Source organism: Chanodichthys erythropterus, chromosome 1, assembly GCF_024489055.1.
Source record: "Chanodichthys erythropterus isolate Z2021 chromosome 1, ASM2448905v1, whole genome shotgun sequence".
Classification (NCBI taxonomy): domain Eukaryota; kingdom Metazoa; phylum Chordata; class Actinopteri; order Cypriniformes; family Xenocyprididae; genus Chanodichthys; species Chanodichthys erythropterus.
In genome coordinates this window covers 3691022-3835200 of record NC_090221.1, presented here as the reverse complement: position 1 = coordinate 3835200, position 144179 = coordinate 3691022, and the positions used below count along the sequence as shown (strand labels likewise).

Here is a 144179-nt window from a genome sequence, read left to right as displayed (position 1 = left end):
GTAGCCGAGTGATAAACTGCTCCAGCACCACTCGATCGACGATCTTCTCCACGTCGCTTCCCTCAGCCAACAGCCATTTGCGGCAGGAGTCCCGGAGCTGTTGGGCCATCACGAAGGGTCGACCTGCTGGAGGATGGCCCTCTTCAGGTCGTCGAAGACCAGGAGATTCTGGACCGGAAGCTGCTGTGCCGCTATCTGGGACTCCCCGGAGAGCAGCGGGACCAGGCGCATCGGCCACTGGTCCCGCGGCCAGCCTGACAGCTCGGCCGTCTTTTCAAAAAGGTCCAGGAATGCCTCCGGGTCGTCCGCAGATCCCATTTTGTTGAATGGCAGGTGGGCGGGCACAGCGCGATGTTCCGTGGCTTCCGGTCGAACCTCCCGGTCAATCCAGCTCCGGAACCTCTCGCGGTCCTCCTGCTGGGCTTGGACGATGACTTGAAAAGATCTTTCCTGATCTCTCCGCAAGTCCAGCAGGGCCTGATGTTGTTCCTGTTGTAGGCCCGCGAGGCTGCTGATAATCTCCGCAAATGGCGTTCCGGAGGACGATTGCATGGCGGCGGCTTTCCTCTCCCTTCCCGGGTTTCGGCACCAGTGTAACAAAGTTCAATGTCAGGAAGGAAGAGGACAGGGTCAGCTTGACTACTGACTGCTTTATTTGGTTTTCAAAAATAACAAAACAGGTGTGCAGACAGGCACAAAACGGTCCAATACAAACATAAGCAACTCCAGCCAACAATTCCAGCATCCAGAGGGTAAGCAGTCAGTAGTCCTTCTCTCTCTCCCCCACTCCTGTTTCTCCTGGCGTTATATACTCTCTCCACGCCAATTACTGAAACAAGAAACAGGTGTTCGTCATTTGCATTTAACCCACTCACTCAACCGCTCGTCTCCTGCCTCTCTCTCCCGCTGCAGACTTCGCTGAACCACGCCCCCCTCGCCACAACCACCGATCCATTTTTTGTTTGGAATGCCGTTGATCAACCAGGTTTTGGTATGAAACATTTCCAGACATGCTCAATATTGATGCTCTCACACTTTAATATGCAAATAAATATTCAGTAGCATTCCAAGCATTCATTAAAATCTTCACATTGATAGACAAGAGAAAATTAGTCCTGCTTTCACAACAGGTGTTGAAAGGAACTCGGTTATGTGCGTTTGCATGCGTATCTTTGTGCCATAGCTGGATTTGGAAGGGGACCGTGAACACTCATTGCCTTCCAGGCATAGCCATCTGGCGCTGCCACTGAAACCCACTCCAGTGCATTTATCAGGCAAACACAAAGCACCTAATAAACTCCATACTATGGGATAATTAGCCAAGCTAGACTCCAAATGAGAGCAAATTAATGTTAAAGAACTTCCATTGGTTGTACGGACACAGCAGGAGCGGGCTGGTTGTTAGGAAGTTGGCTGTGGCGGAGGCAGGAATGCTGCTGGGAAGGAGGAAGGCAGAGTCTGTGGCGGCTTTATCGAGGAGGGGGCTGCACAGCTCGTTGCCTCTGTTTGTTAGTTTTGATGTATATATTGAGTTCTCACTTTTTTTTTATTTTATTTTAAACCAGAACACAGTTCCCGTGGTCCAGAGTGTCTGTGATAGATGCCATCTGTCTTGCACATGCTGTCCTATTGTTATATCCGCAAGGATTTCCATCAGAATCATCCTTGTTTACTCTGTCAAAACTCACAATCTTTTTCCCTCTCCCTCTGTTCTTCACCCTGACCTCTTTCTCTCCCGGCAGATGGCATTTATTTAGGGGGCATTTATCAGGGTGTAAATGTATTAATGAGTTTTCCATGTCCTTTGCTCCAGGCAGGAGTCATCTCATCCTTAAGAAAGAGAGAGACATGTTTCAGTCCTGCAGCACTACACTTATTTTATATTATAGGGCTGGGTTGAACTTGAAAAAATAAATTTCTTGTTTTTAATCAGTTCTCATTCTGATGAACCAATATTGATTATTAAAGGATAAGTTCATTTCAGAATTAAGTTTATGTCTTTCTTTCTTCATTCGAAAAAAAATCAGGTTTTTAAGGAAAACATTCCAGGATTTTTCTCCATGTAGTGGACTTCACTTGGGTCCAAATGTCAGTTTCAGTGCAGCTTCAAAGAGCTCTACATGATCCCAGACGAGGAATAAGAGTCTGATCTAGAGAAACCATTGCTCATTTTCTAAAAATAAATAAATAAAAAATTATATAGACTACTTTTTATATATTTTATAAATATATGCATACACACTAAAAATGCTGGGTTAAAAACAACCCAAGTTGGGTTGAAAATGGACAAACTCAGCAATTGGGTTGTTTTAACCCAGCGGTTGGGTTAAATGTTTGACAAACGTATTTTACCCAACTATTGTTTAAAAACAACTATATGGCTGGCTTAAAATGAACCCAAAATAGGTTGGAAACTAAAAATCAGACACATAATTACTACAAGCAACAATAATCATCAAAAGGTGAACATTTATTAATAAGCAATTTATTACATGTTTATTGTTTATTATTCATTAAACATGTTAATTTATTAAACATATTAAAAAAAATTAATTTCCAACCTATTTTGGGTTCATTTTAAGCAAGCAATACAGTAATTTTTAAACAATAGTTGAGTTAAATAAAACTACCCAGCAGGTTGGGCAAACATTGGAGGTTAAAACAACCTAATATAAATGGTCAGCATATGAATTTCTTTACAAGAATGAAATTAAATGAATTAGACTGTAAAGTTGAATCAGCCAACATGTGCCCATCGTATATGTGAACTTTAGTAGGCCTACTGTTTAAAAAGCATTCCTCTGCTCCATATGGTATATGTTGTATTTTTATTGTATATTGAAAGTGAAATGTGACCCTACTCAAGTACTAATTTAAGAAACTGATTCTGGTTCAGATCCTCAGGTCATTTTTAACATCGTGAAGCTGTCAGTTATGTTTGTAGCGCTGTGCTCGAGGACACAGCAGTTGATGATCTCTTTGGGAGAATATAACAGCTGGTTTGGATCTTTTCCACGCTTTTATCATCACAGAGTCAGATTGCATAACTCTCTGATCTCCTCCTGCAGCTCCTCATTTGCCCTACATTCCACTGGAGCTTTAAGGCCCTACACGTTTTCTCTCTCTTTTTTTAACCACTATAAATAATTTTATTTTTGTATAATCCATGTCCAGCAAACCTGCCAGACATTTGTTGGTAAAGCACTGAAAATACAGAGACAGACTACTGCTAATTTCATTAGCATACAGCACTGAAGCATTTCTTCACAACGGCCTCAGGGAGAACTGGACGTGTATCATAGTCACGGGTGAATCTGCAGTGACAGTCGTGTACGAGCCGTGAAGAGACATTTAAAGGAAATGTAGCTTCTGGGTGGTCTTCAATACCGCATATTCCATTTAAAATAAGACATGATAACCCTTAATGACTGACAAGTTTGTCTTGGACTGCGTCTGTTGATATTGAATGTCTTGGAACACGTTGCAACATTCAGACTTACCTTTTAATTACGGTGTAGTTCAGTGCCACTGTTTTACATCGTTGAAACAGGCACTGCATGTTTTCAAGTGAGAAAGGAATGCATTGAGTTTGATGTGCACCAGAGCTCTGAAGACTAGCAGGTCCTCCAGAACATGTGCGTTTCTCATTTAAGTCGGCATGAAATGGAACCGTACCTGATTTGTTTTGTAAATGCATGTTAGAGATATTATAATGTGAGCATATGTCATAACTGGATCTTTTGGTGACAACAACCGGTGACGTATGCAGGACTTTTCCAATCATTTAGGCCCTGTTTCCACCTGGTATTAAGATGCGTTTTGGTTGATTGGATCACAAGTAGATGAGGGAGACACATCTCTGTTTTAATCCGTTTCTTTTGTCCACTTTCAACCACTTTTGTCCTGATTTCTTTGAGGGGAGGGTCTATCGGATGGTAAATGTAAGGTGTTTTTTTAGATCTTTCAATCTAATGGACAAAATAAGCTCAAGCAATTTATATATGAATGCGACTGGAGACAATGGAAAAACACAGAGAGCATCAGCTTTCATTTCTGCTCTGAAAGCCACAAGACCAGTCGAACGCTGTGAGTGTGTGTTAGAAATCAGAAATGGTGAGAGAACATTGTGATTGGTGCATTTTTCATCTTCAAACCAAACTTGGGTCGACAGAGTTTAAATCCCAGAGGGCTTCCCAGTAGGCGATCTTTTGTGGCTGTTCGAACACATTTGCCCACATGAGTGTTTACATTATGAAAGCAATCTGGTCTAATGTGTTTTCGACTACCTCTGGAAGTGGTCGAGCTCAAAATGTTTTACACGTTGTCCACTTGTGATAAAATCGACCCAAACTCATCTTAACAGCAGATGTAAACAGAGCCTTAGTCACGTAAACCAAAGAGTACGTTCACCTGCCTCCACTTTTGAGGCCACGCCCACATCGTAACATCCAATCAACAACCAGTGCATTGAACCAAGTCTCCACCCCACATTTTTTTCTTTTTTGATAAACCGTTACGCTTGGATGTACGTCACAATGTGATGTTTTATTAACAAAGTTCGAGAGGAGCACGTTCAGATAATCTAACCAATCAGTGCAAGAGGAAGCATATGTGACCCGTGCTGATTAAATGAGTGATTGTTATTATCACATTCTCTATTAAAAAAAACCTTCAAAATGATGTATGATTTGTTGGAATCTGACAAAAATTAACTTAAGCTACACCTGTTCGAAGTAAGTAGACTCAGCAAAGTGAAATTTTGAGAAAAAGTTTTTCGAAGGTTCCAAAACAAAATCACCATACCTTAAAACCCCTGGTAATACCACCAAGTTTGGCAGAAACCAAGTCAAAACCCATATCTATAGGAAAAATATTTATATATTCAACTTTTTTTCCATGATTCCACAATTGTTTGATTAACATTAATGAAACAGACATCCTATATTAAGACGTACTGTACCAGTCGGATCTAATATAATGTTACACATCAGACGTTTTAAATACTCGCCAAGACAGATTTTCTGAAATACTGTAAATACATTGGTTTAGACTCAAGAATTCGCTATGAATATTCACAAAGTTGGAATGCTGTGCTTTAAAACGATACCAAACTTGTGCTGAGGGAAGCGGCGGTCGTCCAGAAGCAAGCAGAGAAAAACATTTTTCATGGTCAAAGGAAAGGTACTCCTCTCAGAAAACATACAAATAAAGATACTTTTAGATGTTTAAATGCTATTTGGAGCATTGGGATCACTAGATGCAGGCTTTGTGAAAATCTCAATTTCGACCAAAATTGACATTTTTCATTTGTTTTGCCTGTAGCTTGAAATGAACCTGTGCATATTCCCACTCATTTTGCCAGCATGGGTCACATATATATAGAGAGAGACGACAACCTTGGTTCCACAACAGTTTTCCAACATCCCTCCTCCACCCCACAATTATTCCTATCCCAGCTAGAGATGGGGGGATATCCCTGATCTGATTGTATGTAAGTGCGAATTAGTAAAGTGGAAATAAAGAGTTGCCGCTATTTCCTTTTCATTGCAACTTTAAAAACCAGTTATAGTCTTTTCAATTAAGCCTAAGTTTGGATGGATGGCTTGATTGTCCTTGATGCATTTAAATAGGGAATCTCTAACCTACACATGTGTTGAAGCCATGATAAGGTGCTGCAGTAAATGTCACTCTTTCCTGCGATAGACTGGCATCGGACTCTAATGATGTGGAACAAATCTCAGTTCATGGGTAGGGCAGACATGCTAACCATCCTTCTCATTACACCCACCCGAGAGATGCTAGCAGAGATTATGAGAGTAAAGCAGTAATTATCTAGTCACCCTCAAGCTGTTTCATAATCCTGAGGTATTATTTTAACCTACACCATTACATTTGTTCTATTTAGGATTTCCTCTCAAATGTGAGGCTTTGCTAAGCTCCTGCTGTGAACAATAACATATCAAGGGTTTAATCAAGATTTAAATGATTAAATAATAGATTTGGGTGGAATGGTTGAAATGTTGGAGACGTGACTTGTTGGGAATTGCACATGCTTCAACAAGATGTGTAGTGGTGCTCATGCAGGTTAAGTTCAAATCCATATCCAGTACCGTTCAAAAGTAGTATACACTACTGCATATTTCTTAGTATAGTTTATTTGACCATAAATACTGTACAAACCGTAATATTGTGAAATATTATTACAATTTAAAGTAAAGTAACTGTTTTTCTATTTTAATATACAGTGTATTCAACATCATTAGTCTAGTCTTCAGTGTCACATGATCCTTCAGAAATTATTCTAATATGATTATTTGATGATCAAGAAACATTTCTTCTTATCTATCTTTTAAAACTGGAATGGAAACTTTTTGTAAGATCCTTCAATAAATAGAATGGTCAAAATAACAGAATTTTTATGTACATTATGTAAAGTTATGTACGTCACGCAAACAGTTTTTTTGTGTAAATAGAATGTCTTTTATTTTAACACTTTTAAAAAGTGTAAATAGCCACTGCCGAAAATATGTGTAATGCTTGCCTGTGCAAAAGTTGCTGACACTGTATCAGAGTGTTGCTGTGCAGTTGTCAACAGGACGTTGCTATGACTGTTGGTGGTTGCTAGGTGTCAGGCAAAAGTGGCAAAAGAGCCCACTCTAAGCTTTATCATTTGCCATGTAAAGAGTCTAAACACTTATATCAACAGTAATAGCACACCTCTCCTCATGCTTTGAGCCATCATCTATGTCTACAGAGCAAATGGAGTGGGACGAGTTCCTAAGTTTAAACCCAGGATTAGTGGTTTGTTCAAATTGCTAACCCTGGGTTGCTAAATATTGTCATTTGTTAACGAATACCTGCATTTACTCTCCCTGAAAGCAGACACAGAAAGACTCGCAGGATGCTGATACTGCCGAGCTCCGGTTGGTGGGGGCGTTGTCTCAGGGTTCACAACAGCCCTAACCAGTGTTTATCATACAGCGTTTAACACACCGTTCACAGAAAAATAAATGCTCCCACCTCTCATTGACAGCTGGCCCAAACACTGTCTGAAACATCCTTCTGACTCACTGTCTCTTTTGCACGATATATTATGCAATGTCAGATTCACTACACAACACTTTCAAATCACGTGGCAACAGAAGTGACACTTTCAGACTTTTCAGACTTTTGGTTTTATGTGGCTCATCCTGTGCTGTTTGTGCTTCAGACATAAATGCTGTTGATCAGAGTGTGTTGTATCCGTTTTCTAAGGGATTAGACTTCACCTAACCAACAACAACAACAACATATCTAAGGACCAAAATATCAGTTGCTAGGTTTCCATTTTTAGGTATTTTTTATGCAAATTTTGGAATTAATGCTTAAATCCTGAATGGAAACACTGTGAGCATAAACACTCAAAATTTGCCTAAAAGTTTATGTTAAGGTGCGGTCACATTACCAAAATGTTGTGGGCAAAAGGGTCCATTGTCTATTGTAAATATGAAGCACAGCTCACACAGATGTCACTTTCAAACCAACACAGTGAATTCATGTGACCAACTTGAATTCTTATGAATTTGAAACCTGAATTTTGCAACTTGAATCTGTGTAAGGAAAGCTTTCACCCTCACGCCAATGACTGGATTTCGCCAGCAAAACATTCTATGTGTAAATGTACATATAGGTGGAGTTTCACTTGAAGGGATGATTCACCCAAAAATGAAATTTCTGTCATTATTTACTGTATGACATATTTGTCCTATGTATAACCTAAAAAAAATTATTTTAAATCATGTTTCATATCTTCAAAATATCTTCTTTTGTGTCACAAAAAAAGAAAGAAAGTCATACACATTTGGAATGACATGAGGGTGAGTTTTCTCTTTAAGATGAAAAGCACATTAAGTTGATGGAAAAAGTTTTTTTCTCTCACATACATGTGGAAACAGAGGAACTGACTAGTTCCCAAAAATGAAAATTATCCCATAATTTACTCACCCTTAGGCCATCATACACTCTAAAAAATACTGGGGTAAAAACAACCCAATTTGGTGTAAATATGGACAAACTGAGAATTTAAGTTGTTTTGAACCTGCTGTTGGGTTAAATGTTTGCACAAGCTGCTGGGTAGTTTTATTTAACTCAACTATTGTTTAAAAATTACTTTATGGCTGACTTAAAATGAACCCAAAATATGTTGGAAATTAAAAATCAGACACATAATGACTAGAGGCAACAACACTCTAAAAACTGCTGGGTTAAATATGGACAAACACAGGGATTGGGTTGTTTTCACCCAGCCATTTTTTTCAACCAATTTTGGATTTATTTTTTTAGCCAGCAATATAGTAATATAGTAAAAGGCATGTTTTTGCTCACCCCCAAATAGGGGCAAATTTGTGGGGTATTTTAAGCTGAAACTTGACCAGACCAGAGACTTATATTACATCTTGTGAAAGAGGGCATAATAGGTGCCATTTAACCCAACCTGCTGGGTTTGTCCATATTTAACCCAACTTGGGTTGTTTTTAACCCAGCATTTTTAGAGTGTATGTGGGGTTTGTTTTAGGTGAGCAATACAGTCATTTTTAAACAATAGTTGAGTTAAATAAAACTACCCAGCAGGTTGGGTCAGTCATTTAACCCATGGTTCAAAACAATCCAATCAGGGGGTTAATAAAGGCCTTCTGAAGTGAAGCAATTTTTTGTTGTTGTTGTTGTTTTTTTAAAGATCCAAGTTTAATTCTCTGAGATTTCTCAAATTCTTGTTTAGGCTTCTAACTCGTGACCGGTGTTTTGTTTTGCTCTATCCTCTGCACTTCCATAGCCTGACGTGGTCATACTCAATTCTAGTTCGAATATGAGTCTGATACTGCTCCACTGGGCTTTGATTATGGGGGCGTATTTCAACCGATCCAGGAAAGACCTCAATTGGATAGACCTACAACCAATCAGAGCTACAGAATAAGTGACGTATGTTGAGCGACGCATAGTTGTCAACAGAACTCTGTTAGCGACCATCGGGGCCAGCTGATAAATTAAAAAACTTTTGCCGAATCCCGTAGTAAGGACGGCAAAGACATCTTTCCCATCGACAAATGCCTTGATCGCGGTCCTCTGTTCCTCTTTTAAAATGAATGCTCTGTCGATATCTTCTATAACGGACGCGATGGCGGAATCTACACATCCAGGTTCTTCAACAACAGCCATCATTGTCGTAAACTAATTGACCTTTCGCAAAGACTCGCCCCCTTAGTTACTGTTGCTTTGTCCGACAAGCCGTGGCGCTGTCACGCCACACAGAGTGGAAAATACATCGCGGAGCAAAGAGGATACTGACAACACATTGACAGACAAGACAGAACAGGTTACTTATGACATTAAACAAAGTCCCAGCTTTCAAACTGTGTAGTTATTAAAACAATAGAAAACGTTTTGTGGCTCTTTAATGTGTTGTGACCATGGTCGTGACAGATTGTTGTAGCTCCGATTGGTTAGATCGCTTGTCAATCAAACTCCCCAAGCGCTCTTTGATGACATGGCTGATGACGTTTCTGGTGATAATCTGTCAATCATCGCCCTGACAATGTGATTTGTCCAAACAGTTTCTGTTCGGGCATAATTACTCCTCTACGGATCGAGTCCAGACCGAACTCCCCGACCTCAAAATGTTGTAGGCGGGGCTAAGTTCGGCTGGCATCCATGCTAGCGCTTCCATGTTTGTCAGTATGTCATGCATCAGGTCAGTGATTACGCTTCTGCCGGAACAGAATGTCAAGTGGTTATCGTATTGATTTAATGTATGATTACCACATACTTGCTTTGAAATTCCCGTGTAGCACGCTGCATCTGGAAGACAGAGGAAAAGCATATCAGAGTCATCTGAATTCTCCTGAATAGAGGCGTTGCACAAGGGTGCAATCACAAGACATTAAAGCAGAATGTTATGAAGAGCCGCATGCGGTTGTGAATGACAGACCTCCATCGGACCTCCAGATTGAAGCGAGACCCATGCGTGTACATGTGAATCGGGCTCTCATGCTTGAGAGGGCGGCCGCTGCGTCGCTGCCGCTCTACTTTCCGCAGTGCCTCTGGAGTCGCACACCACGCTTTCACACCCCCTGCCACGCAGGCCGAGGAGACAGTAATTAGCTTCCTGCTGAGGTTGGCAGCTTTGAGCGAGACCCCCCTTCTGTGTGTGAGAGGGTATAGACACCCTCACCCCGACACACGTGGTCAGATGGATGAGCGGCCGCTGCACCATGGGACTACATTACAGTAGAAGTTTCCTCGAAGAGTAAACAAAACATCCTGTTTATGTCGAAATCTGAGGGAAAAGTGCTATATTGTTTCAACTTGTAATAGCATTGCTAATCCAGAGGGCTCGCTTACATAACATTCCAGAGGATTCCTGACGTCGCTTATTGTCCTGGGAGTCTCTTTTGAGCATTATCATGTATGATTCATCAGTAAAAGGACACCAATGCACAAGGCCTTTCTCTGTCTTGAGTCTTCGGTGGAGGGATGGGGAACTTTCTGTGTTAAACTTGCCTTGTCATCTGCGACTCTTCCACCTGTTCTTTTCGTAACTGCTGATGGAAATGTTTGCGTTATTTGCCAAAGAAACAGGGAACAATGCCCTTCCCTGCTACTGTAATATAATCTCCATGAGGGAGGGATGTGGTCCGCTTTGTTTGCGTTGTGATGATGCGTGGAAACGTGGGTTGCTCTGGGAAGAAAGCGCGGTTTGTGTTGCGCTGAATGAAAGGATGAACCTTTCCGGTGCATTACAGGTGTGGTGAGTTTTTAGCTTCGGAATGATTTACCACATTTTGGAGAAAAAAAAAATGCACACAAAATATACTTTAAAAGAATGTACTTAAGTGTGAACTGATTTTTTTTTACACTTAATTGAATGCCAATTAAATAAAAAGGTGTAAATTAATATTAAAGGGGTGGTTGATTATGATTTCACTTTTTTAACTTTAGTTAGTGTGTAATGTTGCTGTCTGAGCATAAACAACATCTGCAAAGTTACGGACTGCTTCACAAATGAAGGTCAATTCAAAGCTGGATTTGCACAAAAGATGAACATGACGGCACATGCTAGTGGATGAGTTGAATCAACTCCACAGCAGCTACATCAATTTATCCACTAACCATTCAGAAACGTCTAAAAGTTATAACTTCTTCCTGAGTCTCTCCATCAGTGTCGACCCGATGCGTGAGATTCTCCAGCTTTGTTGTTGTTGAGCTGTTAAAGCTCCGCCCTCTTCTGGAAAGGGGGCGGGAGCATCAGCTCATTTGCATTTAAAGTGACACACACAAAAACACCCAAAAAGGAGCAAATTTGTCAAGCTATAATAAATGATCTGTGGGGTATTTTGAGCTGAAACTTCACAGACACATTCTGGAGACACCAGAGACTTATATTACATCTTGTAAAAGGGGCATTTTAGGTCCTCTCTTAAATGTAATTTCATAATTATTATTGTCTTAAATGTATACAGCTGAATGTACTGACAAGCATGTTTTTGTAAATTCTGTTTAAATTATCATGTATTAAAAATATTGTCTAATTTGCAATTACAAACGAATAATGTTATAGCTGCAATTTAGTATGTTTAAAATATATCAGCTTTAAATGTAATATTGAATAACACACTACACTTAAATTATAATTTGCATGTGCTTTAATAACACATCAAAATAAATGCACTTCTTTAAAGCACAACAAACGATTATTAACATAATGATAAAAATGTACTTTAAAATAAAACTTTTAATTTGTCATTACAAATTATTGTCATGTGTTAAGAAATTGTGGTCACACTTTATTTTACAGTGTCATTGTTGCATATGTTACATGTAGTTACTATAGTAATAACTATAAATGCACAATTGCGTAATGTATGCATTGTATGCATGATTACATGCAACTAAATCAAACCAGTATAACAAAAAAGACCTTAAAATAAAGTGTAACCGAAACTGTATACTCTCTTTAAGTACACTTCAGTGGCCTTTTATTTTGTTAATGAATATATTATCTGCAAGTTTTTAAAAAAATATATGCATTTAAGATTTGCAGTACACAACAATTGCACATTAAGCAAACCTCTTTTCACATAAATATCCATCTTATTCAAGCTCTTTCTCTGAAGTTTTCTTAAAACCCTACAGATCCACTATCAGTAGACAATCAGTGACTCATGTATCCCTGATGATGATGACAGAACAAAAGATATTTTGCCATTCAAATTGCCATTATGCTATATCAGTATATAAAATATGTGGGTTGACATGGTTAAATGCTTCCGGCAAGCGATGACGCATTTCCCAGTAGAACAATGAAGTTTAAAGTGATTCATGAAATATCTCTGTTTCGCATTGTTCTCCCCAGTGAGATACAGATTAGCGCCAGATCTTCTAAACCAGAAGAAATCTCTACAGTCTATCTATTGTGCGGCTTCACTGTGATCTCTCCCCCTCACAGTTTTGCATTTCAGTCACCCAGCTGCGTTGAGTCCTATTTGCTTATTTGTCATTCCTGATCCAGAGCAAAACAACCTCTGCACATTTCCCATAATCCTCAGCACATGAATCCCGATGTAATCAGTAAGAGGATTTTGTTTAGTTACAACAATTAGCTGCTAAAGCTCCAGTCAATCTCTCACCCTTTATTTGATCATTTTTGAGCTGTATTGAGCGTCTTTTGTTGAACACAAATGCTCAGTTTTGCCATAGTTCTGTTGTGTGAAGCCACAGTGAGGAGTTTGAGTTTCCAACGTCACTATTCAAACGTGTCATTATTATTCATATTGTAAGCATGTCATGCGCCTCTGTACGTAATAACGAGGATGTTTTATGACTCAGAATATGTCACCGCCTCCTTCTCCATCAGAACAATAGGACCATTGTCTTGCATTTATCAACTTTTCTCTCATAATTCCACAATGGAGGAGGTCGATTTGTCTGTCGTCTGATGAGCGCCAATCATAACCAGAGCAAAAGCTAAACAGGGTTAACTTTTTCAACAGGCCCACATGTTTTTGTTTAGTTTTTTTTTTTTACACAGTGGAATAATGCTTTCCTCAAGGAAAATGCATTTTGCCCATTTCCTTCATTGCACAACAGTTGTGGTGCACTATGGTATGCCACTGTTGGTGCAATTACACCAGCGGGCATCTGCTTTGTCTCCCGTGCTTCTCATCCCAAGTAGGGTCCTCCAGGCCTGCAGATAATGTGTGCACAAAGCCACTATTATGGCCCATGAAAAAATGGCCCTATACCCTGGGCGCAAACTTGTCTCAGGACTTGTGCCTCATTCACACATAGTTTCCGCAGCAGGTCAATGGCAGTTGCTAAGATGCTGGGTTGGCTGCCCATTACCAGTTCAACTTCCCAGCCAAGGTTGAGCCCTGAGCTTAAAGGAAGGTGGCTGCTTCTTCTGCCCGAGCAAAATGCACTCCTCTGGGTTCTCATACTTGGATGCGGTTTTTACCTGCAGCTGTTATGTCCAAATAACAATGACTTTGAAGTGCTTCGATTAAATGCGGAATGAAGTTGAGACACGTTGGAAAACAAATAAATGTTGTTGTGTTTCCGAACAGAGCGCTGTGTTGTCAGAAACATCTCGAGCGAGGACTGAGACGAGTGGAAGATTTTAAATATTCACCATACACGTCAATACCCCATAGCAATGAATTGGTGCGCAGCCAAGAGCAATTTATTTGGATGGCAGCACATTCTCTTTGGGTTGTATACCTTACATAGGCTATCTTCAGGCTGTTTTAGATATCCATTTACACGTCACTTTAACTATTTAACACTTTAGTCACGTTACTCTTTTGTTGTGTTATACTGGCTTTAAAACAAAATGTCAGTGTGACCCATATTCTATTTACAGGTTACAGCTCATCCTCAGTATATATCTGCATGTCCGCTCTTGTTCTTGTTTTCCTGACATAAACAAATCAATTTTGAGGTTTCATATTAAATAAATTAAATACATTTATTTATTTCAAATATATACTTGAATACAGTTATATTCCAATTAAATAAATGTCCATTTTCTTAAAGTATAACAAAATTACGTCAATCTTTTGTATATATATATATATATATATATATATACCAGAAATGATCTATGCATCGTTTTACATCTGGATAATATTTGACCAATTTAGCAACTAACACATATGCAAACTGGGAGCTTGTAAAAGAAAAGAGGGGAAAAAAGCCTAAAACGTACTAGTTTCAAACTTTGCATTACATTAATATGAAATTTTAAACAGTAAGTATTTCAAAATATATACTAATTTCTTAAACTATAACAAAATTATGTCAATCTTTTGAGGTGTGTGTCTGTGTTTACTTTGTACCTTAAAGAAGGAACATTTTCTCTTCTTCTCTTTTACTTTGGTATCTATCGTCTTCGGTGTTCCCCGGGGTTCTGTATTGGGCACTTTTATTTTTATATAATTTATAAGTTATTTAGGCAGTAAATGCATTTTTGGGCAATATTTATCTTTGTTACAACATTAAACATTGGCTAAATGTTTTACTGAGTGATGTTATCAGGTGCAACATGGAGAAATGCAAAACAATGGTATTGTGTCATTCCTCCCACTAGGTTGTTCAAGGAGATCATTCTGTGTGTGTGTGTGTGTGTGTGTGTGTGTGTGTGTGTGTGTGTGTGTGTGTGTGTGTGTGTGTGTGTGTGTGTGTGTGTGTGTGTGTGTGTGTGTGTGTGTGTGTGTGTGTGTGTGTGTGTGTGTGTGTGTGTGTGTGTGTGCTTTTGTTTATATTACATTGTGGGGACCAAATGTCCCCATGATGTAATATAAACCTGAGTTCACCTACATCGTGGGGACCAGCCAGCGGTCCCCACAATGTAAATGGGTTTATAAATCATATAGAATGAGTTTTTGTGAAAAAGTAAAAGTTTGCACAGTTTCCTGTGAGGGTTAGGTTTAGGGGTAGTAGGGGGATAGAATGTACAGTTTGTTCAGTGTAAAATGCATTGAAGTCTATGGAAAGTCCCCACAATTCACAAAAACAAACATGTGTGTGTGTGTGTGTGTGTGTGTGTGTGTGTGTGTGTGTGTGTGTGTGTGTGTGTGTGTGTGTGTGTGTGTGTGTGTGTGTGTGTGTGTGTGTGTGTGTGTGTGTGTGTGTGTGTGTGTGTGTGTGCAGGTGTGCGTTCGTGTGTGTGTGTGTGTGTGTGTGTGTGTGTGTGTGTGTGTGTGTGTGTGTGTGTGTGTGTGTGTGTGTGTGTGTGTGTGTGTGTGTGTGTGTGTGAGAGAAAGAAAGAGAGAGTGCTAGGCCTTGTGGGATTAATCAGGTTATTTAACTGCTGTTTATTTACACTGTAGTGGGATGATTTTCTGGACCGCACTCTCTATAATCAGCCAGGCTTTATTTTCCCAAGAACCATACTAAGCTCATGACACATGCAATCTGGATTAAACACCAGCCTTGCGTTGGTACTCCTGCCTCTGGCCAAAGCCTTCAAATATGTTCCCTGTTTTGGCAGGTTTGATGAGTATGGCATGTGATGTTTGGACAGAAGGTTCTTAAAAGACACGGGTTTATCACAGGGTGCTGGTGTATTACATCAGTCTCACCCAGTCAAATAAACCCTCTGCCTCCAACAGAGCAATCATGCTTGGAAAAGCAGCAAAAAGGTCTTGGTGTGAGTGGTTGGCTTCACTACTGAGTGAGATTTGGACAAAACACATATTTCTCTCCAAGTTACACCATCCACCTGCTATGTGGACTTTGACACTTGAGAGGTTCCTTAATGAAAAAATAAATCACAATTTAAAAGAAATTATTTTTGACTGCCTGTCAAAGCTGTCCTGTCCAAAACCTGCCAATTGAATTTTCAGTAATCTCAAGCAAGCGCTGCTCAAAAGTTGTTTAATTTCTACCTTAAAGATTGAACATTTCTCTTCTACAACTTTTCTTCTACTTTGGTATCTATCACCTTCGGTGTTCCCCAGGGTTCTGTATTGGGCACTGTTATTTTTGTATGAATGTATTAATTTATTTAGTTATTTGGTTAATGCATTATATATATATATATATATATATATATATATATATATATATATATATATATATATATATATATATATATAGTACTGTTCAAAATTCTTAGGCACTTCAGTATTTTCACCCCCCAAAAAAGGTTTTAAGACAGTTATTTACATCTTTTGCTGTAGTGTGTCAATAGAAAATATCCGTTCACATTTCCAAACATTCATTTTGCCATTAATTGTAACAATCCAGTGAGATTTTTGAATGCACAATAAGACTGATAACAGCTGGTGCTCCACATTGAGATCTGATCTCACCATCATCAAATCCGTCTGTGATTACATGAAGAAACAGATGAAACTGAGACAAACCAAATTAAAATACTGACGTGCCTAAGACTTTTGCACAGTACTGTGTATATATATATTTAACATTGATACATTAAATATTGGCTAAAAAAGTTCTACTGAGGGGAAAATAGAAACTGTATTTGCTGTAAAGCATAACTAATAAATGATGTTGTGCAACGTAGCTTTTCTACCCCAGGGCTTCTGCTAAATTAAAACTGTCCATTTAATGATTGCTTTACAGTAAATGAGAATCTTCCATTCATCTCAAATTAACCTGCAAACGAAGGATCCTTAGGATCCTTTTTTTGGCACCAATTTCATAAAACTGCCATATCTTTAGTAATACAAGTTCATTATAGCATTTGTTTATTTGTGTCTTTGAAGCTCTAAAAGGTTTGGTGCAACTTTATTTCCAACCTTTTCCATCATTACACCTCTGGCTGTCATAAATCTTCAAAGCAATTACTTCTGTCCACTCGGTCCTGATTAAAGTTTAAAGGTGATCATGATTTCTCTGTTGCAATAGATATACCACTGGTCATTTGATACTCCTGTACTATTATAAATTAAAATCCTTCCTCTATAGCCTTTTGAGTCACAGTGTTGTGTTGAATTGTTTGAAAGTATATATGTAGTGCTTTGTTTTATTGTAGTAATATGAGTTTGATTTATTGTACAGCACGTCAAATGTGCCTTATAAATGAATATGATTTGACTGTGCGGCATCAAGAAATATCACATTATTAATGGAACTGGACTGACTTGTTATAATGCATTGTGTGTTGTTATTGCCAACAGGTTAATTTCAAAAAGGTTGGTAACAAATGATATTAAATGGATCTCAAACACTGTTTTTTCCTTTTTCTGATGATCATACAGATTCATTTTTAAATTTGGTTGGTGGTGATGAAACTTACATAAGCACGACAACAAATGTGCCTTGAATAATATGACAGTGTCTCAGGAAGATGTCAAATATGTGATGAATAGATCAGCAAGCTCCAAAGACAGTCTTATGTAACATTATCAGAGATTAGTTACATTTATTTACCCACTGAAATCCAGCGAGAAATACAGAGATGGATGGAGGTGTACAGAAACTTGGCTGGATGCGTCCAAAATCTCGGCTTGTGCGATGCTAAACAGATCAACTGTGAAGGATTCTGGTATGTACTAATGTTTCTGTTTAAATGTCAATGTGGGGACAATTATTCTATAACCAAAGTGTAAATTGTTCTCTCTAAAGTAAACTGTTATGAAGTCAAATTATTTGTGACACTGCAAGTCAAATGCATCTTCTGTGTCTCCTGTTTAGGTATTCTCAGTCTTATGCCGTATATGTAGGCCTCCCTTTGCATGTTATTTAACGCAGACATTCCTATGATTCCTCTAGGACATTTGGAATAATAAAACTGTATAGTGGAATTCTACATAGCAATTATCCAGCATGTTCTCTCACGGAGCTAGTGAACGTGAAGAATCCGAGAGCCCGCTGGCCATCGGCTAACCCGATTTAAAATCATTACGTGCAATTACAAACACCACCCTTCTGTAGCAGCAATTTGCACAGACATGCCTGTTCAAGAAAAAAGGAGCCGCTTTGATGCTTGTTGACGTGCTGATTTGCGCTTTGTCATGTTGCAGTGCTTCCCTTTTAACAGCAGAGATTTGGTGCTGATATGCAGTGCATTGAATATGCTACATAACATAATGCAACAAAGAAAATATTACTCAACATGACAGACCCACGGACTATATCATCATGCAACAAAGACATGAATGCATTAGTTAATGAAAGAACAACAATAAAGTAAAATGGGCCTGTGTGGGTGGAAAAGTAAATCACTTTAAAATATTTTCATACAGTCACGCTATTGCATACAATCAAAGGCCCTTATCTTGTTATAACACAACTAATTGTAATCTTGTTTTGCTTCAAAACGCAAATTGTACATCAAGTGGTGGCCCAATACAGTACAAAAAATGTTCATCAGCATACAAAACATAAACATGAATGCATGAATGCAATGTCTCTTCTTTTAATGTTCCCGACAGCCAATGACTATCCTTGTTTCAAGTGTATTTAGTGTGGATATTCTTTCATCTTTTGTAAACTGTTTTCGAGAATGAGAGCATATCACGCAACCTGTCCAATCGGCCTAATTTAGATTGATACTACAAAGTGACAGATATTCTCATGCAGCCTTTGATGCCAATGAGTGATATGAGAAGCGATTAAGAGTTGTTAAGCCTGTTTATTTAGCTGGATTGTATGTTTAGTTATATTATTTGTATTTAGAATAATTTTTTTTAGAATAATCTGTACGCAACCCTTTCAGAACGGACTCGTGATCCACCAGAACCACTGATCTATGCATCAGTTATACAAAGACTGAGGTAATATTCCATTGATTATCAGCTGTGGTTAATCTCAGTGATCCTTCTGAATCCTCTCTCTATCGCTGTTGCAAACAAACACTTTTCAAAGAGAAGGAGGATGGACTGCATGCCAAAAAATATCCTTTGGTCTGGAAGGGTCTTATAAACAAACCTAGAGTAATTGCTCCAATATGCTTGGCTGGAATGAGCTTCATTTTGTGGAAGGTCAGTCGGGTCCTTTCACAGACCTGGAGGAAGGTGATCAATGATTGTTTTGCATTGTTGCCAGCATGTTGCTGCATGGGACCGAGTAAAAGCAGCAGATTTGATTCTTTAAAGCTGTCTTTAGAACTGGGTTTGTTTATTTTAGATCACCCACTGATTTACCACTCCAGACTCTTCTCTGTGCATGTTGCCTCCTTATTTAGTTAACCTGCTTGTTGCTTAGTCTACTGTATAGAGGTATTCACCAGTTAAAATGTTTTATTGGTGATGGGTGATTGGTTAAGTCTGCTTCTGTTAAGTTCAGCTACGAAAGTATTTGGACTCTTATGCTACATTTAAAACGGCTAAAATATCAAGCAGCTTGAACACATTTGAAGTTAAATATTTCAGAAAGATTTTAAAAAAATGTGTAAAACAATATATACACACTAAAAAATGCGGGTAAAAACAACCCAAGTTGGATTGAAAATGGACAAACCTATCGATTGTGTTGTTTTAACCCAGCATTTGGGTTAAATGTTTGCCCAACCTGCTGGGTAGTCTAAAACTAAACTATTGTTTAAAAATTATTGTATTGCTTGCTTAAAATGAACCCAAAGTATGATGGAAATTAACATTTATTAATATGTTTAATGAATAATAATTAAACAATTAACATTTAAATTGCTTATTACACTCTAAAAAATGCTGGGTTAAAAACAACCCAAGTTGGTTTGAAAATGGACAAACCCAGCAATTGGGTTGTTTTAACCCAGCGGTTGGGTTAAATGTTTGCCCAACCTGCTGGGTAGTTTTATTTAACCCAACTATTGTTTAAACATTACTGTATTGATTAATTAAAATTAACCCAAAGTATGTTGGAAATGAATATTTATTAAACAATAAACATTTATTAAATTGCTTATTAATACATTTATATTAATAAACTATTAAACTATTAAATTTATATTAATAAAATATTAAAGCTTATTAATAAACATTCACCTTTTGTCTATTATTGTTGTCTCTAATTGCATCTGGTTTTTAATTTCCCAACTATTTTGGGTTCATTTTAAGCTAGCCATATAGCAATTTTTAAATAATAGTTGGTTTAAATAAAACTACCCAGCAGGTTGGGCAAACATTTAACCCAACCGCTGGGTTAAAACAACCCAATCGCTGGGTTTGTCCATTTTCAACCCAACTTGGGTTGTTTTTAACCCAGCATTGGGGTGTATGCTGGGTTAAAAACAACCCAACTATTGTTTAAAAATTACTACTGATTATTATTTTTGTCTCTAGTAATTGTGTCTGATTTTTAATTTCCAACCTATTTTGGGTTCATTTTAAGCCAGCAATACATTAATTATTAAACAATAGTTGGGTTAAATTAAACTGCCCAGCAAGTTGGGCAAACATTTAACCCAACTGCAGGGTTAAAACAACCCAATCGCAGGTTTTATCCATTTTCAACCCAACTTGGGTTGTTTTTAACCCAACATTTTTTTGAGTTGTTCAAAACAAAAGTATTGTGACAATTTGTGGACACTTTGTGGTTGCCAAAACTTGATGGCAGATGGGTTTAAGTCATTATAGTAAAGTTCTACAATTTTTGTATTGCTTTCTTTGCAAAAACATGATTAAAATATCCCATATTGCTTTTGCTTACTCCTTTTATCCAAGAGTGGTAAATCTCAGTATTATGACATTAACAATGAAAAATAGATATAGCTGCCTGTTTTTGGTATGACTGACAACATAAATGCACTTTAAAATTTTAGTTGATTTGGGTTAAAGAGGGGCATCAATATTGTCTGTTACCATTAAGTCTCTATTACATCCAGTCAGACAGAATGAAGGGCGGCTTCACATGATTTTCATGCTTTTCAGTTCTCCAGGACCTTTGGATCGAGCACAGACAGACATGAAATGGACTGAGGCATGGCTGATGACAGCTGGGATGAGGCTCTTGTCTGCAGACAGGTATTCAGATGGTTTGCTTTTTACCCTCCAATCATCCATGCATGAGGAGGAAACCAGAAACAGTCTTCTCAGGGGTATCATTTACAGAGCCAAACACTGTATAGTGCCAGTGCTGACAACAATAGATAGTTTTACTCTGTGACATACAAATTTTAAAGTAAAATAATTTATTATAAAGTATTAATGGAACATAGTTTAGCAACTATAGCTAATAAAAACAGTGATGACAGCATTGCTTATTGAATGAACCTGTCTGACATACATGAAACTCCCTTTGCATGGTGCAATGTGCAAATAAAAATTTGCATCTTCAAAAAAAAAAAAAAAAAAAATGTTTGCTGACTGTCTTTTAAACCCTTTCAGAAGTCCTACATGTTTTGTCAATATGGGACTTGAAATCTTCATGATTTCATGATCATGTATTAAATAAATAAAACCTTCAACATGAATAAATAGATGCCATAGCAACCGTTGTTTTGTTTCTTTTATTGTAATTCACTTTAAATGCCAGTGATGACAAAAGGGTGGACAACATCAGCCCCAAGCAATTGTCAACATTATGAAATTGTAGGAGATTTTACACAAACCCTAGTTATCACTCTAAAAAAAACACTGGGTTTAAAACAACCCAAGGGCTGGGTTAATATAAGACAGAACACATGTTGGGTTAATTTTATACAGCAAATTAGATTTTTTTAACGCAGCATAATGGGTTGACTGATTTTTACTTATTTTTCTTTTACTTCATACATGATTTAGTGTTTACAGATTAACGTAAATCCTGTAAACTTTTTTTAAATACTCCACACAACCACTGGTTTCCTTTATTTTTGATCATATTTTATAGCATAGCATATTTTATATAGTTTTTAATACATATTGCCTACATTTAAGCTCATTTAACAAATATTAGAAGTAAAACTTAAACATTTGGAAGTAATTCAAGGGTAATCGATCAGTCTCTGTTGTCCTGTTTCCACCGTAACATATTTTAACATCCCAATTATTTCTATTCTGTATCTTTTTTATAAAATCTTAAAATTGAATGCAAGGCATAAGGCTTTTCCATCACGTGAAAAGACCAACGCAACACTTTTAGGTGACTCAGTGTCGCAAAAAGCCTGCAAAAAATAACTCAACCCCTGGGTTGTCACGTCTGACCCAGGATCTGGGTAACACAAAAACTACCCAAACACTGGGTTGTTACATCTGAGCCAGGATCAGTGTAACACAAAAACTACCCAAACATTGGGTTGTTACGTCTGACCCAGGATCTGGGTTACTCAAAAACCACCCAAACACTGGGTTGTTACATCTGACCCAGGATCAGGGTAACACAAAAACTACCCAAACATTGGGTTGTTACGTCTGACCCAGGATCTGGGTTACTCAAAAACCACCCAAACACTGGGTTGTTACGTCTGGCCCAGGATCTGGGTAACACAAAAACTACCCAAACACTGGGTTGTTACATCTGACCCAGGATCAGGGTAACACAAAAACTACCCAAACATTGGGTTGTTACGTCTGACCCAGGATCTGGGTTACTCAAAAACCACCCAAACACTGGGTTGTTACGTCTGACCCAGGATCTGGGTTACTCAAAAACCACCCAAACACTGGGTTGTTACGTCTGACCCAGGATCTGGGTAACACAAAAACTACCCAAACATTGGGTTGTTACGTCTGACCCAGGATCTGGGTAACACAAAAACTACCCAAACATTGGGTTGTTACGTCTGACCCAGGATCTGGGTTACTCAAAAACCACCCAAACACTGGGTTGTCACGTATGACCCAGGATCTGGGTTACTCAAAAACCACCCAAACACTGGGTTGTTACGTCTGACCCAGGATCTGGGTTACTCAAAAACCACCCAAACACTGGGTTGTTACGTCTGACCCAGGATCTGGGTAACACAAAAACTACCCAAACACTGGGTTGTTACGTCTGACCCAGGATCTGGGTAACACAAAAAACACCCAAACACTGGGTTGTTACGTCTGACCCAGGATCTGGGTAACACAAAAACTACCCAAACACTGGGTTGTTACGTCTGACCCAGGATCTGGGTAACACAAAAACAACCCAAACACTGGGTTGTTACGTCTGACCCAGGATCTGGGTAACACAAAAACTACCCAAACACTGGGTTGTTACGTCTGACCCAGGATCTGGGTAACACAAAAACCACCCAAACACTGGGTTGTTACGTCTGACCCAGGATCTGGGTAACACAAAAACTACCCAAACACTGGGTTGTTACGTCTGACCCAGGATCTGGGTAACACAAAAACCACCCAAACACTGGGTTGTTACGTCTGACCCAGGATCTGGGTAACACAAAAACCACCCAAACACTGGGTTGTTACGTCTGACCCATCATCTTGGTAACACAAAAACTACCCAAACACTGGAAAAATAACCCCAAAATGACCTAAAAGGCTCAACCCTGGACTTGGCTGAAACAAGCATATATATATATAAATGATTACAGAAACGCTATAATCATTGGCAACAATCTCTGATGAAAGCTATTTTAATATTTAAGAATTCTTAAGAAAACAGATAAAAACAAACATACACAGGTTTACTTAATTATAATTCTTTCTTATTGAAGCCTCAAAAACACTTGTTTAAACTATTGAGGTCTAAAGATTCTCTAAAAGCAGAACTCTTCTACTAAAGACTCTTATGATGTCCGCAGCATTAAACACTGAATAGACTAGATTTACTTAGTTACAGAGAGAAAGGGTGCTAAACTGAGCCTTTATTCATGAGCAAGAATCAAATTAAGTGAGACTTAAAAGGCATGAAAGCCAATGCAATTATCTCCCCTAACAACATACAGACTTTCCTAATAAACTTTATAACTCAATTTCATTTCTTTTTCTCTGTGGATAGATGTAGACCGTGTCTAAAAACCTAGAGAGCTGCCTACCTAGACAGCCTCGACTGCGTCCACACGGCCCAAAAACGCAGTCCAGGAAGGCAGCTCGCTTGTTTTGGAGACACGGCCACAGTTAATTCGTCGGCGGGCTCTGCATATCAATGAGGCGCTCGAGCGTGTGTTTATAGAAGCTCCGCGCGCTCGAGAGACAGATTGAGGAGAGCGCGCGCAACGGTGTGCATGACGTCTCGCGGAGCACTTTCAACCTGCTACTGACATCACAGAGACAGAGATTGGGTTCATCATCAAAACTCACACTGTTTGAGGATCTCGATTATTGGATTTGAGTGGTACAAACAGACCGGAGGCTGCTGGAGCTTCTCAACTAACTATTTGGGATGAATCGCTGTACGGCCGCTTTGCTTTTGCTGGTTATCGCCGTTTATTCACTCAATACAGAGGGTGAGTGTGTGTGATGTTTTTTCTTTTCTTTTTTAAATCTCATGTTTAGTAGGCAATAACAAAACAGAATAGCTTCTGTGTTTTAGTGCATGCTTTTAGTAGCTACAACAAACATTTATTCTTCAGTTTTATCAATGTTTACAACTTTCCCCACAGAATAACAGCGCCTTTTGCTGGTGCAACTGTCAAACATGTCTTCTTCTCTCTAACAAGTCTAGTTCATTCTGCAAAACTTGGCCAGAGACAGTAAATAGTGTCTCTTTGTGCTGCTGGATGAGTCTTGTTGGCTTCTGTCCTGAGAGGCTGTTTAGAGATGATGCTGAATGAAGCAGAGAAGATTGATGAGGGATTAGATGTAGGTCAGCTCACCTGCCTCATAGACAGAGTGCTGAAAGAGAGTGAAAACAGCAAATGGCACTTCAATGAATCACCATGCCGGTGCTGTGCTGTTTGTTGATTTTGCACAACCTCATTTGTCAGTTCAGTCAAGTGTTTGAAAGTTAGAAAATGCTGGGCAGAAACCATCTCAGGAAGAAATGTCCACAACACAATCTAAAAAAGAATGAATAATTATATTTATGGCTGTTTTTCCTTCCAAATTCTCACTTTAAGACTTTTAATTTTCATTAATACAGTATTGAAAGTCATTGTGTAGATACTATGTTAAATGCATTTTAAATAAGTCACATAAAAATGAATAACATCTAAATTTGTAATTGTTTTTTTTTTTTTGCACAAAACCAGTCGTAAGTCGCACTGATCAACAATACATTGTATGGATCAAAATTATCGATTTTTCTTTTATGCCAAAAATCATTAGGATATTAAGTAAAGATCATGTTCCATGAAGATATTTGTAAATTTCCTACAGTAAATATATAAAAAATGTATTTTTGTTAGTGGATATGCATTGCTAAGGACTTAATTTGGACAAATTTAAAGGTGATTTTCTCAATATTTAGATTTTTTTGCACCCATAAATCAATAGAAAGTTTATTTATTCAGTTTTCAGGTGGAAAATGTTTTTTTAAAATTGACCCCTTTGACTGGTTTTGTGAAGAAACACATCTGTAAATATGACATTCACATTGGCTTTAACATTTTTGGCTTTATGCATTTATACTGTAACTTTATATTCTATTTCTACCTACTTGCACATGCATTTTCTCAAGACTAAACTTTGCCTTTTTACCCATTTCTCAGCATATAAGTGCAGATGCACAAGAAAAGGCCCGAAGATCCGGTACAAAGATGTGCAAAAGCTGGAGATCAAGCCTAAACATCCGTACTGCCAAGAAAAGATGATATTGTGAGTTGGAAAAAATCTTTTATTTGCTTGTTTGGGTGTATGTATCTATGGTGTATTTTATTACTATATTCATGACTTTTGATTGAAATAGCTTCATTAACTGGATAAGAATAACAAGCTTTCATAGACCTGTCTTATAATAAGATCTTGCAAAGAAATGTAACTGAGGTGAGGCATTTCAAGCATGTGTGTAGATTGTCATTACTGTAAAAAAAAGAAAAGAAAAATAAATAAATAATAAAGTGCCATCTGCTCCAGAACCTGCTAGAAAGGTCATGCATGGTCATCCAGTTCAATCCAGTCACCACCAGTTCAAACCAGGCTGTAGTTGTCTGTTAATCCAGAGGATCGACCACCAAAACCATTCGGGCTAGCTGATGACCATAAATGACCATCTTAGATCAGCCATTCACCTTGTAAAACCAGCTGCCAACAGAAGCTCTTTTAGCTGGATTTTCCAGAAGGATCTGAATGACAGTTTAGTACCACACTTGCAGTCCAGGAGAGAGCTTATAGTCAATGGACTCACTGTGGTTTTGTTATGAAAATGCATTCTCTTCATGAAACCTATAAGATCCAAACATGTTTTCTCTGATGGAAAGCAAAGTTGTCTTTATGATAAGCTTGTCTTTTTGATTGTCAACATGAACATTACTATGCATTACTGTTCCATCTGCTGGTCATATTAGGTATTGCAGTGCATTCTATAGTAAGGTTATTGGAATATTCTGAAAAGCATTATAATATTCTTATCAGTAAAATGAGATGTTTATTCAACAGCATGTCTTGGAATAAATTCTAAGATCCAGAAATTCTGCTATAAACCGTGAATTTAAAATTGGTCGGATATGAAACTTATTCCTGGCTTACTTTTCAGTAATATTTGAAGTGCACAGATGTTCTTGATTCAGATGCTGTAATGATGTGATCATTTGACGATTATGTAATATCTATAGTATTTCATTTGGTAATTATGCTGTATATAATTATTAGTTAGTGCAGAAATATATTTTACGTAATAAAAATAAACAATTCTGTATTTATTAGTTTTGTAGCTGCATTAGTTTTTGATAAACAATCCATGGACATTTGCATTCGTGAGCTCTGACCTCAGAGAAAAACAAACCCAGCGGACTGTGCTGAGAATGTTCCTTCTCTCCAGTAAATGGCACTGAGCGTGAGTTTAACATTCTAGAAGCTTCTCCAGTCTCACAAGAGCTCCTGTGAGTTTAGAGACAACAAACATGTGCTTTTGGATGCACAGGTGAATAATAAAGTAAAAAGAAAATCAAGAAGAGAAAAAAAAAGACTCCTGGTCAGTGTGATTCAGTGACTCCAGCAATGTGGTAAACATCTTCTTAACAGGCGAAATTGAACTGAAATCTGCTTTGGTTTTGGATTTGTTTACTGGTCACGTGTTCAGCAGTGCATTCTGTGGTCATGATGATTCACCTCTGAATCGCTTAGAAAGTTTGGATATCTGTTTTCCACCTTCTGCTTTTAATCTGAGTGATGATTTTTCTCAAATCTCTAATTCGTACAGAGTTTATTACATTTAGTAACGGGAATGAAAATCCATGCATAATGTTTGTGTGGCTTAAATTACTAATCTTCTCCCCCTGTCTCTTCCTGTTTACCCATCTTCTCCTCACTTCCACTCATCCCTAATTTTTCCCATGTGTTTATAGTGTCACCATGGAGAATGTATCCCGTTTCAAAGGTCAAGAGTACTGCCTGCACCCCAGACTCCAGAGCACTAAGAACCTTGTCAAGTGGTTCAAAATCTGGAAGGACAAACACAGGTAGCGTAACATAAAATGTTTGCTGATCGTCACGAGGTTTGAAACATTGCAAGATATACACCACTGACTGCCAGCAGCACAAAGTCAACATGAAACAGTTTAAAATCCAAATTACTTATGTAATCTGACATATTTCCAAAGTTAAATATTAAACACTTGACTATTTAATCTATCAAGAATGGATTGTGGTTGTTGGGAACAGGTTTGCATTGTCAGCTGAAAACGAAAGCTGATTTTATGATTTTATGTTGACTTTGAAGATGCACTTTGAAGGAAATTAAAAAAATATATTTACAGTGACCATGAAATCATAACTCACACTTATGTTTTTTTTTTTAATGTTGCAGTGTTTATTAGAAATAATAGTAGTGTTTATTATACATTTTCACTCAGATATACTTCACAGTAGGGGCTTTCACACCATGCAATATTTTCATTTTCTATATAACTATTGGCGGAAATACCCCCTATAGGAACAGGGAACGATTTTAGTAATTGATGGACTAAATTAGCTCCTACTTCAGCTTAGTCCAGCTTAGTGCTGGTTAACCCAGCACAATAGGAACTACCAATGACATAAGTGTATGTTGATTGGCCGAACGCATGCAAAGCCTAGAGGTCTTCTCGGGTCCTAAAATCTACACCTGACCCGAATCACTTCCTACCCGAACCTGACATGCATAAATACATTTTCGACAGTATTTATTTTCAAAAGTTATTTACAAGTTATTTCTGAGTTCGGCTTTCTATTGTGATCAGTGGATTGGAAAAAATAAACATGATAGCTTGATAAAAATTAAATCAATAGCCTAATAAATCACGGACTCGCTAATGTTGTCTGCAACTCAAAAAAGAAAGCCTTGCATGAACTAAATCACAATGAAGCGAGTGGCTTTTCCTGATGGATCTGATAGTTATAAGATGGATTTCTGTGTGCAAGGTTACACAAGTTTGATCCTTTTCTATGTGCGTTTCTCAAAAATGCACTTGACATGAACCAAATCACTCATCACTGTAACTATAATGTTATTTACCTGACCACAACATGAATAAAGTTTATCATTCAAGAGTTAGTTCACCCAAAAATGAAATTTCTGTTATTAAGTTAAGTCCCAAATCCGTAAAACCTTAATTTGCCTTTGGAACACAAATTAAGATATTTTTGATGAAATTCGAGGGTGTCTGATCCACACATAGGCAGCAATGCCATTGCACCTTTTGAAGTCCAGAAAGGTAGAAAAGATAAAAATATTCAACATGACTGCAGTGGTTCAAACTTAATGTTATGAAGTGACGAGAATACTTTTTGTGCGCAAAAACAAAACAATAATATCTTTTCCCTGTCATACTGCTACCCTATTTTCTTTGCAGCGCTTCCATGTTTATGTCAGAACGCGGGCTCATTATTGGTAAAATAAACAAATAAGCACAAGTCAACCTGCTATACCAAACAAAACCACAGGGAGACGCCAAAGAACTGCAAATAGCTGCTATATGGATCCATTCAGAATTATTAAACACACCAAAATACAAATGAAAAATAAACTCAGCAATCTGAAGGCGGGTCGATGTCATCAGTGAACAGTTTCTCTCTCAGAACAAGCATTCGTGTCTATGTTTGTAGCGTCTGATGCCCATGTGTACATAAAAACCACTGATCCTCCACAAACTTGTTCGGCAAGCATCCGTTATAAAACACTCACAGTACATTTATTTTGACAACTACGCGAATATATTGAATTGTGTTCATGCAGAAATACGATGTTTTTGCGATCAGTGAGCCGAGAGCGCACATGCATTGTTTGTTTGCGCATAGTAGGGGAAAAAATACTGAGGTGGTGAGATCTGCTTGGTTACAAACATTCTTCCAGATATCTTCCTTTGTGTACAGAGGAACAAAGACATTTATACAGGTTTGGAACAACTTGAGGGGGAGTAAATGATGACAGAATTTTCATTTTTGGGTGAACTGTCCCTTTAAATGACATCACTCTTGGCTTGCTTACGTCACTTCAGAGTTCCTGCTCACAGTGTGAATTCAACCAGGAAAAATTACCTTAGGGGAAAAATTAGTTTATGGGAAACCGCCCTGGTGGCTAGTTCCTATAACTACCCAGTGAGAAAGCCCCTAATAAGGAAGAAAAGACTATCACAATTTCTGTTTCATGCTTTTAAAACATGTACACTCCACACCAGTAGGTGTCACTATAATCCTACGACGACTTGCATATCGGACAGCAAAAAATACTTTATGCATCCTTAAAAAGGCCAGTATAACCCCTAACAAATGTTTGTTTCTCGTCCCTTTGTAGGGTGTACGAGGCCTAATCGTTCCACATTATGCACGAGGCTGAAAACATTGTGGGATGCACAGCACTACCAGTGAACTGTGGATGACCAGAGGACCAATTTTTTTAAAGCATGACAAAGCATATACCCAGACAAGCTTACAATAAAGCACACCAGTCCATTTTTATTAAGTTATATTAATGTGGAATAATTTATAGTCATACAGAAATGTTTTTGTTGAGCCAAATGTGCAGTTATGGCAGAGAAAAGCGCCATCTGTAAGAAGTGACCATTACATTTTGCAATGTGTAATGTTTTCTGAAGCATCAGTTCTTGGTCTAATTCATTGTGTTGTGGCATATAAAGGAGTCCTGACACTATATTTGGATACTGTCTGGTTTGAAACTACTGTGATATATTATCCACAAGTGTCAAAGTAGATCTTAGAGTTCTCGCAGTACAAATGAACAGAAATGTTGAGGATGTGTAAATAATATCTTCAGAGAGTTTACTGTGTTCAATGCCAACATTCAACCGGTAAAAGGAGGGAAAGTTTCTTTCTTCACCATCATTTTCCAAACATTGTTTCTCATCGATCTGCCCAAAAGTGCTTTCTTAGGTAACTTATTCACTTATTACTTTGGAATTTGGTACTTTATGGTGAAGTGAAGGAGACGTTGCTATGTTCAATAACTCAAATCATACCTTTACTTTATATTTACACATATATTTTATTCCTCCGTAGACATGTACCGTCACACGGCAAGCACACGACCCTTGGGGCCTGCAGTACGTCATGTGTTTAATATTAAGCTTTTTATTTAATATTGGCCCTCCTATCAGCACAATATATGTGCCTCCTCCTCTTTTGAGGTGTGCAGGATTTGTAAGCTATTGTTTTAAATTTTAGTTTGGTATGACTGTGTTTTTCTTTTTGGTAAATGGAATGTTTCTCGTCTCTTCTTGTACATCAGATTGTATGTATAAGCACACAGAATAGGTTCTTGTGTATGAACCACCTTGCCTATAGTCTAGCTTGTTCAGAATTTATTAGTGAAGCCTATGTATTGTATCACAGATTTGTTGTTTTACTATTTAAATAATAAATAATAGAAATGTTTTGAGTCTATGTGTTTGGACTGACCCACCAAACACAACTTAAGTCCAAGGAGTGTAATCTTCAAGCACAGCAATAAACATTTAAATAAATCACAGGGTGTGTCATTTTTATACTGTGATCAAGATTTTTGGTTGTGTCAGTGTTTGCGGTAATGCATTACAAGTAACAGGAGTTATGTAATTGGACTACTTATGAAGTAAAGTAATGCGTTTCTTTTAAATTTACAACAATTTTGAAGAAAAAAAGTAACATGTTAACTTTGTTTTCCCATTTATTGACTGACAGTGTCCTGCCCCCATGTTTAGAAAAAGTACATATGTTTCGCCTCTTTGTCGCCATCTCTGTTTGAAATCTGCAATTGCAGTTAGTTGCAAAATTATCATCTTTACGTGGGTTTATGTGGATGAATCTAATGTTTGCTGTCAGTCACCGCACTGGTGGATACTGTACTTCACAATCACAGATTGAATAAGTATGACCAAAAATAATAATTTTCAAGAATTTTTTGTTCTGACCAGTAGGAAAAAAAAAGCATTACAATAAATCACGCTACCAATGGTGATTAAATCTAACAATCACTAAGATAATATCACATCAAACCGTGCAAATTATTATTATTGTTAAACTTTGTTCTCAAATTGTTAATGTTAACAACATCAGCATTGGATGACATTAGTGTATTTAGGACTCCTTCTTTATGTAAACAGACGTGATCAAAATAAATAAAAAAGTGATCAATCAAAAACCACAGCCAATCTGAAGAGAGCGTGGGCGGGCTCTCTCAGCAGAGCACAGCAGACACAATGAAATGGGCAAGTACTTAGTAAAATTCATAAATATTATACCATTTAAACATTATTTAAAGTACATATGGAGTGACTGAAGTAATCTTTGTCATAGAATACACTTGTTTGTTTGCATTGAGTTGACAGTTTGAACGTTCTTGTGTTCATTTATTTATTTTCAAGATCTGAGGTGAATTAGCCAGTGTTGTTTTCATCACAGCTAAAAAGCTGGGAATACAGAATGATATTCAAAATCACATTAGATGCTTTTAACATTAAATAAAGCACATAAACAGCACCTGATATTAGGACAAAAGATACCTTTTATCGCGTGTGGTTAGGACACGGTGTTACCGTTGTGAATCGAGCTAAGGTAAGGAGATAGTTTTGAACACTGGCTGGTTATGTACTTGCTCAAAAATTGATTTTGGATCATTTGTAACCAAAAAAAGTTACGGACTGCAGCTTTAAATAATGCAAATATACTTTATGCATTTAATCTCACTTTATTAAGCAATTTCTTTGCTGCTGATCTTCGATGATCAAATTCAACTATACTAATAAGCAAAAATGACTTTAGTTAAACATCACATTTGTGTTTCATTTTTTGTTTTTATTGCTGAAGGGAGAGTGTTGAACTTTCTTCTATTCTTCTTCTGTAATCCAGAATGGCAGCACAGCTGAAAGGTTTGTTTGAGCGGCTCCCTCTACTGTACAGACATGAATTTGCATTTCCTTCAACCTGAGGCTTCATTTCACCTTTGGTGTGAAAGGGCCTTTACATTTGCCAAAAAAAAAAAAAAAAAACTTTTTTTGTTATTAAAAAACAAATAAGCAAGCCCAGCCCAGGTGAGAAAAAGTAACTCAATAATAACAGTGCATTACTTTCCATAAAAAGTAACTAAGTAATGCAATTAGTTACTTTTTAGGGAATAAGCATTACTTTTATAAGTAACTGATCAGAGTGTGAAACAGACCAGCAAACAAGCTTTATGCAATTTCTACTTGTATCTCTGCGTAGGGCTGTCAAACGATTAATCGCATACAAAATAAAAGTTTGAGTTTGCATAATATATGTGTGAGTACTGTGGTTAATTAATATGTATATATAAATACACACAAATTAATGTATATATTTAAGAGAAATGTGTTATTTATGTGCAAAATATTTGTATTTATATATAATATAAATTATATAAAAATATAAATAAATAAACTTGTAAATATTTCTCAAATATATACATGAATGTGTTTGTATTTATATATACACAATAATTACACACAGTACACCCACATATATTAGGCAATTTTATGTGACAGCCCTATCTCCACGTCAACCACTGTAAAATTACTCAAATTAATATTAAGTCAATACAAGTATGGCACTTTTTGATAAATTGCCATTGCCATATGCTAAATGTAGCCCCTCACATATTTTTTAGATCTCAAGATGGCTTAAAATGATTATGATTACAATATATTGTAAGTTACCTTTGTACATTTTTGCTGTTACGTTTTTCATGTTTTATTTATTGGTCTCAAAATTGTTTACATTTTACAGAAAATCCTATTCATTCTAGGTTCATTTGGGACAATTTATCCCATATAGTGTCCAAATGGTCAACCTGTGTTTCATGAACTGTCTTTCTAAAAATATTCACTGGAGTAGAATGTGTGACAACTTGCACCCGGTCTTGTTCATACCAGTATTCATTGCAGTTTTGTTGCATGTTGCATGTATCAAACACTGGGTGGCGCTACAGCTCCATATAAAATACTATTATGTTATTACTGCACAGCTTTAGGCTGTTTTGAATTGCATTTTTAAACTTTCAAGTTTTCTTTTCGTTTAAAACAAACTAAATTTAACTTATGCATGAGTTTTATAGTTTTTTTAATGTAGTATATTCAAATATTAACTTCCAATCAAATGAAGAAACTTTCAAACTACTACAACTAATACTAAAACAGATCTGTGTTGCTTTACATTTAAAGGGTTAGTTCACCCAAAAATTAAAATTCTGTCATTTATTATTTACCCTCATGTTGTTCCACACCCGTAAGACCTTTGTTAATCTTCGGAACACAAATTAAGATATTAATATTATAAAGAATAGCCTATATATAATATATAATATTAATATTATAAAGTGACGAGAATATTTTTGGAGTGCCAAAAAAACAAAATAACGACTTATATAGTGATGGCCGATTTCAAAACACTGCTTCATTAATCATCGGAGCGTTATGAATCAGTGTATCGAATCTGCTGTTCGGAGCACCAAAGTTCAGTCGTTGGCAGTTTGACACGCGATCCGAATCATGATTCGATACACTGATTCATAACGCTCCGATGATTAATGAAGCAGTGTTTTGAAATCGGCCATCACTATATAAGTGGTTATTTTGTTTTTTTGGCGCACCAAAAATATTCTTGTCGCTTTATAATATTAATATTGAACCACTGTATTCACATGAACTGATTTAAATGTGTTTTTAGTACCGTTATGGATCTTGAGAGAGGAAATGTCATTGCTGGCTATGCAGGCCTCACTGAGCCATCGGATTTCAACAAAAATATCTAAATTTGTGTTCCGAAGATTAAAGGTCTTACGGGTGTGGAACGACATGAGAGTGAGTAATTAATGACAGAATTTTCATTTTTGGGTGAACTAGTTTGGATAGTGCATTTTCTTGTCTATAAAAAAGTGGGGTTAAACAACAGGTTAAACAACAGATTTGTATGCCACTTGTATGAAAGTATAAAGTGACTTTTTATGAGCCTATACTATGATGTTTCTATCTATGCTCAGTCTGACATCTAAGATAATAGCGACACAGGTTGAAATAAATATAAAGTAATGCAATGGAATATTCTGGAAAACTGAGAGTGTGAGAAAAGAATGCTGAGGAGATACTGAGAGAGAGAGAGAGAGAGAGAGAGAGAGAGAGAGGCGGGGTCAGTGTGTTTTTGGCATCGCTGTGGGTGTGTAACCAACACTGTCTCCATTCCACCGAACCAACTATTCACTTTAAAACTGGCCATGCCAGTTGAACACTGTAGCTAGTCTCCGTCATTATCAGCATTCATATCGCCTCCTTTGGACCAGGGACTAGTAAAATTATTCGATTTGGTGTCGTTTATCGTCTGGTTTGACCTGGTAAGTGCGGATGGTTTCGATGGAATGACTTTAGCGGATGCTAGCTGTCTCGTTAGCCAGCTGAGGGATCGCCTCATCGTGTATTTCTATCAAGTTATTGATTTTCGCTCTCTTTTGCTGTCGTATGATGTTTGTATTTCATACTTTACATGTTTAATTAATTTCTGCCTCAATTTAATGTGCATAAAATGTCCGTGTTGTGGATTTAAAGCTGTTTTCTGCCTTGACTGATGTGTGCGGCTGCAGGGATAATAACGTTGACAGTGCTAAGCTATGATGCTAGCGCGATAGCGTAGAAAGACGTTTATTTAATTATTATTAATGAGAATAATAAATGCTGCTTATTCTTTCGTGTTTGGTGTGCTTTGTGAAGGCAATAAGCACAAACAAAGCTGCATCAGTTTTTTTTTTGTTTTTTTTGTGGATTTGCTTCCTTTGCGATTGTAAATTTATCTTTTTTTCTTGCTAGAAGATGCTGCTGCTATAAGTTGGGTGAAATTGTTGACAGCTGAAGGTTCAACCTGTAACTGTCAGAATCACATCTTGTCTATACAAAACAAATAAATATACCTAAGCATGTCATCTGAAATAAAGGAGTGCTCTTGGCCGTCGACGTCCTAAAATAGCTTCAGTTTCGTTTAATTGGGATGTGAAACTTGAATCCTGTATAGAGCTGTTTCTGGAACAGCAGCTGAGGGGGATTGTGTTGTTTAATAATAGATTAATTATTCAAATGATTTGTTGGCCTTGTTCGAGTTGTATAAACAGGTGATTTTTAATGTTAAAATGTAGAATTTGTATTTCATTTCGAGTTTAGAAGAATCAAATATTCAAACCAGTGGATGTTATATAAAGTTTGCATGTGGGTTTGTAGCGATTGAATAACAGATCAGAGGTTTTCAATATTTTAGATGCCAAATATGACCCTAAATTTGGTCTAAAATATGTCTAAATATTATATTTAGTTTCTATAAAATACTTAGTTTCTATTAAGAAAACTAATCATAGCATTCTATTGTTCATTTAGTAATTTTTCTTATTTTAATAAATTAGATTATCATTTGTTTATTTTAATCAAATTTTATATATATATATATATATATATATATATATATATATATATATATAGGCCTAGTTTGAAAACCCTGTAACCGCCCATTTTTTCCTTATTTATTTTTTGCCTTTGCCTGCCCTTCAACACAAAGCACTTCTCAATTATTGTTCATTTTACAACATTACATGAACAGCTACAGCCTTGAAAGGTCATGTAGATTCATAAAATCCTGAAACAGTCGTGTTTAATTCTAGATTTTGTTGAATATCCCATAGATTCAGTCAGCTACAAATGGCTATTGTGAGTGCGAACACTTTTTAATTTCTTAAAAATCCTTTTCCAGTAATCATGAAAAATTGGAAAAGGCATAAGAATGTAATGCACAAGCAATCCTTTGTTTGCCATGAAGACAATGTTAGATTGTGACCTTGTCAGCCAAATAAATTTTCCAGGCGTACGTGAGTGATACAGAGCAAATTCATTGACTATTATCCCTCCTGTTGATATAGATTATTGTGATATCCGCTTGTTTTGTAGTGCAGCAAGGCCAAGCAAAACCAAACACATCAGATCTCCCAACGAGCCATGGACAGGATGTCTGAAAGAATAGACAAACCCTTTGCGTTCACATCAGCATGAAACCAGGCTGCTTGTAGCTTCCCAAAACAGAAAAGTGGGCACTAGCTTATAGCCAATGGCTATCATTGGGTTTTTAGCCACTATAGCAATAGTGGATATGGCGATAAGTGACCTGGCCTTTAAAACCTGCTGAACGTGTCTTGTTCAGATTACACTAAACCCAGCTGTCCTTGAGGAGATTTCAGCGCTGCTGCTGCTGCTTGGCTCTTCTCGAAGTGACAGACTCTCTTTAGATTCATCCAACCGCCTGGCATGAGAGCAGTTGGAGCACCATATGGGTTGTGAGCTAGATTACGGTTAACTGCTTTCATTTGTATTGCCATATAATAAGTTTACTGTACAGAGTAGCAGAATTATCATTTTTGAAATCAGATCTTGAACATTGCACTAAGTGATTATTGCTATGGTGAGCTCAGTCATGTGATGAGCTGCTTTGAATTTTTTTTTTCAGATAGCGAAAGTGAAAGTCTGAGTTTGCTTCCTGTTAGCTTTGTTAAGGATATGGCTTATTTCTTCTTTTTGCTTGGAATCGTAGCTGAAGAAGAGCTACACGACTGAAAACAGGTTCAAGCGGAAGATAGCACTGTGTTGTCTAAATGCAATGCTGTGAGTTCCTCAGAAACTGCACAATTACGTCATTTGTCGTTCATCCTGAGGAAGTATTTGCATTTTGTAAATTAGCCTGATACTTGCGTCCTATTTTTGTCAAATGGACCTCAGCTTTTAGTTGTAGTTGCATAATAATCATCTGGTCATTGTGACTGTGGTACATTGTGAAGCAATGGTGTGTCCACTGTCATTTGTCTTCCTATTCAATATTACTTGCAAATTTAGAGAACAGAAAGTTTTTTCGAATGGAAATCCCTGTGACAACCATTTGCGTTAAAGAAATCTACACAAAACCCTTTCTTGTGTGTTTGTCAGCCTGTGTTCATGAAACTGGCAAAAAAATCCCATAAACCTTCGTTGAAGAAGAGACCAGAGTCATATCTAGAGACCACAATATCATAGAGGCTTAGAGATGGGCTCTTCTGACTTGACATTAGCAGCTGACAAACCACATAGTTAAACTCATCAACACCTTGCAACCCCCTATAACACCCAAGCATTGCGACAGCAATGGTAAGCACCACTCACAGTTTTTCTGCATCTCCAGAAAGGTTTTTCACAATATATATTTATGTTTGGAAAATTACCGGTAAATTACGGGCAGATTCTTAATGGCGTTTTTGCTCGCCTTGAAAGGGTACTTCAGGAAGGTGACTCCATTAAATGCTGCACCATTTTCTGCACCATTTTCTCAGAGTTGACCAGTATTTTGTAGGGCTGGGCAAAAATAACTAAACTATTTTTCGATTAATCATTTTTTTTTTTTAATGTGGTTGATTCGACATCGATTCTCAAAAGCCACGAATCAATCTTTTCTTCTGTAATTATTTATGCATGTGCTTAATGCATAATGGGCCCTATCATACACCTGATGCAGTGCGACGACAGGTGCAACGCAAGTATTTTTTGCTAGTTTCAGCCCAAGCAGTTATCATCTTCATGTCCAGCGCCACGTTGTTTAAATAGCAAATGCACTCATGCCCATCTGTTCACCCATGGGTATGCTGGTCTGAAAAAATGAAGTGTGTTCAGGTGCATTGTTGGCGTGTTGCTATTTTGAGGAACTGAAAACGACTGCGCCATTGACCAACAAAAACCTGGTCTAAAGTCAATGTCGCACTATTTTTTGTAATTTAAAGGACGCGTTAGTAATATGCACCTATAGGTGGGTACACAACATGCACAGGGATGTGCAGCAGCACACAAACATTTTTAAATATTAAAAATAAAAGGATTCCTCTCTGGAGAAGCGTACAGTCTTTCCATGTGCAAATTCCACCATGTAAATAGCAAATCTGCCATGGTGCAAGCACATCTGGCCTTTAAAGGGAATGAGAGATGACATTCTGATTGGTTTATAGCAACACACCAATGACTCACTAAGAGACTAGGTACAACCCTTTTGGACCATGTGCCTGGTGCAGTGACCATTATTTCCGTTGTTAAACTAGCAAAAGAGAGTCTCTCACGTCTCCTTACACTTAAACTGACAAATTCACAGAAGTGTATCTCAGAATGCCCAAATTAGTGAGTATCCTAGTAAACAGTCGGTTATGGCTTAAGTGAACGTAAACAGTAGAGCAGTGGTTCCCAAACTGGGGTACTTGAGGTGACAAAAGGGGGTACGCGAACAAAATGATGGGTAGTTCATTTAATTCTACCTTAAAAAAATATTAAAATTTGAGCATGTATTTCTAACTGCCAAAATGTCATAAATCCAGTACATTTAATCAAATTACCTCATCATTTGCAGTCAAAAATGACTGTATCCTCACAAGCAGCATGCATATGATAGATTGCGTGCAGAATCTGCTGCCTTAAATCGCGCTAAATTACTGTCGTTCTCGACAATATACACCTTTGTAAAAGTGGGGATAATGGATTAATTTCGATTTAAGACTCAAAGTTTCTCCGATACAAAAACATACAGGTCTTTATGTGAGTTCTTGTATGATGATAACGAGCAAGAATGCATTGTTCCCAAATATCCACATGACTGCAAACGTGACATTATTATACAACAGGTAAAAAAATAAAAAATACATTTTAAACAGTACTGTCTGTATTTACTCTATTTTGCAATGAAATAATAGTTCTGACAAAAGCCACAGCAGAACTACAACACACATCTGTTTTTCGCGAACAATTCTGCAGCTTTGAACGAATCGTGAAAGTCAGTGATTCAATGATTCATTCACAGCCACTTGCTTCATTACTGAATGAATGACTCAATGACTCACTCATAAAAACAGTGACTTGCTGCCACCTACTGGCGGTTTTAGTTTAATATTTAAAAGTTTTACTTAGTTTTACCATCATTGCATCAGTTGCATTTCTCAATTGAATTTTTTTTTTTATTTAAAACAGTTTATTTGATAAAGTTATTCAGGTAAAAAAATGCACTGGAAAATCAATTTAGGGGGCAAATATTGTCCCTTAATGGTAAAGGTGTGACTGCAGTCAAAGTGGAAGAGGGGGTACGCAAAAGGATGGTAATACCTTCAGGGGGTACTCCATGCTAAAAAGTTTGGGAACCACTGCAGTAGAGAAAGACAACATGTGTATCAGTATATTGGATCCGTGCAGCTCTTAAAGTGACAGCAGCCTAATATTCCTGCTGCTGTCTGTGTTTTTAATGTTAATCAAACTACAAAACAAATGACAAAGAATCCCTCTCTTATCTGAATAAATTTTTTGTAACTTTAATAAGGATTAACCTTTGTTTAATTTGTACAGTGAAGATTATATGCAGTGTAATTTTACATTTGATTACTTTATTCAATTTCTGTACCTGAAAACTACTGTTAGACCAAACTGAAAAACCTTAAAGCCATTTGTATCTTTGTTCTTTTTTATTAATGAGTTTTAGTTGTGTATCGATATTGGAATCAAGAATTGAATCGAGATCTTGTGAATCAAATTAAATCAGCTCATCTGTATCAATACCCAGCCTTAGTATTTTGGAAAGCCGCCAGAAAAGCCGTTGATTGCGTTAACAGCAAACGTGTCCAACAAATTTATCATAATTTGCATAGTGTGAAAGTAGCTACTGACTGCTTTTGTATACTATAAATACTAGGGGTGGTTAATCTGTCTGATTTCCCGATTCGATTCGATTACGATTATTGAAGTCCCGATTCGATTACAGTCGATTTTCGATTATTAACGATTCTCGATTAGCGATTATTGATTTTCCATTTCACAACAGTAAACGAAAATACACTACAAAGTGATTGCAGTATTAAAAAAAAGCTACTGAATTACTTAACTCTTTCATTGAGTAACAACAACTCAAAGCACTTTCTGTGTCTTGTAGTTATAACTTCAGAATTATTTGTATGTAGCTTATGTTCTGTAGAACACAGAAATGAATACATCACATTGTGTTGTGACTCATCAAGTTGAACTAAACAATAACAAATAAATGAAAGGCTTATTTCCTTTAGGAAGTGGATCAGAACCAACATACTGTAGAAATTGGACAATTTTCTTCTAGAAAGACAATGTGTTCAGGTGGAGGAAGACTGCAGGTTGCAGTCGAAACATGTCAAGGTAAAGAAAAAGTTTCGGTGGTTTAAATCGGCGCTTGTGACTTAAAGTCGAGTGCTTTTACTGTAATTTAGGCAGGCGCGCTCATAATAGAAGCGATTGAGAGCGCGGCTCATGGTTGCATAGCAACGACAGACGCCACTGGAGCGAAAGCGCATTGGAAAGGAGAATGCGGCGCGGAAGCGATATGTGAATGCCCCTTAGAACGGCGACTTTTTCTTTGCATATCAGACAGGTAGCAACTAGAGAATAAGAATAAGAATAATTTAGCGGGCCGGATTATGTTTTATTTTTGAGATCAGTTGCGGGCCGGCAGTTTGAGACCACTGATCTAACGTCTTTGCTGCTTACTTGGCGGCCACGGTCAGTGCAGCTGGCATCCAACTTAAAGGTGCATTGCTGCCCCCTACAGTACTGGAGTGTGAAACAGATTAGTGGGGAAAAAAAAACAGATGATGACTGCGTGCGTGGCGGTGGGTGGTGGGCCGGCCCGCCGGCCGTCCTGGAGTACCGGCCGTTCTGTGATTCTCCAGATCACACAGATGGCCAGTCCGCCCCTGGCTGGGTGGATCGGTTGGTTGCTCGTTCCTGGTTCTTCCATTTTACACACCTGCTCTGGCTGCCGTTACACGCGCTTGCTAACTGGAACTGGGCGCGTTCGTGACGTTCAACTCCCGGTCTAACATTTTTTACAAAATAAAATAATGCAAAAAAAATAAATAAATACATAAATAAAAAATCGATTTTTGAAAATTTAATAATCGATTCATACTCGTCCATAACATACTCGCGATTAATCAATAATCGATTTTTTTCACCACCCCTAATAAATACTGCTGAATTTATTTTGCATCTCTACGTCTTATAGGTCACAAGCAAAGACAGACATAGGCTTAATGAAGTTTTTGTCTTAAGCAGTTAATCTCTAATCGCTGACCTCTCTTTACTGAGTCCCTTTAGTACATTGTCAGCTGATCAGCTAAGTTTGCAGTTTCCCTTATTTCCATCCTAATGATTAGGGCAGCGTTCAGTGTTGCCATGGACCACCACACTGCTAGTCTGCCTTTTTACTTTACGCTTGAACATCCAGTGGTTTAGTATAACCTTCTGGAAATTTCCATTCCCTGCATATCTAGCTAGGACTCTTAATCAATAATGTCAATGTCAAAGACAAGCTCAAGTTGTTCTTTTAAGTGTCAGGACTCATCAGTTGTGTGGCCAGCTGGTTATTTATGAATAATTTATACGTGTCCTGATTTATTTATGTATTTATTTATTTGTGGATCAGATCTTATCTGTGATGGTCAGGCTTGATAGGATTTATTCTTGAAAACGACATGGCGTTTTTGAAGTCACATGACGACTCTCCATCCAGCTTCTGCACAAGGTGGGAAACTTTCTTTTTCTTATATGCAATCCGTGATATGTCCCGTGCACTTTGTGACATATCGCCTCAGGGTTTTTTGTCATTTGTGCGTTTATCCTGTTATGCTTCTTAATATTAAGTTACTTTCTCCTGCTGACGCATTTCAAAACTGAAACCTGATTCTGATAATTACACAAGACACACTCTGAAAAACTAATCTGAATCATCCATGCCACTGAGACCTTTTCGACATCATATTGTATGTTCATTTGTGAAGACAGCAGTAGAATAGTGTTCAAGTTTAAGTTTTAAGTTTTGGTGCTGCATCAGAGGTGCTCTGATGTTGTCATGACACTCAATGCATGTTGTTTTCTGTCTGGAATCAATACATAATGCAACACTGTCTTTGCGGTCTAAAGGGGTCTATAGATGGCTAAATGGATTCAGTATTCAAATAAATGAAAGAAAGAGAACCATTTGCAATTCAATATGCAAATATTTCAGTTAGGGCTGCACAATTAATCGAATTTCTAATCGCGATTATGATTATGGATGCCATGATTTCGTATTCATCCAAAGGTGCGATTACAACAAAAATATCCACTTACATTATTCTCTGTGCTTAAGAGGTGTGTTTAGAGCATGTTACATTGAGAGAGACGAATTACGACTACTTCAGAGTTCAAAAGGTCTAACTCGACACAAAAGGAACTACAAGTGACACAAGTCTACGCTGATTGGTCGAATAGACACAAAACACCAGCACCCACCATTTTTAAAAAACTATGTACACAGCCTATATATTTACTTCACGAACTAACTCTATAAACATGGAAAACGGTGATGAATGGATCTCTCAAACTTGTGCTAAGAAAATCCAGCACGGACCATGTGAAAGGAAACATAATTATGTAATAATGTATAATTATGTATTTCTGCTCAACTAGCGACATTGGGCATCAATCACACGGCAAAAGCTAGTACTTTTTCATATACCACTTTCTTTGTATAATAATGTATTAGACAGGACAGCTAAAAAGATCATAAACGAATGAAGACCGAGAATGCAAGCACTGTGTGCTCAGGCTCTGTCTGAGCTGTTCTCAGCGCTGTCAAAATAAAAGTCAAAACAAGCACAGTTTACACTTCAGAGCTCCTACTGGCGGTGCGAGTGCAACCAGGAAAATGGCCCTAGGGGAACATAAGTTCTCTAGGAACCACCCTGGTGGCTATTTCCTAGAACTAAGTTCCTAGAACAATAGGGGCTTTCACACCGAATAGTTCTAGGAACTCAGTTATAGGAAATAGCCACTTGGATAGTTCCCCGAGAACTGATTTCTCCCCTGGGCCATGTTCCTGGTTGCATTCGCACCGGGAATAGTAACTCTGAAGTGTCAGAGAACGGCGTCTTTAAGCGCTGCATTTACAAATGCTAAAAAAAAAAAACGGTGGCTGGAGGATGCCATGATCGGAGCTATGTTTGTTGTGTGTAGTGGGTTTCGTGATAATGGAGATGGAAAGTAAACGCACAATTTACGCGACTGAAATAACAAAAATTGGGGCTAAGAGACGAAATCTCCTATGACAACTTTCAGTAATCCATATCATCAAGGCTGAGAAAAGAACATAGATAGGTAAATAGATTATGTGTAAATCCATCTCCATTATCATGAAATCTACGACACACAACAAACATAGCGGCGATCACAGCATCCTTCATCCACCGTTTTTTAGCGTTTGTAAATGCCATGCTTAAAAACACTGCACTCGGCCGCTTCAGAGTTCCCATTCCCCATGTGAATGCAACCAATAACATGGCCCGGGGGAGAAATTAGTTCCCGGGGAACTATCCTAGTGGCTATTTCTTATTACTGAGTTCCTAGAACTATTCGGTACAAAAGCCCCTTCTAAAGTAGGAGCTAATTTATTTCCCCCAAAGGAGTTCCTAGAACTAAAATCATTCCTAGTTCCTGTGGTGCGAACATGCCAAAATCTGGGTACTCTGGCCAATAGTTCTAGGAACTATGAAAAAGTTCCTCCGGTGCGAAGCCCCTAATATGGTGCAAAAGCCCCTATTATTATTATTATTATTATTATTATTATTATTATTTGAATAATAATAATAATAATAATAATATGTATATGTTTTACTTTTATTATTATTATTATTATTTAAAGAAAAAACAAACCAATGCATAGTTGACATTTGATGCTTAATGCTATAGAAAAGCAATAAAAAAATGTAGGAAGAGCGTTTTCAGCTTGTTTTTTATTTTTACATAAATATATGGCTTGCATTTGCTTCAAACAATGGTATAAAGCTATTCAAAACAACATCCAATGTAATTGTAATAATCATAATTAATAATGACAAATACAATTTCACGGAAATAATCGACAGTTATGATTTTTGTCATAATCTTGCAGCCCTAATTTCAATAGATTATCACTGCTGGTTCAAAACAAGTTTAAAAGGAGTTTTATGTAGTTTGAGGTTGAATTGCATTCAAATATGTAGAAGAGAAATAACAACTAGAATTTTAATGCAGAGTTACCTTGCAATATTGTAAAATTGGCTATCAAGGATTTTTACTGCTAGTGCCATAAAGAGTTGTATATCAGAATTTGAATAATTGCATTCAGTCCAGTACCACTGATTGCCAGGTACCACCTACAATAAAGTGCTTTGCCTCAATTACAGGGAGAATGCTTGGATCTAGTTTTATTTTAACCTTGAGATCCTCCTAATTGCACATCTTTATAAAGATATCCACAGTTATTAATTAATCATTGGCAGTTGAGATTTGACCTTTGTGCTGTAAGTGGGCAGATAATCTCCTTGTTAGGTCATCTTCAGGACGCTATTGTTTTAGGGAATGTTCTGGAATGTTTGAAGCCGCTCTTTGTGTATCTATGGCATACTGGGTCTACAAACCCTCCTTGTGACGCCAAGTAAGCAGTAACCATAGTGAGACAACTAAGCTTTGCAAACATCATGTCACCAGGGAGATGCTGAGAGATTTGCCTGCAGAAAATTCCAGTATCGTTTCTTTATGTGTTCTCCAGAGCTCTGAGGACTGAGACTAACAGTCTAAGTGCTGAGCCACGTTTAGCTTCTCCAACAATGGGGAACATTGTGAGCGAAAGGTCATCATGTGTGATATGTGGGATTAGAAGCACATCTAGTCTCAATTGTCTGCAAACTAAGACATCTGCTGTTAGGGATTGATTCACACATCATTCGTTTTCGGGACATTTTGTTCCTGTTCCACATGCCTGGTGTCGGGCAGCTAGTCGTGTCTAAAGTGGTAAAGAGGTCTGTGATTTGGCACAGTGAAAATGCTCTTAACATCTCAAAAAGTCATTTGTGTAAGTGATAGTACAGGTAATGAACTGTAACAGGGTGTATACATTTCAGAGGGTTCATCCTGGAAGATATTGTGTAGATGGAGTTGAGGTATAGTACTTATCAAAAGTTTGCTTGTTTTTTAAAAGAAATTAATACTTTTATTCAGAAAAGGTGCTTTTTTTTTTTTTTTTTTTTTTTTTTATAATAATTACAAAATATTTCTATATCAAATACTGTTCTTTTGAACTTTCTATTCATCAAAGAATCCTGAAAAAACTTATCATGGTTTCCAAAAATATTAAGCAGCACAAATGTTTTCAACATTGATAATAAGATCTGTCTCTTTAGCAGCAAATCAGCATATTAGAATGATTTCTGAAGGATCATGTGACACTGAAGACTGGAGTAATAATATATTGAAATAGGAAACAGTTATTTCAAATGGTAATAATATTTTGCTGTATTAATACTTTTATTGTATTTTTGATCAAATAAATGCTGCCTTGGTCAGACTTTGTTCAAAAACATTTTTTAAAAAGTCTTACCAACCCCAAACTTTTAAACAGTTTGTGTGATATTTTTGAATTTTTTATTTCCTGGTTTATACTCATAGAACCAGTTTTGAGGAAAGTTGCTTTTAAAAGTAATGCACTACAATGTTGCATTACTCCCTAAAAAAGTAACTAATTGCATTACTTTTTATGGAAAGTAATACGTTACCTACTTTTGCGTAAGGCTGGGCTTACTTGTTTGTTTTTAATAACAAAAAAGTAATATTTTTGGCAAATGCAAGACCCTTTCACACCAAAAATTAAACAAATATGCCTCAGGCTGAAGGAAATGCAAATTCACGTCTGTAAAGTAGAGGGTGCAGCTCAAACAAACCTTTCAGCTGTGCTGACATTCTGGATCACAGGAGAAAAAAGTTCAACACTTTTTCTTCAGCAAAAAAAAAGAAACACAAAAGTGATGTTTAACTAAAGTCATTTTTGCTTATTAGTGCGGCTAAATTGGATCATCGAAGGTCAGCAGCAGCTTGATAAAATGAGATTAAATACTTAAAGTATATTTAAATTATATGACATTTAATTATTGCATTTCACAATTTTTATTAATTTTGAGGAATACTGAATCTGTTTTTGTGCAAATGAGATGCGTAAATGCCTGCTCACATTTAGTCCAGAACGGTGGTTCCCAAACCAGTCCTGGAGGACCCTCAGCACTGCACATTTTGGATGTCTCTTTCATCTAACACACCTGATTCAACTCGTCAGCTCATTAGTAGAGACCTGAAGTAGGTGTGTCAGGGCGACATACAAAATGTGCAGCGCTGGGGGTCCTCCGAGGACAGGTTTGGGAACCACTGGTCTAGAACTACAATAAGATCGTGTTCACACAGCCCACACAACGCCTCTGCACTTGCTCACGATTCCTCTCAACATGGGGACAGTAAATGGGAAAGCAAACTTGCATTACCTATTTGAAAAGGTAACTCAGATATTTTGTTGTAAATTGAAGAGTAATGCATTATTTGTTACTTGAAAAAGTAATCTAATTATGTTACTTGGAATCCGTGGAAATGCTTGGAACATTCATTAACATTCCATTTTCAAGAAAAAATGAAAGTGAAGCATCAAGGCTCTCAGTAGCATGATTGGAAACCTTGTTTGGATTAAAATTCCACTTAGTATTAAATGCTGTTCATGTGATGCCATATGCAACGGGGTGAGCAGATTGCTCGCTGTTTTTCCTCCTAATTGAGATTTAAAGTTCGTTTTTCAGATCGCCGATGTCCAATAACTGAATAAGTGGTTTGTAAATTTGGCCCAGCTAATATTAATCAGAGGGATTATTTCCATTTTAATGCATTTGCTGATGCTGCTGTTATCTTGTGTGTTTTATTTCCTCTAGCTTAACCACTAACGTCCTGAACAGGATTTGCGGTCCGTCAATGAGGAACTACAGGCTCATCTTCTGCCACAACCTGAAGCAACCATAGATGAATATTTCCTTTACTACTTGTGAGTGGAGCAGGAGATAAAGTGAACTTCTGGGAGTTTGTACAACAAGGTGAGACAAGAAGTGTATCACTATTGTCTTGTGAAATTCTTCTTTATGTAGTTGCAATTAAAACTAAAATGATGTGAGACCAGCTGCTGTTGTCATGAAGACATCAGCTGTCTTCACAAATCACGTTCAGATTGTGTGCATTTCTAAACATACTGAACACTAATCAGATCCAGTCGTAGATTTTTTTATCCCTTTTACAACATTAACAGCTTGTGCACTGTGACAGTATGGTTTGTGACTGCATTTGCATGTTGATGGCAGCCACCTGCTACCATCATCAGAATCGGCGTGCCGCATCTGACGATCTTTGCACGTGACAGTCGCTCTACTTGCTTACGCTCTCCTCATCTCTACACTCACACATGATAAGAACGTTCTCTTCCGTGATGGGAGAGGTCCCGCTCCAATTTTCAGTTTGTTTTGTTCTTGTTGTCCGGAGTTTGATGTTCAAGTCCACTCCCCACCCATGATAGCGTGTTTGTACAGGGAGGTGACGAGTCGGCCAGCCGACGTGACCTTGTTCTCGCCATCTCTGTGCAGACGGACTGAAGCAGCCAGGCTGTGGAGGCGATGAGGAAGAGCCTCTCTACTTCCCTCAGCGACTCCCTCAGCACGGCCAGAGTGTTTGGGATCCCCCTGGAGGAGGTGCAGCACAGTGGGCAACCAGGACATGAGGTCCCCCTACTGGTCAGGAGCATCGTAGAATACATTGAAGAGCACGGTGAGTGAGGGGAGACCCTGATGATTTATGATGCTTTCTTTCTGTCCTTTATTTATTTGTTTTTAGCTGTAGTCAATAGCAGCTTTATAGCAACCGACCATCCAGGGATAAGAACAAATTTAATCATATTTGCTAATTGAATCATGGTTTTAGGTTAATTTTGACCCATTTAGACAAAAAAGTTAACATTTAGAAAAGATATATATATATATATATATATATATATATATATATATATATATATATATATATATATATATATATATATATATATATATATATATATATATATATATATATATATATATATATATATATATATATATATATGTATATATATATGTATATATGTGTGTGTGTGTGTGTGTGTGTGTGTGTAAATATATGTTCAGCTCTGACTTGAAATGTAGATGACAATATCCAGAGAGTTGGAAATTGTTGTGGTCGTGATTCTTTTACAATCACATTTAATTACCATACCATAATTTAGGTAATTTTTAACTTTAGAAGCATTATAACTACTGAATCAATTTGTTTTTCAAATATACATTACCATTCAAAAGTCTAGGCTTAGTAATTTATTAAATTAGTACTCTTATTCAGAAACAATGCTTAAAATTAATCAAAAGTGATAGTAAAGACAGTTATAATGTTAGAAAAAATTTCTGTTTCAAATAAATGCTGTTCTTTTGAACTTTCTATTCATCAAATGTATCATAGTTTCTACTCTTTTCAACATTGATAATAATTAGGGGTGTAACGATACATCGATATGGATCGATGCATCGATCAAACGTCTAATGATATGATGCATCGATGCCACATTTATAATATCGATATGAGGTACCTTTATTTTGACACCCTCCACAACCTCACGTAACGTCCGCATTTCCGGTTTGGAAACATTTTGTATTTCTGAAAGCAGATGGGCAGGCAAAGAAATCCCACGTTATTTGTAAACTGTTGCCATCCATCATAAGCTTGATTTATTTTATCGTCATAAATGAACGTAATTTATTTTTATTTATTTAAAAAAAACTGTATTTTTTGTTGTAAATGTCCCAATTAGGATAGAGGGTGTGTATTATTAATAATAATAATAATAATAATAATAAAAAATTAATACTTTTTTTAAAAATAATACTATAAAAAAATAATATTTAATAAAAAAGTTCATGTTATCAATTTTGGTTGTGAGTTAATAAAAATATAACTCGTTGTATAAACCTGGCACATAATATCTAAATATCGATAAATCGATCGATATAGTCCTGAATCGAATCAAATCGTAATCGTATCGTGTAATTTTTTTGAGGTATTGGCAAGTCTCATATCACTGGCTGACAGAAATCGATATCATATCGTATCGTGATGAACTGTCCAATTTACACCCCTAATAATAATCAAAAATGTTATGAGCAGCAAATCATCATATTAGAATGATTTCTGAAGGACCGTGTGACGCTGAAGACTGGAGTAATGATGCTGAAAATTCAGCTTTGATCACCAGAATAAATTACATTTTAAAATATATTAAAATAGAAAGCAAATTAAAATTAAAATGTTTTAATGTGAGCAGAAGATACTTCTTTTAAAGACACTTAAAACATACAACAAACTTTTTCACTTAAAAAAAACAAAACTTTAAAGTAGTCATAAACCTGCAACAAGGTTATTTAACGAGTATATAGGATCAAAAAAGCATCTTAAATAATAATAAACTTGTGTGGATAGATTCTACATAAATGTTGTAACAACTCCTGCTTATTTAAGAAATATAAAAAGAGCTTGCAGAGCTTGATGTTTTTATCTGATAAAGCCAAAAATGTTGTTTGCTCTGTATGATAGGAGTGGCCTCTTTGAACTCCCTGATAAAAGATGTACTTCCTTTGATTTTGTAATAATACAGTCAAAAGTGAAAAGAGGAACATTATTCAGCCTGGAGCTTTTATAATGACAGTATATCATCACAGTCTTTCACCTATTAATTATCATCTGCATGTTGATATATAAATGCCAAGTCTTTTACGTTTTACTGTTTTTCAACTACTGGTATGAAAGTGCTCACATATCAAGCAGACTGTGAATATATTTGTAATTAATTTTTTGCCTTTTAAAGACATTGAGGACGGCAGCCTAATGTTTAAACTCTAGCACAGGCAGGATGTTGAAAATATGTTGGCAGGGTTGTTAAGACCTTGAAAGGGGTTTAGCTGCCGCTGTTGTTTCCAAACACCAGCTCTTCCTCTGTGAGTTCAGCATACTGACATTTCTCCTCCACTTTTTCATTTTGGAAGGATGTTTTTGTTCTGAGGCTAATTTAGACATAACAGTGAGCGACGGCGGTGGCTTCCCCTTATGCGGTGTAGACTCTTATATACACACACAGAGCTCCAGGGATGGGAACTGAGACAGACCAGCTAATGCTTATTTGCCAGTGGAGCTTCTGATCTGATCTGGCAAAAATCCGTAGTTTGTTTTAAAAGTGCTTTAGTCAAGAAGTCAGCCGTAAAAAAAGATCCATTATTGGTTTTATTCAAAACATTTGGGCTGAGAATGTAAACTAGTTCTGTGTGTGTGTGTGTGTGTGTGTGTATATATATATATATATATGTTATTTTTAAAAAGCAGGACTGTTTCATTAGCTTCATTGGCAGACAGAGAGAACATAGCTGATGTTATCGTGCTAACAGATCTGACTAAAGGGATTACGAGTTTAACAAGCAACTGCTCCGCTTAGTCAGCTGCTCTGTGCAGTGATTTAGCAATTAAAGTCTCTTCTATTTATATACATTGTTTTGTGAGCATGTTTCTCTTAGTGATGTGTGTGTTTGTGTTTTGTAGGAGGGCTGCACCTGGGTCTGTTTCTAGTCAATGGGAACGCAGAACGCGTGGAATGGCTCAGGCAGCGCTACGACAGCGGCGTTGAAGTGAATCTGGAGAAAGAGGCCGACCTGGCATCTGCCGTCAGCCTGCTACGCCTCTTCCTGCAGGAGCTCCCCGAGCCCGTCATCCCTGCAGGCTTACAGGCGCAAATCATGCAGCTCTATCAGGGTGGGTGAAGTTAATTTGTTAACGAAAAGTATGACAAAGTATGTTCGTCAACAACCTTTTTTTCATGACTATGACAAGATGACACCAAGGTCAATAACTGTGACTATATTCACATGCAATATCATAGACTAAATAGGATGAGACTGAAACATTCAAGATATTCTGGTTAAATGAGCATGTCGTTTAGTCAGTTGGTGTTCCTTCATGAGCCGCTTGCGCTGTTTACTAAATCTGTAATCAAAATCTGCGACTAAATCTGCACCTCAGTGATGAATTGTAATAAATCCAAACATGGATCTTGACTATATTTGCAATTGTTGATGCTGAATAAATGACCTTACGCAACGTCTGTGTGACAATGCAGTCTTTTATGCTGTTTTAATAGAAAAACATGGTAACACTTTATAATAACTCACGCTATGAAGCATTAGTTAAGCATTAGTAAATAGTTAATTCATCACTTATAAAGCATTAATAGTCATTAGTAAGCAGTTTATAAATACAGCTATAAATGCTTTATTGTTGATTTATAAGCATATCTATAATGTGTTTAATAATTGTATTTTCATACTTTATTAATAATCAGTTTATAATTTCTAAATTAAGTGTTACATTATTTACAAACCAGTTATTTAGGAGTTGTCAGTGGTTCATACGATCATTTAGGAAGTGTAAGTAAATTATTAATAAACTATTTAAATGTACATTTATGCATCTTATTATTTAGACATATAGTATTAATTACTTAGTGTGTTAATTAATGCTTTATTAACACATATTCCTACTGCAATTCATGATTAATTCAGGTAATTATAAAACATTTAGAAGTGGTCAATTAACTTTTTTTGTGAGCTCATCTAAAGTGAAGACTATTTATGCTTTGTAAAGCTTTTATAAATAAGATTTAAAGGTTCAGTGATCTTCTGCACTGCTTTTCTCTAATGATTTAAAGTTAGTACTGAGGTAGTTTATATGTAATATGTGTTAATAAAGCATTTATTAACACACTAAGTAACTAATACTATATGTCTAAATAATAAGATGCATAAATGTACATTTAAATATGTTATTAATCATTTACTTAAACTTTCTAAATGATATTATGAACCACTGACAACTCCTAAATAACTGGTTTGTGAACAATGTAATACATAATTTGAAAATGATAAATTGATCATTAATAAAGTATGAAAATACAATTATTAAACTCATTATAGATATGCTTATAAATCAAGAAAAAAACATTCATAACTGTATTTATAAATGGATTTCTAATGTCTTTTAATGTTTTATAAATGATGAATTGTCTATTTACTAATGCTTAACTTTATAATATATAATATATATAGAGAGTTATTATAAAGCGTTACCAAAAACATTAATGTAATTTGGAATTATTGGAATTACTATTAGGAATTTCACAGTTTTAATTTTTGAGAGAAGTTTATTGTTTTGCCTGTTTTCATAATGTAGAGAATGTTAATTTATATGATAAAAGCCTATAATAAGTCAGATGAGGTCAAATAAACCATGCATATGAGTTGACATTCTGTTGATTTTTGCTTGTGTGAAAGAGTGCAATAATTGTAATAAATTATGTAAAAATAAATTTCTTAAATCAAAAGTCGTTGCAATTATAATTTTGAGCAAAATAATCATGATTATCAATTTAACTGTTATGCAGCATGACAAAAATGCAACTGTTTGCATTGACTAAAACATTTAGATCAACTAAAAAACATGAGAAGGTTGACTAATTATGATAACTAAAAAGTACATTTGACACAGGACTAAAACTAAGACTAAATTTAAAAAATAGCTGACAAAATTAACTAGAAAATATAAAATAGTTGTCAAAATCATCCCCGTTCACACGGATCTGCGGAAACAACTAAAAACGCTATATTCTGTTGCCAGGCCAGTAGTTGGCGATGTCACTTTGTAAAGAAACACCACAAGCCTAATAATACACACATCCATGCCGTCACTGTTTTCACAAACGTTTTTGTAGTTTACATGGAGATGATGATGTTTTCAAACGTTTGCATTTTTAGGTTCCCAAAATGCTGTTGTCGTGTAAATGAACGGTCAAAACGCATACATTTTTTTTTTTTTTTCGTTTTTGGTTGAAAACGGTATTGTTTAAACGGCCCCTGAATTAAAATGCCTGTTTTTACCTTGTGAAATATTCTGGTAACTTGGAAAAACTTTGAATATATTTGCATCATCAAAGCACAGCTGTTCTTTCACAACTTTACATCAGCCAGCTCGCTATCCTCCTCCTGGAGGATAATAACTGCATGTCCCTCTAAACTTTCCCCTCATTAAGACCACCGATTTGTTTGCTCTGTTACAGACTACAGCAGTGAGGAAGAGCTGGGCAGAAACATGAAGTACTTTCTTCAACAGCTGCCGCAGGTCAATTACAGCTTGCTCCGCTTCTTGTGCCGATTTCTGTCCGGTGTGGCGTCTCTTCAGGAAGAGAGCTGGAGCATAGGAGCTCTCGCCGCCGTCTTCGGGCCAGACGTTTTCCAGTAAGATGCTTTTGCAATTCCTGACAATTTATGTTCGCTACCTTGCTTGCAAAATTAAAAAGACATGTTGGAAGAGCAGACAGTCATTTTTTCCAGTACAACACATTCTGTCTTGCGTAGGCCCACGCAGAATCTTTTTTTCACAGTTTCGATTGTGTGGGAAAATGTTCCATATGTGAAATTATAAACAGAGCTCAGACAAATTTAAATGGTAGGGTAGATTGTGTATAGATGATGACTGATCAATTCTGCAGAGATCTGTGCAAAAATGATAGCCAAAATGTAATTTCTGCAGTATTAGTGTCATCAAACTGAAATGCTATTGTTTTGAAACTGCTTCCTGGATTCACCTCCTGTTTGCCATATGTCGATCAGATCCTGCCACTTACTTGCATACAATAGTTAAGCCAATGTTTTTTAGAGTCAGGCTGCTTGGATGCTTAAACAAACGAAGCAAAGTTTCGATAGCACCACAGAGTCATTTTCTACACTGTTGAGTAATTCAGTCTACATTAAGCTGATATAGAATAAAGTATTTTAACATCTGAAAATGACACACTTCATCTTTTTAATGATTCCTGTCCTCTACGTTCTGCAGTTTAGACACTGATGTGGAGGATCTGAAAGAGCAGGAGTCAGTCAGCCGTATTTTGGCAGAACTGCTGGAGAACCAGGAGGAATTCTTTGACTCAGAAGAGGACGACGACATCTCCAACACCAATGACTACAGCTCCATTAATGACCAGGTGAACTTTCTTGCAGCTGTGTTGATAATGCTATCATTGAAAGTAGTGTTGCCCTATCTGTATTCATACAGAATGCTGTGAAAATCTGTTATTCATTCAAAGTCTTGAAAAGTTAATGATAGAGATACACCAAACGGTCAATGTTATTGTAAATCACTGCATGCATCACAGACATACAGACACTCATAGTTTTTTTGTCAGTGCTCTGCAAATGGCAGCGGCCACTGGATGTTAATTGTTGTATTCAGATGTTTATAGCCTATTAATTTTAAAGATAAATGTATGAAATGCATATAATCTGTAGCATGACCACTTTCAAATTTAATTAAAGTAATTTGGCTGAAGTGCTGTCCAATTAGACAAAGATGCAAATGAAACTGCAAACAGATGTAGCAGTGAATTAAACAACAAACAAATTTGTGACGGTAAATCTGAATGTACTTACAAGAGATATGTTCATGCAATGGAGTAATATCACTGAGATGTATTGTAAAGGCTTTATTAAAAGTGGTTTGTTTAACTTAAAGGGTTAGTTCACCCAAAAATGAAAATTCTGTGATTAATGACTCACCCTCATGTCGTTCCACACCCGTAAGACCTCCGTTCATCTTCAGAACACAGTTTAAGATATTTTAGATTTAGTCCGAGAGCTTTCTGTCCATTGAAAATGTATGTACGGTAGACTGTCCATGTCATGAAAGGTAATAAAAACACCATCAAAGTAGTCCATGTGACATCAGTGGGTTAGTTAGAATTTGTTGAAGCATCGAAAATACATTTTGGTCCAAAAATAACAAAAACTATGACTTTATTCAGCATTGTCTTCTCTTCCTGAATCCTTTCCATTGAATTGATTCCATTGAATTGATTCCATTGAATCCTTTCATCTGTTGGCGTTGGTAATGCACGTGGTTGTTTTTGGCGATTAGGACATCCGCGACATTTTGAAACATCAAATACATTTTGGTCCAAAAATATCAAAAACTACGACTTCATTCAGCATTGTATTCTCTTCCGGGTCTGTTGTCAATTCGCGTTCACGACTCCTCTTCTTCTTCTTCTTCTTCTTCTTCTTTCCTGTTTTACGGCGGTTGGCATCCAGCTTATTGGTGCATTACTGCCCCCTTCTGCTCCGGAGTGTGGTTCACGACTCCGCAGTGACGCTGCTGATGTAAGACGCTGCTGACGTGTTATCTAGTGCGCCTGAGCTTCGTTTACAGTCTGAGGGAGACGCACGCTGTATTCAAGCTATTCTACATTGTTTGTATTTTGGTATTGCTATATTTTTTAAAATGGTGCATAAGTGTGCATGTCACAGATGTCCTAATCGCTAAAAACAACCACGGCGACGTAAAAGTTCATTACCAACGCTGACAGATGAAAGGATTCAATGGAATCAGTTCAATGGAATCAGTTCAATGGAATCAGTTCAATGGAATCAGTTCAATGGAATCAGTTCAATGGAATCAATTCAATGGAATCAATTCAATGGAAAGGATTCCGGAAGAGAAGACAATGCTGAATAAAGTCGTAGTTTTTGTTATTTTTGGACTAGAAATGTATTTTCGATGCTTCAACAAATTCTAACTGACCCACTGATGTCACATGGACTACTTTGATGATGTTTTTATTACCTTTCTGGACATGGACAGTCTACCGTAAATACATTTTCAATGGAGGGACAGAAAGCTCTCGGACTAAATCTAAAATATCTTAAGCTGTGCTCTGAAGATGAACGGAGGTCTTACGGGTTTGGAATGACATGAGGGTGAGTCATTAATGACATAATTTTCATTTTTTGGTGAACTAACCCTTTAAACCAAACCCTAAAAAGTGTGAACAAATGGCAGATGCTAATAATTATCGGGAGCTAGTATTTGATAAAGTGTGGTGTGTGCTATACTATTGGTTTTTATTCTTTGCCAATGTTACAATATCACAACGATTTTTGAAAGTGATGATAAAATATAACCATAATTGTTGACATTTCACAAATTGTGCTTTGTAAAATGATGAAAGGGTCTCTTAGAAAAATATTGATGATTGGATCAATTTGTGTTGAAATTTCAGTCATCAGCCTCATATTTCTTGATCAGCATGCCACATTATAAATGTCGCTTGTGGGGCAATATTTGTGTTCTAGATCAGTGGGATTAGTGTAAATCTGTATTAGCTTTGTTCCTCATGAAATACTTGGCCAAACCTTGCAAATGCGATATTGTGATTTGAGTTTTGAAAGACGATTATATACTTATGCTTTGTGTTTGTTTAAAGCATGTAAACTGTGTGCCACCCACCCTGGATCCAGGTGGAGGCAGCGCTTTACACAGCTTTACACAGGCAGATGTGGATCACAGAAAAAAGAAGAGCAGTGTTAGAGAGTTATTATGCCTGCAGTGTTATGCAATACACTGAAAGTCATCCAAAGGCGTGTCTCCTCCGTTCAGTATTTCTGTGAGTGTGTTTACAGACTTCAGGTTCCCTCACACCAAAGGAACGACTGTGATTTGTGGGGCTGTCACAAACTATTATTTTGGCAATTGAGTAATTGGTCAGTTATTTTCATGTCATGTTATTTGTGGTAATAAAAATAAACATAAGTAAACAATAGCCTTTAAAATTACTTAAAATACATAAATAATAACAATGAGGCATTTGGTTCAAATAAAGCATCAAAAGCAAGTATTCACGACAAATAGTTTGCATATTTAGAAAGATATTGATTGATGTATTCTCCTGTGTTGGTGTAGGTTTATAAATGATTTACCTAGCAAATCTGATTAAATGGTGCACATTGCGTTCCCAGACGAACGTTATAAGTAACCCAAACTCACAGCGTATGCAGAGATGGTGTTTGTGATACTCCATACATGTAAATGATAACAGTTCATGTGGAGCAGCATTTACCGTGAACGGAGCCGCTCTGAGACGCACATAACCTACATGCATCTAAATAAAGCACATATGTGTGTGTGTGTGTGTGTGTGTGTGTGTGTATGTATATATATATATAATGCCCTGCGTGTTTAATATATTTAATTGAGTCACAGTCTTTGTGAATTCACAATAGCATTTTGTTTTAATACATTGTGCAGCTTCAGAAAACAGTCTAATAATAAGGTTCATGGATTGTCATCCTTGGAATGCACCACTGTTGTTTTTTTCCTGGTTACTCGACACGGGCAATTTGAAAAGGAGGATTTTTTTGTTTTAAATCGAGTACTCAAATTTAATCAAGGAATCATGACAGCCCTAGTGATTTGTTTTCTTTGAAAGTGCATATTTTTTTTTTAAATCTCATCTGTGTGACACTCTACATCCTTTTTAAGGACTTCAAGATTTCTGACCTCACTAGACTTTTCTTCATATACACAGGAAATAGGACTGTAAATTCTTTCCATGAGATCTCTCCTTCATGCTTGCTTGCTTGCTTGCAACTGTCAGAAAAAGAGGAAACAGCCCTTTTGTAGAAGACAATACTAACTAGAGTTATATAACTAACTACAGTTACATAACTGAGTGATGTAAGTTTGGTACCGGCACCTGTGCTGGTCTGTAGGGATGTCTCGTTTTCATAACAAGCAGAATTATACAGACTTTCCAGGATAATCTAAAAGACAACCTGGTGAGCTGCCTAGCTGTCTAATCTCTACATAGGCAGCTGCCTTTTAAGGCAACATTCTAACCATCATTGAACTGATTTGAAATGCTCTACATAGGTACAGTGTAGCTCATAACTAATTCTAATTGAGTGCTGCAGGGATGCTTTTACCCATGAAAATTTGCTAAACAACAGTAAATGTGAATGCACCATTAGCACCAATGTTCTGGACCAGCGTTTCATAACAGTGATGACTTAAAATACTCTCTAGGGTGTAATGGTTCAAATTACTCAGGGGTTCAGTTTTCATTAGGGTTTTAGGGTCACAGTTTCAGTACGGTTCTGTATATGCTATGTTCATGGAAAAAAGGACTATTACTGTCAAATAAAAATAAAGAAAATAAGAACGAATGATATAAAATTCAAGCAACAGCACAAGTAAATACAATAGAGCAAAGATACAAATAAAATAAACAGTGCTTTTCAGGTATCTAACAGTAGTTTTCAGGTACAGAAAATGAATAAAATAATCAAATATTAAATAATACTGCATATTATCTTCATGGTATGAATTGAATAAAGATTAAACTTTATTAAAGTTACAAAAGCTATTCAGCCGAGCAGTGAGTGATTTTCCCTGTCTTTTTTTGTTTGATTAAACACAGACAGCAGGAATATTGGGCTGCTGTCACTTTAAGACATAAAGCACAGATCCAATATACTGAAACTGATGCACATGCATTGCCTTTCTCGATTGTTTACATTCACTTAAAAGATTAGTTCACTTCAGAATTCAAATTTCCTGATAATTTACTCACCCCCATGTCATCTAAGATGTTTATGTCTTTCTTTCATCAGTCGAAAAGAAATGCAATGTTTTTGAGGAAAACGTAATACGTTTTACTATGTAATACTATGCCTCTGTTGATGGATATGCATTTATCTAAGCCTTGGCAATTTAAACATTCAAGTGCAAGGCGCAAAAGAACGTTTACCTTCTTGCGCCTTTACCTTTTGTCAAACTGCCTTTACAACAAAAGGTAAAACAATGTCGGATGATTTTGAAGTTGGAGGAGAAAATGAGATGGAGTTTTTCGCCCTACTGTGGTATTTCCGCCTACGTCATGTCTGACTTTCGGTGCGCGCACAAAGTTCTTTTGCGCCTTGCACTTGAATGTTTAAATTGGCAAGGCTTAGATGAATGCGTATCCATCAACAGAGACATACATTAGCCGAACTCTGTCTGGCTATTTTACATGTTTTTATTTTCAACAAACCGTATTATACATGCATATGCGTCGTCAGGTTAAGATGAACCGCGGTGCAACTATGTGCTGAACCGTGAACGGTATGGTTCGATTTTTATTTACACCCCTACTAGGTAAGATCATTGAGAGCTCTAGTCTCCTTGTAGCAGAGCCACAGGCTCCCTTGAAGCATAGATCAGGTTGAAACAGAAGATCTTATGTACTTAAGTCAGTTCCTCTCTAGACATGCTTGGAGGTACTAGACGTTCAAACATCCCACTCCTGAGAAGGTCCTCCTTACTGTAAAAGACCGCTTGGGAAGCATAAGAAACAGAAGGGGCAGAAAACAAATTTGAACAGCAGGGGGAAGATCCTGGGTGACCTATCTGGATTCAGGCCAGTGCTCAAGGAGCTGGCATATGCTGAAATGAATATGGGCATAAATCACTGATTTATTTCTAAGGGTGTCTCACTTGAGAGGCTCCCACTCTCTGATCACATGTCTCACTCATGGCTCACTGAGAGTAGACGGCGCTGATTTGTGTAAATGTTTGGCGCTTGTCAAGGCTGGCGTGCATTAGGTTTGATTAAAGCACTTGGGCTTAGCAGGGTTTGTTACATAAGTTGGTTATGTGCCTAAGATTAAGTCATTTTAATGATTGCGTATTAATAAGAGATGTATCATGTGGGGAGGAGAACGATTTATAACCATCTATGACTGGTGATTGACGGTGCCCTAATCTCACTTGCAACACTGGTTGTGTGTTTTATCATTCGAACTCTGGTGACTGGCCTTTTGTTCTTCAAACTACTGTTTCTGCCCAGAAGTGTTCGGACATGTTGCGGACAGACCCAAAAATAAAGCAGGTCACTGTGCAACACATCCACCCAGTTGCTGAGCCTGTTTTTTTGATCCTCAGAAGCTGTGAGATGTTTTCTCCATTCATGTGGGTTGTTTTTCTTATTTGGTTTGTGTGTGCGCTTGACAGCATTTTTACTAATTAATGAAGAGCGCCTTTAATTAGAGCCTCAGTCAGCTCTATGCTGTTGGTTTTTGTATGCAGATGTTGTTGTGTAATATGAAGACCGCACATTAACAAAGCCTCTGAGTCCAAACAAAGGCTGAGTTTCTGCATGCTTCAGCTTCTTGGAGGTATTAAAACATCATGGATGAACCTGTGAGGATGTTTCCCCGGCCCTGGCCGCAGCATACATACTTAAGACTACATGGTTGTGTTTTCAGGGCTCCAGACTGCGACTGAATGGTTGCATTTTGTGACCTTTTTTGTGCTAGTGTGACTAAATTTTGTTAGAAGTGGCACTGGTGCAACCACCACATTGCACAACTTATAAGAGCTGCCGTTTCTGTTTGCCATTTGACGTTTCTCATAATATGAAACGAAATGAAAGTGAAACGAAACATAGCTACTCGTTTGAGCTGAGGAAAACTAACACTTACAGGAAAACAAAACTTTATATAAAAAAAAAAAAAAACTAACACATATTGACTTTCTAGTATATGGAGTCTCATGGAAAACAAAAACTTTTTCAAATTGTGACTGAAATATACAGAAGGCAAGTAAAGAGCGCTCCTTTTATAATCACTGAAGCTGTAAATCAGTTCAGTATGATACATTTAATAAGAGTAGAATATTTACATTTTTTCCCTATAAAAATGTTTTTGCACTTTACTGTTAATAAGTTAATTTTACCTGCATCTCAATTCAAGCTCAGTGCTTTACTGTCAAATTTCCAATGAATAAACATGTAATATTATTAGTAGCTGCACTTATTAATGCAAAACAATAGTAATATGATTAAATTACCTTTTATGATAAAAATAAATAAATAAAAAAATAAAAACGCCACTACTCTCAAATGTTAGTCTGGAGCTCTGGTTTTGACAGCTGAAGATACTAATGAAGACTATGTTCGGCAGGGACCATTTGAGTCAGTGTTTTTTAGATTTACGTAGTCTTTGCACCGCAGACTGATACAAACAACATCTGTCACATTTTGCATTGCTGATTTTATTATAACACCTCAATTACCATGATTAATGCTTTTGTGCCCTTTGAGACATCAAACTATTGTTCATCAGTCCACAAATTCATGCTAGATCTTCACACAGAGGCACCTCAATGAGAAAAATTTGCATTGCCATTTTCTGAATTGAAAGCAGATGAAATCAAATGGTGAGATCCTTGAAGATATACTCCTCTAAGATAGTGTAACATAGTATACACTAAACATATTGTAAAAGTCTTTATTTCAATGATAAAATAATAAAATTTCAAAGTCTTGGGCTTGTCCAAAAGACAATCGAGAGGGAACGGTGGCTGTAGGCATATAGAGATGTGTGAAAATACAGTCATCCTCCGAGCCTTCGGCAGCCATTCTGCACACTGCATATGACTCATATCTGCATGGCCACTGAACAGCAGCCCCGCTCGGCCAATCAGATGTAGAGGGAAATGGTTGCTATGGCAACATGGCAGCGATACTGCAGCAGATGCAGAGTGCATTTGATCATGTGCTAGTGCCAAAGTTTGTCTGTTGGGTAGATTTACACATGGATGTGTAGCACTGAACAACATGTGCCATGGTTTGAATTCCACTATCTGACTGTTCTCTAGCTGATTTTTTTTTTTTTTAAACCTGTTTTTCATATATGCCTTAGACTCTTGCTTTATATAACTCTCTTGTGTCTTCAGGAAAACCACATTAGTAATACAAACAAGCACTCAGATACAGAAATATAAGGGGATGTGGTCATGTGACACGTTATTTTGGGTGCAGTAATGCACCGGGTGAATTCATTCTCACATTAGATTTTAGCTTGTTTCACAACACTTAAGTCTAGGGTCTAATTCTCACTATTAATTAGTAGCTTATTAGCTTGCATATTGGCTGTTTATTATTACTTATAAAGCACATATTAATCTGCATGACCATATTCTACATCCCTTAATACCTAAACTTAACAACTACCTTACTAACTATTAATAAGCAGTAATTAGGGGGCATTCATTGAGGCAAAAGTTGTAGTTAATAGTGAGAATTGGACCCTAATTTTTAGTGTCCAATAGTATATTTATTTATTTATTTATTTTATTTTATTTTTTAATAAAATTTGGATTTTAAATTTACATAGCAGCATTACACAACATCATGTGGTAATCACCAACGTATGTGTGATGTCATGAGTCACCAGTAGCACCCACAGTGCAGATGTGTGATCTTGTATGCAGGCGTGTAAATTAGGCGTCCTGCAGATAATCAGCATAGGTTGTGTGGTACTGCATAATGCCTGCATCTCGCAGGAGCAAAAGATGTTGACATGAAATGTAATACTTACAATGAATTAGAAATAAATGCTGCTGAATTAGTGGCATCAGGCCTACAGTATTCAAATTTCCCCCTCTCTCACCCCTACAGATCACTGAGCTCCTGGAGGAAGAGAAGTTGGAAGCGTGCGAGGAGCTCCCACGGGACGGAGAGGATGGTCCCTCCTCCCTGTCCCCTAATCATGCCCACGTCGGCCCCTCCTCCTCAAGGTAAGTGCAAGCCCAGTTTTAGAAACGCCTTCATCTGGGATCTGTCCAGTCTGTGCCGTGGTCCCTCTCCGGCATCTCCCTGTGAAATTTAATATGACTATTTAATATAAATGACTGAGCTGCCGTTGAGGAAGGCACCTAACCCCCAGTCACTCCCTGGGCGCCACAGCAAAATGACTGCCCACTGCTTCGGGTGTGTGTTCAGTGGTGTGTGTTCACTACTCACTACTCCTAATGTGTGTGTGCTCTAACTTGGATGGGTAGGAAAAATTCTGAGTATGGGTTACTATACTTGGCCTTCACTTTCACTTTCATTCTAGTGAAACGGATAGTTTACACATTTCCCATGAGCAAATAATTCATTGATTAATATTTACATATTATTAAAATATTTACACTGAAAATATTTAAATTTCTAGTTGTATTTACTGTGAATTTATCTGTTTAATTCTTTACCATAAATGGGAGTTTTAAATGATTGAACAATGTTTATGTACCATAAAAATGTGGCTCTAGTTACATTTATAAATTGCATCTTCAGATGGTTATATTTAAATAGATATTTTCCACTTCAGTAGCTTCAGTGTATTTAGCTACTTTTTGTTTGTAGGTTGTATATCAATCTAGTTGCTTTCCCTGAAGAGTAGCTTGGCTGTAGCTGAACTGCTTTAAATTATGAATAGCTTGTATCTTCCTCAACCCTTTATCTATGTGTGTGGCTGGTCTGGTGTCTCCTCTCTGTCAAAGCTTCTGTGATCTCCATCAGCCCGCTGCGTTGAGACCCGTAACTGACCTATCAGCCGTCTGAGCCTTGATCTCTCTTGGCCTTTGTTCCTCTGCACACTTTCAGTGGGTGACTTCAAATTCCAGTGACCTAAATGTCAGACGGCCTTATACCTTGATGTCATGTTATAAAGCTAGTACTTCAGAGCCATATCAAGGCAATGCACCTGGCATCTTTTTTTATGTGTAGCTGTTTTTATAGACATGATCTAGATTTTAAACATGGTATGTAAGGGTGTGGAGAGTATAATTAATGGCTGTCATTAACCTGTAACTCTTGCCATGAGACATTAGGCAGTCTGCCGAGAGGTGTCTGGTAAGGTAACACAAAATGGATTGGTAGCTTGTTTCTGTCTGACACAAGCTAAACTGGATAGTTTTCGTTTAAGACTAAATGGATAGAATGTCAGAATCAGAATAAGTTTTATTGCAGAGTATGTTTACAAATACAAGGAATTCTCCATATTTGAATGTGAAACACATTGATGATAAGGTAACAGTGTTTGGCTCAGTCGCTTCTTGTTTAAGGTGATTAAATGCTTTAACCTTTAATCCTAATAAACAGACGGCCATGAGAGTTGGCATGTGTCAAAACAACATGCACAGTTGAGAAATCCTTGACATTGCTGAAATGAGACAAAGATTTGTAATTTGTGGAAGGAATGCAAGAAATGTTTGATTTGTTTTGGCTCAGTTGCTATTATTGTTGTTGTTTTTTTTCTTGACCGCTTCCTTCTAAAGGTTTTTAGAAGTGAATGATATGAAACGCTCATCGGCAGCGACATGCACCACAGTAAAACAAGAACCTTTAATCATAATTGATTGATGATTGTGACATTTGACATGTTGCTAGACTAACAACATGCCACTCTAATGAGCGATAAAACTATTTATTTTTTTTTTAATTATTTAAAACTAGATCAATACTTAAAAGGAATAAATCATAATATGTTGATTTGGTGCTCAAGAAACATTTATGATTATCAATGCTATAAACATTTGTGATGCTTAACAATTTTGTGGAAAGGGTGATACATTTTTAGAATTCTTTGATTAACAGAAAGTTCCAAAGAACAGAATTCATTATGAAAGAATTAACTTTTGTAACAATTTAAAAGTCTTTTTGTCACTTTTGATCAATATAATGCATTCTTGTTGAAAGTATTCATTTCTTTCAAAAAAGGGGAAAAAAATTTTTTTTTTTTTTTTTTTTTTTTTATGAAGAATGCATGTCCTGCTGCCTTAGAATTTGGCCAAGATGAGGTCTTAGAAAGCAGCATAATATTACTGACTATCTTTTGAAACAGCCTTTGTGCCAGGTTGCATGTGTGATGCCTTAAAATGCCATCTTGGTAGGCAGCTCAATAGGTTTTGAAACAATGCTGTTGTGTGCATTTATGTTGCATAAACCGTATACCTCACCAAAACAAGTTCAGACCGTCTTCTGTGCGAGGCAAAGCTCCAGACATCCTGTCTGTCTACTAGAATAATATCTTTGGTACTCTTTGCTAATCCTACCCACTTTGAAGTGTTTAGTCTCTGCGTGAGCAGCTTTGGATGGCAGCTGCTGTAGTTAATTCTAAGTCAGATGCAAGCAAACACTATGATCAGCAGGGAAATGGGCAGAGCAAAGCTGCTTATTAATATGAGCACATAATCATTTTCTATTTTGGACATTTTTACCAGGAATTCTTTCCAGTAGTTGAAGCAAATGTATGAAACTATTTGCACGTCGGTTTTCCTTCCAAATCACCATGCATAAAAGGCATGATTAGGCCTGTCATGATTATTTAATTGAATACTTGATTATTTTATATTTTATTTTCTATGTGCTGTTTTAAAATGGCCCTCTTACAAGATGTAATGTAAATACAGCTCAAAATACTCCACAGATCATTTATTATAGCTTGTCAAATTTGCCCGTTTGGGTGTAAGCAAAAACACGCCGTTTTTGTGTGTGTCCCTTTAAATGCAAATGAGCTGCTGCTCCGGCCCCCTTTCCAGAAGAGGGCGGAGCTTTAACAGCTTAACAACAACAAAGCTGGAGAATCTCACGCAGCCAAAATGAGGATTGTCAGTAACGGTGTTCAGCCTTACATTGTTCAAACCGGAGTCGACACTGATGGAGAGACTCAGGAATTGAAGACTCATTTAGAGAGAGACTCATTTAATTGAAATGGCCGTAAGACAGAGGAAAAATAGACGTGTATTACTAAATTGTCTGTTTTGTTGCAAAATCCTTTAGGGCCAATATAATTGGACCTTTAAAAAAGTATGTCATGTCCCATATAAGGCCAAGAAGGCTTTCACATCGTAAACCCCCTTAAGGACATGAGCCATGTCATGACAGAGGCATACAGGAGCATTGTTATTTTTTGATGCCGTGATGTTATCTCTAATGGCCTGTCATTCACAGCAGTTGCAAATAACATTTTATGGCTTTTATGATATTTTACGGGGAACTCGGGTGGCATTTTTGCTGTGTCAGGATAGCGAATAATCAATGATTAACTTTGGAGAATGCAATTTACTTTGAACTGTGCTATAAATACTTTCCAAGCTGTGTTTTGAGTTTCCAATTATATTGTTATCATGTTTTGTAAAATTGCTTTATTGCTGTATAATTTGACTTGTGTATCAAATCATCAGTGGATATATGATCTCATATACTTGGAGTCAAAACAGGTTAACCGGCAGTCATACATGTTTAAAGATAATAAAATGAGGAAAAAGTGTAGTTGGTGGTGTCTTGAGAACTTGTTTTCGATGGGGTCCTGCAGTGATTATACTTGCCCCCATTGTGCCCCAGCGGAATCTGAAAGGGTGTCGAACATTCAGCTAAATATAAGCGCTGCAATGTATCCTTCACCAGCTATGGAAAATACTTTTCACACAGCTCTAAAATAGGCAGCAGTAGATTGGTGTTCTTGAGACATGTTGTTCAAGCTTTGGAACGTGTGAACATTTTTCGACACAACGTCGGGCTGCTGTAGGTGGAAGAGTCGGTGACCTCCTTCAGGCCCCTTATTTCATACCGAAATTTTAGGCTATGGGTCTTTCAGGTTTGCACACGTGTACCAAATGAATAGTACAGAGCTGCATGTGGCAATACGTTTATATCAATATATGTTGATGTTGCAAATGCAAAATAATGAAGGACACAGAATAGGCTGCTGCAGGAAAAGTGTGCAATCCAAGATGTCCTAAACATGAGACAGATCTAAAATCGGCTCAAAATATCAAACATGTTTGAAGTCCTCCAACTGGGTAGCTTCATCGTCTGAAGCTTAAAAAAAAAGTGACTGTGCACATCATACTAGGGCTGCACAAAATTAGAAAAAACATTGCGATATTTTGTTTTTCTGAGATTTATATATATATTGCGATATTAAAACTCTCCAGACGACTTGAATGGCTCTATTTGGAAATAATTTATCATTCTAGAATAATTGGGATGATTGAGGTGAAAATAAACAAATTACAACCATAGATAAACACAATAGAACAAAGATACAAATGAAATAAACAGTGCTTTGTTTTTCAGGTAAATCTAACAATATTCAGGTACAGGAATCGAATAAAATAACACTGCATAGTCTTCACTCTATTTAAATTATTAATCTTTGGTAAAGTTACAAAAGTGGTTTTCTCTTTGTATTTAGTTGTTTGGTTAACATTAATGGCACAGACAGCAGCAGGAATATTAGGCTGCTGTCACTTTAAGAGCTAATGCACGGATCCAATATAACGATATGCATCTGTAGTCTTACTCAAATTATTTACGTACACATAAGCCGTAAGTCACTGTGTTTATGTAGATACTCGCCAAGACAGGCATTTTGATATAGTTTTGCCTGTATGTGTCCGTTCAAGCACAAATAGAGGCGAAAGAGAACTGAATTTGGTGTTCGTGTGCTGTCATGCTCCGAACTGAGTTCTCTTTTGCAACTTCTTGCGCTCAAATGTTTTAAAATCACTTGAATGTTTAAACTGACAGAACCTAAGAAACATGCAAACCATACACTTTCGCTCTGTGGTGGTTAAGCTTCGCAATTAATACTAGAATCACGTGCGTTTTGATGCCTGGTCTGTACAGATCAACTACAATCCCTACTGACATCAACACATCCTGTGATGTAAATATCTCTCATGCGCACATTGCGATATCAATGCTAAAATGATATTTCGTGCATCCCTACATCATACACTATGCGATTTTCTGTGAAATCTTTCAACTCCAGCTTTCCAAAATCTGCAGACTGGCTCTGACTGATAGCAATTAGCATCAACTCCTCCAGACTGCAAATCAGGAGAAAAAAATCTGGAGAAAAGCCATGTAGTCTATTCCAGCCTTTAGCGTTGAGACCATCTATATGCTAATTACCCCTAAAAGTTGGTGATTAGGCTGTTGGCAGTTTAATAACGATCAGCCCAAACTTTGTTTTCTAAAGGAAATAATAATTGTTTTATTGGGGCCTTTAAATAAATATGAAATTTCCAGAGACATGCTCTAGTGGTTAGTGCCTGTTGGCCTTTGTAGAATTCAAACATACAACATTTTGGTTTCAAGCTTAGATCTTTATTCACTGTGGTACACAAGACTTTGAGGGCTGTGGTATATTGTGGCATTGGAGATGCTAGGATGCTAGTCAGATCTCTGTCAGCTGATTTAAGAGTCTCCCCTCTGTATCAAGTGTCCTAATTTTCTCATGCACTCTTGTACTGGGCCATCAAAACAAGTGCAGTGTTGACTCAACATGGGCTATATGCGCAGACTTTACATGGAAAGCGCAATAAATCATTTCCACTCCTCTTTTTAAGTGCTACCTCAGGCATCCATCCACATTTATTGGGTTTCACCTTTCTTTCGACATCCTACCACCTGAGTATGTCGAGCAGCACCCATAACACGCTGGGAAATTTGATACTCCCTGTGACCAATCTATTAACGTACTTGCCATGAGCACAACGTCTTTATTACTCTGCCATTCTCAGTGTCTCTCATGTTTAAAGGGGTTTCTCGTTCTCATCTCATTAAAATTTCATTGGGGAAGACAACTGGGTCATTGTATTGGTTCTTGAAGTGGCTTCTTATTTTGTTTCCTGCTAATTGATACACTTGCATATCTTAAGAACACCAGGAAGTGTGATGCGTACTCCAACCGGCAGAAACCAGACTCTGACCGGTCTGTTAGTTGACCGAGTGTACATCTTAAAGGGATAGCTCACACAAAAATGTCAATTCTGTCATCAGGAAAATAAGGTTCATTTACTAATCAACACTGAAATACAAAGAGTTGCACATAAAAAAATAACACTTTTTTTTCCCTGTAATCGTGATTAAAAACACTAGTTTTAATATTTTTATATTGTAATAACTTCACAGTTATGATGCTGTTAATTGCATTAAATATTTTAAGCTGAAAAAATTAATCGCATGCGTTAATGCGATTGACAGCGATCTAATATACTTTTATGCTATACACTACCGTTTAAAAGTTTGGGATCGGTAAGATTTTTAATGTTTTAAAAGTTTTGTCTGCTCACCAAGGCTGCATTTATTTAATTACAAAAAAAATAAAAACCGTAATATTGTGAAATATTATTACAATTTAAAATAATTGTTTTCTATTTGAATATATTTTACAAAGTAATTTATTTCTGTGATGGCAAAGCTGAATTTTCAGCATCATTACTCCAGTCTTCAGTGTCACATGATCCTTCAGAAATCATTCTAATATTAGGGCCCTATAAAATCCGTTAGATTTTTTTCCCAAATTCCGTTTTTTCAGTTTTAATTTTTCTGGATTACGTTTTTCTGTTTTATTTATTATTTTTACCCCATTTTAATGGTTAAATTCAATTTTAGTAATCAAAAAGCATGTCTAATTTATTGAAATAATGAATTTTGTCCAATTTACTAACAATTTAATAAAAGATTAACAAAAAAAAAAATAAAAAATTTTAGGGCCCTACGTTTTATTCTTTCCCCTCAAATTTTATTTTTACCAAATTCTGTTTTCTGGATTCCATTTTAATGGTTCAATTCCATTTTAATAATCAAAAAGCATTCCTAATTAATTGAATTCTTAAAAACAACTATATTAATTAATTAAAAAATATATTTTTGTGATTTTTTTTTTTTTTTCAGTAGTTCTGTTTTGTATTTAAATTTTTCTGGCAATCAAATGAATGCATACCATTTAATGTATCTTTTAATCATGAAATTAAACTTTTTTTGTCAAACAATGTGCTGTACAACAGAGCTTTACTGTTAAAATTAAAACGAGGAAGAAACACTAAGATTATTGTTTAAAATATATTTTAATAATTTTTTATTAAATGAATTTATCTAAATTCTACTGTACAACAGTAATATGTTTCTGTCAAGTTAAATCAAACTTTTATTTTGACGGTTTGCCTAGAGCTTTGAGTTTCTCTGTGTTTATGACGGTAGTTTTCTGAAACAAAGCGGTTAAATGCTGATGAAGTGACTTTCAGAGCAGCTCTGGAGATGAATTCGTGAGGCGTCAGAGGACGAAAACACCGCGAGCGTCGCACGTGCTTCAGCGTCGCGTGCGCCCGCGCGATTGTGTGTGAGGCAGTGTGAGGTAAATGAAACTGCGCTTCCGCATCATTCATTTCAGAGTCACACAGGCATGCAGGATTCATGTTTAAATACTCTTTTTGTGGTTTAATATTCAGTCACTAGTCTATATTGCGATTTAATTTAAGTGTGCTGACCTGCTTTTAATTCATTCATCAAAAATTTAACAAATTCCTTGACATTATATAGTAAATTCCGTTTTTATGAATGAATTCTGCGATTCCGTGATCGCAGAAATTATAGGGCCCTATAATATGATGATTTGCTGCTCAAGAAACATTTAGTGTGTACAACTGTACAAAATATTTGTGTACAATATTTTTTTTTTTTTTCAGGATTATTTGATGAATAGAAAGTTCAAAAGAACAGTGTTTATTTAAAATATAATCTTTTGTTACATTATAAATGTATTTACTATCACTTGAGATCGATTTAATGGATCCTTGCTGAATAAAAGTAATAATTTCTTTAATTTCTTTTCAAAAAAATTAAAATAAAAATTCTTACTGACCCCAAACTTTGGAACAGTAGTGTTAATAATGTTACAAAACCTTTGTATTTCAGATAAATGCTGTTCTTTTGAACTTTTTATTCATCAAATAATCCTGAAAAAAAGGTATACAACTGTTTTCAACATTGGTAATAATCATAAATGTTTCTTGAGCAGCAAATCAGCATATTCGAATGATTTCTGAAGGATCATGTGACACTAAAGACTGGAGTAATGATGCTGAAAATTCATCTTTGCCATCACAGGAATAAATTACTTTGTAACATATATTCAAATAGAAAAGTTATTTTAAACTGTAATAATATTTCACAATATAACTGTTTTTATTGTATTTTTAATTGAATAAATGTAGCCTTGGTGAGCAGACGAAACTTCTTTTAAAATCATTAAAAATCTTACAGATCCCAAACTTTTGAACGAAAGTGTATATACAGTCTTCTAAAGCCATATGATGGTTTTGTGTGACAAACAGAACAAAACTAATGTTGCTAGTAAGCAGCACAAAATAACCAATAGGTTTTGAATGACATGATGATGACAGAATTTTTGGCTGAGCCATGTATTTAGGATGGCATCCATGTTTGTATTCATGTGTTTACATGCAATTTCATCAGACAGTAAGTCTCCTAACTGTAAACGGCAGTGCAGTAAGCGGTGAAGACTGTCTGAAGTTTGGACAGTGACAGGGTTATATAAAAATCTAACAGGTGTTTGAGTGTGTGGGCTTGACTTTGAGTTGGGGGGAGGGAGTGCTCTGTCTGTGTCTGTGTGTGTGTGTGTGTGGGGAGAGGCGATTGGCCCAGAGCACTAGCGACAAGACTGCGTCAGACGGCCATGTATTTAAGCAAGAGTCCAGCACTTTCACTGCAGCACTTTTTAGCAGAGTGCTGAGTCCCACACACAGGCAGACAGCACATACAGGACTCCGCAGAATGAGCGCCGGCAGCCTGTGTTTGCTCTTTGACCTGCTCATCCAGACTTTAGCACCGCAAAGTGCCCAATCAGGATAACCATACGCCCAACGTAAACTACCAAAACGGCTCCTCGACGAGAACCAAACCGAAGACATGGCTTGTCAAGTCCTTCTCCACAGGTAATGAATCTAGTGATTCAGTGGAAAAAGAGCTGTGGATGTTGTAGGAAAGGCTGTCGTTCAGGGTGAATCTCTTGAAGGGGATTGATTTGTTCCCCATGGACTGTTGTTTATTGGTTTTTCGACCAAGGCTGCATGTGACACTCAGATAACATAATAACTTATGTAACACTGCTGAGTTGAAATATGATTGTTTGGTGAAAACGAGACTCGTAAAACTGATGAATCACTGCATGATGCAGCATTTTATTCACACACAATTGCATTCAAGTGTGCGTGTGGGAGGGAAAGACTGCTCCGTGTGTGTGTGTGTGTTTGACGCTGCTGATAAAATAAAGTGCCAAGTCAGAGTATGTGATCGTCTTAAAGCCTCAGCTGATCTCATAGTGAAACAGCATATTACTTTTAGCTCTTTATTTTTGGCTCCTTTATTATTCACACTTCAGATCTGGTGTGTGTGTTTTTTTTCTTCTTCTTCTTTCTTTTTCCAAAGACGACATGAAATGTGTCGAGTTCCTTTTTGCGTGACTAAGTGCAATCGGATCTCTGTCCAGTCACACTGGAAACCCATTGGAAGATCCAGATACTATATGGAAATGAAACTCATGTTAATGTGTAAAGAGTGACACTGGACAAAGTTTATGAAAACAATTTTTTTTCAAAATGTGCATTTCACAACAAGACCACGGATTTTGATTTTTGAAACACTAATATATTGGTGACAATGTAGGGTTAAGCCTTATCTCTCCCGAATGTTTAAAGGGGTCATGAACTGTTGTTTTATAAAGTTTCATGGGGTGCACTTATTATGTTAGTATGCTTTTTACATTAAAAATTGTCATAATTTAGAAATAAAAGGCATTTTTCCTACCCTGATGTTAGCCTTCTTATTTGAAAGCTCTGTTTTAAGAGGCATGTCTGTGAGACTTCAGTGTAAACGCCCACTGCTGTGATTGGCTGACACCTTTGCCTATGAAATAGCCAAGTATTATTCTCTCAAACTTTTAGCACGCTTTTACTATTACAGCTCTCAAGGTTAACTAATTGTGAAAGCATTACATTTAGATCTATGGCATTGTATTTAGATGTGCAGTGATGAACATTGTAGCCGATGTTGTTGAGTGCATGAAAACAGCGATCGACTCAATTTATGCATAATAACAAAATAGGGGTGTAACGATATGCTCAGGTCACGATATGGAGTTCACGATACGATACACATCACAGTATTTTGATTTATTAAAAAAAAACTAACAAATTTCAATAATTTTCCTTGTTGTACATACAAGATCACATTTCAAGGTTTATTAAAAACCTTCTGTATTTAAATTTTTAAATATTTAATATTTAAATATTTAAAGAATCCTAAGGGACCGTTCACATATCGCATCTAAAAACGCATGGAAGGCGCAGCCGCACCGCTTCTCCTTCCTTCCAAAGCGCTTGCGCTCCCGTGGCATCGTTCATTGTTGAAACTTCCTGATCCTCTTAGCGAGTGCAGTTAATGGTTGCATAGCAAAGGATAAATTGATTTCTAGCCCTTGCATTACCTTTACTACTAGATATATTTATGAAGATAACACATAAAAAGCACCTTATACAGCTATGATCAGCTGTTTGGCTGAGATTTTGATGTTTTGTTACGGAAAGGCCATAGCCGATCGGTTGGTTCTTGTCACACGGCCTGCAGTGTGCTTGCTGAATTCTGAAAAGTTGAGAATTTTTTGTCTCGATGCACCTGGAAAACGCACTGCATGTGCGTCCCGACCGCGTTGCTCCCATTATGAGATCGCCTGCCGCGTGGCTACGTTAACTGACTTGCACGCGGAAAAGACGCAATATGTGAGCAAGCATCTTTTGCTTTTCTGTGAGCACAGCTGTTGCTGTGGCACTGCGGTGAAAGAAAGCCACTTTTCTCACGTGAGAAATGTTTAAACCTGCTTGCAAGATTGGATGTGTGTGCCAAACACTTACTGAACTAGAGAGCTGATTGAGACACACCTTCAATATGCGGTGACAACCTCACTGCCACCTCCATGTTGCAGAGTAGGTCACGTTGGCAGCTCAACTAATAAGATTAGACTGCCGTCATATCGTAAAAGTATCGGCATCACTCTACGATACATATCGTGACATTTTTGCATCGCGAAATATCGTACTGCGATATATCGTTACACCCCTATAACAAAAGCTTTCATCATAACTAACAGTGCAAACGTAAGAGATTTGTTGAATAAAACGGGAGTTTTGGCGCAAGTCAATGATAAACTCACGCTGTTTGATTGACAGCCCTAGCGATTGTAAAGGGAGCATTCTTTGACCACTTTCTATATAATTTAATCACAATTTGAATAACAGATTATTTTCATCCTATTAAGAAAAACAAAGTTTACCATTTAATCACTGGTGGTCTGATGTCAATAAAAGCTTCTGAAACCTACAGGATATTCTTATCGTACAATTACCTCTTATATATCAAAAACTCAAGGAAAAGTTGCTTTCTCAATTCATGACCCCTTTAATGTTTTGATGCCTGATTTTGTTGTATAAAAAAGACATTTAAACTATCAATGATTAATTTCAGTTTTGGTCATATTGGTTATTTATCATATTGGTTATTTACCATAAAATAAACACCAGTGCTTCCCACACATAGACTTTACCCACGTATAATAACGGCCGCCCAAGTATATTCGGAGACGCATTTTTGCATTTATTATTTTTATCCTCTTATACTTTTATATCCGCACAAGATAATGAAACCATCCGCTAACCATCGATTAACTAGTCGTTTCGTACCTGCTCATATGTGTGCATCAGAACTGTTTACTCCCACTAACATTCAAATGGCCGCTGCATTTTGCAAATTCTGCGTTTTACAAGCTCACGCGACAGCGCTTCAGACTGCTTCAAAGTGATTCTCAATCAATGAAAAGCGCGGGTTTATGCCAAGGGATTGCTAATGAATTTAAGTTGATGAATTATTACAATGTCTACTTCATGGCCTTTATATAAAATGTTTTAGATTATTGTAAGAATCTGAAGGATCAGCCTGCAATAGTACAGACATTTCAAAATAAGAGTACCTGTGTATTTCGGGCTTGTTTATAATTAAAAGTCACACGCTGAGTTTTTTCTTTTTCTTTTAGGCATTATTGGTATTTTGGTTACACAATAAATTGTATTTAATTTGATTTCCATTTAATTCATAGTAAATTATTGTAGTCTCCCCCACAGGAAGAAAACACTAAGAACATTATTTGACACACACATTATTCATTTTATAAATTTTACTAGTAAAATCTGTGTCCCATTCACTGAGAGAGACACTATATGACAGCAAGGAGAACATAGGAAAAGGTGAACCATTTAAATGCTGTAATTTTGCATAATTTACAATGCATAATAATGCATAATATTAGTATGTATTTAAATGTAATGTGTTATGTAATTAAAATTAATTTCAATAAATAAAAATACTGTTAAAAATCACACATTATTTGTTTTCTCACATGTAGTAGACCATTTTTGTGCCGTGGGTAATAGGAGGATTTTTCGCCCGGCTACCACCGCAAGTATATTTTAAATCTGTGGGAAGCACTGAACACCATCTCTCAGTATCGCCCAAACTTTACATATCATAAATCCATAGTTTTGATTTGTTTCTAAATCATCGACATTAGAGTTCAGGTGAGGTGTTTCAGCAAAGGAAATGAATAGGAAGACATTACAGAAGGTTCTTTATTAGAGTGCTTCACAGTAATGTGGACGCATTACTGTAACTGATCTCTCATACTGCTTCTGGAGCTCTGTGTGGGCAAGATACTGAATATCTCTTAAACAAGGCTGGTTTTGTTCTCTCTGGCAATATGCACTTTTCAGAGCTGACTAGAAAAAAAAACACTCTCAAGGACATTTTTCAAAACGTGCTTCTCTAGTCTAGTTGCCCCAGCAGCAGTTTCCGTCCTCACATGACTTCCTCCTTTCAATGGCCATGCTATTTACTTCATTTCCATGTGTCATGGATCTAGATTAAGATATCTGGGATGAATTCATTTAACCTAGTAGTTTTGTTGCTGACAACTGACAAATTTATAATACACCTAAGTGAACAGATCCTAGAAATCAGGAAATCATTTGACGTTGTGACCTTCTAGTTTATAGTTGATGTCAGGTGTCTGGCTTTTCCTTTTTCATGGGATGATTGGTTAAACACAAGCCTTCCTAGCAGCCTAAAGAGCTCAAGGGGTCAAGACATTACACCATAGCACCGCACAGCTGCCGCAAAATGATACGGAGGACTTCAAAAGCTGATCTGAACCTCACGCTTGTCCTCTTTCTGTTTGTGTGCTGATGGCACAGAACTTATGGCAAACCACCTGTTATATCCATCAGGGCGTTATTTGTTCCTACCCCAGAACCAGACACGGGTGCTAACAAGCAGCGGTCAACTAGTGTTATGCAAGCAAGCGTTCCTTGCGTGTCTGAGTTTGTTTATGGGTCTGCTAAGTCACCCTGCCCACAATTCCTCTCAGATGCCCACTTCCTGACCCTCCTGATGTTTCCTGTGACCTTTGCAGGAAATGAAGAAAAAATTTTTTTTTTTTTTTTTTTTGCAGTGTACGTGACTTAGAAAATGTACGCTAAATGATACTTCTTTTCCCTGATGGCACGTTATTGGATAAAGAGCCTGATCATACAGTTTATATTTTCCTAATGTTTGCTTCCTTTTCTTCTCTTTCCAGTTCACACATTTCTTCCATCAGCATTCTTCCAGGATCTGCTGAGTAAGTGTCTACTACTTTTTTTCTTAAAAAAAAAAAATTATTATTTACTTATATATATATATATAAATAATTTTTATTATATCGCATATTTTTATTATAGCGCATATATTATATATATAATATATGCGCTATTATGAAACCTTGACATAAACAGCATACAAAGCCTTTCTTTGACCAATAGGTCCATATTCATTGTCTATTTGAAGTTAATTTAGCTGGGATTAATTTGGTCTGTATGCAATTATCCTCTGGTCTAAATCAGATTTGTCAACTCAAAGGGACACATGTGCAAGAAACAGACCTTTTAGGTGGACAGAAGGCCAAATGAAGCTGAACCAATGTGATTATGGTCTTCAAAGCAGATAACTAAGGGATGCTTTGTCTTGCCGTCAAAGAGACCGATTTGCTTTGTGACTTTGGCATTCTGAAAAATAGAATTGAAAGTGGAATTCTGCCAAATTATCCATTGCTGACATTCCACTAATTGTGTCCAAAATAAAACGAAACCCACCATCACAGTAAGAACGATGAATAAATTACATGCAATTGCTTATAGTTTCCTACTGGCGAATGGCTTTTCAACTGAAGCCTTGAGTACTAACAGCAACTTGTGGCAGCAGGAAGAATATTATCCAATTTCCAAATGGCCTCGGAGCAGAAAATGCATTAAAGTGTCTGTAACCGAACATCTTCAGGCAAAGCTAGTGCATCTGGTCCTGAAATTCTGAAGCATTAGCGAGCAGATCTAAACAGAGACTGCCACAGCACTTCGGTGCAGAGCACAAACAACGCCTTCCTCTAATGATTTACTGTTGGAAATATGGAGCATGCAGAGGCTGCGTGATCACCTAGATGATCACGTGGAGGTTAGTTAGGTCGGCATGCTTGGGGGTCTGTTGTTCCACACAGAACATGTGAATTCAACATAGCCAGTGCCTCAATACAGGACACATTAGACATTAGAGACTTGGCTGTTATAATACTGAAAGTCTTAGTAAGCTCAAAACGTGTCTATTTTCAGACACAAGAATCTGTGGTGCTCAGGACGGAGGGCTATTTGTTAGAAAGATGAGCTTGCAGTGAAAACTTCTTGGATGACCTTGTTAAATAGGTCAAACAATGATTAATATGGGTACTGCGTGTTCCGGCCTCAGTGGGAAGCCATTTTGAATAGTTGTGTCTTGAATGTGTTTATTTGCAGTATAATCCAGAGGACCATCCGTGCTGCAGTGGAACAGCATTTGTTGGACCTACAGACTTCAATTGACAAGGAGCTCGGCAGCTATGAGAGTCAGGTGTTGGACTCCCAACCCATTCAAGGGTGAGTTTGACAATAAACACAACACATACCGACACCGACCGATTTGTTTGTTTCTAGCTGAATTTACCAGGTATTTGGAGAGAAGTTTGAATATAAATGTTTGGCTTGGAGATTGTTGATGTGAATCTTTTTCTTCCACAGAAACAGCCCTACTCAGAAGACACCAGGGCCTGAGGACCATGAAGATGTGCAGTCTGAATCTGAGGCAGAGACTGAGACTCTCCCGGAGGTTACAGAGGAGAGCCTGCCATCAGAGAAAAGCGAGGTAAGCAATAAGAGAGTGGATTTTTCTTTATTTTATACAACACAACTAAGAAAGCCAGAGGAAATAGCCACAGACCAGTAGTTCAGCGAACGTGCAAAGGGGTTTTAGATGACTTAAAATAAAACAAAACAAGCATTTCCAAGAAGTCTTGGAAAACCTGAATATATATAATGTGATAGCCTTAAATTAAATGTGTGATTTCTAGATATGAAAAAGTCGGGTAAATAAATGAAGAGGTCAGATGCAAAAGTCTGTCTGACATGTTTTCTATTAAATTTTAACAGGCTCCTATCTTTAGGTTCAGTAATTTCACTTTAATGGCAATGAAAAATTATTAGTCACTTTAGTCAATTCATTGGTATTTAACAAATTTGACTGTCTTTTGTTGCAAAAGTCCATGTGTGCTTTTTTTGCAAAAACATCTAAGTCCACCTCTTTGGACAACGTCCATTTATGTCAGTTTTACAGCAGCAAGTTTACTTGCTACTCGCGAAAACCTGTCATTGCCACTTGTAACGATGGACAAAACATGAAGATAACTTGCAGCTTGACAATTGAAAGCCGGCTCATACACACAATGTCATTCATCTTGAAATCATATGATTCGATTCACGTCTTCTGATTGGTTTTGTGGACTAAGAGGCTTTTGCTGACAAAGGGAAGTGGCGTTTAGCAGTTTCTGCCAACGATCCAGTATTTCTGAATGAGCTGAGGCTGGGATTTAGTGGATTTGAAGCGAAAGTATTTGATGAACGTATACTATATGCGGAGAGCATTCGCTCAATATCATTATGGTGGTGTTTAGTGGCTTTTGCATCTGAGCTCTTCAAATAATATCTTAAAAAGCCATGGGCGTTACACTGAAATTTTTTATCGGATAGAAATTGTTAAAAGTCTGTATGCTTAGTCCTTATCCGTTAAATCACGAACAACTGGAAGAGTCATGTAAATTCATTGGTTAAAAAGAGTTTGATCCCTAAAGACCATCCAGCTCTAAAAACCTACTGAGATTTTAATTGTATTTTCATTCTAATTAAATATAATTTTCAGAAACTAGGCCCATAGATTAAAATTGGCTTTGAAAACAGCTAGTGTTTGGGGGCCTGGACAATGCATTGGAGTCAAAAAGGTTGTGAACCATTTCTGTATTCTACAACTGGCCTTAAATACACAAGATTAGTCTCTCCGCTATCAGCAAGGCCTTGTTTCTCGCTCTCCTCCTCAGGAGAGCGAGAAACAAGGGCCTTCCTGTCAGATAAACAAACCATCAACTGTTCTCAGCAGGCACAAGCAATCTTCCCCCATTTAACACCGTGCCAGAGTGAATGAAACATTTTAGATAAAGCACTTTACTCAAGTAGCTAATTAAGTAACAAGATGAGGAAGGTTCAGAAGAAGCCTCACCAGAGCTGATGATAAAGGTTTGTGACTCTCTTTAGCTGTGAGGTGTAATAAAATGACGAATGTGTCTGGGATCCTGGCTTAATGACGACTCTGATTAACAGTCTCTGTTGGAGGCTTCCACAAGTGCCTAAAGTTCTTGTGGCCTGGCCACAGGTTAGGGACGTATGAACTGGGTCACCTTCTTTTAATAGCCAACCCCGAGGAATGACAGCACCACCTGGTCAACGCAAACACACCCTCCCGCAGAGAGCCGCCCCATTCCTCAGTCTTATCAGCTGCCGACCTTCAGATGCAATCATCAGTAAACACGCACAAAGCCTAGATATGTTTAAGTGTTGAAATGGCTTCGAGAACATTTGGCATTGTGCGATTATCTCCAGCATAATGCCAAGACGTATCATCTTTTTCACTTCTGAACTTGTTGGTGGTACAGTGAGTGGTAATCACCCTCCTTTTCCCCGCAGGAATCTCAAGGTTCTCAGCTCAGCAGCCCTGTCATGGAAGAAAGTTCTGGAATGGACCTTGACACAGAGACTCTCATAGACACTGAGAATCACACAGAAAGGTTAGATTGGAGGTGTTAAAGTGCCCCTATTATACTATTTTATCTAAATTTTGTTTTGCAGGTCTCCTATAACAGGTTTACATGCATCAAAGGTCTAAAAACACTTTAATTTTCTCATAATATACATTGCACATCACCACATTTTTCAATGATTCTCAAACGACTCGTCCGATGATTCAGTCTCTCCTAACCCCTGAGCCTGCTCTGCTCTGATTGGCCAGATGGCTGATTGGTCTACCGCTTACACCGCATGCGGAAACAAACGGCCATTACCATAACTGATTCAGTGATTTTACACACGCATTTTACCATATCAATCCGAGCGCGAGTCCAATGCTGAAACATTGAAAGAACTAATTATTTAACCCGAACCTCCATCACAAGAACAACTTGAGCAGGACGTTTCTCAGTGATGCACTACTCAGTTTGACATGTAATATAAGATGTTGCAACTGTAATTCCTCTACATCAGCTTTAACAAGGGTATGTTCATCAACAAACCGATGTGTATATTTTGAATTTATTGCGGTGCACATGTGGGAAATGTATCATTAACTATCAATAAATAGTGCTAACGTTAGCCAAGGACTAACGTGAATGACTGATGTAACATTAAAGTTTGTAAAACAAATCTTGCTCCATCCTTTATCATTACTCAAAGTAGTAAGAATGACAGATAATCTGCATTAATGAACACAATTTTAGGTAATAGTGAGCCAGAAGTATTTTAGAAAGACGGTGACAATGCGAGACCTAGCACAATATAAAACAAAACTATGCATTTTAAACACCCAGTAGAAAATAAATATATACACCAATAATTAATCATACTTCCAGGCTGTGATTCTGAGGAGCAAGTTGGTCCAAATAAAGTGGCTATTGTCCTACCTTTTTAATGGCGTTTTGTAAATCCCATTTATACCTCACAGAGATTTAAGAAGCAATTATGAAAATGTTGTTCTATGTTGTATCACTGTGGTAATTTTAACCACTGACTCTTCACATCCTCATCCTTTGGGAGGGAAACAGAAAACAGTCTCTTCTCGACATGTATACAACACGAACCAGTTACAGAGTTTGAGGGCAGGTCAAAGTAGACGTTGTTCATGGGCAGCCAATGAAGAACTTAGCTGAGTATTAAGCAAATGTGTTACTTTGTGAGATTCAAATTCCTAATGACTTGTTTAGGCTGTTCAGAGTTGATTCTTTCTTTTGAGAGACAATAACTTTATTTAACGTGCATTTTCAGCTTCACAACTTTGCAGATTGTTTACATTCACAGACAGCTACATTACACATTGCATGAAAGGTAATATTCAAAAAAGCACAATAGGGTCATTTTAAAGTGCAGTCACAATTACTGTCGCTCTACGAATTTTCAAAATCCAGTTATTTCAATAGGATTCATGCAATCAGAATTTTTTAAGTAAGGACAAAAGATTTCCCCATTTCCTGAAATTTTATTATTGTGGCCACACCTTGAGCCCTGAAGCATACTTTACAAGTACATGAACGCAAATGCTCTTGCTATATTCAATATCACGTTCAAAAACGTATGCATTGCAGGGCTATTTTAGCGAGCGTACCATGAACTCCTCTTCTGGAGTCAGTTTTCTCTTTCAGGTTTAGGACTATCATGGTGAACTAACAGTTTAGTAATTACAACAGCACACATTACTCAATCTGACATGTTTAAAGCTAGCTGCCTGAATAATATTTTTAGTGGCATGGGCATTTGAATGGCACAGACATTTTGCCCCCTTGAACGCAAGCACGCAAGAATGCATATCGAGTATGTACAATGAAGACCGCACACGTGAAAGGCATTGCTTTCGTACTCACGTTGAGTGTATTTCTAGATTACAGCTGCCATGCAGAAACTATTTTTCTAATGAAAAGACAGATATTTAAAAGCTTCCAAGAATAACTTTTTACAAGAAAACATGTTCTGTTTTTTTAATAGAAAATAATTATAGATATGCCTAGCTATAAATAGCTTGTAAACTTCAAATTGTGTTCTTGTAAAACTTTTGTAAGCCTGTTACGTCTTGCATTTGATAAGCGAGTGTCCTAGATTCCACAGTCTATTAGCCTGTATTATATGTGTGGGTGTGACTAGTAAAGTTTGGATACATTTTAAGCTGGCCATAGTTTGAATTATCTTTGCTCGTTTTACGCCCTTATTAATAGACTAAATATGACTAGTTTTTTTTTTTTTTTTTTTTCCTAGCAAGACATTTTAAGAGCTTGCATGGAATAATTGAAAAGCATGAAGGGAACAGATCACACAGTTGTCATCACCTCACTCAGGAGTTCATAGTCATTTGTTTCCATCTTCACACAGACTGGAGAACTATCCAGACTACGAGCAGATGGACCAGGCTGATGTTATCACCTGTGTAAGTATATTTGGAGACCACTAGGCTTCTCTCTGTTTTTCTACACTTGAGACTTGAAGCATCTAAACAAACCCTTCCAATGACTCGCAGGAGCCCGACGACTGTGACCTGAACGCTAATACTGAATCCACGGAGCCAGCCAGCGGCCCTCAGTCTTTGACCAGAAGCATTTTCTCGGACAGCGAACAAGAAGGTAACTCTTTCTGTTAAGTCTCTATAAAAGATTACAAGTCGCACTGCTAATGTTTCCTGTGGGGGGAAAAAAGCTGCAAAATATTCCTTTGCAAAAATACGGTCCTTATACAAAATAATTAAAAAACAAACAGGAGCGATCCTGAAAATGTTGTGCTTTAATTCATATAGCTTATTTAGCTCATATATAAGACTGATAGGATGTGCTTGTGTATGTATGCAGTGTCTGAATGTTGACGGTTCCCTTGACTCTGAAACTCAAGATTTAATAGATCACAGAGCTATAAATAGGGAAAGACATCATTATTCATAAACTACCATCATGCACTCTTCTGTTTTCTCATGTATGTGTAGATGTACATGAATCATAAATATGGTTTATGTGGATTGATTGAATGAATGCTAGATATGATAGTATTTCAGCCATAGATCCACAGTGTGTGTGTGTGTGTGTGTGAGGCTCATAGCTCATCGCACTCTTCTGTGCTATCTTTCTCTTTCCGCCCATGCCCTGGTCAGCATCATGCCCCATCAATTTCCCACCCATTGACTTCACATGTATGCACCTGCAGAGAGAAGGGAGCGGTAAGTAGCATCTCCACAGCCCTCCCCCCTGCTCATCCATCGTCCGCTGCTTCTCTCAGGCTGTTTTCACACGTTTCGAACCCGAGTTTGACTCCACCCCCCTCCACTTTACCCCACAGCTATCTTCTCACACTGCAAACCACATTACACTTTGAGCATCAACCACCGAGTTCCAATACCAGTCAGGTGCTAAAATTAAGTGTTTTTGGCTTCTCAATTTTACTACCAAAACTTGTGTACAAACACTTGTAGATGCACTTCTCACAGGCCCCATTTGAATCTGCTGTAATTATAGCAGTTTACTTCAGCAAAATTAGGCTGTATTGCTTTCATACAAATGTCTAGACCCTTTCACACCAAGGACGATAAGCTATATGTGACCCGTGCTTGCAAAATGAATCGCAACGTTTTCAAAAATGAGTTATTGTTATCACATTCTCCATTTAAAAAAACCTTCAAAATGATGTATGATTTTTTGGAATCTGACAAAAAATTACTTTAGCTACACCTGTTTGAAGTCGGTAGAGTCGGCAAAGTCAATTTTGAGAAAAAGCGAGTTAAAGGTGCCCTAGAACGTTCTTTCACAAGATGTAATATAAGTCTAAGGTGTCCCCTGAATGTGTCTGTGAAGCTCAAAATACTCCATAGATTTTTTTAATTAATTTTTTCAACTGGGGCATCATTAACTACGCACCGATTCAGGCTGCCGGCCATTTTAAATCTTGCGCTCCCCGCCCTCCCAAGCTCTCGACTATAAAACAGTGCATAAACAAAGTTCACACAGCTAATATGACCCTCAAATGGATCTGTTCGTCATGCATACTTCGGATCATGAGAGTATAGTATTTATTTGGATGTTTCCATTTGATTCTGAATGAGTTTGATAGTGCTCCGTGGCTAAAGCTAACATTACACACTGTTGGAGAGATTTATAAAGAATGAAGTTGTGTTTATGAATTATACAGACTGCAAGTGTTTAATAATGAAAATAGCGACGGCTCTTGTCTTCATGAATATAGTAATAAACGATGGTAACTTTAACCACATTTAACAGTACATTAGCAACATGCTAACGAAACATTTAGAAAGCCAAATTTACAAATATCACTAAAAATATCATGATATCATGGATCATGTCAGTTATTATTGCTTCATCTGCCATTTTTCGCTAATGTCTTTGCTTGCTTACCTAGTCTGATGATTCAGCTGTGCACAGATCCAGACGTTAATACTGCCTTGTCTAATGCCTTGAACATGAGCTGGCATATGCAAATATTGGGGGCATACATATTAATGATCCCAACTGTTACATAACAGTCTGTGTTATGTTGAGATTCGCCTGTTTTTCGGAGGTCGTTTAAACAAATGAGATTTACATAAGAAGGAGGAAGCAATGGAGTTTGAGACTCACTGTATGTCATTTCCATGTACTGAACTCTTGTTATTCAACTATGCTGAGGTAAATTCAATTTTTGATTCTAGGGCACCTTTAAAGTTTTCTGAAGGTTCCAGTAAGATTGTTTTGTTTACATCAGCATTGGCTCAGACTCATGCCATCGAGAATTTGCATTGCATATTCACAAAATTGGAATGCTGTGCTTTAAAATGATACAAAACTTGTGCTGAAAGGAAGCTGCAGTCGTCAAGAAGCAAGCAGAGAAAAATTAAATTTTTCATGGTCAAAGGAAAGGTACTCCTCAGAAAATGTACAAATAAAGATACTTTTAGATGTTTAATTGGTAATGGAGCATTGGGATCACTAGATGAGGGGCTTAATTAACTAATTTTTACGTGAACCTCAATTTCGACCAAATTGACATTATTCAATTGTTTTGCCTTCAGCTCGAAATTAACCTGTGTGCATTCTGACTCATTTTGCCAGCACAAGTTGCATATAGAGTTTTAATAATTGTTCTAATTCTGTGAGAAAAGGGAGGTCCACACTACAGCCCTAACGATAAAGACACAGATGAATGATATCATTGGAATCACTTTCAGAACATTTTTTACAGCCAATCACAATCAAGAAGAGCTTGAGCATTTAAAGCAGCGGATGACATAACTGCAGAGCGTGCATATAATAGTACATTACATTATCATCCATTGGTGTGGACCTTAATCATCATCTTTATAGGTATTGTTCTTGTTGTGAACATCCCTCCACATGAATTCACCATACCCCAGATCCCCATCTTCTAACACTCTATCTTTCACACCTACCAAGTTCACGCAGACAAAGACTGTGGTCTGCGCTAAAAATGCATTGGTGTGAAAATGCCTTCAGTTTCAGTTTGCCCACAAGACTCTGAGTAACCCTTCAGCTCCTCACAAGCACCCAGTTGTACCTGCTGACTCCCACAATTTACCATCTGCCATCAGCAAATGCATCAGCTTTCTCCTAATCAACCACCATGTCAGACATCTAGGCAGTGCAAATTTGATCAGCTATGTTTCCTTAGTAGGCCCCAGTCCAGTACATTCTCTGCCCTCTCAGGGCAATGTGACTTCTACTCGGAGCATGTTTCCTTGCATTAAGCACGATAAACAATAGCTGCTGTCATTGCTGATGTAGCAGCAATGAAGCTGTTTAAATATTTTGGCTCCTAAATGTGTGTGTGTGAATGTTTGCCAGAGTGGATGACATTAAACTGTGCACTATCACCTAGAATAGTCGTCTGCCAAATAACACTGTGCTCGTCCATTTCCATGAAATGGTCTGAGGTAGTTTGAATTTCACATCTTGGTTTCCATGTGTTGTCGTGCTCACTCACTATGTATTATAGCAACTCACCCATTTAGACCTCAGGTTAATATAAATATCAAAGCAACCTGGAACTTCTAACTCTGTGTTGAAATGTATGCGATTAAAAACAACCATTGTGATGACGTTGGTTGCATGACAGCCTATGCGTCCATGTCTTTGGCAGACCCTGTGCCAGTGTTCATGCCATGGCAAGAGGAGACCGAGTCAGGGGAGGCCCAACTGTCCCCGTTGGCGGGCCGCATGTTGCCCCTGCCTCTAGAAGAGGATGCTCAGCCGCTACTAGCCCGGCGGTTCCTGGACTTTGGCCACAGTCAACGGTTCTTGCAGCAGGACCACGATGGCACCTCCTCCACCAAAGCTCTGTCCTGTGGGAGGTGAGCAGAGTCACCACAATCACTCATGAATACTCCGATACACTGATTATCAGACTAACGCTTGTGTCATGTCTCACAGGCCTCGTCGTGCCTCTCTCTCTTCCAAAGACAGTCTGAAGGGGGACACCGTCTCCCAACAGCTCACCAAGAAACTCCAGAACCTCAAGAAGAAAATTAAGCACTTTGAGGAACAATTTGAAAAAGAGAGAAACTACAAGGTAAGAAAGACCTAGGGCCCCATCATACACCCGACACAAGTGTTTTTTGCTAGTTTCAGCCTGACACAGTTGTCATTTTCACATCCAGTACCACAGCAAATGCTCTCATGCTCATCTGTTCGCCCATGGGTGTGCTGGTCTGAAAACGAGGTGTGTTCATGTGCATTGTTGGCGTGTTGCTATTTTGAGGCAACTGAAAACGACTTTGCCATTGACCAACAAAAACCTGGTCTAAAGTCAGTGGCGCAGTAATTTTTTTATGTTAGCCATTCAGTCTTTCCGCTTGCAAATTCTGCCATGTGAATAGCAATCCGCCATGGTGCAATCAAAGCTGACTTTTAAAAGGAATGGGAATGGTTTATTGCATGTTATGCCCAAAACACACCCATGACTCATTAAGAGATAGGTACAACCCTTTTGGACGATGCACCTGGCACGCCAACCATTTTTTTCCACCTTCAACCTAGCAAAAGAGGATTCGGACACGCCCTAAGTGCACCTTCGCCATGCGCTTAGATCATTGAAATAGGTCCCCTAGTCATACACAAGCAACACCTTAGATAACCTCCCAGAACACCCTAGAATCCAAACAGCAACACATTCACAACTATTACATAACTAACCTACAAGCACTTCCTTAAACACTTCAGCATCATAACCACCTATCAACACCCTGAACAGACTTCACAAAACATCCAAGTTTTGCTCTGACAAGTCTCACACCAATGGCAAAATCTAGTGTAGATGCATTGTCATGCATGAATAATTTCAGAGATTTTCGATTAAACTGATATTGCCATTTGTCGTTTGCAGCCATCTCATGCTGATAAGGCAGCTGATCCAAAGGTGCTGAAGTGGATGACTGACCTTACCAAAATCCGCAAGCAGCTCAAAGGTAAGAGTGGCTTTGTGAGCAGGGGGAGTGATTTTGCTGTGGAGTTTGTGATTGTCAGTGTCATACCGTTATTGGGCAGTCTCGGTCCGGCCTCTGTAGGGCAGAGTGGAGAAGTGTGGAGTTACACTGCATGTCTGTAGAGGCTCTGGGGCTCTCTCATGAGACCACCCTCATACTCTACCAGAGACCCCTCCGCTCACTGTGTTTCGCCTCCCACACTTCCCATCATCCATTTCCATTTGATGCCCCCCATCAGAGGTGCACTGTCGTATAAAGTCTCTCTTTCTCTTTAACTAAATCCACTCGGATGGCCCGCATCGGCAGGACGACAGCACCTCTTCCCAAAAGGTTCCCTGAGGCACCAGGCCGTGCTTCAGTCATACAGATGCCACTCGTCCTCTTCCTCCGTCCCGAACCCACCCCATTTTACACTGTCACGCCCCCTCAATGCCTCTAGACAGGCTCCCCACTTCTGTAAGTACATATAAGCAGCAGTAAGTAGACTTCAACACTTGAGTTTGACACTCTGTGCTCTTCCTCTCTCTCTGACTGTCTCTCTGACCGCGGTCTCGCAGACGCATTCCCCCTACGGGACGCTCTCAGCCACGTGTCTCAGCTTCTTTAATCATCTAAAGTGTGTTTATGAGCGTTATCGTTTGATAGGTTCTGAGGTTCAAGGGCTCACAGGCTGTTCTCAGTCACCGAGCTCCCTGTGCTTCCTCTGCTCCTTTTGAGGATACTGAAAATGAAAAATGGCCCTCTGATATTGTACTCTGTGAGGTCGTCAGTGCACTACTAGTGGAGATTTTGGTGATGCAGAGTGAGGTTGATCATTGACGGTTGGAGTGGCCAGCTCCACCCTAAATGTCCGCAGCGACCAGCAAACCTTCTGGCCTCCTAAATCTGTCTTTCTCTCTGTCTCTCTTACCCAGATGCCAAACACAAGGCTGAAAGTGAGCTGACTCCACAGACCCGTCCACGCAGTAATACTCTGCCCAAGAGCTTTGGATCCACGCTGGATCAGTCTGCTCATGAGGGCCCTGTGGAGAGTGAGGCACGGGGACACCGGCCCACCCGAGAAGAGACTCTGGAGCTCATTCAGCACTGCATCCAAACCAAAAGAGTCGAGGACGGCTGGCCGGAGGACGTCAGAGTGAGTTCCAGCTTCTACAACTTTAATTAGCAGTTTTGATCTATCTCAAACTCGTATAACATCAAAAGTTCTCAAGAAGGTATATTTGTAACATTTATTGGCTGGAATACACTACATGACTTTTGCACAGAATTTAGAGAAGAGGAAGAGTTGTTGTAGTAGATTGTTGTTGACATGCCGCCATTTTACGCCGGACTGCTTCACAAACGAGGGTCAATTCAACACAAAAGATGAACATGACGGCACATGCTAGTGGATGAGTTGAATCAACTCCACAGCAACTACATCAATTTATCCACTAACCATTCAGAAACGTCTAAAAGTTGTAACTTCTTCCTGAGTCTCTCCATCAGTGTCGACTCCGGTTTGAACAATGTAAGGCTGAACACTTTCCTCATTTTGGCTGCGTGAGATTCTCCAGCTTTGTTGTTGTTGAGCTGTTAAAGCTCCGCCCTCTTCTGGAAAGGGGGCGGGGAGCAGCAGCTCATTTGCATTTAAAGGGACACACAAAACGGCGTGTTTTTGCTCACACCCAAATAGGGGCAAATTTGACAAGCTATAATAAATGATCTGTGGGGGATTTTGAACTGAAACTTCACAGACACAATCTGGGGACACCAGAGACTTATATTACATCTTGTAAAAGGCGCATTATAGGTCCCCATTGAAAAAAAAAAAAAAACATTAATGCGCTCAACTCATGTCTGTGATTTGTTTTTAACAAGGAGTCTGGTAGTGTGCAAGTCATTTAGTGTATAACGCCCAGTTTTTTTCTGTAATCATTTACAAAGGTGGCAAGTATATGATGCCTAGTGGTTTTAAAATCTGTTCAGATATTAAAAGTCTTAACATCTAATTTAAGAAGCTGATTTGTTGCTCTCACAGAAAATGACCAAGGAGCATCTTGCTAGTGAGAAAACTGTACTGCAGAAGAACCTTCTCTACTATGAGGGACTTCATGGGCGCCCAGTAGGTGTCCTACACACACACAAGCAGAAAAATTGTCCTCATTTACACAATGCCCTGACAAAAGTCTTCCTGCAGGTGACCCGAGAGGAGCGCTTGATTGTAAAGCCCTTGTATGACAGATATCGTCTGGTCAAGCAGATGCTCACCCGTGTCAGCATCACACCCATCATAGTAAGACACTCTGTTCCTCTTTTTCACCACACCTACATTAGCCTTTTAGGACTTTGGTGTTATAAATAATGTATAATTAGTGTTTTTGCAAGTCTGGAGTTCCTATAAATTCTGTATATTCTATATATTATTTTGAAAGTGGCTGAAATCTGATAGGATAGTGAAATTAAAGCTTTGTTAACCTGAAACGGGAACTAGTGTTGTTTTCGGATTATATGACATTCATGCGTGTTTGAGAAAGGAAGGCAGAATAACCAGATTCTTCTCTCTCACACAGACTTCTCCCTCCAGCAAACGGCGTAATCAGATGTTGCAGCCCATTATTGAGGGTGAAACTGCCCACTTCTGTGGTGAGATCGAAGAAGAAGAGGAGGAGGAGGGCAGGGGCCAGCAGGAAAGTATAGAGATGCAGAGCGAGAGCTCGGAAATCATCATGGACCCGGTAGCCCAGCCCAGCTCCCAGCAGCCCACTCAGGAGAACGTCCTCAACTCTGGGAAGCTCAATCTCGATCTGCGTTTGTCCAGTTCCAACGCCTCCTCAATGTGAGTGTAGACCAGAAAATCGAAATTGAGATTTACTTTCTCACTAAACGCTCCTGGAACAGTATGGAGGTAAAATGCAAGTGCTGTTTCATCTGAATTGACTCAGTCTGGAATTTCCCAGCAGGACTCTGGTTTAAAGTGTAACCTACATTAATGAGAACTTGATTTATACACCTTGATTTATGTGTATGCGCATCTACGCACGTAGTCCCTCAACTTATCAGGTAGGAGCAGCAATCGGCTCACGTTCTCGTCATATGAGTTCTATTAATAGAGATTGGCAGGTGCCTGGAAATCTGCAGGAGTCAGTGGCCTCAAAGCCTCGAGCTGGATCAAGCCGTAATCTGGTATGAAAACAACTGCACAGGCAGCCAGATCTAAGTCTAGCGTACTGTATTAGGTGCCTCTGAGATCCATGTCACCTTGTTACTAACTTTTACCGTCCCGAGTTAACCTCGGAGCTGTGCGCTTGTCATGCGCCGTTCAAAGGTTGTTTCCTGCTCAGGAGTGTTTTGAGTACACGGTTTCCTGTTGCTATAGTATCAGGAGAATTACAGCTCCATATTTGGGAATCCAGCAACTTAACACCACCTGTATCCCACAGGCCCGAGCTCCTGGAACAGCTATGGAAGGCCAGAGCAGAGAAGAAGAAACTGAGGAGGACCATCAAAGAGTTTGAAGATGAATTCTACCAACAGAATGGCAGGTAGGCCTCCGACGTTCATTTCATGTAAATACAGAAGGGGTGAACATACAGACATGATCTCAAGATCAAACTCACCTAGACCTGGGTAAACCAGTAGAAATATATGGTGTTTTCAAGCAGGGAACATGAAGTACTTCTTCCAAGGCACATTATTGTCCAGCCTGCTTTATATATGTATATATATAAGGGCGTTAATTCGATTAATTATGGTGAAAAATAATGCAAGTCATCTTACATTTCATACAAAGATTTCATACAAAAATCTGACCTTTCATACAAATATGATGCAGGGCAAAAACTCACTGTGCGATGAAAGATATGGGGCAAAAATCTCATATTTACATAAATAAAGTGTCATATTTACATTAGAGCTTAGATTCTCTGCCCGGACTCGGGCCGGGTCGGGCCGGGCCCTTGATAAAGCACGTCACGTGTCATGCGCAGCGTCTCGTCCACTCGCACTCGCAGTCTCGCACGCGTGACGCATCACACCTGCTGTGCGTGCTGTACTATTCAGTAGCTTAAAGCCTCGTTTACACTGCATGCGTGTGCAGCACGTTACGGCTGCGACGCGGCTACCGGAGCTGATTCGCGGCTACTCTAGTCAATGCTCGTGTTTACACCAGCCGCGCCGCGGTGCGTTTTGCTAAAGATAGGCGCCTTGCCTATTTTTGACGCGCAGCTCAAATACAAAATAAAGTCAAAATAATCCTGTAAACTCCTGCTGATATTTCACATCACTACAATGACAGAAACTGAAGACAAGAGATTCGAAGTTGAAAAACTTGAAATTTCTTTGTTGTCCATAACTGGAATTTTAAGTGTGTTAACTTCATCTGTATGGCTACAGCAAAATAAAGTATGGCATAGCAATAAACACAATCAAACCGGACAAAATATAACCATTTAGCCATTAAAAACATGAAAAATTTAACTAATTTGACAAATCTAGTGGTCTCGCGAATCCAGCCGCTTTGCTTCTGAAATGCTTCTGGTGTGAGTTGACACCGCTCAGAGGACGGAACAAAACCTTGTCGGAGCCATACGAACAGTGTAAACGAGGCTTAAGTACAAAATGGAGCTTGAAGAAGCAAAGAAAAAAATTAAAACAGAAGAATTAACTTTGAGCAAGTCTGGAGGAAAATCGGAGGTATGGAAACATTTTAAACTAGTTTTAATAAACAAACAACGCAGTTTACATGCTTCTTCCTTTTCGTATTATTCATTAAGATAATAATTAATAAATGCACGCACAATTATGAACTTGATAAATGTTACAGATATGTTTACTATGCACAAACAAATGCTTTTCAACTTAAATGTGCAAAATCCAGAATTAAATGAATGTGCTGCAATTTGTACAAAAAGAGAGTCTGTAGTAGCCTATGTGTTTTAGCCATTAAATAAGCACATTTAGTTTCAAGTTTAAGTTTTGTTTTGAAGAAAGATTTTCTTTAAAGTGAATTTCGTCTAGTATAAATTGTATCTTAATTTTAATACATTTTTCATCATCCAATTACCTGGATTTAATACATAAAAAGCAATATAGCAGACAATGTAATAATGACATGGAGGCGCCGGCGCGCCGCGGTCACACACCTTTTGAAACTGGTAACACACGCTGTCACCGAATTTACAAATGCACATCTTGCTTGTTGCTCACACACATATTATGTTGAAATAACAATATGTTGAAGTATCATTATTAATAATAATTAATCTTTAAGAATATTTGATTGAATGCTGAATGTTGAGCTTGTTCAATTTAATAAAATTAAAACTAATTATGATTAAAATAATTTAATATTTAATATTGAGTGGCCAATTTTTGCTCATTTATTAATAGTATTTCTATAATTTCTATAACTGCGCAGCTCCCCCCTGTAGCCTAAATGATCTAGCACAGCAGCACCTGCGTTAAAAAAAAAAAAAATCTGGCGCCGCCCCTGGTTATAACGGCCCACATATTAAAAATGGTCGGGTTTAAATCGAGCTTGGGCTCATAATTACAGTGGACGTGTCGGGCCGGGCCGGGCTTGGACACAACGTGCTCGGGCTCGGGTAGAGTCGGGCTTGATTTGTTGGGCCCGATCTAAGCTCTAATTTACATGATATGATATAGTTAAGCTATATCACACGAGTGCTGTTTTTCTGTCCCGAATTGTACAAGTGCAAATGTGATGCTGATTTTATACAACAGTTAAATAAATCAGAAGTTAATATTGTGTTATTTTAGACACAATATTGTCTGTTTTTCTCAATTTAAATGCCAACAAAAATATAAAGACAAAGCAGAACTGTTTGTCAAATTGAATGAATGAATAGGCTAACTTAATGACTTAATCATTGAGAGATTTACTGGCAGTTTTAGTTTCTTATTTAGAGTATAATTTCAATAAAAAAATAAATGTCATATTTCCATAGAAAAAAAAGAAAACATTAAAGGTATAATTAACCCAAAAATGAAAATGCAGTCATCATTTACTTCACCCTCACGGTCCAAAAGAGTATGTGTAATAAATTCTATGTTGAATCAAATAAAATATTTCTTTCTGAATCTATTTTTTGTAATGTCTGTTTGATGCTTTACACAATAACAACTTATATTATGTTTTGGAAGTAATTTCTTAGCCAAATTTGATGTGCAATAAAATTTCCTTGTATAATTTGGTAATTTGGTATCATTTTGGAGTCTCCAAATGTCCTTTTTTGAAAGATACTTAAATTTACTTTAAAAAAAAAAAAACTTGCAAAAAATATGGTTTTGTGAGGATCAGTCTTCAATCTGATGGTTTTCTTAGCTGGCTATAGCAAATGATGACAAAATCAGTGTGTTAAACAGGATAAATGGTGTATTTCACGATAAGTGTGATTTGGATATTTTGCTTATATTGCTTGTCCCGAAACTAACCACAGTGTCATTGCAAAACAGAAAGGAGTTTTAACTTTTTGTTGTTAAAGGATTAGTTCACTTCAGAATTCAGATTTCCTGATAATTTACTCACTCCCATGTCATCCCAGATGTTCATGTCTTTCTTTCTTCAGCTGAAAAGAAATGATGAAAACATTCCAGGATTTTTCTCCATATAGTGGACTTCACTGGTGTTCAACGGGTTGAAGGTCCAAATGTCAGTTTCAGTGCAGCTTCAAAGAGCTCTACATGATCCCAGACGAGGAATAAGAGTCTTATCTAGAGAAACAATCAACCATTTTCTAAAAAAATAAAAAAATTAGATACTTTTTAAGCACAAATGCACGTCTTGCACTGCTCTGTGATGAGCCATGCATTACGTAATCACGTTGGAAAGGTCACATGTGACGTAGGCAGAAGAACCGAGCAAGTGTTTACAAAGTGAACATGCAAAGACTAAGTCAAACGCCCTTTACAAAAAAAGTAAACAAGGTCGTTGTGACTTTTCCAACATGATTACGTCATGCGTGGCACAACGCAGAGCAGTGCAAGATGAGGATTTGTGGTTAAAAAGTATATAATTGTATTATTTTTTTAGAAAATGACTGATTGTTTCTCTAGATCAGACTCTTATTCTTCATCTGGGATCATGTAGAGCTCTTTGAAGCTGCACTGAAACTGACATTTGGACCTTCAACCCGTTGAACCCCAGTGAAGTCCACTATATGGAGAAAAATCCTGGAATGTTTTCCTCAAAAACCTTAATTTACTCACCCCCATGTCATCCAAGATGTTCATGTCTTTCTGTCTTCAGTCAAAAAGAAATGATGTAAGTGTCTTGATGATATGTTGCACAAGTCAGAGTAATCAGACACTGCCATGATAAGAGCCTCCTCTGACAGTGCACAAGACAAATGTTACAGCTGCTACTGTAAACACTTAATACACTTGACCTGTTTCTGTTCAGTTCATTGTTTTACAGTGACATTAATCCATTGTGAAACCTTTAAAACACAATGCTTACAGCATTAAATGAAACTAGATGAACTCCACCAGTTTTTAAAAATGCACTAGAATTAAAGAGTTACACACTAAACGTTTGATGTTGGACAAAAGCATCATGTCAGCTTCGCTCTCAACCAAAATGTTTTTCCCCCCACAGGAATGTTCAGAAGGAAGATCGCACGCCTATGATGGACGAATACAAGGAGTACAAGCGAATTAAAGCAAAACTGCGGCTTCTGGAGGTCCTCATCAGTAAACAGGATTCATCCAAATCCATCTAAAGCTCCCAGTTCCAGTCGGATCCAACCAACGGCCCATCTTGACGGTAGTCCATCAACTTCCACTGTCGTTCCTCCTCACTCCGCCTCAGAAGAAGATGAAACCACTGTCATCTAAAACGGTCACTTACTGGAAGAAAGAAGTTCTCTCCCTCGCCTGTGTTTGATACCCAGACTTTTGACTTTCTTTTTCACATTGACTGAGTTTTCTCATACTGAGAATCCACAAAGAACTGAGTGATCGCATCAGTACGTGTATGTGGACATCACACACCGAACTCTTCCTCAGACCACACAGATGGTCATCATATTTCAAAGACCCACATCACACTCCTCCTCTCCATGATTCATGGGGGTCTTTATGCTATTTGAGGGTGTGATTTGGGTTCTGTGTATGTATACTTGTACATATCTATACTATACTGTATGTAGGCATAAATATTTCAGTGTTTTTCTTGATTTAAGACTTTAACGGCACAGTGAATTATCAAATAAGGTTTTTCACCCCTGCGCCTTTTGGTTACAAATCCGAGGACTCCTGTATCAAGCTGGTGCTCTTTTGTTTTTTGTTTTTTTGTAATGACACTTGGATCATTTGATCAGACTGACAAAAGCAACTCCAGCTGAATTGTCACGAACTCTTCCTGATTCATATGTAAATGACACATATGTACATCCGCTCTAATACTATGTTCACTCCTGTTGTGTACATTTGACTAACGGTTGCTGCAATGAAAGCGAATATATGCCAAACGGACAAACAGTTTGTCAATGTTAGATCACAGTGGTACGTGGTAGATCATATCTGACACTATAGTATGAATAGATTGCATTATTTTTTTGTATGTTAATGTGTCCTTATCAGTTTTTCTCACCTCTAGACTCATGGTTTGCCAGTGTGTACACGTTCAACATGCAACTTCAGTCCCTCAAAGCATCCAGTCATGACCAGTATTGCTGCAAGTTATAAGAACCTCTTCAAACATGATAATTAGATGACTTTGCTTTTTAGGAAGTTGCAGTGTCACTGTGACTTCTGATGTGTCATAATCATGTGTCATGTGTCTTTAGGGCATATGATGAGGTTTCTTCCACATGTTGGGAGTCTCCAGCATCACTTCAGCATATCATCTGATCTGTCATGGTCACTTTTCAGCTGCCATCTCACATCCTGCTGGCACTGAACTGAACCGATAGGGAACTGCACAACAACTGCGTAATAAAGTCTTATCAAAGAGATAAGGGATACGGGATTTACATGGGATGGTGAGTGTTGGATGGTTTGAGGGGTCAGATGGGTGGTTTGTGGCCGAGGTGAAACACTTATCAAGTGTTTGATAGTTGTGAATATCAGCTTTCACAGAGGAGGTGTGTTTGTGACAGATGAAGGAGGTGATGGAGATTATTTGCACAGCATTCTGGGAATGCAGTCTGTTAAGATTTTTTTTCTCGTTTTTTCAAACACTACTTGCACGTGAAGGCTGGGATTGCAGGTTGTTATTTGACTCATTCTGGCCCATCTATCACTGTGTGGAGTTGTCCTTTTTTATGACCATTATTTTGTACTCTTGTTTTTTTTATCGTCTCGCTTCCTGCAGTTCATCTAAACAGTGTGGTTCCTCTGTATTAGTGAAGCACCTACTTTGTCCTGTTTTGTAAAAGCTTGTCAGTAGTAGGTTTGCATGGCAAAAATTTGTATTTCTATTTTTGTGCCATGGAAATTAAGCAATAAATTAGCATTGGGGCCTGTATCAGTGGAATGAGAGGCCTCTTGTATCCAGTATGTGCATTTTCAATAAACAGCTTGTGAGTATTATTGCTTGTGTTGATGCCTTTTTTGTGCATGTAGAGGTTACAAATATTAAACAAATGCTGCAAAAACATCAATAATATACCATAATGACACCACAGAAGAAGTCTATAAAGGTACACTCACATTTGCTGTTGCTTGGCGAAATCCAGTCATAGTTTTCATGTGACATCACACCCTTACAGGAACAAAACAAGGCTTTCCTTCATTGCCTGCCACTTATTTTTTACCAGGTTTATATATTTAAAGTATATTTAAAGGGTTCATTGAGAATATAAATTTTCCTTAATCTTTTGACATGTGAGGTCATTGTATAGCCGTGGCCAAATGTTTTGAGAATGACAAACATTAATTTTCACAAAGTCTGCTTCAGTGTTTTTAGATTTTTTGTCAGATGTGATTATGGCGTACTGAAGTATAATTCCAAGCATTTTATAAATATCAAAAGCTTTCATTAAAGTTAATTAAATTGTATTGATAAATTTTGATAGCTAACAAAAAGTGTTTTAATGCAACATGAGATCACACTGCATTACAGAAATCAGTCAAAAGATTGATCTGTTTGTCATCATAGTTTATTTTTTGAATTTTCAAAGCAATACGCATTCAAATCTCAAAAATGGTGATAACAAAATAGTCCATCAGATCAAGTCTGGACATCACAGACAGTTACTAAAAGACGGAACAAAAACCACAGCAAAAAATAAAAGTGAACAGAATTAAGGAAAGACAATTCAGCTGCATAATTTGTTCATAATGTATGGTTTCTCATGCTGGGAGTTTTGTCTTACTGTTCCCAGCATGCATTGCAGCTTGACACTTTTGATTGTCACCTTTTCTTGAGATTCATGTGCTGATTCTTGATGATTTTGTTTTTGTTCTTTCACAGGATCTCAGTGATGGTTAGTTTTGTTCTTTCACAGGATCTCAGTGATGGTTAGTTTTGTTCTTTCACAGGTTCTCAGTGATGGTTAGTTTTGTTCTTTCACAGGATCTCAGTGATGGTTAGTTTTGTTCTTTCACAGGATCTCAGTGATGGTTAGTTTTGTTCTTTCACAGGTTCTCAGTGATGGTTAGTTTTGTTCTTTCACAGGATCTCAGCGATGGTTAGTTTTGTTCTTTCACAGGATCTCAGCGATGGTTAGTTTTGTTCTTTCACAGGATCTCAGTGATGGTTAGTTTTGTTCTTATGTGTGATCTCAGTGATGGTTAGTTTTGTTCTTTCACAGGATCTCAGTGATGGTTAGTTTTGTTCTTATGTGTGATCTCAGTGATGGTTAGTTTTGTTCTTTCACAGGATCTCAGTGATGGTTAGTTTTGTTCTTTCACAGGATCTCAGCGATGGTTAGTTTTGTTCTTTCACAGGATCTCAGCGATGGTTAGTTTTGTTCTTTCACAGGATCTCAGTGATGGTTAGTTTTGTTCTTATGTGTGATCTCAGTGATGGTTAGTTTTGTTCTTTCACAGTATCTCAGTGATGGTTAGTTTTGTTCTTACGTGTGATGTCAGTGATGGTTAGTTTTGTTCTTTCACAGGATCTCAGTGATGGTTAGTTTTGTTCTTTCACAGGATCTCAGTGATGGTTAGTTTTGTTCTTTCACAGGATCTCAGCGATGGTTAGTTTTGTTCTTTCACAGGATCTCAGTGATGGTTAGTTTTGTTCCTTCATGTGATCTCAGTGATGGTTAGTTTTGTTCTTTCACAGGATCTCAGTGATGGTTAGTTTTGTTCTTTCACAGGATCTCAGTGATGGTTAGTTTTGTTCTTTCACAGGATCTCAGCGATGGTTAGTTTTGTTCTTTCACAGGATCTCAGTGATGGTTAGTTTTGTTCTTTCACAGGTTCTCAGCGATGGTTAGTTTTGTTCTTTCACAGGATCTCAGTGATGGTTAGTTTTGTTCTTATGTGTGATCTCAGTGATGGTTAGTTTTGTTCTTTCACAGGATCTCAGTGATGGTTAGTTTTGTTCTTTCACAGGATCTCAGTGATGGTTAGTTTTGTTCTTTCACAGGATCTCAGCGATGGTTAGTTTTGTTCTTTCACAGGATCTCAGTGATGGTTAGTTTTGTTCTTTCACAGGATCTCAGTGATGGTTAGTTTTGTTCTTTCACAGGATCTCAGTGATGGTTAGTTTTGTTCTTATGTGTGATCTCAGTGATGGTTAGTTTTGTTCTTTCACAGGATCTCAGCGATGGTTAGTTTTGTTCTTTCACAGGATCTCAGTGATGGTTAGTTTTGTTCTTTCACAGGATCTCAGCGATGGTTAGTTTTGTTCTTTCACAGGATCTCAGTGATGGTTAGTTTTGTTCTTATGTGTGATCTCAGTGATGGTTAGTTTTGTTCTTTCACAGGATCTCAGTGATGGTTAGTTTTGTTCTTATGTGTGATCTCAGTGATGGTTAGTTTTGTTCTTTCACAGGATCTCAGTGATGGTTAGTTTTGTTCTTTCACAGGATCTCAGCGATGGTTAGTTTTGTTCTTTCACAGGATCTCAGTGATGGTTAGTTTTGTTCTTATGTGTGATCTCAGTGATGGTTAGTTTTGTTCTTTCACAGGATCTCAGTGATGGTTAGTTTTGTTCTTTCACAGGATCTCAGTGATGGTTAGTTTTGTTCTTTCACAGGATCTCAGTGATGGTTAGTTTTGTTCTTATGTGTGATCTCAGTGATGGTTAGTTTTGTTCTTTCACAGGTTCTCAGTGATGGTTAGTTTTGTTCTTTCACAGGATCTCAGTGACGGTTAGTTTTGTTCTTTCACAGGTTCTCAGTGATGGTTAGTTTTGTTCTTTCACAGGTTCTCAGTGATGGTTAGTTTTGTTCTTTCACAGGATCTCAGCGATGGTTAGTTTTGTTCTTTCACAGGTTCTCAGCGATGGTTAGTTTTGTTCTTTCACAGGATCTCAGTGATGGTTAGTTTTGTTCTTTCACAGGATCTCAGCGATGGTTAGTTTTGTTCTTTCACAGGATCTCAGTGATGGTTAGTTTTGTTCTTTCACAGGATCTCAGTGATGGTTAGTTTTGTTCTTATGTGTGATCTCAGTGATGGTTAGTTTTGTTCTTTCACAGGTTCTCAGCGATGGTTAGTTTTGTTCTTTCACAGGATCTCAGCGATGGTTAGTTTTGTTCTTTCACAGGATCAAAGACAGTTTGTTTTTTAAAGCAAAAAGAATAATTTTATTCAGTAAGTATGTGTTAAACCGATTACAAGTGATAGGAAAGGCTTATATTGTTAGAAAAGATTTCTATTTTGAATAAATGCTGTTCTTTTCTAACCTTTTATTCATCAATGTATCCTTAAAAAAAAAGTATCACAGGTTCCAAAAAGTATTAAGCGAAACTGTTTCAAATGATTTAGATTGATTTCTGAAGGATCATGTGATGCTGAAGACTAGAGTAATGGCTGAATAAAATCCAGCTTTTCATCTATAATGCATAATATTTTAAAGTATATTAATATAGAAAACCATTATTTTAATTTCACAATATTACAGTTTTTCTGTATTTTTGCTCAAATAAATGCAGGCTTAATGAGCATGAGACTTCTTTCAAAACCATTAAAAATAGACCTAGTGTTTCCATGTTAGTTGTAAAAAGTAATTAAAGTACATATATTATGGTTTGTGATGTAATGTAGGGATTATTTTTTGCCCCAGGGTTACACCCCTTATTTTCTGAGGTTTATTTTAACCCTTTATTCAGTACAGCTTATGGCGACTGTGCTGGGGCGGTGGGCAGTATGTGCTGTATGGGGCTATTTTACACCAGGGTGGCACCCTTTATACAGTACAGCTTATTGCGACTGTACTGGGGCGTTAGGACCCACTCAGGCTACAGGTTGATCAGACCCACTTGCCTCTCTAACACCTCTTCCCGCAGCTACCCAATCTACCAGGAGGTCTCCCATCCAGATAATATAGATCAGGCTCAACCCTGCTTAGCTTCAGTGGGTGTGCAGGTAAAAGCTTCAGGTTGATCACTGCAGAGCTTCCTAAGCATCTTTCCAACAATAGACCCTCTTATGTAGAAATACAAACCTCAACAATGGTGACATGCTTCATGCCGCAATGCATTCTATAACAGACTATTATTAAACGGTTAATTCACCCAAAAATGACAATTCTGTCATTTATTACTCACCCTCATGTCGTTCCACACCCGTAAGACCTTCGCTAATCTTCGGAACACAAATTAAGATATTTTAGTTGAAATCCGATGGCTCAGTGAGGCCTGCATAGGGAGCAATGACATTTCCTCTCTCAAGATCCATTAATATACTAAAAACATATTTAAATCAGTTCATGTGAGTACAGTGGTTCAATATTAATATTATAAAACGACAAGAATATTTTTGGAGCACCAAAAAAACAAAATAACGACTTATTAACTGATGGCCGATTTCAAAACACTGCTCCATGAAGCATCGGAGCATAAATGATTCAGTGTACCGAATCTGCTGTTCGGAGCGTTAAAGTCATGTGATTTCAGCTGTTGGCAGTTTGACGCATGATCCGAATCATGATTCGATACACTGATTCATTTGTGCTCCGATGCTTCTTTCAAATAAACTTTTCCTGATAATTTACTCACCCCCATGTCATCCAAGGTCTTTTTTTCATCAGTGGAAAAGAAATTAAGGTTTTTGAGGAAAACATTCCAGGATTATTCTCCATATAGTGGACTTCACTGGACTACAAATGGTTGAAGGTCAAAATTACAGTTTCAGTGCAGCTTCAAAGAGCTTTAAACGATACCAGACGAGGAATAAGGGTCTGATCTAGCGGAACAATGTCATTTTCATATATGCTTTATATAAACAAACGTTCGCCTTCTATGTGCCTCCGCCAAAACCGGAGTTGTTGGTATCGTTCACTGCCATTATAAAGCTCAAATGCATCAGTATATTTATTAATATATCTCTGATTGTGTTCATCAGAAACAAGAAAGTCATATACACCTAGGTTGGCTTGAGGGTGAGTAAAGCTTGGGGTAATTTTAATTTGAAAGTGAACTAATCATTTAATTCTCAGTAAGAACTTCTGTAGATGAATGACAGTAATAAAAGTCTGGTTAGTAATATGTGAAGCTGTAATGCTTTTGTGGAGTTTTTTTAATCCTCCTCTGCTGAGATCTGGAGAGATTTAATGTCTTCTTCTATCTTCAGTTGCTTTCATCAAAGGCTGTGGCTTGAGTCAGTTGTAGCTCTTGTGTTTCTCTTTGATTTGCAGCTAAACATTATTTGGAAAATCAGACAAAAATACAAATGTACAAGGTTATTTAAAAAACAATATAGATTGTTTGTTGCAAAATACATAACCTATACAGATATTCATGTTGGCCTTTTTGGAAAGCGTAGGGGGACCGACTTGCTTCAATAGAGTGGGCGGAGCTAAGTCTTTTGGCGCGTTTTTCTTGTTGCACCGCCTTCTCTGATTGGTGGAATTTTCTGTACGGGCTCTGGGTAATGTAGGTTTTCACCAATATTCCGCTGTAAACCCGATTAGTTTAAAAACAAGTTGAAATTATGCGGGCTGACGGCTTCAACAGAAGCATACCATCGAATAACAACCTTGTTGATTACAGTAGAGCTGTATTTAAACGTTTGTAAGTTATCGTTAAAATCATTTTCCCTATGGAGAAAATGGATGGTTTTTACTTCTGAAACCAGACTGTTGACATGAGGATTGTCAATTGCACGAGTCTCACGCAGAAAGCGTTGAACGCTTATATTTGACGACCTGACATCTCCCAAGATCATTTTCACTTTCATCTTCTCTCATCTTTGCGATGTATGACTGACCGCTGCCCTCCAGTGGCAGTTCATAGACCACAACACATAAAGATGGCAATCAAATTCTCTTAACAAAGCTTAATTTAATACATTTGTTTAGAAATACATTAACACCTTGTTCACAAACCACATTCGTGCATAATCCATAGATGATGCACCACACTGGAATGTCATAGAGTTGTGGATTATGATGTTTAAAGACATCAAATGTAATGGCAGCAGTTAAACCAGGCAGGCATAGCACAAAATAAGCTCTGAACCACTGAGAACAACAAAAAAACATTATAAGGAATGTTTTAATGCATAGTATGACTTTCATATTAATATATATCCAAATGAACAAAGTAGCTTAGTGTGAAAATCTGTGATGTGAGCTGGGCTTAATTCTTAATCATTGACATCAAAATTAATTCACAATGATCAGTATTGTAAACAATGAAGTTTTACAGAGCCTAACTCAATAATGAGGAACACAACATTAGAAGACTTAATATTTTTAAAATAAAATAAAACAGTCTTCAAATGTCCAATTCTGTTGAATCACAGATCCAAAACACCCAGTGAACCAGCATCCCATATCAGGGTAGAACAGGATAAATGGTGTACTTTCAAAAATATTTGCTGTCTTGATATTTACCTGCGATTGAAATAGAAGTCTACCGAGTGCTGACGAAGATGAACAGTGCAATTTTACCAAAGAGACACCAAGCCAGTGCTGTTTCAGTGACTGCATCCATAGAGTTATTATTAAGAGTCTGTGTGTCCAACATGGACGATTGCACACTAAACTGCATCATGAAAAAAGCTTATGTACAAGTAACTAACATACAGTATAATCCATATGATTAGGAGTTACATTTGGCACATTAAGGTGCGGTCACGTTGTTTTGCAAATGTTTACAGGCAAAATCCAGTAATTTCAATACAGAAATCCACGCCATCAGGACATTTTATGAGGGCGAAAGATTTCTGTAACCTGCTTGGTTTTAAAGTGACCTCTGTGTGAGCTGTGCTTCATACATCACTACAGTACGCGATATTTTGCAGAAATGGCGCTAATGTGACCGCACCTTTAAGGCCCGTTCACACCAAGAACGATAACTATATGTGTCCACACCAATGAACGATAATGGTCTGTTTATTCTAAATTCACACGCTGCGGTTTCAAAGTGTGTACATGTTTTTGCTGTTCTTGTTGCATTCACACGGTTTTAACCAGCAGATGTCCTCAACATGCTATGTTTCGAGTGAATAGCTAGTGTAATCGATCTAATCTAACAGTGAATTTAGCTGATGAAGTCAATATAATGGAATAAAAACAACACCTAGTCCTTTTTACTGCAACTTCAAAGGAAGCATGACAATGTTGTCGAAACTAGCGCTGGATACCTGAGGTAATTTTATTTTACACTGTTTGCTAGCCTGACATATACTTCTCAATATTTATTCCAACAGTATGACTGATTGTTTTCCATATATCCATTTTCTTTAAAGTATTTTTGAAAAGGGGGTTTGACTTGTCAATACAGTGGTGGCTTTTTCTGAACCTCAGCGATTAACTTTTTCGAAATGTCGTCCGCCATTTAAAACGCGCAAGCCCTTAAATTAAAATGGATTCTGATTGGCTGTCAGTGTTTTATCGTTCAACAAAAAAAGTGATCCCAATGATATTGTTTCTCTATATCGTTATTGCTGAGGTGTGGACTGCTATTTAGAACTACACTATATTGCCATATGTTTTGGGACACCTGCCTTTACGTGCACATGAACTTTAATGTCATCCCATTCTTAATCCGTTTAATATGGAGTTGGCCCACCCTTTGCAGCTATAACAGCCTCAATTCTTCTGGGAAGGCTTTCCACAAGGTTTAGGAGTGTGTTTATGGGAATTTTTGACCATTCTTCTAGAAGCGCATTTGTGAGGTCAGGCAGTGATGTTGGCGAGAAGGCCTGGCTCACAGTCTCCACTCTAATTCATCCCAAAGGTGTTCTGTCAGGTTGAGGTCAGAACAGTCAAGTTCCTCCACACCAAACTCGCTCATCCATGTCTTTACGCACCAGTGCACAAAGCAAGGTCCATAGTCACGTTGGAACAGGAAGGGGACTTCCCCAAACTGTTCCCACAAAGTTGGGAGCATGAAATTGTCCAAAATGTCTTGGTATGCTGAAGCATTAAGAGTTCCTTTCACTGGATTTAAGGGTTCAAGTCCAACCCCTGAAAAACAACCCCACACTATAATCCTCCCTCCACCAACACTTGACACAATGCAGTCAGGCAAGTACCGTTTTCCTGACAACCGCCAAACCCAGACTCGTCCATCGGATTTCCAGACAGAGAAGCGTGATTGGTCACTCCAGAGAACACGTCTCCACTGCTCTAGAGTCCAGTGGCTCGTGCTTTACACCACTGCATCCGACGCTTTGCATTGCACTTGGTGATGTAAGGCTTGGATGCAGCTGCTCGATCATGGAAACCCATTCCATGAAGCTCTCTACGCACTGTTCTTGAGCTAATCTGAAGGCCACATGAAGTTTGGAGGTCTGTAGCTACTGACTCTGCAGAAAGTTGGCGACTTCCGCACACTGTGCGCCTCAGCATGCGCTGACCCCGCTCTGTGATTTTACGTGGCCTACCATTTCATGGCTGAGTTGCTGTTGTTCCCAATTTCTTCCACTTTATGATACCACTAACAGTTGAACATGGAATTTTTAGTAGTGAGGAAATTTCACAAATGGACTTATTGCACAGGTGGCAACGCTTGAATTCACTGAGCTCCTGAGAGCAACCCATTCTTTCACAAATGTTTGTAGAAACAGTCTGCTTGCCTAGGTGATTGATTTCATACACCTGTGGCCATGGAAGAGATTTGAACACCTGAATTCAATGATTTGGAGGGGAGTCCCAATACTTTTGGCAACATAGTGCATATCTTTATAGTTATCGTTCTTGGTATGAACGGGCTTTTACCCTGTGAGATTTATATGGTGTTTCTGTTTAGCAGTTTAACATCCTCAATACTATATGGCACAAAAGCAGCTGGTTAAAACAACTTATAGAATTGTTCCCATATTACTTTTCATACAAACGTAAAACATTAAGTAACCCTGTAACCAAAACAACAGATGTCAGTGATATCCAGTCCTGATCCAGTTTAAAGGGTGTCATAAGCATTAGTGTTAGCCTGTAGTATCAGTTTTGACATCTTACGCGAGTGTCATAGTTCAGAGCGTTGTATGTCAGTAGTAAAGCAGGCAGAGAGGCCTCTATTGGCACATTCTTCACCTGCACCTAGACTACCACCCAGATCCCGCACAGGGCGTAGGTCCGGTGGTCGTCCCTTACATGCTCTGTCCTGGCAGATTCAGTCCTGTCAGGCCTGTGTAACTGAGGTCTCATTTAATACTGTATGGGGCGACCATGTGACCTCTCTGTTAATAACAGAGCTAAATGGCACTTTCTGGAGACTGGGAGAGGTCAGGGCTTGGTGCGTTTGTGAAGCAGTCAGGCTTTTAGATGGAGAGCTTCAAACACCTGTCAGCATCTGGATTCTGCTTTAAATCACTGTCTGTCTGTCACAGCTCAGTCCTCGACAGGTGTGAAGTGGCCCGCTGCCCAGGACTTTTAGTCATAATGACTTGTCAATAACTGACACCCCTGAAATAGACAAAACAGCAGATTAGTTTAGCTTTAGCTGTATAAAGAGGTCATAAGAGTGAAACAGACCTGCGTAGCTGCGGCCATTGCTCATGTTGGTGGGGATGAGACTCCATTTATCAGCAGCGGGGTCGTAGTATTCTACAGAGGACAGGTTGCATGACCCGTCGTCTCCTCCGATCACATAGAGTAAACCGTTTATGGCACACACTCCTAGAGACAAACACACTTAACTCAGAACTGCAGGCCTTTCCTGCTCTTCCTTGAAAAAACAATGATTTTAAAGGTCTTGTGTTTGACATTCACAACAGGAACCCTTGTGAACATACTTTAGCCCTTGTAACACAAGTTTATGATCAAAACTTTCAAAATGTGTCAAGACTACTAAAATAAAATTAAAATGTTCTGGATTTAAGAGATATAATCATTTACTGTTCTTATATTGCTTTGGCACATATACACAATATCATTAGAAAATGATCAATGGTTTCTCTAGATCAGACTCTTATTCCTCGTCTGGGATCATGTAGAGCTCTTTGAAGCTGCACTGAAACTGACATTTGGACCTTCAACCCGTTGAACCCCAGTGAAGTCCACTATATGGAGAAAATCCTGGAATGTTTTCCTCAAAAACCTTAATTTCTTTTCGACTGAAGACAGAAAGACATGAACATCTTGGATAACATGGGGCTGAGTAAATTATCAGGAAATTTTAGTGAACTAATCCTTTAATGGTTAATCAGTGAATCATTTTGGTATATCTATATATTTCTATAGATATAGTTTCTATAGAACTTTTGTTTGCAATTTCCGATACAGAACATTTAGCCTCATTCCCATATCTGACTCACACTTTTAGGAGTGAATTTTGTTGATAAACATCAATATGCATGGACAAACTATACACAATATACACAGAAAACAAATTATTTAAAACATCAGTCTCAACATTATTGTAATTTTGCAGTGTAAATGCATTCTTGCTACCTCTAAGCTTCACTAAATCGTCTGTGTAAATACATCTAAATGCCACTTCAGATGCAGCTTCTGATTTCATTTGACTGGTTACAATTCAGCATGAAAGATGACGCATACATTTATTAAGGTTAGGGGGAAAATGCCCTTTATAAAAATAAAAAATGTCCTGGGAATCAAATTGAGAGGACAAATGACGCCGAAAGAACACTGATGCGAATAAATTACATTTACGCAATTACTTTTTTTATTTGCACAAGTAAACCAATTTACTTATCTAATGGACAAGCACATGACACTGCTCAATGTCGAGCACTGCTGTCTCTCCTCCGTTTGCTCACCTGCGTTCCTTCGGCACATGTTCATGTCACACACTTGTCTCCAGTTGTTACTGGCAGGGTCATAAACCTCCACACTCTTCCTCACTAGAGGACCATCGTGTCCACCTGCAGCATACAGCTGTCCATTGAGCACTCCAACACCTGTACACACAAACACACACACAATCGCATCCCTGCCAGTGAATAAGTGGAGATGCCAACTGTAAGAACCAACAGAAGTGCGCCCAATGTAATTAAAATCATGTCCAAAGAAGAACTAACCAGCTCCACTGCGTCTAGTGCTCATGTCCGCCACATAGCACCACTTATTAGTGACTGGGTTAAACTCCTCTACAGTACTCAAACACTGCCGAGATGCTCCATCATAACCTCCAACAGCATAAAGCTTTCCTGTACAAGCATCAGACACACTGTGTGAAATCACTACACAAAAGAGTGTGTGCAAATGAACTCAAGTAAACTACTATGCAAATCAAATCTGCAGTTATATAAACAAATATGTAACAACACCCAAAAGGTAAAATGTTGCGAAATGTTCTCTGCAAATTAATTATTGCAAAATCATGCCACTTAAAACATTATTGTTGCATGCCTCAGTATGTTGAGCAGATTGCTCAACACACATGTACTCAAAGTGCTCACCGTCAACCACGCCCACCCCAACACTGCTACGCCTGGTGTTCATGGGAGCCACAAACACCCACTCATTAGCCTTGGGGTTATACGCCTCCACTGACGACAGACCTGCAGAGAGAGAGAGATACATTCATCAGCTATTCAAATCGTCAGTGAAACAGGGATAAAATGAGGCTGGTTGTGCATGTCCTAAAACCAGACAGAGTTGGTTTAAATGTAAAGATATAGTAAAAATAATAAAAAAAAAAACACACCACCATTCAAAAGAAGTCTATTATGCTCAGCACTACTGCATTTATGTGATCAAGAATACAGCAAAAATAGTGATACTGTGAAATAATACCATATAAAATATATACTTTTTTCCCTTTCTTTTTAACTATAATGTAATTTATTTCTTTAATGGCAAAGCTCCAGTCTTCAGTGTCACATGATCGTTCGGAAATAATTCTAATATGCTGATTTGCTGCTAAAAAAAACAAGCATTTTTTGTTATTATTACTGTCAATGTTAAAAATAGTTGGGCTTCTGTGGAAATTATATTCTATTATATATGGATTATATTTGAAATCTTTCACATGGTTATAAATGTCTTTACTTTCACTTTAAAGAGGACCTATTATGCCCTTTTTACAAAATGTAATATATGTCTCAGGTGTCTGTGAAGTTTCAGCTCAAAATACCCCACAGATCATTTATTATACCATGTTGCAAATACCCATTTTTGAGTGGAAGGAAAAACATGCTGCTTTCGTGCATGTGCCTTTAAATGCAAATTAGCTGCTGCTCCCCGCCCGCTATACAGAACAGGGCGGGGCCTGTACAGCTCGTACCTCGGATACTCTGCTAAAACACACAAACAAAATATCCGTTTGATTTTGATTATTATCTCCATCATGGCCACGCTCATGTGACATTGCAGTTCATCATCATCATGAAAGTTTATTATCTGCATGTGTTTTAAAGCCATATCAGTCTAAACTTCTGATATATGGTTTTCTGAGCACACATATCTGAAGCACGCGCACAGAAAGCTGTCTGTCAGACAACACGTTGTGCAAGTTCACATCTTACTGCTCTTAAACTGTCAAATACACACAAGGTTATGTCAAAAACACAAAAAAAGTTCACAAACACAGTCGGTTATGTCTGTGAACATAAAGAAATCACGTGTATATTAGAACTGCTTATTAAAGTGACAGCAGCGTAATATTTATCTGTTGTTAAAATGAATCAAACAACTATGAAAACAGGAAATCATGCACTGCTCTTGACTGAATAACTTTAGTAGCTTTAATAAGAACACATTTCTTGAATGCTGCTGTTACATGCTCATTTAGGGCTCTATGTTAATAGGGCAGATTCTATCAGCAAGCTATAATCTGCAAACAGCTTGTTCTGAGACACTTCTAATGATTTATAGGGATTACAAAAAGAGGAGTGGGTGGATTTTTACCATTACAGAGAGTGGTTGTGCACACACACTACTGACACACATTTGTGTTCAAACACCATGTAAAAGTGAATTTTGCATAATAGGTCCCATTTAAGTAGTGTATAAATAAACCTGAGATTAATTTTTCAAAGATATACCTGTACTCCCATCAAAGCCGCCGACAGCGTACAGCAGGTCCCCCAGTACAGCTGCTCCTAAAGTGCTGCGGCGCTCCTGCATGCTGGGAACGGAGCTCCACTGATCCTTCAGCCCATCATACACATCCACTGTCCGCACACGCAAAGAGCCGTTAAATCCCCCCACAGCATACACCTTACCGGCCATATACACCACACCTAAATGAGCCACAAAGACAGAGAGTTAGACCAAGAGAAGAGCACACAGAGCGATGAGGAACAGAACAGAGAGCAACCTGCTCGACAGCGTCTGGAGGGTAAGTCAGCCACCTGGTACCAGCGGTCCTCTTGAAAGTCATAGCACTCCACGCTGCGGATGGCTTTAGGTGCCTGACCCCCTACGACCATCATCACCTGCAAGAGTCAAAAGAAAAAAAATCAACCTGCTGTCCCATAAATGCTGTCCCATAAACGTATTTTCCATACTAGACCAGTCTATGCACATGTGCAGTCATGAGCAAGTCTCAAAGCGGGATGTATTCTGTCATAATGTGTTGCACTTTTTTCTCATTCATAATAATTATAATAATATATTAATATAGATGCACTATAATTATACTAATTATAGTGCATCTTGGAATATATACAGACAGTCTTTAACAGCCTGTGGTTAGCAGATTAAATTACTTAGTGAATCGTTCAGGAAACCACAGATAATAAAGCACTAGTAAGTACATCCAAACTTTCCTGGCACTGTATGTTTGAAGTGAATCCTTGTGTTGCAGTATGTTAATACCTTAGGCAGACTGACTGGTGTGCGTGGTCTGGTTCTGTCAGTCTTTATAAGGTGCCTCTGGTCTGCAGGTAAAAGGTGGTACTTCATCGCCTCAATGAGGAAGTCCTTACAAGTGTTGTTGTTTTTTATCAAGGGTTCCTCTTCTACAATCTGTACAAATACACATTTAAATCCTAAAAATAATGCTTTAAGGGTTAGTTCACCCAAAATTCTGTCATTAAGTACTCACCCTCATGTCGTTCCACACCCGTAAGAACTTCAGAACACAAATTAAAGGGATAGTTCACCCAAAAATGAAAATTTTATGTTTATCTGCTTACCCCGAGCGCATCCAAGATGTAGGTGACTTTGTTTCTTCAGTAGAACACAAATGATGATTTTTAACTACAACCGTTGCAGACTGTCAGTCTTATAATGCGAGTGAATGGGAACACAATCAATAAGAGTCGAAAAAACTTGCATATATAAATCCAAATTAAACCCTGCGGCTCGTGACGACGCATTGATGTCCTAAGACACAAAACGATCAGTTTGTGCGAGAAACTGAACAGTATTTATATTATTTTTTACCTCTAATACACCACTATGTCCAACTGCGTTCAGCACTCGGTTAGTGAAGTCTGATCGCGCTCTGACAACGGCAGTGATGTCTTGCGCTTATACTAGCGTTGCACGATATACCGGTACTAGAAAGGTATCGCGATACCCTGCTTTTAAAAACGTTCCGGTTCTTCATTTTATTAGTACCAGAACTTTGAGTGCCAGCTGTATTTCCTAATGTGTGACAGCAGGGGGCAGTGTGCGTGCAGCGCGCTGCTTCTAAGGCAAATTTAGTGCGTTTATTCCTCTCAACTGCGCAATGGCTTTTATGGTGATGGAACGAGAGGTATGGTTGCAAATACAGGTGCACTTGCAGACCGTCCACAAATTGTTGAGAAAGCAGATGCATATTTTACTTACATTGCCGACAGTCAGGGCAAGCCCACGGACATCACAAAGCCCGTCTGTAAAAGATGTTACAAAATAACGCAAGCGAAGGGAGTCAAAAGCATCTTGCCGTCAAATATCCCGATTTGTACAAAGAATTTAAAGAGCGGCAGGTTAGTGAATGTGATACCAGCATTATGTTTATACTCTCAAACATTAAATGAGTGTTATTTATTTATTTTACTCGTGCAAGCAGACCTCCGCAAAGAGGTGTATTATTGAGTCTAAGTTTAATAAGTGAATCTGGTTGCAAAAATAAAATTAATTTAAAAATACATAATTATGTGAAGGGTATATACAGTTATTTTTAACCAATTTATGCTTTAATGACATTGCTCTAATTATTTACAGTAATATAATTTTTATAATACCTTACTGTCAAAAACACCTAAATGTATAAAAAAAGTATAACAGCAAATAATTCACAATTTTATTGAGCATGAAAATAATAAACATTAAAAATTATATTAAGTCTAACTAACTTCATGGCATCCAGAATTATCAGCCTGCACACTGGTGAAGAAAGAAGTTCTGTCATATGTTATTTATTTACTTTTCCTGCTTTTTTTTATTTTTGCCATAGTATCGTTTAAGTATCGGTATCATGATATATAAGATGGGTATCGTATCGAAGTCAAAATTTTGGTATCGTGACAACACTAGCTTATACTTCAATGAAGTATTCGTAAAATTAAGGTTGAACCACTGTAGTCACATGGACTAGTTTAACAATGTCTTTAGTACCTTTCTGGACCTTGAAAGTGTTGATTATATTGTCGTCTATGGACGAGTCATATACCTCTCAGATTTCATCAAAAATATCTTAATTTGTGTTCCGAAGATGAACGAAGGTCTTATGGGTGTGGAACGACATGAGGGAGTAATAAATGCAGGAAATTCAATTTTTGGCTGAACTAACCCTTTAAAGAAAACCAGAAATGCAATCACAACAAATATAGAGAGCTTGCTATGAAACTGTGAGCAGCCATACCTGAACCAGGTAATCTCTGGATAGCAAGGGCAGCCGAACATGTTCCATGAGCTTAGGCATGTGCTCCAAACGGGCCTCTTTATCATGCTTTATCCAGGTGATCATGGCCTCAAAAACCTGGGGGTGTAACAGACCAGAACAAAGTGAACTATATGTTTCTCTGCATATTGCATGATTGCTTCTCAAAGCCATCCTCGCTGCTCAAATGACACTGATGCATCTGACAGATGACAGCTGCCATCAAGTGGGTGTGTGAGTGCAGACTGAAGACGCAAGTTACTCGTAAGCAGAGAGCAGCTAATGCAGTGTGACTGACAGATGGCTCGGCGTCTCCGTCAGCATCACACACCAGCATGCGTGTAAGAACCAACCATCAACTGTCTGTTGTCTACAGATCATGCAAGGCTGAGCTAAAAACAGATTTTGTGATGTGACAAAACATTGAAATTGAGAAGCACAATATGCAGATGCAAACTGGGCAATGCGTTACCCTCTCTTCAGTGGACACGGTCAGTTTGTCACTGGAGATCAGACTGCACACCTGCTGCAAAGAGAGGGCCATGAACTCCTCACCGACCATGACATCAGTGAAGTGCTGCTCTGTTTCAAACAAGCAAAGACAGTATCTTAACATAAAAATACATACTGGTGGGTTGCTTATTCGACTAGCTGTTACCCATCCCACAATGACTCAAGAAAGAAGAGAGCTCACCGGCATAAGCGTGGGCCTGGCTGAGCAGTCCTGTGCAGGCGTGAAGGTCAGCGAACGCTCGGATGCCCAGGCAGTTGGTGGGATGAAGCTGCGTCTGCAGGAAGTCACAGCAAACCTGCCGAACATCCATCAACTGCAGCAGGCTGGCAGCTGGGAGTAACACCTGAACACAGCAGGAATTACACAAAGAGATGAAAACACATCACACACACTATATAAGATGTAACCAGCCAGCCTGTCAACCAAATTCATGATGACTAACCAGTCACTGTGCACTTCTATAACTGTGTGGTTTGGGTCAATCACCATATCAGACACAAGTAGATTGCAATGGACTGATTTGCACTAATGCAGATCCTACAAAAAGCTAACACACCCACTACTATCCTTTGGTGTTGATGCCACCCATGCTTTGGGCAATAATAACTCTCATTTATAAATACAATTAAAAAAGGTTCAAATAAAATGACAGGGAAAAAGTACTGAACACACTAACAGAAATTGTGTCTAATACTTGTTGGAAAAGCCTTTGTTTGCAATGACAGCTTCAAGACACGTCCTGTATGAACAAATCAATCGCTCACAGTGCTCAGGTGGGATTTTGGTCCATTCGTCGTCTTTAAATCTTGAACATTCCCTCTTGTGAATCTTAATCTTCAATTTCTTCCACATATGCTCTATTGGGTTGATTGACTGGGCCATTCCAACAACTTTTTTTTCCTCTGGAACCAATTCAAATTCAGTATGCTTGGGATCGCTGTCCTACTGGAAGGTCCACCTGCGTCTCATCCTCCTCATCCTGGTGGATGGCCACAGATTCATCTCAAGATTTTCCCAGTACATGGCTCCATTCATCTTCCCTTAAATAATATGGATTCCATGAGAAGGGAAACTGCCTCATACCATGATGCTTCCACCTCCAAAGTTCAATAGTCATGTTTACATGTTCCGATTGAAAGATTTGGTGGACTGTTTACATAAGACGTTATATAATCCGATATGGAGTTTACATGTGCAGGCGCTTTCAATCAGAATGACTTTGTGACATGTGCACATTAGGTTATGTCCTATTTGCCGCCTTGTATTCATGTCAACATGGAGTTCTATTATTTCTTATGCACACTTTACACTTTTTATGTAAAGTGTTGCTCTTAATCAAGCAGCAACAGTGTGAATTTGTAGTATATTACTGCAGGAAGGTATGAGGAAAAGACGGGCGCAGGAAGCTGACCTTTTTGGTGGCTGTGCATCTCGATACTACCCTTTCCTCTGAAGAAAAGCAGAAGCATGTGGATGAAGGTCCGTAGTAATGATACAATGAGTTCCTTCAGTGTATTTAATAAATGTGTTGTTTCAGTTTTACTCCAATTTAATTTTGCTGCCGCAATCTGTCAACCCCCGGCCTCTTGGCGTGATGATGTAGATGCAATTGGTTTAATTCGTTTACATGGCAGAATTTTTGTTTTGTTCGGTTTATAGAAAGGTTTATCCCACCCCTCTCAAACCGATTACAATCTCATTTAGTTTGGGCATTTTTATTCTGATTGGGGTGTTTATATGGAGCATTTTCAATCGGATTGGACTTTTAAACCGATTACAATGCTCCATGTAAACGCACCTACATGGTATTCAAGGTATTTGTGTAGGAGCAGTGTGAAGTGTCCTAGTTTTCATCTGGAGAGGATGGGCAGATGCTCCAGTGGTATTTTTAGGGTCATATGAAAAGCCATTTCTTCTCCAAACATGGCGTGTGGTATTATTGCCAAAAAGTGTGATTTTTGTCGAATCTGACCAGACTACATTCTCCGGCATTTCCAAATGTTGTCTAGAAAACTTCAAACAAGCTTCAACATGCCTTTCTTTAATAATGGCATCTTCCGGGGTGAGAGTGCATGGATCGTAGCGGTGGAGTGCATTGCCTATTGTTTTCTCAGTGACAAGCGTACCTGCTGCCTCCTTGGCTCTTGGGCTACTCTTCTGACTAACCTTCTGATTTCTTGATCAGAAGTCCTGTGAGGAGCTCCTGTGTGTGGCCGGTTGAATTGAAGCACTGGAACTGTGTTTAATAAAAAAAAATGTTGACGTGCTGAATAATTTTTTCCCCACTGTTTAAAAAGGTATTTTAATAGAGATTCAATTATTAGTAAACCATTGCAAAGTGTAGAAGCTAGTGTCTCCACATCTAATTATATACTGAATTAATTATATGAATTAAATTGGCGAATTATGAAAATAAAAAAATTAACATTAAAGCAATGGCCACAGGAAAGTACGAGACTGAATTTAGAAAAGAGCATCTACACATTATAACTCTAATATGGCCACTTTCTTCTTAGAAAAGGAATGGAAATTGCTTTTGGGGGAAGTATAACATACGGAATCCCCATGGACCAACTAAGCCATAAACAGCCGCTACCCCCACTGGAGCATCTGCCCATCCTCTCCAAATGAAAACTAGGACACTTCACACTGCTCCTACACAAATACCATGAAGCTTCTCAGATCATCTGTTCTCCTCTGCTGTGTTCTGCTTCTGTACATCTAAACAAAAGGCCCACACACAAACAACAGAACACACTGGGACAATTGAGCTCCAACGAAAAGGGCAAAGTGCACATCACAGAAAACTTCCTCTCCAGCTCTGCTCATTTCCTCTGCTAATAATGAGAGGAAATGCCCTGCCTCTCAGTGCTCAAAACAGAGCACCAGAGGCAGAGAGCGAAATCAGCCTTTACACAAAGATCTACAGTACATGTGTCTTGACTTACCTGAACATTATCCTCAGACACTTCGATCTCAGCAGTGTAAATATAATCCACCAGCTTCAAGAGCGTCTGTCCATCAACATCCCTGATCTCAACATGGTGGGCCTTGCTTTCACTCATGTCACCTGAACAAATCCAGCACAACACAACATACAGATCCAGCAAACTCTCAATCAAACATCTAAAAGATGAACTGTTGAAAATGAGATTTAAAGGGTTAGTTCACCCAAAAATGAAAATAATGTCATTAATTACTCACCCTCATGTCGTTCCACACCTGTAAGACCTTCCTTAATCTTCAGATGCAAATTAAGATATTTTTGTTGAAATCCAATGGCTCAGTGAGGCCTTCATAGCCAGCAATGACATTTCCTCTCTCAAGATCCATTAATGTACTAAAAACATATTTAAATCAGTTCATGTGAGTACAGTGGTTCAATATTAATATTATAAAGCGACGAGAATATTTTTGGAGTGCCAAAAAAACAAAATAACGACTTATATAATAATGGCCGATTTCAAAACACTACTTCATTGAGCTTTGGAGTGTTATGAATCTTTTGTGTCAAATCAGCGGTTCGGAGCGCCAAAGTCACGTGATTTCAGCAGTTTGGCGGTTTGACACGCGATCCAAATCATGATTCGACACAAGATTCATAACGCTCCGAATCTTCCTGAAGCAGTGTTTTGAAATCGGCCATTATTATATAAGTCGTTATTTTGTTTTTTTGGCACTCCAAAAATATTCTCGTCGCTTTATAATATTAATATTGAAACACTGTACTCACATGAACTGATTTAAATATGTTTTTAGTACATTAATGGATCTTGAGAGAGGAAATGTCATTGCTGGCTATGGAGGCCTCACTGAGCCATCGGATTTCAGCAAAAATATCTTAATTTGTGTTCTGAAGATGAACGAAGGTCTTACCCTTTAAATAAGCAAGAATGAACATCAAGAATAATCAGCAAGGACACTTAATATTACCTAATGTAATGTAAATACTATGTAAACATTTAGGTGTCAGCCTTCAATAAAGGGTTATTTCACCCAAAAAGGAAAATGTTTTGTGTTTACCAGTTTTGGAATGACATGACGGTGAATAAATGATGACATAATTTTCATTTTTTAAATTCATAATCATAGATCCTACATTGCTAAGTATTGGAGAACAACAGAGTGCAGTGAGAGACATGTTGCTCTCATCAATGTAAGAAAAGCATTAGTACATGTTTATAAAGAGTACCTGTGAACATGGCGCAGAAGTAAGGACTGCAGGACGCTAACACTACTCTGTGAGCTGGTACCTCCACTTCACCCGCCACCAGCAGAACGTCACAAAGCATCCTCCTACTGCGATTATACAGAAAATGAAAGAAAACTGAGGATCTAGACCAGAGCTGTTTCTCCTAAAAGTATCATAAGCCTACATACTGTATGTTGTAGAAACCATTGGCACCAATGGACTCTACAATCTACTAAGAATCACAATATTTTTGGGAAATGAGATGTCTTATGGACATGCAGCATACACAATAATTAAAAATCAGGTTTTGCACTTTTCACAATACAAAAAATGTGAAGCAGTTTTTACAGAAAATGTTGATGTTTATAATAGGCTATTTTAATATCTTCATGCCTTATAGTCACATTTAGTAGATTAGAGCTGAATACAGGCATAACATTATGACCACCTTCCTAATATTGTGTTGGTCCACATTTAAAGCCCTGACCCATCAATGCATGTTCTCCATTAGACCCCTGAAGGTGTGCTGTGGTATCTGACACCAAGATGTTAGCAGCAGATCCTTTAAGTCCAGTAAGTTGTGAGGTGGAGCCTCCACGGATCTGACTTGTTTGTTCAGCACATCCCACAGATGCTCGATTGGATTGAAATCTGGGGAATTTGGAGGCCAAGTAAACACCTGAAACTCGTGCTCCTCAAACCATTCCTGAACCATTTTTGCTTTGTGGCAGGAGCATTATCCTGCTGAAAGAGGCCACAGCCTCTAGGGAGTACATGGTCTGCAACAATGCAAACAATCAAAGTAACATCCACATGGATGGCAGAAGCATCACACTGCCTCCGCCGGCTTGCCTTCTTCCCATAGTGCATCCTGGTGCCATGTGTTCCCCAGGTAAGCGATGCACACATACCCGGCCATCCACTTGATGTAAAAGAAAACATGATTCATCAGACCAGGACACCTTTTTCCATTGCTCCGAGGTCCAGTTCGGATGCTCACGTGTCACTGTTGGTGCTTTCAGCAGGTCAGCATGGGCACCATGACTGGTCTGCAGCTATTCAGCCCCATACGTGTGTATTCTGACACCTTTCTATCAGAACCAGCATTAACTTCTTGAGCAGTTTGAGCTACAGTAGCTCGTCTGTTGGATCAGACCACACGGGCCAGCCTTCACTGAGTCTGAGCCGGTTCACCACTGTTCCTTCCTTGGACCACTTTTGATAGATACTGACCACTGCAGACCGGGAACACCCCACAAGAGCTGCAGTTTTGGAGATGCTCTGACCCAGTCGTCTAGCCATCACTTGCCCATTATTCCTGCTTCTAACACATCAACTTTGAGGACAAAATGTTCATTTGCTGCCCACTAACAGGTGCCGTGATGAAGAGATAATCAGTGTTATTCATTTCACCTGTCACTGCTCACAATGTTATGCCTGGTCGGTGTATGCTATAGTCGGTAAACATATGTGTATGTGAGCATAAAGTTGGACCTACTTGTATATTATATAACTTTATCTAAAGAGCTGGGTGATAATATAGTTACATTGTGCAAAAAAATTAAAACAGACAATTTCAAGACCATAACTAAATATTTAATTTTGTCAGGGACCAAATTTAAAGGTGCAGTATGTAAAAATTTAGTCCGCTAGAGCCTATTCAAAAAGGTGTAGCTTGATGATGCCAAGTTTGAGCATGTAACCTTGGGACATGTGGTCTTCACCTCACAGCCGGTGCGAAAGAACAGGGATAGGACTCGGGAAGAAATCATGTTCATGGATGCGATTATTAACGTTACTGTAGTACGAAGCAGAGCATGAGCGAGTGTTGTGGGAGCTGAACGAGGAGCTGGAGCGATTGATCAACACACGCCTCACGAGCAGCGGGACTTTTATTATGCCACAGTCGCCTGCGCCGCTTCCGCTTTTCCGGTCATGAGTATGAGGTAACGCAGCTCTGTTTATCACATTAGATACATTTGAGAGTGTTGAAAATGATGTTATAACGTTACTCTGTGCGTTCGCTCGGCGGCTGCTGTGAGACACTGTTGCACACTGCAGTAAGATAGATCGATTTTACAATATCATATTAAATGCTGGATGGCTTGTGTTGATAAATGGCATGCAATTAATTTTAAACATATTGTATGATGGAGAAAATGCTGTATTACTGTTACTAAAAATAAAGCTGCATCTGATTATGCTATGTTAGCTACTTGACAAAATAGTGTTTTTCTCTGAGGCATGGTGAAGCATGGTACGCGCAAAAAAACCAAGAAAATTTATTTTTAAACTAAGACTAAACGTGTTGAGCAATATAAACAACAATGAATTTTCTGTCTATAAATATATCAAAACAGTTGTTCCCTTGTCTATTAAAATGTGTAATATATTAAAGCGTCTTTGGTGTTTCCATGGTTTCTACAAAATAAAACCTGAAACCGAGGGTAACGCGGGTATGACGCAATTGACAGGCGACTCCTCACACGTCCCGGAGCCTTGATTAAAATTGCAATTTTCTCACACTTTACAAATAGTTGCAAACATTAGGGATATTGTAAGTACTCAAGTGAACAAAATATATAACACTGTACTAGCGGTTTTTGGATATTTTACTGCAAAAATCTTACATATTGCACCTTTAATGTAAAGAATCCATTCCATCCAAGTGAACCACTGACTGAAAAAATGTCCCCATCAATGTTATCTCACCTGAATAACATAAGTAGGTTCTGAGTAAGTTTACCAACCTTCTCAAGTCATTCATAAGCCGAAAGGCTTTCCTCATGTGTGTGTGACTGAAGGTGTGCAACCCTGGGTCTTTGGCATCCTCCTGAGAATCCAAACTAGGCAGAGGACAAGGGAGTCCATATCTAATGAATGAAAGAAAAAGATGTCTGCAACTAATATGTTTAATGTTTTAAAACCATTAAACTCTAAAATAACAGATCTCTTGCTCTTAACATAAACTAACTTTAACTAGTTTTGCATGACAGATACCATTTTGATGATAAAAGCAAGTAAGTTATATTGACCACATCGAGAATCAACCGCACGAGATCAACTGCTGGCCTGCAATATTTCAAACATGTTTAATTAGATTCTTATATATAAAACTTAAACATGAGATATCATGTTAGATTATTCGCTGCTGGATTCGCGAATGCACAACACACAGCTAGCAATTTAGCTGCTACAAATAGTAGTAACAGCAATACGAGATGCGTTCTCCTGTTTGGTTCAAATAAGAACTTCACCGTTTACAAATGAAGTCGGTTTGCTCTTTACCAAAAACATTTGTTAGTTAAATCCATCTTTTCTCCGTTACAACACACACTTACCCGTCACAGTCCATATCCGAGCAGTATCGCGCTAGACAGTTGGCTAAAGTTAGCTTGCTACATTATTTTCGTGCAGGTTTTGTAAGTCTCAGGTATTTCTTTTATTGACGTTAGTGGTCGTTTAAAGCCTCAAGTCGAGTGTTAAATGTTTTCATCAGTCTGTTTCGTGGTCAGTGCTGTCTTTCATGAGATGGCCGTGGTTGTTTATCTGACTGGATAGCTGCTCGCAGCTATCGCTGGGCTCTTTGACTTTACATCCGAGAACGTCGTTACGGCCCTCCATCATCACCGCGTTGCCTGGCAACAGTGATACAATCGCGCCATAGTCACCAAGGTCACTCTTCATATCCGTCATCAACTATATATAAAAAGTTAATCATTGATATGGTTATAGTTTAAAAGCTAGGTAAATATTTCTCAGCTTATTTCATATCTTTAAAGTGATAGTTCACCCAAAACTGAAAACGTTTGTCCCTCGGGTTGTTTCAAACCTGTATAATTTCTTTGTTCTGCTGAACGCAAAGGAAGAGATTTTGAAGAAAGTTTGTCGCTTTGGGCCACCATTGACTATTTAAAGGGTTAGTTCACCCAAAAATGAAAATTCTGTCATTTATTACTCACCCTTATGCCGTTCCACACCCGTAAGACCTTCATTCATCTTCAGAACACAAATTATGATATTTTTGTTGTGTATCGAATCTGCTGTTCGGAGCACCAAAGTCACGTGAATTCAGCCGTTGGCAGTTTGACGCGCGATCCAAATCATGATTCGATACACTGATTCATAACGCTCCGAAGCTTCCTGAAGCAGTGTTTTGAAATCGGCCATCACTATATAAGTCGTTATTTTGTTTTTTGGCGCACCAAAATATTCTCGTCGCTTTATAATACTAATATTGAACGACTGTACTCACATGAACTGATTTAAATATGTTTTTAGTACATTAATGGATCTTGATAGAGGAAATGTCATTGCTGGCTTTGGAGGCCTCACAGAGCCATCAGATTTCAACTAAAATATTTGTGTTCCGAAGATTAACGAAGGTCTTACAGGTGTGGAACAGCATGAGCGCGACTAATGACAGAATTTTCATTTTTGGGTAAATTACCACCACCATTGACTTCCATAGTAGGGAAAAAAAAAAACACTATGGACGTCCATGGTGGCCCAAAGCGGCCTGGTAACAAACATTCGTCAAAATATCTTTGTTTTCAACATAAAAAATAAAATTATACCAGTTTGGAACAACCTGAGGATGAGTAAACGATGGGTCATTTTTGGGTGAACTATCCCTTTAAAGGAACATTCCACTTTTTTTTGAAAATAGGCTCATATTCCAGTTAAACAGTTGATTTTTATAATTTTCGAATCCATTCAGCTGATCTCTGGGTCTGGCGGTACCATTTTTAGCATAGGTAATTGAATCGGATTAGACCGTTGGCATCTTGCTCAAAAATGACCAGAGTTTTGATATTTTTCCTATTTAAAACTTGACTCTTCTGTAGTTACATCATGTACTAAGACCGACGGAAAATGAAAACTTTGCTGCAATCATGGTACGGCAGCAAAGTTTGATTATTACATCAGAATGAGAGAGTAGTTCCTAGCCATATCGGCCTAGAAAATCGCAACTTTTCATTTTCCGTCGGTCTTAGTACACGATGTAACTACAGAAGAGTCAAGTTTTAAATAGGAAAATATCGAACTCTGGTCATTTTTGAACGAGATGCTAATGGTCTAATCAGATTCAATGAATTATGCTAAGCTATGCTAAAAGTGGTACCACCAGACCCGGAGATCAGCTGATGGACTCGAAAGCGGTAAAACTCAACTGTTTAACTCTAGGGGAGTTGGAAATGAACCCATTTTCAAAAAAAAAAGTGGAGAGTTCTTTTAAGACAACACTTTGTTGTATTCAACCTTTAATAACAGACTCGGAATGTATTCAGTTCACTTTTTTATTGAATTCATACAACATTCAATGCCAGGTTCGTTCCTGTTCATATGCCCATGTATTCCAATCACTTATTGCATTAGATTCAACTGCAGTCAAAGCATCCGAATGAAGCCGCCCTCCCGGTACGGTTATCATGGCATCATCTTGGCACCAGGCCTGTAAAGACAAGACGACATTTCCCAGTTAAGAGCATAAACGATTTAAACAAAAGATAAGAGGGGAACTGTACTACATCCAAGCAGAAACTGTTTTTTTTTTTCTGTTGCAATCTATACCCTCTTGACTTCAAGTGCTCCCATTATGCTTTTTCAGATATTACCTTTTGTGTAGTTTCATAGCAGTTTGTGAATATAAAAGATCTGCACTTTGAAGTTTATAAGATCAAAGTACAGATAAATGGAGTTATCGTCTCCCTAAAGGAAAAAACGATTCTGAACTGCCTGAAACAAGACAGCAGTAATTCCAGTCTTACTTTCTGCATGAATCTATGTAGGTTTGTAACATTTGCATAATGCACTTTTTTTGTCAGCACATCGATAAGATGCAGACTCCATTTGCTCCATTTAAAGGGGTAATTTACCCAAAAATGAAAATTACTCTTACTCTCATGTCATTCCAAACCAATAAGACTTTCATCTTCGAAACACAAATTAAGATCTTTTTGATGAAATCAGAGCTTTGTCCCTCCATTGACAGCCTACGCAACTACCACTTTCAAGCTCCAGACAGGTAGTAAAGACATTATAAAAGTAATCCATGTGACGCCATTTGCTTAACCTCAATTTTATGAATGCTTCGTTTGCGCAAAAAATAAATAAAATAAATAATAAAAATTTACCACTCTAACAAAATATGAATCTCCAACGCTGATTCAGGAGAGCACGACAACGCATGTGTATTGTGTTGATGGGAGAGCAGACGTTGCATAAATGAGAGTTGGAGATTAATATTTTGTAATATTTTGGCACAAACAAAGCATTTGCATCTCTTCATAAAATTAAAACCACATGGAATATTTTAGTGTCGTCTTTACCACCTTTCTGGGCCTTGAAAGTGGTAGTTGCATAGGCTGTCAATGGAGGCACAGAAACCTCTCAGACTTCATTAAAAATATCTGAATTTGTGTTCTGAAGATGAACGAAGGTCTTATGGGTGTGGAACGACAGGGTGAGTAATTGACAAATTTCATTTTTGGGTGAACTAACCCTTTAAGTCAAAACAGGGTCAACAATTTAAGAATTTATGATTGCTGTCATTATTATATACTAAATGTAGGCTATTTTTTTCTGACACAAAACCTAAAACTACCTTTATTAAAACACCACACTTTTAGCATTACTGGCCAAATTAGTCCAGTTTCATGCATGACCATTTCCTAGTTGTTGCCAATACTACCTAATTTTAAAGAAGGAAAAGTCATGAGAAAAAGCCTTGGTTGAATATTATTTCAGAGTTTAACAAGAGAAGGTATTATTTTCTTTAATGAATTCATCTAAACAGTCGGATGAGGGCGATAAACGCATTTTCATCTCTTGTAATAGTGTAAAAAAGCTGCTTAGGAGAGTTCAAGATACTTATAATCATATTTAGTGCAAATACATACAATAATGCTCACATTAATGACCTTATTCTTGTTGGCAGTTTAAAAAAAAAAAAGATTAGTTTAATGATTATGAACCAATTAGGATACCAAATTAATATAAATCTGATGAAACCACAAAGCTAGCACAGATGTATATAACATTTATGTATATAACAATTATATACATAATACTGGCTGTCATTTTATTGTAAATAAGCTACATGTAGGACAAAACTATGTGACTGTGCCATTGGTTCTGCGACAGCTCCAGCTTTCTTACAAGCCATTTCAGACACAGCAACGAGTCGACAACAAGATTTAACTCCTGCGCTGCAGTCCAGTCCCCATCACTACTGTTCATATCACTTTGTATCAAGTGCTGAAAAAGCCTCTGGAGCTAAAATTCAGATATGGTAATGGGAGTTTTGCTTCTGACGCATGCTGTAAGTGATCGACCAATCACAACAGACTGGGACATCTGACCAATGAAAGCAGAGAAGGCTCTCAGAAGGAAGGGTTTAGAGACTGAATGCTTTATCGAACCATTTCAGCCACTGTCAGAGAAGAGGGGATGATACAATGTTTTTTGAATTTGGATTCATGTAAACCTACTGTAGGAGACCTCCAAAACAAAATTAGGAAATTGCATAATAGGGGCACTTTAAGAGAAAAAAAAAATCTGATGTTTGACCAAGCACAGAAAATTCAAAAGGAGGATGTAATCTGAATACATTATGATAAAGTTTGACCTCAAAGTGTCATATGATTACATTTGTCGTCAAGTTACAAACTCTTACCATAGGCATCCTGCCTCTTAAGAGGTCCACAGGAATCTAGCATGCATATGCATTCATATGCAAACTCCGCAAGACTGCAAAAAGGAGAGAGGGAAAACATGTAAACATAATTGGTGTGACTGTGTCATATCACGTACATATAATTTATTTTTCAAACTTGCTCACCAAACTGACTGATGGAGTTCTTCCTCAACATTTCAGAGCAACTGGATTCACAGCCACAGCAGTGGTTCATCAAGCGGCCGCAGGTGGAAGTGAGATTTTATTTAAATCCTTCCATTGCATGCCCTCTGTGGAAAAAGAAGACAGATGCAGATGCATGTAAGCGTCAAGTCGACAAACAGTGTCCTGAAACATGTCTGTCTACAGTCAATCTATGACACAACCCCATCAGATTTACACACTGTGCCTTTAAGGAGGGTCTATGTAGGAGGTGTGCTTTAAGAATGAGAGTAGCAGATCTCACTTGAATCTACACTAGTCTCACTGAATTATGAACAATATCCACTGTCCACTTAAGAGTCCCAGAAATGTAGAAGGACAAAACACGAGCAAAACACCGAGATGAGGAGGGGAGGGGGATTGATAAGATGTAAAGTAAATAACTGAAAGCACAAACCTTGCTTAATAAATGCTGATCTCCTTTGCATTTGATGTCATTAATATCTGGAACTAATGCATCAAGTATACAGGAACTATAAGCTCCATTCTCCGGTTTGACCTTAAACTGGAAATCGGCTAAAATATTGGATTAAGACATAACTACATAGACCACAATCACCACAGCGTCACACACATTGAACTACAGAGCATGTTCTAATTGCCACTTTTCCTCTATGTTACATGATCACCGCAAGTTAACGCTATTCACAGCTAGTATTTAGGAAATTTTGCATGCACGCTTTACGTTAACGACTCACAAATACCTGATTTTCTTCCAGGTGGATCCAAAGTATGTTAAAGACACACCTGATGTAATGTCTTGTGTATAAAGTATTTCTACAAACCTGGTGCGATTATCCTATGGATTTTCAGCTGGGTTTCTACATCTCTGGAGTACCCCTGGAGAATCCAATGACGTAGTAGTGGACACAGCTAAGGTATAGATCCATCTTATTTGATCACTAAAAGTATTGGAACAAAGCTCTAAACATATTTTAAGAATAAAGACAACATATGGTTGGGAAAATATTAACATCCCCACATGTCTGATGCAAAGAAATGTCATTAATATATGGAGCACTAGAGCCAATGTCTGATAAAGACAAAGGGTACGCCTCCAGTTTTAGTCTTACCTAGTTGGAAAGACAAATCACTAAACGGGCCTCATATATATAGATATATATAGAGTCAAAACCACCCAATAAATCTCAGCTTGTCAAGAACCATAATGGCTACGGAGTAATGGTTTTTATTAACAGAAGTACATACAGTTCAGTTGTATCTGAAATAAACAATGAATATTCAATAGGTTATTCCGTTGAAGCAGTAATACAATGAGACAAGAACATTTAAGTCCTTTACTAAATTATTAAACTGTAGAAAAACAACTCAAATCTGTCTTCAGAGTCCCGTCAAAAAGGTTCACTGTAACACCAATGACAATATTTTCAGAATTAACTATTTAACAAATGACACTAATTGGGAGACACACGTTAAGAGTCACTATATTAACGGATATTGAGGGGGTTTTAGGTAAGCCTGCACATTTGAAACTGAAACTAGTCCATTTAACTTGACACGCCACAGAAGTTTGTTTATTCCAACACGTTTCTTATGTTAGGACGAACAACTTCCAGTTGCCATCGAGCCTAATTAAATAAAAGTTGAATTTTTCATTGGTTGGCAACAGACTCTGCAGCAAGTCTTTCGAGTGCATACTTTTTTTTTTTAGTGGCCTTATTTCTGGAAACATTTCCACAATTTTTTTTTAAAATAATAACCCAAAAAATAAAAGTCTGTTTAAACATTATAAACCATGAATGAACCAAATTACAACCATTACAAACTTTGATTTAAAGAAAGTAATATTTGGAACTCCTTCAATGAGGGAAAAAAACTACAATCCCAAGAAGAATTGCGAATTAAAAATTAAAAATGATCTGAAACTACTGATTTAAATTTGAGAGTGCACAAACAATATTTTTATATTCACACACAATATTTAAGTAGTTTGAGAGCGACTATTACTTCATTCGCCATGCTTCATGGGAGTAATCGGGTGCTAAAGTGTTTTAACAAAAAGTAATTTTTTTTTTTTTTTTTTTGCAGAATCATGGTTAATGTAGTTTTTCACCACAAATTCCACTTATTAGAAAAATTCATAGTATTTCACTAAGCGAACCAGACTTGCACTCTATAGATCACATGATATGCAAATAGCACCTGCAGCCAACCAATGAAATCTTGAATCTCTACAGGGGGGTTTCACTGCTATTGGCTCCAAATTAAAACCAGATTTAAATACGTCTTGAAAAGAATAAAACAAAGACACAATAAAGATACAATACATATACTAAAAAGGAGAAAAACATGCCAACACTAACAAGCAAAAATACTAATCTTAACTTAATCCCAATGCACAAAAAAAACGTGTGAGAAACAGGTAGCCTGCGCCAGCCACCACTGGCCAGTCTTATAATAAGTAGAGATCCAGAGTAGTAGTCCTATGTCTTGCTGAAAAAAATTATCCCTAGGTACTTCAGGGAAGAGAGCAAAAGGATGTGTAGTAGTAGCTGTAAGATGTTGAGCAAAGTCGGATAGGTGAACCCTACCTATGATTTGCTAGGCTGGATAAGTTGTGACCTCCAGAATGGAGCTTGAGTGATTCAGTCAATGCCAAGCCACATTAAGGTGGCTAAATCTAAGGCTGAAGATAATGTGTGGTCAAAACTGTGATGTGGGCTGGGGAAGGAGCTATCAGACCTAATAAACGCTCCTAATACGAGCCTCCGTAACCCCCCCTGCCGTAACCACCACCACCACCACCTCGGGAGTAAGGAGCGTTGCTTCTGCCCGAGTAATTACCTTTCATTGGGCCATAGCCAGAGGACTGCTGGCCATAGCCGCTGCCAAAGTCATTGTAGCCGTTACCACCGCCGTAGCCCTCCATTTGGTCCCCGTAGCCTCCCCCATACCCGCCACCGTATCCGCCTCCATAGCCGTCGTTGCCCCCATAGCCGCCACCGCCGCCGTAGTTGCCGTATCCGCCACCGCGCCCGCCGTAGCCGTTCTGCGGTCTGCCCATCCCCCGTCCGCCTCCTCGGCCGCCGCGGCCACCGCGACTACCAGCAGCCTGCATCTCCTGTTTGGTCAGGGCTTTCTTCACCTCCACTTTATGCCCGTTAATAATGTGATACTTGAGCACCACTGCTTTATCGGCCGAATCGTTGTCCTCAAAATAAACAAAGCCAAAGCCGCGCTTCTTGCCGGTCTCTTTGTCTGTGATCACCTCCGCCTTCTCCACCGCACCGAACTGCGAGAAGCAGTCGAGGAGATGATCCTCCTCGATATCGTCTTTAAGACCGCCGATGAATATTTTCTTCACTTTCGCGAGAGCCTCGGGCTTTCCTGCATCTTCCCGCGCGACGGCCCTCTTCAGCTCGACGTTGTTGCCGTCCAGAACATGAGGTCGGGCCGCCATGGCCGCGTCTGCCTCCTCCGGGCTCGAGTAGGTCACGAAACCGAAGCAACGCGAGCGTTTCAGCTGCTGGTTCTGCACCACCACGCAGTCCGTGAGCTTCCCGAACTGCTCGAAATGCTCTCGCAGTCCATCATCGGTAGTTTGGACGTTAAGACCGCCGACAAACAGCTTGCAAAGTTGATTTTCCATTTGAGCCGTCATCTTCGTAATCTAATCTCTGCAGGGTTGATGTAAAATGGCGGTGAAATATAAATGGCGGCGGTGCGGGCGGAAGATGTAAGAACGTAACCACGCCCATCGCAGAGTTTGTATTTCAGTAAAATATTTTGTAAACAAAAAAAACATTCTGGTTAGCTCACATCTGATATAACGGATTAAATTTTTAATCGTTAATCCTTTAAAAAAAATCTTTAATTTAAAGATGAGAACGTAGCGACGGTTAAAAAGGACCCAGTGCGCATGCGCAGTGAAGACAACAACAGCTCACTACAGCAAAACAATGGCGACTGCCGTGGAGAATATCGTTAAAGTGTGAGTACATGTAGTTTTTAAACTCTTTGAATGAATATCCGTATGATATTCTTCACTTATCACTGAATTGGGGTGGTTTTATATACTAAAGTCAGGTTGAAGTATCGCGGTGGTGTTTGGTTAGCTAATCTGCACCTCATTCATTCATCGTTTTCTGTGACATCAAAGCGCGCTACAGCCATGTGTCTGCTTTTATAATCAATTACACTAGCTAGTCACTTTTTAGTTTGCTTTTTGTTGCCTTTTAACTTTTTAAGAAATGTGTATTAAATTGTCTTTTTTTATTACTGGCAAAAAATGAATACATCACCTTGGAGTCCATTGATGTCCATTGTTTGCACGTTGTGACGCACGATATGTAATATAAAAATACTCTGTTGTATTCCCAAAACTGAGATTTAACTAATCAAAAGTGATTTAAACAGTCACATGCTTTGTAGAAACTTACATGTGATGGTATTCTCTCTTTGTGAATGGACTGAAGCCTTGGAGAACAGTACTATAAAGATGCTTTGGAGCAGTGTCACAGTTATAACGCCCGGCTGTGTGCCGAGAGGAGCATCCTGATGCCCTTCCTGGACTCCCAGACCGGAGTTGCACAAAGCAACTGCTACATTTGGATGGAGAAGAGACACAGGAGTGCAGGTTTGGCATCAGCCCATTTATGCTGATTTTATTCTCAATCTGTCCTACTGATACTAACATACAGAATTTATTTCAGGTACCGCACCAGGACAGCTGTACACGTATCCCGCCCGCCGCTGGAGGAAGAAAAGAAGAGCTCACCCACCAGAAGACCCCGCGCTGGTTTTTCCTCCTCTCAAAGCTGGTATTTCTTGTTGTAGGCCTCTAAACATCTGATGAAAAACATGTTGCACACAGATTGAAGCAACTGATTATAAAGACGTCATTGATTAATCTTACTTTTTTAGGCATGTAAATTTGACAGTTTGGGTCTCTGAATAAAATGGTGGGATAGTTCAGCCAAAAATTAAAATTATCCTATGATTTACTCACCCTCAAGCCATTCTAAGTGTATATGACTATCTTCTTTCAGACGAACATAATCTGCGATATATACTGTGTATATATAGGAGTCATTCCACGAAACCGGACTTAAACATTTTTAGATTTTCTATCAAAATGTATTGTTTTTCTGAGCACCCCACAACATTAATGACATATTTAACTTCCAGAAAAACATATTTTCCCATCTCAGGCATCAAATCCCTGTTATTATTGGTCATTATTTGAAGTTATGGATATAATGGGAGCTCTCTGAATATTATTATAAAATGTATTTGTGATCAAATCAACATTTTTCTATTAATCAGATGTCCCTCACACTAATTCAGTAATTGCAAATATAAAAGTTGCATAAAATCTCACACTTTTGCTACTAAAGCCTGAAATGGACACTTTCTGTGACAGAAACCTCATCATTTCTGATCAAAGGCTTAACTTCAGAATCTAAAAAAACTAAAATCAGTATTCTTATGATTGCTCTGAACATTTCAGACAGAATTCAACTAACTTTGAATTACTTTTTCATAAACTTAAAAAAAAAAAAATAAAAAATGTAGGTGTGACGGGGTTGAGATTTTTTTGGGATAAACGGAGAGCACATGGCATGCATGATATTAAGAAATCATGAATAATGTTGAAATAACAAAGATCATTTTCACAAGTAATAGTTTTCTATCTTTAATTGATGTAACGGGGTTGAGTCGTTAAGCTCGACATACAATTTCACAACATAATTTAGTTATAATTAGTAAAGAAGGTGCTAACTTGCTCACAGTGTTGTTCAGAAGACTTCTATGGTGTCACTTCCTATTAATGGTGTCACATAAGTATTTTTATTGGGGGGTGAATGGTTTGTGTGACGGGGTTACTGAGGTACGGAGCTAAATAATGTGATTTTAATGAATAATCATGAAAAAACATTAAAAAAGCACAGATGGATATTTATGGGAATGCCAAAATGAATTACTTTTTTTCTCATTTTATTATTCATATCCCAAGAACACTTTCATAGAAGGCCTAGAGGGACGTGACAAAATAGGTGGTGTCATCTGAAAAAAACAAAATGATTTCTAATATGAAGATAAAATGTTTTTAAACATTATTAAAGGAGACATTTCAATTAATACAAAAAGCTTTTAAAATATATATTTTGGTGACCCAATAGATAAAATACACTGAAAAAGGTCAGAGGGACTCAAATCGTACTGGTTTCGTGGAATGACTCATATTTAGCTAGCTATTTTAGTTAATAAAGTTTTAAATATGGATATTTCTCTTACAAAAAGCCATCGCTTCTCTTCAGAAGGCCTTTATTAACCCCCTGGAGTCATATGGATTATTTTTAGAATGGATGGATGCATTTTTGGGGCTTCAAAATGTGATCCCCTGTTCTCTACTATTATAAAGCTTGGAAGAGCCAGGATATTTTTAAATATAACTCCGATTGTGTACATCTGAGAGAAGATAGTCATATTTAATACCTATAATGGCTTGAGGGTGAGTAAATCATGGGATAATTTTCGTTTTTGGGTGAACTATTCAAGTATGAGCTCCATATACTCCCATATCATATTGGTCATAAAAGCCTGATGTAATAAATATGATACTCAACAGAAATGCATGCAAGTTTCTTCTTTTTTTGTAAAGTTTCAATAAACCATTTACCATTCCGTTTAAAAAAGGTTAACTCTTTATTTTACAGTGCCGTTGTTACACGTTACTACATGTAATTATGCATAATTTACTGTTATTACTATAGTATGTACAAGTAACTAACCCTAAACCAAGCCCTAACCCTAACTGTAACTGATTTTAACTGATGTACATGATTTTAAAAAGTTTAGACAAAATAGATTGAGGTATATAAGTCAGAACAAATCAAATTAGACCGCGGATCATAACTAAGTGATTAAAGAAAGGCATCTTTCCAAAGCTGAGCTGGAGCTGGGACTGAAAAAAGATGTGTTGGGCCCGTTGGATGGCAGCAGTCTGGAAGCCTTGCTGAAGGGAGAGCCGCTGGACAAAAGAGTGACCACAGAGCTCAGACCACCTGAGGAAGAAACCAGTCTGGCTGAGATCACTGGAACCAGCACGGCCAGCAGCCACAGCGGCTCCACACGCATCAGGAAGGTACAGGGCTTTTCAATACGGCCTCTAATCTAGGCTCATCGTTGATAGATTTTCTTATATGAATCCATGGGCTGATTGTTTCCTGTTATTCTCAGAGAATCCTTGAGCCAGAAGACTACTTGGATGATCTGGACGATGAAGATTTCGAAGAGGAAACTCCAAAAAGACGAGGAAAGGGGAAGTCTAAGGTAACACGCCTGGTCTGCTGTTGATTTATTGGATGTTGTTGGTAACCATATAATCATGCCTATGTTACTGGTCATACGATGTCCTGGAGGAATATTGTTAAGAAAATGTCATTTTAATTTGTCAGGGTCGAGGAGTTGGGAATGGAAAAAAGAAAATGGAAGCTGCTGCAGCTGCCCAGGAAGATCGAGACAAACCATATGCTTGTGACAGTGAGTTTCAACATGTTTGAGTTGTTTTTTTGTTTTTTTAAGTCATCCTTTTGAAGCATTTACAACAATTAAAATTTCTTTTTATGTGACCTTTTCACCCTATTTCAACCAATTAAATTGGATGCTTTTACTGTGGTAAATTTAAGACGTATCAAAGGTTTGGGCTTAGTAAAATTTTATTTATTTATTTTTTTGAAAGAAATACGTACTCATCTGCAAATACACATTAAACTGTTTAAAAGTGACAGTAAAGACATTTATTATGTTACAAAAGATTTCTATTTCAAATAAATACTATTCCTCACATAATTCTGAAGAAAAGGCATCCTGGTTTCCACAAAATATTAACATTGATAATAATAAGAAATGTTTCTTGAGCAATGTCAGTTGAAAATTCATGTTTTGACATCACAGGAATAAGTTATATTTCAAAACATACTAAAACAGAATGCATTGTAATCATTTCACAGTATTACCTTTTTCTGTATTTTTGATCTAATAAATGCAAGTTTTCTTTCAGAAACATTCAAAGATTTTACTGACCCCAAACTTTTAAACAGTAGTCTATGTAAATCTGTTTTTGGCTCACCTCTGTGTACTGCTAATGTTCATGAAGTTGCTGAAAACTCACTATGAACGATCACGGTCATGGTTTTGATGTCAGTATCATGACAGTTGAATTCTGAGTGGTTCATGTTTGCAGCTTAATTTCCATCGATCGGTTTGGTTATCTGGAGAAGGAGCTTTGGTTGTGAAAGTTACATTGAAAACGCAATGAAAATCCTGTTTTGCATAATGTTTTTTTTTTTTACACTGCTGTTTTAATTTCAATCCTTTTCTTTTTAATAGTATGTGGGAAACGCTATAAGAACAGACCAGGCTTGAGTTACCACTACACTCACTCTCACCTGGCTGATGAGGAGGGAGAAGACAAAGAAGAACCTGAGATTCACACACCTGCACCACCAGAGGAACCCAAGAGTGAGTGTTCATTCATTCATGATGACTACACAAGACGCACAGTTTGTGGCTCTGTTTCCACCTGGTATTATGTGTTTTGGTCAATTGGATCACAAGTGGACGGCGATAAATACAGGTGTAAAATGTTTTGAGCTTGTCCACTTACAACCACTCCCAGAGGTAGTTGAAAACGCATTCGACCGGAATGCTTTCGCTGTATAAACACTCATATGGTCGAATGTGTTCGAACAGCCACTGAAGTCCGTCCGCTGACCTAACGTGTGAACATTATATCTAAATTGTGCAAGCTTATTTTGTTAAAAAAAAGGACAGAAGTGTTTGAAAGTGGACAAAAGAGACAGATTAAAACACCATAAACGGTTACATGTCTATTTGTGATACGATCGACCAAAACACACTTTAATACCAGGGCCCGGTTTTTTCAAAAGTAATCCACTAGGATTTTGGATAACGGATTGGATCAAATCTTGAAAATGTGTTTTTCAAAAGAAAAAATGGATTACATAATCGGATTAGATCACATAATCCAATCTTGGTTTTGATCCGGATCAAACCTTTAGTTTGGGTTTTTCAGAACTTTTTTGTAGGATTTGGATCACTTTGATCCAAAAAAAACAGGATTATCCTGATCCCAACAGGGGGTAGGATTTCAAGGTGGATTCCAGGAGGAAAATGTAGTAAAACTTTAAAACTAGTCAAAAAATACAACATTTTTATCATGTAATATACATACACATTTTTATCTTGCTCTTGATTAGTTTAACTGTTAAAGTAATAAATTAAATGCAGACATTAGTCTACATATTTAGCCTTTCGGTAACCTACTCTAAAGTAAAAAGACATTTTGGTGCCATAAAACAATCCCTAAACAGCTGTAAATATCCAACAAAAATATATTTAATTCAAAACCCATATTCTTTCTATCAACATGTCCCTTTAGGGCCTCCGTAGAGCACTGGAAATCCAGATTTGGTGATCCTGAAAAGTTCCTATCCGGATCAGATTGATCCAACCCGATGTTGCTTTAAAAAACTGGCTCCAAAAGTAAGCTGGATTACGTGATCATGGATCGCAAAAAAAGATGACTAAATCCGGATCAATTTTATCCAGATTAAACCTTTTGAAAAACTGGGCCCAGGTGTTAACAGGGCCTCTGAGAAAAATGACTTGTTAAAGTACGGTCCTGATACATCACTTGTGCATTATCAATTTGATGGATTTAACAAGTACGAGAAGTACTATTCTTTAAGTTTGAGCCACACCTTTTATAGTTTTATTTACGAGTTAGATATTGTTAGATCCTTGTGACTTAAGGATATTGTATATGACATAACAAATATTTGCCATGTTTGTTAGGACCACATGGATTGCAGATTCGATTTGGATAGTCCTGCCAATAAGACCATTAACTAAAGAAGGACAACCGTTGATCTGATCCTCTGTTTTATTACAGCCCCTAAAAAAGGACCAAATGGTCTGGCATTACCCAATGACTATTGCGACTTCTGCCTGGGTGACTCCAACATGAACCAGAAAACAGGCCAGTCTGAAGAGCTGGTGTCCTGCTCTGACTGTGGACGTTCAGGTATGACACACAGGCACAGAAGCGACTCAAAACCTCTACGCTCAGATATGCACATAACTGGCCTTTTTCTCTCATCCCTCATAAGGACATCCTTCGTGCCTGCAGTTCACTGCCGTGATGATGGCAGCTGTGAAGACTTACCGCTGGCAGTGCATTGAGTGCAAGTGCTGCAATGTTTGTGGCACGTCTGAGAATGACGTGAGTCTCCTTACATTATCACTCAAACAAACCCCTTACACAAAAAAAAACATCTGTTAATGTGTTTAAATCCTCTTTCCCAGGATCAGCTTCTGTTCTGTGATGACTGTGACAGAGGATATCACATGTACTGCCTCAGCCCTCCCATGTCAGACCCTCCAGAAGGTACAAGCTATCATTTATCATTGACTACATTTACATGTGCACCAATAATGTGATTTATTTTTTACACAATAATCAGAGTAAGATGTGTTCATGACACGAGCAAACCTCCTCACTCCCGTTTATATGCAATTTTCATTATTCTGATTATTACCTAAGAATTGTTTATTTTTACTGCCATTATTCACATATCCAAATGCACAGCACAAATGAACTCACATACACTGTGTTATTGGCCACTGTTTTAATATACTTTCATCAAATGCAAAACACATTTCTATGAACGTATAGGATTTTTTTCCTTTTACACGCCTAAAATGTCTCCATTTCGATGTATTCCACCATTAATATACTACATTTTATTCATGTGTCACTACGTTGTCAACATAAGCTTGGTTTCTTAAAGGGATAGTTCACCCAAAAATTAAAATTATTCCATTTACTCATACACCAGCATAGGTGTATATTAAAAAATATCCTGGCTCTTCCAAGCTTTAGAATGCTGATTTTGAAGTCCAAGAAAGTGCATCCATCATATAAAAGTAATCCATATGGCTCTAATGTTAATAAAGGCCTTCTGAAGCAGAGCAATGGGTTTTTGTAAGAAAAATATCCATATTTACGTGTGACGAATGTGGAAGCGCAGAGGACAGAGCAAAATAAAACACCGGTCACGGATTAGAAGTCTAAAACGAGAATTTTTAAAGAGAAATGTAGTAGGATTTTGATATAAGAGAAGAGGAGCTTGAGTTTGTTGCCCAGCCCTATTTGTTTGAACCGCGAGAGGCGACTTGCATACGAATGTTTCACGGAAGCTGGTTATTTTAGTTTATAAAGTTGTAAATATGGATATTTTTCTCACAAAATGCTTTGATTTGCTTTAGAAGGCCTTTATTAACCCCCTGAATTACTTTTATGATGGATGGATGTGCTTTTTTAGGGTTTCTAAATCTCACCTCCCATTCACTATTTTATAAAGCTTGGAAGAGCCAGGATATATTTTAATAACTCTGATTGTGTTCATCTGAAAGATAGTCATATACACCTAGGATGGCTTGAGGGTGAGTAAATCATGGGATAATTTTCATTTTTTGGGGTGAACTAACCCTTTAAGCACCCCAAAAATGTGATGCCTTCTTTACCACTATGTTTATGAATCTGTGCATTATAACGTCATCTGTGAATGTCACAAGCACATGCTCACTTTGGTTAACAGTGGAATAGATGCGATTGTGTGTTTATTTCAATTAAGTTTTAAGTATTTTCCAATTATGAGCTTAATTGCATCAATATGATCTAAGTTTTTCATTTTCATAAGTTAAAGTTTGATCGCAAAATTGCCTAAATGTCATTATAATTACATTATGAGGGTGCATGTAAAGTGGCTAACGCTAGGCTACTACTTGCATGTTTCAAAAGAAAAGCCATGTTTGAGCTCAATGAATGATAGATGAGTTTCCTTTTTGGGGTCATTCTTTACCCTCTCAATTATCCCAAGCTTTGGATATCCTGCCCAACATATTTACCACATGGACCAGCATGTTAATGATCTGTCTGTCACGGACTGCCACTTTACTACAACCAACCAAGCCTCTTCTCATCGAGTAATGTTTAGTTGAGGGAGCAGCCGTAATATAGCTCTGAAATCCACAAAGACCCAGTAAAACATTTGAAATAAAATGTCTGAGATAAGAGAATAGCATTTTGTTTTTAGATTGAAGTTTATATAATTATAATTTAAGGATTTTTCATGCCACACTACTGATGCACTACAATAGCATTGCAAAAAAAACAGACCGAAATTTTTGAAAAGTTCTCAAATCTCCAGTGTGTACATATTCAAAATAGTCTTATGTCTTTGACACGGCAAGGTAACACTAGTTTATGCATTTATTGCTTGTTTAAGTTGGCACTAGTTATAGTTGTGCGATTGGTGCTGATGATCAGTATTTTGGTTTAATTATGTTTACAGGAAGCTGGAGTTGCCATCTGTGTCTGGCTCTTCTGAAGGACAAGGCCTCGATTTATCAGAGCCAGAACGCCGCAATGGAGTGACGGAGTAACCGTGACAACAGTCTACCTTGAAGAACGTGCAACCCTGATGTCCACGCAGAAACGCATTTAAACTGTTGTGAGACTTTCCTGAATAATGGAGAAGCAGGAAGAGAAATCATTGCCCCTAACATCACCATTGTTTTTGGTTTTTATTTTGCTATGACTGTTACACATCATGAGCAGTGTTTGAAATTAAAGAGTGCACCGAGGACGCGTTTGAAATGGATTATATACACTTCATGCATTATGTGCAGTATTTCCACATTCCTTCATGTTAGAGCCAATGGTTCAGATGATTAAACACCCGTTTATGCATTGCCAAATATATATTTTTTTCTTTAATGCTCACTCAAGATACATTTGTTTACACAGAGAAAACATATGGCTTAATCCTTTAAGGATGTTATGTATTTAAATATTCATTTGTATAAGAAATGTATCTGTTTATCTTTGTTGTGTATATAATTATTTCTTGTAAGTTGTTCTTTCAGGAAGTAATTGTGCCAAGGTCCAGATTCAAAAACCAGAAGATGGTGCTGCATTTTAATTTCATTATATATCATCATGTTTTTGCTACATTTTCTGGATTCACATATTAATCCATTTTAATCCCACAAAAACACTCTCATAAGGCGGGTTATCTTTCATAGTAGAATTTTGTATGTGATATAACCAATATCTATTATTGTTGACTAACCATATTGAATTATCGTGAGTACTGTATCGTTTTTGTATTTGTTTTTTGGTAAATCATGTCAGTTTGTATTTGGTATTGAATGTAAATGCTGTATTTTTCTCTTTTTTATTTACATTTTTCATATTGGCCTTTCCATAATAAACATACATGTAACAGAGAAATAATCTTAATTATTTTTTATGACCACTACCAGCACAGTAAATAAAGACTGTGTACTGCAATGTATCAGTGTATATAAAGTACTACACCTCTGAGATCCACAAAGACCCAGTGAAACATCCACATGTGAAATATGTATGAGATAAGAGTATATCTTTTTAAATAGTTATATATATATATATATATATTATAGCTTAAAAATTGTATATTTAAGAACTTATATAATGTCACGACCAGTGTTGGGGAAAGATACTTTCAAAACTAATTGCATTACTTAGTTACTTTCTATGGAAAGTAATGAGTTGCATTACTTTTGGCAAATGAAAAGGCCCTTTCACACCAAAAATGAAAAGGAAATGCAAACTCACGCCTGTACAGTAGAGGGCGCAGCTCAAACAAACCTTTCAGCTGTGCTGCCATTCTGGATCGCAGAAGAAGAAAGTTAACACTTATTTCAGCAAAAAAGGAACACAAATGTGGTTTATCCAAAGTCATTTTTTGCTTGGTATGGCTGAATTTGATCATCGAAAGTCAGCAACAAAGAAAATGATTAGTAAAGTGAGATTAAATACATAAAGTATAGTTTGTGCAATTTAACATATTTAATTAATCTAGGTTTGCATTTGCACAGAAATTGATTCTCAAAAGATTGAACAATACCAAGTGTTCATGATCCAATTTTATATATATTTTGTGATGTTTGTAAATGGTCTTTCTGAATATGTTTCGTTAACACGTTGCTAATCTACTGTTAAATGTGGCTAAAGTTCGTACTGTATTCACAAAGGCAAGAGCCATGTCATTACTTTAATTTTTAACCTGAAAACACTTACAGTCTGTATAATTCATAAATGCATCTTCATTCTTATTGAGTCTCTCCAACAGTGTGTAGCTTTAGCCGCGTTAATCGTGCAACATGCTATCAAAACCATTCAGAATCGAATTTTAGCAAACATCCACAAAATATATCCCATACCTACGTGATCTGATATGCTGCATCACAAACAGTTTGTAATGATCCATTTTGGGAGTTATATTTGCTGTGTGAGCTTCCCCTGTATTGTTTATGCCTCAGTGTTTTGGAACCGTGAGACTGGGGGCGGAGCATGACCTCATTTGCATTTAAAGGTACACACATCAAATCAGCACATGGATCTGAAACGTCACAGACACATTCTGGGGACACTTGAGACGTATATTACATCTTGTAAAAAGGGGCATAATAGGTCACCTTTAAAAGTAATGCATTACTGTACTAATTGCTTGATAAAGGTAATCTGATTACATAACTTGCGTTACCCCAACACTGGTCATCATGAGTAATCATAAAAATATTTTTTTCACAGAATTAGAAAAAAGTTTTGCATGTCACACTACTCTCACTGCTAATTTAATTTCTACAGCTCTAGTATAAATCTGTATACTTGATAAACACATACCCAAATGCTACATTTGTATTTTCAATACGTCAAAGTTAGGCCATTCAAACCTTAAAACTGCTACATGCCCTGCCAATACGTGATTACACAATCCGAACTTCATATATTTGCTGCACAACCTTGATCTCTAGGAACTTTTCAAGCCCACATGCTCTCTCAGATCAGTGTTTGTCCCTGGACTCATGACTGGTCAACCAGTGCTGAACCACTGATATCATGAATAGAAAAAAACAACTCTTAACGAATGCCGTGATGTAATCAGCCGTTTCCTGTTGGGGTCCACCTGATCCCCTTCTTATGCTCCTTCCATTTACAGAGCAGCAGTGCTTTGAACGTGACCTGGAAGTGCTTGTTACAGAGCGCGTAGCAGACAGGGTTGACTGTGCTGTTGACGTAGCAGAGCCAGTATCCCAGCTGCCACAGCCCCTCGGGAACGCAGTCGTCACAGAAAGTGGACACTAGGACCATGATGTTATAGGGTGTCCATGTTACAATGAAAGCCAGGAGAATGGCACTGAGGGTCCGGGCCGCTTTCTTCTCCCTGATCAGACACGAGGTCCGGGCTTTCCGGCCCCGTTGGCCTGTGGTCAGTGATAGAGTAGAAGGTTGAGCAGCACTTGTGGTTACAGGACTCATATTAAGCGAATTCTGACTTCCTGACTGACAGCTCCGCATGGATTGGTTATTGACCGTGGTCTTATCCACTCGAACAAGAGGAATGTATTTTTTATTGTCATCTGTTCCTAGAGAAATGTTGTCCGTGTCCATCTGTGAATGGCTGTATGTTGTGTATGAGTTGGTCATCTCCTCCCTCTCCCTTCGTTTCTTCCACCAAGCTGCTGTTCGATGGGTGATGGTGGGACAGATGGTCCTTTGTTCCTTCCTGTGCTGCTTCTGGTCTGTTTGTGGTCTGACATCTTCAACACTGCGAGAATTGCTGTGACAAGATCTCTGGGAGACATAAATTATGACAACAAATTTAACATCTTTGCTCTTTCATCCATATGAATTTCATTTGTTAGCTCACTTCACTTGGTACGATTTTAACAAAAGTTTATTTAAACCACATTAAATCCAAATGAGTCATTTCAAAGTCCCTTGAGGCAAGTCATTTCGCTCGGCAGCCATCTTTGAAACTCCTCTTGGGCATGCAAGTGCAGCTCCTATCTCTTTGAATGGGGAAACGTCAAATTCTCCAAAACTGTTTGCCAAGCTTTCGATTAAATTTCAAATTTGAAATCACCAAATCTGACAACAACTGTCTCATAAATTTTGTTTCTAAACGCTCGAATCATGACAAAAAACTCGGGCTGGATCTAGCAAATGCGCATGCGCAGTCCTAAGTGCGGAGTTTCTAACGGCTGCTACAGTGATGCGATGACTTTACCAATCAGCGATTGGCTCTTATTTAGAAGGCGGGACTTAGGGGCCGTTCACACAGAACGCGTTTTTCTATTTCAAAGCGCTGCTTTGTTTTGTTTTGCTATGCAAATACGCGCTAGTCTAACGTGCATGACCATCTTTTGCAGTGCCTCTCACATGAGCGCCGCGTTTTTAAGATGCCGTGTCAAGTAAAAAAAATGTAAACTTTTACACGCAGCGTGGCTCATCAATGTCAGTTCCAAAACAGTGAACCAATTGGAAGAACTTGGACGTGGGGCAAGCATTGCAAGCTTTTGCATCACATCTCGAAAGTGCGTCTTGAGCAGTGTTGCCAAGTTCACGGTTTTCCTGCGGAATTGTGCTACTTTTACACTGTTGTTTTTCATGTCTGCGGGTTGAATCGATCCAAAATAATGTGATATTTAGTCCCTGGAATGCAAATTTTACAAGGGGAACCAGGCGAATTTAGGGTAGGTAAGGTAGGTTTTGAAGCTGGTATACTGGTTTGAGCTGGTTTATACTGGTCCTATGCTGGTCCAATGCTGGTCCATGCTGATCCTAAGCTGTTCCTGTGCTGGTTTATGCTGGTCCTAAACTGGTCCAGGACCAGCTTAGGACCAACATAAACCAGCTCAAACCAGCATACCAGCTTCAAAACCTTTCCAACATATGCTGTTTTTTTCAACAGGGCCGCCAAAAATGCAGATTTTATCCCCCGGAACGCGATTTTTACTGTGGGACCCCCTGAAATGCCATTGGGCTAGTTTTGAGAAGCAATTGGGTGGGTTTTGTTGTGAAAACCTGGCAACCCTGGTCCTGCGACCCTAGCGTTCTGTGTATTCTGCCATATTGCGCGTTGCACTTTCTCCCATTCATAATAATACCGTCTTTCTATAAATGGCCATTTTGTGACTTCTAGTCCATGTTTGTTAGCTTCAAGGTGGACTGTATGCTAATGTGCTCAAATTACACATTTATCAGAAATAAAAATGTGAAATTTGTAATCTTTCTCTTTAAGGAAAATGCATTAGCAAATAAGCAAAAGGTTTATTTTATACACAGATGTTTTTTTAAATGAATTAATGAATTTTTTTCCCACAACTTATTAATTTGTTCCCTCATTTTACGTAAATCATGGCCATGTTGTACTAAATTGTTCCCTTTTTTTTTTTTAACAAATATTACACCATTCACTAAAAAATATGCTGGATTATTTCAACCCTAACTTGGGTCAAATAGCCAGCCGTTGGGTTTGTCCATATTTGTGCAGCCCCTCCAGTTCGCACCGCCTGCTTAAAGCGTGACTCGAACCTGGGCCCATCTGCATGGGAGGTGGGCGCTCTAACAAGGAGGCTAAAGACAGCAGTCTCTAGTGTTAGTCGCTAGAGCGCCTCTTGAATTTAGATATCAGACGTCTACGTCTGTTACATTTGACCCAACTTTGGGTTGTAACAACCCAACATTTCTTATAGCATGTCATGTGCGGGGCTTTATATCCACTAAAATTTAAAATAATGGACAATCCCTTTAATGTAAACCCCACCTGAGATGCGTTTCCAGCGCGTCCTCCCTGTGATGCCATCAGTCCAGCTAGCTGATGAGAACGTTTCTCCGTCTCACGATACACCCGCCAGTATAACGCAACCATAACACTGACTGGCAGGTAAAATGCAGCGATGGCTGTTCCAAATGTGATCACAGGCTGAGACAGGAACTGGACTGAGCACTGGCTTTCTGGAACGGTCCGTTCACCTACTATATACTGCCAGAACAAAATGGCTGGAGCCCAAAGCACAAATGAGACGGTCCACGCTAGAGTAATCAGCACCGCGGCTCGTCTGGGTGTTCTAGTTGCTCGATAGGTCAGAGGTCGCATGACAGAGAGGTAGCGGTCGACACTAATGGCCAGCAGATTCATAACAGAGGCATTGCTTGCCACATAGTCCACAGCCAACCACACATCACAGGCTAGGTTTCCTAAAGTCCACTGGCCAATCAGGATGTAGGTAGTGTAGAGGTTCATCGAGATGGCGCCCAAAATGACGTCAGCCACGGCCAAGCTTAAGAGGAAGTAGTTGCTCACTGTCCTCAGGAGTGGGTTGACCCGAAAGGAGATGATGACCAGGATGTTGCCTATGATGGTGATGATGGAGAGTGGAACGGTTATGAGAGTGATCATGGCTGTCCTCCAGACCGGCACATCTGTCCCGTTGATTAAACCGGAGAGATTCAGAGCGAATGTGGACTCATTCATCATGAGCTGAAGACGACAGGAAAGATGAGATTATCTTTGTCCTTTAAAAGTCTGACGCATGTTTTGTATTGCATCTTTTTGGGGATTCCTGATGTTTGATGACTCTGTGAAGACAAATAAAACATTTCAAACTTTCTAAATATTTAATATTGTAGGTTGGATGATTGGTTTAAGTTCAACCCAATGTTTGGGTAGTTTTGTGTTAGAAGTTCACAAAGCACAGAAAC

At 38.0% G+C, this 144179-nt stretch overlaps 6 protein-coding genes across 11 annotated transcripts; 3 read left to right on the top strand and 3 right to left on the bottom strand.

Annotated features, from left to right (window-relative positions):
• Positions 1-24065: 24065 nt before the first annotated feature.
• On the top strand, positions 24066-30882 carry cxcl14 (chemokine (C-X-C motif) ligand 14). The gene is made up of 4 exons (XM_067366452.1): positions 24066-24298; positions 25502-25607; positions 27296-27409; positions 29722-30882. The coding sequence occupies exons 1-4, from the start codon at positions 24235-24237 to the stop codon at positions 29735-29737; spliced, it is 300 nt and encodes a 99-aa protein (XP_067222553.1). The 5' UTR covers positions 24066-24234; the 3' UTR covers positions 29738-30882.
• Positions 30883-34586: 3704 nt separating this feature from the next.
• Positions 34587-97188, top strand: fam13b (family with sequence similarity 13 member B). 4 transcript variants are annotated; one of them, XM_067385112.1, is made up of 25 exons: positions 34587-34764; positions 41904-42002; positions 47242-47400; positions 47941-48121; positions 50966-51175; positions 53532-53709; positions 54308-54455; positions 62742-62860; positions 76600-76641; positions 77843-77962; positions 78104-78227; positions 80096-80196; positions 82541-82595; positions 82686-82788; positions 83307-83372; positions 86300-86510; positions 86590-86728; positions 87542-87623; positions 87948-88097; positions 88556-88776; positions 89662-89745; positions 89821-89916; positions 90194-90459; positions 91064-91165; positions 95239-97188. In XM_067385112.1, the coding sequence occupies exons 4-25, from the start codon at positions 47971-47973 to the stop codon at positions 95360-95362; spliced, it is 2892 nt and encodes a 963-aa protein (XP_067241213.1). In that variant the 5' UTR covers positions 34587-34764; positions 41904-42002; positions 47242-47400; positions 47941-47970; the 3' UTR covers positions 95363-97188. The 4 variants fall into 4 exon arrangements, with proteins under 4 accessions (XP_067241213.1, XP_067241221.1, XP_067241229.1 ...); XM_067385120.1 differs by lacking the exon at positions 41904-42002; XM_067385128.1 differs by lacking the exon at positions 83307-83372.
• A 5863-nt stretch (positions 97189-103051) lies between these two features.
• klhl3 (kelch-like family member 3) lies at positions 103052-121433 on the bottom strand. Of its 2 annotated transcripts, XM_067385091.1 has the most exons (15): positions 120975-121432; positions 120384-120506; positions 117634-117740; positions 116390-116511; positions 113622-113784; positions 113400-113509; positions 112910-113026; positions 110932-111081; positions 110432-110549; positions 110157-110354; positions 108570-108671; positions 108189-108317; positions 107928-108068; positions 106681-106824; positions 103052-106611 (listed from the first exon to the last, which is right to left on the bottom strand). In XM_067385091.1, the coding sequence occupies exons 1-15, from the start codon at positions 120986-120988 to the stop codon at positions 106583-106585; spliced, it is 1767 nt and encodes a 588-aa protein (XP_067241192.1). In that variant the 5' UTR covers positions 120989-121432; the 3' UTR covers positions 103052-106582. The 2 variants fall into 2 exon arrangements, with proteins under 2 accessions (XP_067241192.1, XP_067241200.1); XM_067385099.1 differs by lacking the exons at positions 107928-108068; positions 108189-108317 and having other exon boundaries at positions 120975-121433.
• A 1457-nt stretch (positions 121434-122890) lies between these two features.
• hnrnpa0a (heterogeneous nuclear ribonucleoprotein A0a) lies at positions 122891-130032 on the bottom strand. Of its 2 annotated transcripts, none has more exons than XR_010895136.1 (4): positions 129934-130032; positions 125477-125601; positions 125312-125385; positions 122891-123088 (listed from the first exon to the last, which is right to left on the bottom strand). XR_010895136.1 is itself a non-coding variant. In XM_067385077.1 (4 exons), exons 1-2 carry the CDS (start codon positions 129153-129155, stop codon positions 125546-125548), a joined length of 873 nt encoding a protein of 290 aa, XP_067241178.1. In that variant the 5' UTR covers positions 129156-129281; the 3' UTR covers positions 122908-123088; positions 125312-125385; positions 125477-125545. The 2 variants fall into 2 exon arrangements, 1 of the variants encoding a protein (XP_067241178.1); XM_067385077.1 differs by lacking the exon at positions 129934-130032 and adding an exon at positions 128339-129281 and having other exon boundaries at positions 122908-123088.
• Positions 129375-138345, top strand: dpf2l (D4, zinc and double PHD fingers family 2, like). Its single transcript, XM_067385065.1, has 11 exons — positions 129375-129485; positions 129970-130130; positions 130207-130314; positions 132445-132641; positions 132737-132829; positions 132955-133039; positions 133889-134020; positions 135474-135605; positions 135691-135803; positions 135887-135968; positions 137938-138345. The coding sequence occupies exons 1-11, from the start codon at positions 129454-129456 to the stop codon at positions 138018-138020; spliced, it is 1218 nt and encodes a 405-aa protein (XP_067241166.1). The 5' UTR covers positions 129375-129453; the 3' UTR covers positions 138021-138345.
• A 1846-nt stretch (positions 138346-140191) lies between these two features.
• Positions 140192-143877, bottom strand: chrm1a (cholinergic receptor, muscarinic 1a). The gene is made up of 2 exons (XM_067384409.1): positions 143242-143877; positions 140192-141308 (listed from the first exon to the last, which is right to left on the bottom strand). The coding sequence occupies exons 1-2, from the start codon at positions 143875-143877 to the stop codon at positions 140574-140576; spliced, it is 1371 nt and encodes a 456-aa protein (XP_067240510.1). The 3' UTR covers positions 140192-140573.
• Between the last annotated feature and the right edge of the window lie 302 nt (positions 143878-144179).

Bases quoted from the DNA above. Each gene is read 5' to 3' on its own strand.
- hnrnpa0a (XM_067385077.1), bottom strand. From the start codon at position 129,155: ATGACGGCTCAAATGGAAAATCAACTTTGCAAGCTGTTTGTCGGCGGT. The intron at 125,602-128,338 runs GTAATTACTCGG...CTTTTTCCACAG, and splicing joins TGGCTATGGCCCAATGAAAG to AGGGCATGCAATGGAAGGAT.
- dpf2l (XM_067385065.1), top strand. From the start codon at position 129,454: ATGGCGACTGCCGTGGAGAATATCGTTAAAGT. The intron at 132,642-132,736 runs GTACAGGGCTTT...TGTTATTCTCAG, and splicing joins GCTCCACACGCATCAGGAAG to AGAATCCTTGAGCCAGAAGA. The intron at 135,606-135,690 runs GTATGACACACA...ATCCCTCATAAG, and splicing joins CTCTGACTGTGGACGTTCAG to GACATCCTTCGTGCCTGCAG.
- klhl3 (XM_067385091.1), bottom strand. The intron at 113,027-113,399 runs GTAACGCATTGC...TTACACCCCCAG, and splicing joins CCGTGTCCACTGAAGAGAGG to GTTTTTGAGGCCATGATCAC. The intron at 106,612-106,680 runs GTCTGTTTCACT...TGTCTATTTCAG, and splicing joins CAATGGCCGCAGCTACGCAG to GGGTGTCAGTTATTGACAAG.
- fam13b (XM_067385120.1), top strand. From the start codon at position 47,971: ATGAGGAAGAGCCTCTCTACTTCCCTCAGCGACTCCCTCAGCACGGCC. The intron at 77,963-78,103 runs GTGAGTTTGACA...TTTCTTCCACAG, and splicing joins GACTCCCAACCCATTCAAGG to AAACAGCCCTACTCAGAAGA. The intron at 82,789-83,306 runs GTAACTCTTTCT...TGCCCTGGTCAG, and splicing joins CTCGGACAGCGAACAAGAAG to CATCATGCCCCATCAATTTC.
- cxcl14 (XM_067366452.1), top strand. From the start codon at position 24,235: ATGAATCGCTGTACGGCCGCTTTGCTTTTGCTGGTTATCGCCGTTTAT. The intron at 24,299-25,501 runs GTGAGTGTGTGT...CCCATTTCTCAG, and splicing joins TTATTCACTCAATACAGAGG to CATATAAGTGCAGATGCACA. The intron at 25,608-27,295 runs GTGAGTTGGAAA...ATGTGTTTATAG, and splicing joins TGCCAAGAAAAGATGATATT to TGTCACCATGGAGAATGTAT.
- chrm1a (XM_067384409.1), bottom strand. From the start codon at position 143,877: ATGATCACTCTCATAACCGTTCCACTCTCCATCATCACCATCATAGGC. The intron at 141,309-143,241 runs GTGGGGTTTACA...TATGGATGAAAG, and splicing joins GCGCTGGAAACGCATCTCAG to AGCAAAGATGTTAAATTTGT.